General features: G+C 41.9%; 1 protein-coding gene across 1 annotated transcript; it reads right to left on the reverse strand.

Moving 5' to 3' along the window:
- Positions 1–2,362: 2,362 nt before the first annotated feature.
- LOC126440160 (probable WRKY transcription factor protein 1) lies at positions 2,363–103,784 on the reverse strand (the record flags this gene model as incomplete). Its single annotated transcript, XM_050090603.1, has 6 exons — positions 103,764–103,784; positions 93,899–94,348; positions 69,087–69,845; positions 3,018–3,153; positions 2,564–2,803; positions 2,363–2,491 (listed from the first exon to the last, which is right to left on the reverse strand). Coding segments are annotated over exons 1-6 (1,735 nt in total), but the record flags the coding sequence as incomplete, so codon positions are not given.
- Positions 103,785–144,179: the final 40,395 nt, after the last annotated feature.

Below are 144,179 nucleotides of genomic sequence, written 5' to 3' on the forward strand. Positions count from 1 at the left end.
TATGTTGGCTCTCCAATGCTCTAAGCAGCACTCACAAAGCACCTTATCACCTGTAAGCAGCTTCATGTTCGGGCCTGCCACCTAACAAAACAACAGAAATAAGTTTGCTGGAAATCGAATCATTAAACCATAAGACTATGTACCTCTCCTGTCAGGTTTGGGCTAAGATCAGAGATCTCTATGGATACCAGACACCTACAGATGTGCCTCGTATTACCTTGAATGGCACTGTCTGCACCGACCCAGGTGCCATTACTGAACATTCTGCTCTTCTTTATGCCCGGGCATCTGCATCTGAGCATTATTAACCTGCCATTTGTCTCCTGAAAGAGTGGATGGAGAAAAAGCAATTATCTTTCACTACACACCACTGGAGCCATGTAATGCTCCATTGAGCAAGTGGGAATTTGTCGGTGTCTTAGTCCACTGCCCTGATACAGCCGTAACACGAGACCACATCCGCATCCAAGTGATTAAACATCTATCAGGGTACTGTTGGTGTCATAGCTTTACCATCTTTAACAGCATCAGGAGTGAGGGCCAGTTCATATCACAATGGCAAGAAAGTATATTTGTCCCAGTACTTAAACCATGCAAGCACCTTCTAGAGATGGGCCATTATAGCCCAATTAGTATCACCAATGCTCTCTGTAATTTTCATGAATGCAGGGTGAGCCAGCAGTTGTGTTGGCTCTTTGGGTCTCGGGATTTTCTTGCTTCGTCCCAGAGTGGAAGCAAATTTTGTGTAGAGGTTTATGAATTCTTATGCCAGATAGGTACCACTGCAGCAAAGTGAGGGAGATCTAGCAATGAAGTGGATCAAAAATCCAAGCAAAGAACAGTAGAGTACCAACAGCCCATGTGCCACCAAAGGATATAAGACTGGACCATGTCTGTCACTTGGAAGTAAGGCAGAGATGCAAATTTCCTGAATATAATGAATCTATGTGGGTTTATTGTGAAAAGTATGTAGTCCCATTGTGCAGTAACAAAAATGAAGTGCTTTAACACTAGAACCGCTGATACTTGGACGTACCTTGAACCACAGCTGGGTCACTAATGACCCACGATTTTTTCCTTTATTTCCCCTATGTCAATGGGTTATTGTTACTGCTAATCAATCTATTGTTAGAAGCACTATGATATTTAGAATGGAATTAACAAAAATAAACCATGTTTACACAAATTATAACTTAATATTTTAAAACTTACATGTATATGCTGAGTGTTTTTACTGGCTACCGTTACATAATGAACACAAATAATAGTCTTTTGATGTACATTTGTTGCACACAGTTTTCTTGCAGATGTGACACTTTACAAATGATTTGTTTCCTTCACAGTTAGACTTTACAAGACAACATTCACTTTTTTTGTCTGTCAGGAATATCTTCAGGTCTGACAGGGACGCTAGTCTTTCTAGTCGCTGCATACTTCTCAGCAAGCTCCTCCACCAGCTGCAGGATGAAATCCCTGCGTTTCAATTTTTTATCATTTAGAGAATTGAACAATACCCACGCATTTATCCCAGCCAAATCCAGCAAGTTGTAAAATGTGTGAACAGGCCGACGTCTCGATGGTGCTTTGACAGACTATTTGCGAGCCATTTGGTTGACCATGTCCACTCCATATTTAGAGCAGTTATAAAACGTAACAGTATCTGGCTTCTTTTTATACCATCCTCAATCGTCACATAAGGATGCATAGTGCTCAGAATCAAGACATTCTTGTTGCTCTTACAATGATAAACAGTCAAGTGTGGTATCATCTTTTTTCAACAATACTGTGCTTTATAACTGTTCTCTTGCCTTCTTGATACAGACTGGCATTTCCGTGCGAGATCAATTTATTGTGCCCACAAGACTCGTAGAATTAGCTTTCAGTGTGTCAGAGAGTGCTAAGGAGGTGAAAAAATTGTCACATGTGACATTTATTCCTTTTTTGAGGTAAGGTTGCATAAATTTTTTTTACAACAAAGCCACCAAGACGCTCATCACTCCACCTAGTATCATCCTTTCCTATATAAGGGATAGCATTCACAATATATTTTAAGTCTTTATCTACCGCCATCCAGTACTTTTGCCCGTATTTGTCCGGATTTGAGGCCATAAACTGCGTGAATCTGCAACGGCACTTTGAAGGAAAAAGCTGTTCGTTGATTGTTATATATGGACCCGGTATGTAGCTAGACTGCGCATTCGCAATGACCTCACTCCAGATTTCTGATACCAAAGCAAACTTGTCTTCTCTTAGTCGTTGTGATCTTGTGGATCTATTGTCAAATCTGAGATAACGCATTGTATCTCTGAATCCGTCACGAGCCGTTGTTGATTTCACAAAATTATTTCCCCACTTCACTGACCACTTGTGTCCAGTTCTAAGCTCTTAGCTCCAATAGCACCATGGACGTACAATATAGCTATAAAGGCTTCCAGTTCTTTAATTTTTATAGTCCATTCATCTGATCTCAGTACACGAGGTGCTTCAGTTTCTGTACATTTTAGAATATGTTTCAAAACTTTGTCCATTATCATTAGATGCTGTGCACTCTAACAGGTCTCACTCACATTTTGTTTTGCATGTGGATATGGTCCTGTCCTATCTTTGAAAACTTTCTGTTGTGAATATCTTCCAGCTGAACAGTCACCTAATACTCCAACTTTCCAGGTTGTTCCATCAGGTGCTACAATATCTCTACCTGAAGGAAACTGAAGTAGTCCAGAACCCTGGGCAGTTTGTTGTCCACACTGACCTTCAGGACATCCACTTCCTTGAGTTGACTTAGTCTCTGTGGCAGCTGTTCCTGTAATAGTAGTTATACATATTAGAACATGATTTAATATTGAATATATTGTGTAATATTAGAACAAAAAAACACCTTCATAAATGTAACATATAACTTGTAAAATTTCAACAGGAAACAATGTATAAACATAAGTGTTGCAATTCAAATTACTGTCTATGCAACATATACATAAACAAAAATCATTATAAAACACACACACAAAAAAGCATACCTATCTCATCAGCATACAGTAGAACCTTCTCAGGAGTAAGATCATCTTCTGATGTAGAATCCAGAACTATTGGCGATGGAAATTCTTCCTCAGATGGAGACTCCAGTGGTTCACCCTCAGATTCATTATCTAAAATCTCATTTAGAGCATTTATAATGTCCGTTATGTGCATAGAAATGTGGCCATGACATATTCGTAAGGTCAGACTTGTTTGAACCTGTCTTTCTCATCCCCTGCTGAAAACTGGAATATCAGCCAGAAGTGAAGTAAAAATGAGTTTCGCGATTATTGGCCGAAAACACTCTAACAATAGGCATGAAACTACATGAAAAATGCGATTGTTATAGCGACTGCACTGGGCGGGTCAGAATTGACCCATCCGCAGTTCTAGGTGAATCTTCATATTTCTCTTTCATGTTATCACCATAAAATGTGAAATGAAGTATAATCACTAATTACATTATTTCATAAAAGTCACAGAAATGTAACACTCTAGGAAATAATACAAAAGAGTGACAAACAAAAAAATTAAGTGGGTCACGAGTGACCCAGCCGTGGTTCTAGTGTTACGGCATTTCATATGCAATAGGACGAAATGGTTAGTACTGAAATAAGCTGAAAAATTTAGGATTAATTCTGTCTTGTATTTAAATAATTTTTCTTCATATAATCTCCTGAGACTTAAGTACTTTCTTTTATTTTTCCTCTCTTCTAATATCAGTTAAGAAGTGTGTGTGTGCATAAATATTTTTGTTTGCTTAAATATTCCTCAAACTACTCTGAAGTGCGTTTCAGAGGGTATTTTGGAAGGCACCATGTGTTTGGATTTCTCCTCATTGCAATTGCATATTGACTGAGTGAATAACGGATGATTAACTGCCTTTATGTATACAGTAAATATCCTAATTTGGTCTTCAGGGTTTCTAAGGGAGCTAAATGCATGAGGCTGAAGAATATTTCTAGATTCTTCACTAATACTGGTTCTTGTATTCTCATAAGGTGACTTTCGTGGGATAATTTGTATCTGTTTTCTCAGGATTATTGCTCCCATCAGTCAAGCAAACCTGTAACCATCCATGACATCCTTCTTCGTATACATTCAGTCAGTTGAACAAATGGTCTGATCCCTCACACTTTTAGCAATTATCTAAATTTGGCCACACAGATGAATTGGAGTCATCCACCTGTTATGGACCTCGTAAAACTGTTCCATTTTGAATTCCTGAAAATTATTATTGTCTTAGTTTACTGTACAATTATTTTGAATCATTGATAATATAGTAAAAGTATGACTTTTTTTCATTTTGTGAAATCCAGAGTTTTACCTTTCTATGCATCAAATCAAGTTACCAATCTTTGCCCCACTTTGAATTTTTTTCATATCTGATTGTTTCTTCTGCAAATTTTTCCTGACAATAATTCATTATTGGTAAGTATCATTTGTGAAAAGTCTGAGGTTGCTATTAGTACTGTTGGTCAGCACATTAACATAAAATAAGAATGAGTAGAGTTCCAGCACTGTCCTCTGGTCCAAGTCAGAAGCTATTCTTACTTGGGTTGATGAGTCTCCATCCAAAATTTCATACTTCATTTATCTAGTGCATCACTTTATCAAATGATTGAATGTTCATACAGTTTTTTTCTTTTTTTAAACTCATGGTCCTGAGTTCAGCAGACATTATTGTGGAAGCGCCTCCCTTCCAACAGGCAGGTAATAAATTTCTTGGTTTCCCTTGTAGTGCTTGACCCAAGTTTGCTTGAACCAACAGTGCTGACCTATGGAATGCGGTGACACACACTTCCTATTTCCACATCTGTCAAAGGGTGTTAACTATCTCTCCCAACCAGTGTGAATGGTGTTGACAAAATGGAAATGGGGCGAGAAGATAGAGGCAAGTGAAAGAAGAGACTTTGTATACTGTCCAAACACTGTCTTTAGTTGCTCCAGCACTAGTAAAGGATGTAGTTTTTGCACATCTGCCTATTGTTTGACACTTTATTTCCATGGTAAAACGTCTTCTCCCATAACCCTACCAAATAGTATAGTGAGAGGAGCCCTCCTCTATTCTTATTACAGTGGTTTGCAGAGTATATATGTAGACATATTGCAGTCTTTGTGATACTGATTTACACTCAAATTTTGTTGATTTAAATTTATTTAAGTGCTGAACTTTATTTTCTTTCAGGAAAGAAAATCTGATGGTGATAGCGATTCATCAGTCTCTCGTAGAAAGCGAAGACGAAGTGATAATGCAGGTAAGCTGTTTACATGCTACTGCAATGTCTCTGTTATGAGAATTTTGTGAAATGTGATCTTCCATACTCAGCAAATGGGAGGTGATTCTCCATTACATAAGTGGCACTTGTCACCCACTTGATAATTCATATTCCTATCCCAGGAAAAAGCAAACAAAAATGTTGTTCATGGTTCATGTTGGGAATTTCTCTTAGAGCTGTCTGCATTCCTGAAATCAGAGGTCATTAGAAGTGAAAATAAATATCTGTATTTTCTAGAATGTAAAAATTCTCTTTCATGTTTGGCATTTATTCATTACTTCATTCACCTCAAGCCACCTGTGTTAGACTATATATTTGCTGGTGGTTACTTGACACCATGCTGTTTGTGGATCTGCCCATCTAATAACATTATCTACACTCCACTTCTACACTCTGCAAACAACTATACAGTTCATGACAGGGGGTACACCTCACTGCCCGTTATTAGGGTTTCTTCCCCTGTTCCATTCGTGTATGGGGTGCAAGAAGAATGATTGTTTTAATGGCTCCACGCAAGCTGTAATTAATCTAACCACCTCCTCAGAATTCCTGTGGAATTGGTATATACGGGGTTGTAATATGTTCTGAGTGGCATAATTTGAATCCAGTTCCTAATACTTAGTAAGCAGGCTTTCTTGGAATAATTCATGTCCACCTTAAAGAGTGTGCTAGCTCATTTTATTAGCAGTTCTGTGACACTCTCCCATGGATCAAACCAACCTGTGACCATTAGTGCCACCCTTCTCTGTACGTGTTTAGTATCACCTGTTGGGTCCTATTTGATATGGGTCCCATACACTTCAGCAGTATTTTAGGATGGGTGATTTACAAGCAATCTTCTTTGTAGACTGACTGGATTTCCCTAGTATACTACCAATAAATTGAAGTCTGCTGCGAGCTTTACCCATGACAGAACTTCAACATATTTTTATGATAATATTGTATTACTAAGTTTTTCATTTCGTGAAGTGCACAGTTTTTAATTTCTCAACATTTAAAACAAGGTGCCATTCTTTGCACCAGTTTTAAATCTCATCAGGCTGTAACTAAACATTGATGTCACTTGTGTCACACTGTACTTCTTTACTCTGAGGTGACGAAAGTTGTGGGGTAGCGATAAGCACATATAAAAATGGCATTAGTATTGCATATGCAAGGCATAAAAGGCCAGTACATTGGTGGAGCTGTCATTTGTGCGAAGGTCATTCATGTGAAATGGTATCAAGCATGATTCTGGCAACATGATGGGAATTAAGACTTTGAACACGGGAGGGTAGTTAGAATTAGATGTATGGAGCACCCATTTCTGAAATTGTTAAGGAATTAAATAGCCAGCAAACTCGCACCAGGGGAGAACAGCATTCTTTTATTTGTTTTTTGTGAAGATGTGAAACCTATTGAAATTCATCAATGAATGAAGGTCCAGTAAGGGGCTGCATGTTTGTCACAGCAGCAAGTCTTTGAATGTAGTAGGAAGTTCACAAATGGTGTGACTTCAGTGGAAGATGCTCCTCGTCTAGGTCAGGCAGGTACAACGATTTGTGACTCCGCCGAACATTGCAGCAGTTGAAGCCATAGTGAAGTGACACTAAATGACAATGCAGCATGTTTACAGATTAATGGGTCAGCACACCACATTATGCATGATGTTCTCCAGTTTCACAAAGTGTCTGCAAGATGGGTCCCACGGCAGCTGACTCCTGAAATGAGGGAATGACATGTTGATACTTGTGAAGATCTTCTTGAGCCCTTTGAACAAGAAGGTGATGGCTTCCTTGCAAGAATCATTACTGGGGACAAAACCTGGGTTCACTTCCACCAATGGGAAACGAAGAAAGCCAGCAAGGAATGGTGCCATTCCTCATCACCAAGTGATTTCCATATGTTCGGACCACTCAAAGGCGCAATGGGAGGAAAGAAGTTCTGTTCTGATGAAGTGGTGCACCACGCAGCGCATGAATGGGTTGCGTGGACTACCAAAGAATTTTTTTCTAAATGAATTTATACACTTTGTAAGTGCTGGAGGACTTGCGATGAACGTGGGTGAGATTATATTGAAAAGTGATACAGCTTTGTACCATTTCTGCACAGTAAAAAATATTAAAAAAATATATAAGGTTTTCATTTGACTCACCCTCATACTTATTTTACTCATCTTTTCAGTGGTAAGCAGACAGTGATTCTTTCCAGATGAAAGGCAAGGCCTTTCATAAAAATCAGTCATATTGTATACCAGCTGTGCTGTAATTTCCATGTCATGTTTAACCTGAACTTGATCACCAAACAGCTGTTCAGAGACCATCTCAAATTGCCGCAAAGAGCAAAATTGACTACGCAGTTGCAGAATATGCTGCCAAGAAAGTGATACTCAGCTATTACCTCACTTCATAATCCATGGCATCTGAGTTCCCAAGCATTCTCGCCTCATCACTGCCCTCAGCTACTATATCAGATTCCCTGACATAAGTAGAGGGTTTTGCCTTGTCATTGCTTTCAGTCTCAGAATCCTCCATGTGTCAGTCTTCACTAGCTCCTGTCCCAGTCACATGTTCACCTCTGCCCCTGTCCTGTGCCTTGTCTTTCTCTCTCTTCACTTTCAATTCCTTTCCAACACAATACTTTTCTGTCCCGCACTTACTCCCATCACACTAAATTGCACATTACATGCAACATCTTCTTCTCTGCCAATGGCTGGGCCATGTACAGGCTGTTACATTTGAATTCAGACTGCAGGAAGCATTGTTCTTTCTGTGGGAGTTCATTTTTATGTTGCCTAATGTGGACATGCATTAATATCTCCCACAAATGCACAACTGTGATAAGAAAGGACTTCCAGTCTCTTTAAGAGTCACAGTTGCTATAATTAAAAAATTGCCTGATTCTAAGACTCATCTTGGAATCCATTCAAAGTAAAATTCTCAAACACAGTTCAAAATGAAGGTAATGCCATATAGTTTTTTGTGGTAGTTTTGTGCTATTTTAAGGACTTACATATATCATAATTTTCATCATGATTAACATTTGTTCCAAAAACACAATTTTAAATGGAATAAAAAGTGTTTTATATAATTCAGCATTGATTTAATAACAATGTTAGTAAACTTTCTATGGTACCTTCAATGAAGGGTTATAGAGAAAATAAAAAGGAATTGAAATAGTGGCAAATGCTGTTGAGTGCACTATAGTGTATTACACAACCTCCATGAATCATGATGACACCATCATTGATAGACTGCTGTTCGTTTCACTGTGGGAGGATGCTGAGAAGTGGCACCTGAAGAAACGACCTTCTTTTTGTTCCCATGATCAATAACCAGATGGCATGAGAAGGAAAGAGGCTTTCCTTCTCATTCTGTCTGGTAAGCCTCCCATGACCTGGGGTTCAGGCTGACTTTTCTGAACTCTGCGTCTTTTCCTAAATCTCTCTCTAGTCCTTATCCTTCACAACACATCCTTCCCCTTGAACACTTCTGCCAGGAGGAGGAGCCACTGGATCCAAAAACTAGCAAAAATAATACCTTTATTGAAACTTCCTGGCAGATTAAAACTGTGCGCTGGATCAAGACTCGAACTCAGGACCTTTGCCTTTCACTGAAAAGTGTTCTACCATCTGAGCTATGCAAGCATGACTGACACCCCGTTCTCACAGCTTTACTTCTGCCAGTATCACGTCTCCAGTAAAGCTGTGAGGATGGGCTGGATTCCTGCCCTCCTCCCTCCCCTTTCCCCTACATGTTGCCTGGTTCTTTGTGCCATTTTGTTTCACCTTTCCATGTGTCTTCTTCCACTGGTGTTGTCACAGTCATACTGTGGTGTGGGGACTGGGATGGGTGGGCATCATCATGTCTAGCACCTTAGAGATTCCACCTGCTGTCACCTTCTACAACATCCCTCATGTTCTTCAATTTCCCTACCATCTCAGCATTTGTTTCATCTCTTTCTTTGCGTGTTTTCCTTTAGCATTTATTGCCCTGTGTCATTAGTGTTTTTTTTTTGTAACCCAAACAGACCTTCCCTGAGGTTGGATTCTAACAGCTTTTCCATTCTTCTGCTAAGAATTAGTGTTAGTATTTTGCAGCCATGAAATACTCTCACCTGTCAGTACCTGCTTTCTTTGAAAATGGAATCATTACACTCTTCTTGTAGTCTCAGGGTATTTCACCTGTCTTGTACACCTTGCTCATCAGATGGAATAGTTCTATTTTGTCAAGGCTGCTCTCCCAAGGCTATCAGTAATTCTGATTGGATGTTGTGTACTCCAGGGACCTTGGTTTGACCCGGGTCCTTCATTGCTCTGTCAAATTCCTCCTGCTGTACCATATCTCCCATCCCATCTTCTGTCTTCTGTTTTCATAAAGTTGCTTACAGCTTCACCTCCTATGTATAGACCCTCTATTATACTCCTTGCAGTATTACCTTCTTTATTTAGTAGTTTCTGTCTATCTCAGTTCTTGATATTCATACAGCTGCTAATGTTACCTCCAAAGACCTCTTAAATTTTCCTGTTGGCAGTGCTGATCTCTCACCTTGTGACATATGCTTCTAAGTCCTTAAATTTGAACTCTAGCCTTTCCTGCTTAGCAATTTTATACTGCCTGTCACTCCTTTGTAGATGTTTGTGTTCACTTTTATATGCTTCATTTGCTGCATTTTTATATTTCCTTTCTTTTATCAATTAAATTCTGTTCTCTTCTGTTGTCAAAAGATTTCTACTAAGCCTTGTCTTGTTACATAACTGATCTTCTGCTGCCTTCACCATTTCATAACCCATATTCATTTGGTCTGCTGCTGCAGGGATGGGCAATAACTTTGGCTTGGAGCCATTCTTATGTAGGCAGAGGTTAGCAGAGGGTCACACCTATTAAAATGATGGCATGCAGTAGTCCACTTTGCAGTTCAGGAAAGCTATAAATTGTTGCAAAAAATTCTGTCTTGGGAGGCCAGACAAAAACCACTGTTCTGTGTTCCTTTCCTCTGTCCTAGTGTGATTAAATTGCCTAATGCTCCGTCCATAACTTACAATGACCTCTGGCTCTTTCAGCTTATTCACATACCATCTCCATAATTTCCTACCTTTTTGCCATTTCTTCAGTTACAATCTGCGGTATATAATCAGTATATTCTGGTCAATCTGCATGTGCACCTTGATATATCTTAAAATCTGGACCCATAATTCAGTCTCTCTCTCAAAATTATATAATCAATCTGAAACCTGCTGGTGTCTGCAACTCTTCAGTGTCTGTAACCTTCTTTCATGATTCTTAAACCAAGTTTTAGTGATGATTAAATTGTGGTCTGTGCAGCAATGTACCAGGCAGCTTCCTCTTTCATTTCTTTCCCTAGTTCACATTTTCCTTCTATTTTTCCTCCTCTTTCTTTTCCTACTATTGTATTCCCATCCACCATCACAATTAAATTTCTGTATCACTTAACTGTCCAAATAAGTTCTTTTGTTTCACCACACATTTCTTCAATTGCTCCATCTGCAGAGCTAGTGGGATTGTAAGCTTCGGATACAGCAATGGGTTTTGGCTTCATGTATCTTGTCTACAATAATCTGTTAACAATGTTGTTCACAGTGGCTTGCTTGAATTGTTGTTTGTTGTTTTCTTATTCATTATTACATCTACTCCTACATTACTTTATTTGATTTATATTTCCAGCCCTGTATTCATCTGGCCAGAAGTCCTGTTCCTCTCGCCACTGAACTTCAATAATTCCCATTATATTCTAACTTTAAGCTATACATTTACTTTCTTAAATTTTCAGGCATCCCTCCCAGCTTAAGGACACAATTTACCATCCTCCAACATGTAGAGTATCAGTTGTGTTTCTCCTGACATTTTACAGAGCAGTCCCTACTTAGAAATCCACATGGGGGATCATTTACATGTGTGGGATGTTTTACTCAAGAAGATGCCATCGTTTAACTGTAGAGTAAAGTTGCATGGCCTAAGGACAAATTACGGCTGTAGTTTTCCCCTTGCATGAAGCTGTTCACTGTACCAGCACTGCAAGGCCATGTAAGTTGGTGTCACAAGGCCAGAGCAGTCACTTGCCCAGACTGTTGCACCTTCAAATATCAAAAAGGGTGCTGCACTCCCCTTCACCAACCACACTTTTGTCTAATCTCTGAGCAAATACTCCTTCGTGGTTGCATCTATGGTACGGCTGTCTGACACCACTGAGGCATGCAAAATCCCAAAGAAAATGTACTGGGCGACTCTTAGAATGGATCATGTTTGTCCCACACACACACACACACACACACACACACACACACACACACAAACACACAAACACACACTTATGTTCATTCAGGTGGACACAAGAAAGTCTTTTCATTTTGCCTGTCTGCAGCTCAACAAGTCATCTTTATGGTGGATAGCAATCCATCTTCTTCAGAATGTTGTTAATATTCCAACTTGGGTTTTCTGCTGTTCAATTGGTGCTATTTTATTCCATGATGAGACATACTTGGTTTGTCTTTTATTTGTCATATATTTGTGCCTAAATTTTGACAGTATCTCAAAACTGATCAGTTTTTTTCCCTGACGATCAGGAGCCCAACAACCAGCCAGAGAGGAGACTGGTGGTGAGAGAGGAGAGGAAGAAGAAAGAGAAGAATTAGGAGAAAAAGAAGCAGTAATGGTGAGTTTTGTCAGTAGCATATGGTTACCCCCACAATCCTTCCTGTTTTCCTTTCAGGGCACTCAGTTTTCATGTGCATGGAGCTCCAAGCGATGACAATAGACCTTCCTTTTGTGTGCTGATATCCATTTCTCTAACTATTTTTTTCATCTGAGACTAAATATCCCCCTGCAGAAGTGCATTATTTCTGGTAAGTCACAATTTGTGTCATCAATTAATTTCCTTTCTACATACACCACCCACCTTCTGAACTAATAGTGGTGTTCAATATGTGTTTTTGTACACTGGTAACTACAAACTACAGTCCCCGCCAAATGTATGCAGCACATTTACTGTGGAGCCAACGGAACCAATGACAATTAGAAGTTGCTGTCTTGGTGTGGCTCATTGTGCTACCTCCAAGTTATTAGCCAGCACTACCCCATTGTGACGTTTGCCTGCTTTATTTCTTCTTTGATAGTTCTTGGAGTCAAAGTATTGCGTTGTTATACTGGCTGAGAAATTGGGGATGGAAGTTCAACACTGAGTACTGTAAATGATGTAGCCTACAGTTGCACAGTTGCGTTTCACACTGCACTGTTCACAACCCCCTAATATTACACAGTTAATATGTCCAGTTTGCTATTGGTTAACTTTTGATAAGCTTCATTAATAGTTTGCAGGCAGACATCAGCATACTGCTGCAATAGTTCACCACTGAACATCTATGAGCAGTAAAAACCCAACCACACAGTTCATGCAGAATAATATGGTATGTGTGACACTACTGAACAGACACTGTCATTATTTTAACACATGCCTATTTGTGTTGCACTAATTTCATGGTTAAGATGAAGCATTGTTGTTGATCTAACCAATATAAGTGTATCGTTTAAAAATCGGCCATGGTCTGATTGTCTCGGGACTAAAAATCAGGTCTTTATATATCCACACAATAATAGATACTATAAGTATACTTAGTTTGATGTTTGTTACAGAAATGACAATTAAAACCTAACTCATTCAATTAACTGAATGTGTTCAAAAATTCCACCTTTTTTAACAATTTCTTCTACCAGAAAGGTCAGGCCAAATTATTTTTTAAATAATGAAATTAACAGAAATAATTATCGAAACAATACTTTTGGCAAACCTGGTAATTGCTTGGGAATCAATTAAGGGCTGGCTTTGCTAATATGTTATCGAATGATGACTGAGACACATCAGTATACCAGGAATGAGTTCACTGACCAACTTACTGAGGAATTGGGTAAGAGTGAATTAATAGATGTCAGAATAGTTGGTACTGACTTAAGAAACAAGGAAGCTTGTAATTCTGAAGGCTTGGGATAGGGATTGCTAAACTTCTACTGCCCTTAATAGTTTGAGAATGGATGCAAAAACCACTACTAACCTTTGTGGAAAATATGTTATCACTTTATGCAGATTGGAATGTCCACACTGGGTTCGCTCTTGATTTTATCTTACAGTGAGAGAACACTCCTCACACTGGCTCATACATTCACAAGTTATTCTATTGTGTCTGACCCAAGGAGAGACACCACAATAGGTCCTTGTGGGTTCTCTGTCTGGAACTTCCCTACACAGCAGACACTCACAAACAGTATCCCAGTTTCATAAAAAATTAACTTTTGTTTAAGGAAAAATAAATCAAGAGAGCATGTTAAATATCAGGATATTTGTACCTACATGATATTAGTCAATTAATGAATTACAGTAATTTTATTGTGCATGTTGTTACCTGAAGCAAATCTGAACAAGTCTCATGTAGGGATTTTGTACTGTTTGATGTTCAGTGGTAGATTTGACCACTGTTTTCTTCCAAGATCTCAATTCCAGCTGTCCTCAGGCAGAGTGTCAGTCAACCTGTTGCCCACTCTCTATGGATCATGATTTCTCAGTCAGCATGTGAGCCCCATAGCCTTTGATTTGGGCACCACCTGAAACAGTATCCTCAACAAGAGAGTTCTTCAAATAATCATTATTTCTTCTGTTGTAAGAAGGAAGTAACCCTGGCAAAGTTTTCCAGTTTTGTGGTAATTCTTCTTGTCTATTCTTCATTAATATAGAATGCCAAAGGAAAATGTTGCACCTCAGAAGAATGTTGTTATTGCCAAGTTACTACTGTTTGTAATATTCCACAGATGCTGCCAATGCTCAGTTGTTTTAAATTGCATTTTCACTGTATTTACTTGTACTTCCATCAATGAAATCTGTGTATACACACTCAGCAATACTTCCATGAATGGCACTATCTACTAAAAGAAGTCCTTTGGTCAATATTTATCACATTAGAAACTTTTATCTCAGATGGACATTATCTTTTACACTTGAAAATACTGGAAAATTACTTTTTAACAAATTAACCATGTACTGGTAACTAAGTTTTCACTCAACTACAGTTATCATTGTCCAGTCCCCAAAACTGTTTCAGCTTAACTTCAGTTATTCTTTCATATTAAATGTTTTTTGAACACGAAAATTCTGATACTAATACTGCTGATTTTGAGGTGACAGGTAATGTACAGTAAGAGAGAAAAAATGCAACAGTAATGGCAGGTTGCCCAGTTATGTTCAGAGATTTCTTTTAAATCACTGATTTTGTTTGTTGTGACCCATGAAGCAGTGTGTAAAACAGTCAAGAAGGCCAGTGGAGAAATGGCAGGTAAGCAGCTGTTAGTATATCACTTGGCAATGAATTGACATTGCTTATTTCCCTTATGATGGTTGTAGAGGTATTACAGGCAAAGTTTAAACAGATTGCTAGGTGTGCTCTGGAGAAATAGGTGCCTATAAAGTGAATTAAGGTTGGGAAAGACCTACTGGGCTTTAATACCGAAATCAGGAAAATACTGAAGCAAAGATTAGTCGAAAGATTCATGCGTCTATGAAAAGATGTGTGTGAAGCGTGCAACTACTACCACAGTCACATTGTAGCAAAAAAGATGTCAGGGGATCTGAGAATATACTGGTTCTATGTAAAATCAGTGTCTAGGGTTAAAGCTTCTTTGCAGTCATTCATTGACTAGTTCGGTGTGGCAGTTTAAGATAGCAAAATAAAAGCTGAAATCTTGAATTTTGTGTTGAAGAAAGCATTCATGCGGGAGAAATTGTACAAACACACCATTGCTTGATCATCACACAATGTCCCATATGGATAACATAGTGGTAAGCATCCCAAGTGTAGAGAAACAACTGAAAGGGTTGAAAACAGAGAAGTCATCAGGTCGAGGTTGAATCCCAATTTGGTTTTACAAAGAGTATATTATGGAATTGGCACTTTGCTTAGCTTAGCTTAGCTTTGATTTGTCATGAATTTTTCGCTTAGTTCAAAGTCCCAAGTGACTGGCAAACAGCACAGGTGACTCTTGTATATATACAGGGTGAAAGAATGGATCCACGAAATCACAGACCAATATCCTTATCAGTTTGATGCAGAATTCATGAACACATTCTCAATTCAAATATCATGAACTTTCTTGAGACTGAGAAGCTTATGTCCACAAATCAGCATGATATTTAGAAAGCATTGCTCCTTTTAAATGTCACAGTATATTGTGTGAGAAAAGGGAACATGAACTATGGATGATGAAGGCCAGCAAACAGTTGACAAATTAATATTGTTCTTCTTAAAAATTTATGCTTTTAATTTCAACTCTCATTATTTACAGATGTAGCTCATGGAAGATACTTAATATAACAATGAACACAATTCATTTGTAAGGTTTGACACAAAAATGCTTTGTGTGTTAACAGTGGAAACATTTTGACTCTGTAATTCAGTGTTGTAACATTATGACTGATCTTGATATCCACTCAAAATTCACATTGTGGCACTGCACTACTGACAGTGCCAGTATCATCAAACTCGTTTTATCTTCAAAGAATTGATATCATCTTCAATGATACTAAGCTCAAGTACCACTGATCCAGTCATAAGTGTTTCCTCCCTCACTGCACAAATTTATCTCTGATGATGCTAGAAAGTCAAAGTGTGTAACATCACAACTGTTGGATGATGTGGTTGTTTGTTGTTGTGGTCTTCAGTCATGAGACTGGTTTGATGCAGCTCTCCATGCTACTCTGTCCTGTGCAAGCTGCTTCATCTCCCAGTACATACTCCAGCAGTCTACATCCTTCTGAATCTGCTTAGTGTATTCATCTCTTGGTCTCCCTCTACGATTTTTACCCTCCATGCTGCCCTCCAATACTAAATTTGTGATGCCTTGATGCCTCAGAACATGTCCTACCAACCGATCCCTTCTTCTAGTAAAGTTGTGCCACAAGCTCCTCTTCTCCCCAATTCTATTCAATACCTCCTCATTAGTTATGTGATCTATCCATCTAATCTTCAGCATTCTTCTGTAGCACCACATTTCGAAAGCTTCTATTCTCTTCTTGTCCAAACTATTTACCGTCCATGTTTCACTTCCATACATGGCTACACTCCACATAAATACTTTCACAAACGACTTGCTGACACTTAAATCTATACTCGATGTTAACAAATTTCTCTTCTTCAGAAACGCTTTCCTTGCCATTGTCAGTCTACATTTTATATCCTCTCTAGTTCGACCATCATCAGTTATTTTGCTCCCCAAATAGCAAAACTCCTTTACTACTTTAAGTGTCTCATTTCCTAATCTAATTCCCTCAGCATCACCCGATTTAATTCGACTACATTCCATTATCCTCGATTTGCTTTTGTTGATGTTCATGTTATACCCTCCTTTCATGACACTGTCCATTCCGTTCAACTGCTCTTCCAAGTCTTTTGCTGTCTCTGACAGAATTACAATGTCATCATCGAACCTCATAGTTTTTATTTCTTCTCCACAGATTTTAATACCTACTTTTTCTTTTTTTTACTGCTTGATCAATACATAGATTTAATAACATTGGGGAGAGGCTACAACCCTGTCTCACTCCCTTCCCAACCACTGCTTCCAGTACGTGCATCTCAACTCTCATAACTGCCATGTGGTTTCTGTACAAATTGTAAATAGCCTTTTGCTCCCTGTACTTTACCCGTGCCACCTTTAGAATCTAATAACACATATCTAATAACAATATTGTTACCAATAGAGAGGGGCTAAGTAATATTTTTAATGATTACTTCATACACATTGCAGAATCTGACTTCTGTACTACAGATAATGTAAAAGTTGGAAATCACACTGAGGTGAGGCCCACAAGAAATAGACCATGGCACGTACATCCCGAAGGTAGGCCGAGCTCGCTCAACTTGGCACACAAACTGCATTTATATACCTATTAACTAGTAACTAGACGTGTATGTACAAACAAGAATTGCATCTTCTACTGGAAGTAACTACTATGAAGTCTTACTGTTACTAGTCCTACAATGATTGTAAGTCCACAAGGTTACTGATAATTTGTTATGGCTGTAATGTGATATAATAAAATTAAAATCATGCCTAAATTATTATCTGTTGCATAAGGCTCTACATCTTGCATGAAATGAGGACTGTTAATCAGATGAGACTAAATGCTATAAATGCTGTTTATGATGAGAATTGATCTTCAATTTCACTGTATGACGAGTAATAAGTGAGACCTCATAATAGCAGATTCCAGTAGAAGATGCAATTCTCGTTAGTACACATACACCCAGTTGAGAGCTAACAGGTCTAAAAATACAGTTTGTCTGCTGAGTTAAGTGAGTGAGGGCACTCAGGCCTACATTAGTGATTTCTGTGCCGCGGCCTGTCTTTCTCATGGGCCTCGACTGAGGTCAACTCAAACTTAGTTCTCTTTGCTGATGATACAAGTATAGTAATCACACTTGACAAAGAAGAATTGACTGATGAAATTGTCAATAATGTCTTTCAGAAAATTACTAAATGTTTCCTTGTAAACAGATTCTCACTGAATTTTGATAAGACACAGTACATACAGTTCCGTACAGTAAATGGTATGATGCCATTAATAAATATAGACCTTAATCAGAAGCATATAGCTAAGGTAGACTATTCAAAATTTTTAGGTGTGTCCATTTATGAGAGATTAAATTGGAAGAAACACATTGATGATCTGCTGAAACGTTTGAGTTCAGCTACTTGTGCAATAAGGGTCATTTCAAATTTTGGTGATAAACATCTTAGTAAATTAGCTTACTGCTGCTATTTTCACTTATTGCTTGCATATGGCATCATATTTTGGGGTCATTCATCACTGAGGAATAAGGTATTTATTGCACAAAAGCATGTAATCAGAATAATAGCTGGAGTCCACCCAAGATCATCCTGCAGACGTTATTTAAGGATCTAGGGATATTCACAGTTGCTTCTCAGTATATATACTCTTATGAAATTTGTTATTAACAACCAAACACAATTCAAAAGTAATAGCAGTGTGCATAACTACAATACTAGGAGAAAGGATGAACTTCACTATTCAAGATTAAATCTAACTTTGGCACAGAAAGGGGTGAATTATACTGCCACTAAAGTCTTTGGTCACTTATCAAATAGTATCAAAAGTATGACAGATGACCAACAAGTATTTAAGAAGAAATTAAAAGAATTTCTGAAACACAACTCCTTCTACTTCATAGAGGAATTTTTAGATATAAATTAAAAAAAAAGAAAAAAAAAACAAATAAAAAAATTAAAAAAATATATAAGTTGTTATATTAACTTAATTATTTCATGTATTGGAAAATCATTACGAAATATTGTATTCATGATTCATGGAACTAGTATTAATCTAATCTAAACCTGATCAACTCCCTGAACTTTAATTCAAGCACACTTTGCAGCTCATCAGAGAATGTAAAAACATAAAATCTGCTGGCTGGGATGAAATTTCTCCATTTTTACTTATGCAGTGCCAATATAATCTAGCATATCATTTGATGGCTCTAGTTGTGAGGAGTGGTCTGTGATAGACTAAAATCATCCACCATTAAACCTCCCTACAGAAAAGGTGATAAACAGTTAGTGGAAAATTAGACCACTCACTTCAACTTCTGTTTTTAGCAAGTCAATCAACAAAATCAGTCTGAAATGTGTTAGAGTAGTATAATATGCACAAACTCCTGAGAGATTTTCAGCAGGGCTTTGCAAATGGTTGCAGGACCATGACAGCAGCACTAAAATTTATGCTGAAATTTCTTGAGAAAATCATTGAAGGCATGCAAGGAGCTTGGGTTTCCTTAGATCTATCACAGACTTTTGATAGGGTTGATAAAGAGGTACTCTGGTCAAAACTGGCCAGAGATGGCATCAGTGGAAAAATTTTGCACCTAAATACGTCATATTAGAAAACAGAAGACAGTGTACCAAAATCCCACACTATAATGGAGAAACATTAAAAAGCTACACATCAAGGGCCAGGAATATTAAATTCTGTGATCATGAGGGATTGATAATTGATGCCCTCCTTTGTGTAAGATATGCCAGTGAGTTCCCAAATAAATTCAAAACTGGTATCTTCATTACAATGTATGCAGATGACGGTTCAGAATTTATTGGGGAAATTGTGTGTTTAATCTTGTCATGAAGGTAAAAAATTTTATAGATATGGCAAAGTCAGAGTTAGGAAATAAAATTATAAGTCAATTTACAAAAAAGAAGTATAATTTCCTTCAATGTTGGGTACTTGCAAAATTGTACCAATTGTCAAGATATAATGTGTTAGGGAAAATCTGCAGTGAGTGTAAGTTTGTAGGTATATGTGTAGACAGAAAACGGTTATGGACACAAGAAGTTGGCAATGTGTGTTTGTTAGACTAATATCCAGCTTACATGTTTCAAGAAGAATAACTCCATATGTCAACACCCAACAATGAGGGTAGGCCTAATGCATTTCAGTTTAATGCAGCCCTTTCTTCCAAATGCTTCAGTATTATTGGTTGGGGCTTCAATACCTCATTTGGGCAGAGTTTTTAAGCTGCAGAAATGAGCTTTGAGAATGTTAGGTAAGAAAGATGAAAGAACATTTTTCAGGGAATTAATAGATTTTAAAATACTGTCTGTCTGTTCTATGTATGTATTTGAAGCAATAGTACTGGCTGTAGAAGACAAGAAATATACATGTCATAAAACAGAAATTCATGAACAAAACTCTGTACGAGTAGAATATTACCATGTGGCAGACAAAGACTGAAAAAGAATTGCAAATGGTCCATACACTAAAGGAGCAAAATATTTCAATGCCCATCTGTTAACTACTCAAAAATTCTAAATGCATTGAAAATCATAGCTCACTGAGCAATGCTACTAGAGCCTACCATAGAGACTAAAATTTAATATATTATTATGTAAAATAATTTAGTGTATACTTCAGTACCTTTTATAACATAGATTGTATTCTGCTGTGTTTGTTGTACTACCAAATGCAATGCATGTGATCATATGTTTCACACAAATAAATTACAAATTTTCCAGCAATGGAACATCAGCTGTATTAAAATGTACTACATTTTTTCCCAAGCATATCAGTTTTATCTTCAACATCCACTGGTGCATCATCAAAGTTTTCAAAACCGCATCTCTTATCTTGCTACTGTGTCATCACTGAAATTATTTTCTACTGAGACATGATGATGAACTGATATACCTCATCTTACTTCATTTGAGAAAGTCAGAAGGATATTCGATGTCCCTTGCCCAACACTAACTCTGCCATCCATAAATGATACTTTTATCTTTAGTTTCACTTACTGTGACACACAACAGTTCCCACATTATATACATTATGAATCACTTTGTCCCAAGAGGATTTAAACTTCTCCAAAGTTACAGTTTTCATTGTGTTGACATTGTCTGTGGTATGTAATTCTTCACTGTGTCCACATAATATTTGACTTTGTATGCAGATTGAACTTCAGATGTTTCAGTATGGTGAATGATTTTGTGTTTGTTAGTAATTTCTCCAAATTGCACGCAGAAACTCAATACCCTCAGATTTTTCAGCAGCACTACCTGGAGCCCCAACTGCACATCTTTCCTACAATTTTGCAGAGCTTTGGTTTTATCCCACCTGATCTATGGATGTGTTGCTTGTGAGTCAATACCACATCAATACTGAGTTTGTTAGACCCTATCCACTTCAATGGTGTGCAGTTGGCAGCTGGTGCTTTCTGTGAAGAGTCCCACACACAAAATACTGCTGGAAGTTGGAATCCCACTATTAAGGGTCAAGTGCCAGCAACTCTTAGTGAAGAATTCAATCTAAATTTGCCACATGCCTAAACATCTATGTTAGTCAACTCTGTTTCACAACTACCTGTTCATACTCATTCTGAACCCTCCAAAAATGGTTAGACTAGTTTAGATACGATTGGTAACAGTATGTGCGGACCGGGCCCCACTTGTCTGTGTACATAATTCCTTCTCAGCATCTCCTGCGATATGCCTCCAGCCTTATGATTCAAGTGGATCTCTTCTGTGGCCATAAGAAAAATGCAGATCCACCACCCTCAGGTAACTAGTGTTCAGTTCCCCACAACTATCCTAATTTGACGAGCATGTACATGGACAGACTGAAAGTTAATGGCAGGTTTGGTTGTGCTTTTTCATATGCAGAATGTATTTTCTGCCTCACGCATACAGTGTACACACTGGAGAGTTGGTCATGGCCAGGCTCTGCAGTTTATTGAAAAAATCACCACAAAGGACAACTGGTTTGTAGGGACTACGTGAACTGCTTACATAGGACATATCACCCCATGTACATTTCAGAAGTGAACATCCAAGGCTTAGTAGATGACCTACACAGCTACAGAGTACTAACATTCATCTGGAGCCAGGGCAATGTGAGTTTTCTGTGAAATGAACTGACAAATCGGCTAAAGAGGCAACCGCAAGAGGCAAGCTTGAATATGTGTACTGGAGAGAGAGACCTAAGATCTCAGCTGCAACATAACATTTTGAAAGCCTAGGATACGAATGGCAGGCTACAACAACCCTCAGCAAGCTGAGAATAACTGAAGGGACCACTGTGGTAGGGGATATGTCACTCCTGGCCACTCAGAAAGGTGCAATTTTACTGTTGACTGCATAGTGACCTCTACACAGTTTCCCACAGGTTCCTTATTAATAGAGGACACCCCTTGGTGCAGCTGTGCTGATCATCTTATTCCAACTCATATTTCTGTAGAATCTGCCCTGCTAGTTGATGTGAGATGAGCCATCAACTTGTCTACCACACTACCCCAAATACGTGGGATGATGAGATAGTAGCTAAGCCAGCCATACATTTTCTGAAGAAAGGTGGATTTTACAGTACACACTTTACATATGATGTATATTGTAGACACATTTTAAATTTTCGTTATTTAATTATTTCCTTGTTGTGGGTGCCAGTGTACCCCCTAGTTCTCTGGTTGCCTCAGTCCAGTTATGCCCTGCTCACCATAGTGATTTGCCTGGACAAAATGTGAAGAAGCCTTAAAATTGTACAGAGAAACTGCTCTAGCAGCTTCCGTATTACATGCTTGAATGTACCAACAATAGAGAATTCATCCATTGATGGTAGCTCTGTTGAGCTTCACTCTTACACATTAACTTTAAGCCCTCAGTTTTGATGTCATGTTTCCCTTTCTATATTCTGCAAACCACTATGAGGTGCATGGCAGAGGGTACACCCCATTTTACCCATTATTAAGGTATCTTCCTGTTCCATCCATGTATGGAATGTGAGAAGAAAGATTGTGTGAGTGCCTCTGAGCATGTGATAATTATTGTCATCTTATCCTCACAATCCCTGTTTGAACAGTACATAGATGTTAGTAGTATATTCCTAGAGTAACCATTTAAAGCTGGTTCTCGCAACTTTGTTAATAGTCTATCTCAGGGTAGTTTGTCTGTCTTAAAAAGTTTGCCATTTCAGTTCCTTCAGTATCTCTGACACTCCCTCATGAATTAAACAAACCTGTGACCATTTATGCTGCCATTCTCTGTATACTTTCAATATCCCCTGTTAGTCCCATCTGGTATAAGTCACACACACTTGAACAGTATTCTTGAATTGATTGCACGAGTGATTTGTAAGCAGTATGTTTTGTAGAGTGATTGCACATCTCCAGTATTCTACCAATAAACTGAAGTCTACCACCTACTTCACCCTCTGATCATTCCATTTCATACCCCAACAAAGTGTTACATGCAGGTATTTGTATAAGTTGGCTGATTCTAGTTGTGACTCATTGATATTGTCATCCAAGATTACCATGTTTTCTCGTTTTGTAAAGTGCAAAATTGTACATTTGTGAACATTTAGAGCAAGTTGTCAATCTCTGCACCATGTTGAAAACTTGTCAGGATCTGACTGAATGTTTCTGCAGCTTCTCTCAGATAGTGCTTCATTATAGATAACTGCATCTTATGGAAAAAGCCGGGTTTTACTATTAATGTTGTCTGTGAGGTCATTAATTTACAGCAAGAACAGCCAGGGTCCCAACACACTACCCTGGGGCACACACCAAGTTACTTCTACATCTGATGATGAGTCTCCACCCAAGGTAACATGCCGTGCCATTCCTACCAAAAAGTCCTCAATACAGTCACAAATTTCACTTTGTACCCCATATGATCATACTTTTGACAATAAACATAGGTGAATCAAATGCTTCTTGAAAATCAAGAAACATGGCATCTAAATGATTGACTTGATCCAAAGCTTTCAGTACGGCATGTGAGCAAAGTGTGAGTTGGTTTACACATGATCAGTGTTTTTAAAAACCGAGCTGGTTGGCATCGAGGAGGTCTTTCTGTTCAAGGTACATTATCATGTTTGAGGTCAGAGTATGTTCTAAGAGTCTACATCAAATTAACATCAAGGATGTTGGATGGTAGTTCTGTGGGTCACGTCTACTACCCTTCTCATAGACAGGTGTGACCTGTGCCATTCTCCAATTAGTGGGCATGGTTTTTTGCTCGGGGCCGATATGGTAGTGTAGTGAGAATAGGGGCTAACTCAGCTGCAAATTCAGTATAGAATATGATGGGGATTCTGTGCTGTCACCATCAGACACCACACTTGCTAGGTGGTAGCCTTTAAATCGGCCGCGGTCCGTTAGTATACGTCGGACCCGTGTGTCGCCACTGTCAGTGATTGCAGACCAAGCGCCGCCACACGGCAGGTCTAGAGACTTCTGAGCACTCGACCCAGTTGTACAGACGACTTTGCTAGTGATGCTATACTGACAAACTATGCTCTCATTTGCCGAGACGATAGTTAGCATAGCCTTCAGCTACGTCATTTGCTACGACCTAGCAAGGCGCCTTTACCAGTTTATTTTGAGATTGTAATTAATGTATCAACAAGAGTGATGTTATCCAATTATGGATTGAAGTTAAGTATTCCCGCAACTACATTCTTTTCTTACTAGACTCAACTACTTTACCTTGTTCCAGACCTCACGCCAGTCTGCGTGAGCTTAAACGCGTGCATTTCGGCCTCCTCTAGCAACACGGTGTTGGCTCTTCTGCCAACACATCAGATTCCATCAGGCTTGAAGTACTGTTCATTTAATTCACCTTTTCAATGGTACAAGGACTAAATTGGGGCAATTCTCCTGGGTTTTGAAAATGGAGTTAAGCATTTCAGCTTTTGCTTTGCTACCATGAGTTTCAGATCCCGTCTCATTCTCTAGGGAATGGACCTGAACTTCAGTGCCACTTACAGCCTTTACATATGAGCAGAATTACTTTGGATTTTTTAAATGTCATTTGACAATATGATGCTATGGTGGTCATTGAAGGTAATATGCATTGCTCTCTTGACAGCCAAACATGTTCATTCAGCATATCTCTGTCTATACTCCAGTGTTTTGTTTTACACCTATTCTGCAGCAGTCTGTTTCTTTAGAAGTTTCTTTACAGTGGCTGCATACCATGGAGAGTCCTCCCACTATGAACTGTTCTACTATGTAAATATCTATACAGTGCATGGTCAACTATTATTTTGAACTTGTGCCATAGTTCCTCTAGATGCTCCTGACCTGTGCTGAAAGCTTAAAGTTCCTCCTGAGATATGACACTACTGATGTTTTTTATCTAATTTACTCAACATACCTTTCTGCTCGTTGTAGTTGTCCTTTGTACTTTGGAAATCATTGTTGATACAACCACATCAGTTCACTGACACAACTTTCTTTGTCAACATCCTCAAAGAGATCAGGTCTGTCTGTTGTCAGCAGATGCAATGTATTTCCATCATGAGTAGGGTTCTGAACTATCTGTTCTAGGTAGTTTTCAGAGAAGGCATTTAGTGAAGTTTTGCAGTATGTCTTATCATGCCCACCATTAACGAAATTGTAATTTTTCCAGATAATAATTGGACCATTAAAGTCTCCACCAATGATTACAGTGTGATTAGGGAACTTGCATACAAGTGGATTGAGGTATTCTGTGGAGTTTTCAGTTGCACCAGCAGATAAGTCTGGTGGGTGATAGAAAGATCCAATTATCATTTTATGCCCATCGCTGATACTGAGCGTTGCCCAAACAATCCCACATGCAACTTCAGTGTTTGTCTTGGTGGATTTGATTTTTTTTGTGTGTTGTGACATATACACCTCCTCCTCCTCCTCCTCCTGGGGCTCAACATTTGGTTGTTGGGAACAAACTTGACAGTCCTGAGTTCCTGAGCTGGGGACTGGTGAGTGCCATCAGTCCTCTGCTACTGTAAGTTCTAGGCATGCTTCAGTGACAACCCTGCGTTGCAGCTCTGGAATGTTGTGTGTTTTGGAGAATGGGGGCCTTGGCTTCACCACCTGGACTGCCAGCAAGGTACACACCTGTATAAAAAAAAACCCTTAACCTCATGGTGTGCTATGTGCTGGTGAGGTGAATGACTGTTGAGGAACACAGTATCAAATGGGCAACCTACGGGGCACCTGGTGCCCTGTAGTTGTATAAGGCTTTCTCAGGCATGCAGGGCTCTGCCTGGCTTGATGGTTGTTTCTCTAGCATCTGCTGGGATCCCTATGGAACAGGTGTACCATCAGATAGTACCTACGCCCACTCATCAAAGAGAGCTTGGTTGGCCAGTCCTCCCAAAAAGAAGTCTCAGAATCATAGTAACAGGGATTTAGTGTGCGCTAACACTTTCATTGTTATCAGGAGAACAGGAGGAACCTTGGAGAAGGCCTTCCCTTTCTATATTCTCAAGGCGTGGAAAGGTATTGCTTGGTCCCAAAAAAGAGTCAAATAACTATGTAATGGAACACTTCTAGTTGAAACTGCTAATTCAACCCAGGTATCTAAGCTTCCGGGATCTAAGGCCTTGGATGAATACACACTAGAGGCCTTAACTTCAGTGAGGGTGTTGTTACTAGCTCCAATATGCTATATCTGTCTCGAGGTTAGGGACTCACACCTAGTGATACGTGGCTGGACCACGGGGCCCCAAGCTGAGTCCTGGCATTGCTTCCACTTACTTATGCCAGGCTTCTCACTTTTATCTTTCCTATGTGGCCACCCTCGGCCATCTCTTGTTCTTTTCAGACCCTGATGCTATTAGGTTTCAAGGGCTAGGGGTCTTTCATTTTCCAACCTGTACTTCTCATGCAGCGTCTGACCCAGAGCGGGCAGCTGCAAAAGGCATCTGTATCCCACGTTAGGGGCAGCCTCCAGAACTGCGGAAGGCAACGGAATACCACCGCAGATTATCTTCCCTGCATAATGCAGTTTCCATTTTATGCACAAAAAATGGCTTCCTCTCATGTTAAATCAGTGTCTGGAGGTAAAATAGTCCCCCATTTGGATCTCCGGGAGGGACAACTTGAAAGGATGCAAAAAATCAAAACGAGAATTGGTACCTGGAATTTCAGAACTCTGCAACAAGCAGGAAAACTATAAAACCTTAAAAGAGAGATGAAAAAGAATCATATGGACCTCGTAGGAGTTGCTGAGGTAAGATGGAATGGACATGGAGAGTTGCAGTCAGATGAATATGTATTCTACTACTCAGGAGGAGAAGTAAAAGGAATTAATGGAGTAGGAATGATTATGACAAAGGAATTGGATAAATGTGTGGAATATGTAGACTATGCAAATGACCGGGTTATTGGTGTAAGGCTGAAAGGAGCACAAAAAGATTTACTGATTGTCCAGGTGAATATGCCAACTTCAGAACATGATTACCAAATTGTAGAGGAAACGTACAATGTAATAGAGAGAATAATGAACGAAAATAAAAAACGCTGCAAAATAGTATTGGGAGACTGGAACGCCATTGTGGGAGAAGGGAAAGAGGGAAACATAGTAGGCAGTCATGGTTTTGCAAAGAGAAATGACAGAGGTGAATGGTTAATTGACTTCTGCAGGGAAAGGCAGCCGATAGCGACAAACACATGGTTCAAGAACCATAAGAGGAGGCTCTACACTTGGAAATCACCAGGGGATAAATATAGAAGCCAAATCGATTTTATACTGGTAGAAGAAAGATACAGGAATGGAATCAACAAGGTGCACACATTACCAGGTGCAGATATTAATAGTGACCACAACTTACTTATGGCAGAAATAGAAATAAGAATGAAAAAACTGAAAAAGGTGACAATGGTGAAGAAGTGGGATTTAGAGAAGATAAGGTCAAACAAAGAACAAATTACAGAAATGCTGTCTCGGGACTTTCTAAACACATTATGAGACAAAGAAGCACCTGATAATGCCAATGAGTACTGGAATATGCTGAAAGAAGGAATCATTAAAGCAGGGCAGCAATATATAGGATATGTAAAAGGGAAAAGGTAAAAAAAAAACCATGGGTCACACAAGAAATGATTTCCAAGATGGAGGAGAGAAGAAAATTGAAAAACAAGAACACTGAAGATGCAGGAAAGATATACCGGAGGTTAAATAATGAACTGCGAAGAGAAACAGAGCAGGCTAGGAAAAAATGGCTAAAAGAGGAATGTGATGAAATTGAAGAACTAGACAGGAAGGGAAGATATGACTTACTATACAACAGAGTAAAGACTATGACATGGGAAAAAAACAGAGCAGGAAGTGCTACTATGGAAATTTTGAGTCAAGACGAAGAGGTAGTGTACAAAGATCATGACGATGTCCTCCAGAGATGGGAAGAATATATAAAAGAGCTATATGACACAAATAGCAAACCAGAAACTCTGGAACTGGAATCACACAACAGTGTAAGTGATGAAGAGAAAGGACTGACCATCATAATGGAAGAAGTAAAGTCTGCCATTGCTGCAATGAAAAATGGGAAAGCAGTAGGTACAGATACAATACTGGGAGAAATACTAAAATGTTTGAACCACAATGGAATAAGAGAAATATTGAGGTTATGTAATAAAATATGACAGTGGTGAATGGCCTGAGGACTTTTTGACAACAGTAATGATTCCATTACTGAAAAAACAAGGAACCAAGAAATGCAGTGAGCACAGGCCAATCAGCCTCATTTCACATGCAGTCAAAGTGATGTTAAGAATAATTAATAAAAGACATGAAAAAGTAATAGAGGAGAATCTCGGCGAGGAGCAGTTTGGCTTTAGATGGAATACGGGCACCAGAGATGCAATAGGGCTCCTACGAAATTTGGGAGAAAGGTTTATTGAAAAAGGAAGAGACCTATATATGTGTTTCATCGATTTAGAAAAGGCATTTGACAATGTGGTTTGGGACAAGCTGTCGACTATTATGAGGGAAAAGAGAGTGGACTGGAAAACCAGAAGACTTATAAATTCATTGTACCTTAATCAAAAAGTTTCAGTTAAAGTGAGAGGAGAAAGTACTAACTGGATCAGACTAGGGAAAGGAGTAAGACAAGTATGCTGTTTATCACCTACTCTTTTCAACCTGTACTCGGAAAATATGATTGACCAATGCTCATTAGATGACAAAGGAGTAGAAATTGGAGGAAGAAGAGTAGGGTGCTTGAGATTTGCTGATGACATGGTCCTTCTAGACACAGGGGAAAAAGAATTACAGGATTTGGTGGACACCATTGCAACTAACGGAAAAAAATATGGAATGAAAATTAACACAAATAAAACAAAAGTATTGGCAATAGGAGGAAATAAAGAAATAATAATTGTGCTGAATTGAGAAACACTAGAACAGGTGCAAAATTTTAAGTATCTTGGAAGCAGGATAGACACCGACTGGAAGTGCACCACAGAAATTAAAACAAGGATAGCAATGGCAAAACAGGCGTTTTATAAGAAAAGGAGAATCTTCTGCAGCGGTCTGGACAGAGAACTCAGAAAGAGACTCATAAAATGTCTCGTGTGGAGTGTTCTTCTATATGGCACTGAAACATGGACTATGAGGAAAAAAGACAGAGAAAGGCTGGAGGCTTTTGAGATCTGGACATGGCAGAAGATGGAAAGAATAAGTTGGATGGACAGAGTAGAAAATGAAGAGGTACTGAGAAGAGTGGGAGAGAAAAGACAGTTACTAGATGTAATAAAGAGAAGAAAAAGAAATTGGATTGGGCATATATTAAGAAAGAATGACGGACTGATAAAAACAGTTTTAGAAGGTTATGTAGAAGGGAAAAGGAAGCGAGGGAGGAAGAGATTCCAGATACTGGATGACATGATGGATGGTACAACATACAGCAGCCTTAAGAAGGAAGCATTGGATCGCAGAAAATGGAGAGGCAAAGGACCTGCTAATGTAGCAGATAACATGATGATGATGATGATGATGATGATGATGATGATGATGATGAACACTTTCATTGTAATCAGGAGAACAGGAGGAACCCTTGAGAAGGCCTTCCCCTTCAATATTCTCAAGGCATGGAAAGCTATTGCTTGGTCCCAAAAAAGAGTCAAATAACTATGGAATAGAACACTTCTAGTTGAAACTGGTAATTCAACCCAGGTATCTAAGCTTCCGGGATCTAAGGCCTTAGATGAATATCCAGTAGAGGCCTTAACTTTAGTGAGGGTGTTGTTACTAGCTCCAATATGCTATATCTGTCTCGAGGTTTGTCCATTTGTTCCTAACCCAGAGTGATGGTAAAAATGGGAAGAATTTGGCTGTACCTCTATGGGATGTAATGGGAGTGCTACATGTGGCCATTGCTGAGGCTCAGCTCACAAAACAGGCAATTATTGTATACTTCTTGCAAAATATGTGAACTGCTCCAAGGATCACCCAGTGTGGAGCAAGAAGTGCGAGGTTTTACAACAAGGAATGGAAAATTCAGGAGTTGAAAGTCAAGCTATGGTGAAGCTATAAAAGCTTTCGAAGCTACGCAATCTCATGTTCTTGCTACTTCTTTCACATGAGCCCTTAAGATGCCAATTGCTGAGCTTGATGCCTCTGCACAATCTCAGACCACAGATTAAAGTATGAGCTCATGCACTTGTTGGAGAACCTGTGGGGGAAATGCTCCAGTTGAAACTGAAGTCTTCGAAAGCCATCAGCAGTGGGCGTCACCACCTAAGGCACATACCACTACCCACCATCAGAAACAAACTAAGCCATACCTCTAACCCATCTGTAAAGAAAAACATCATTCAAAAAGTAATTCAAAGTCCAAGAAAGTGGTAGCTAAACCTTCAGATTGGTGAGCTTTCTCCCTCTCTGGTGGGAACTAAGCTTTGGATGATACGGCCTTCCAGTCACAGGATCTGGAGAGCTGAGAACTGGCTAACATTCCCCCTGATCTCACCGGCAAATCACCTCTCAAGGAGAAAGAAAAGACCAACCATCACTAAACAATGGTTGCCACATGGACTTCTGCATTGCAGTTGTATGTAAATTGATACCACTCACATTTGGAAGAATGACAGCTCCTGGTCCAGGAGAAACACTTCTGCATTTGCTGACAAGATACTCATTTTAAAGTCACACACATCAGCATTATGAGGTTACCACCCCTATAGGAAAGATGATGATACTGGAGGCAGGGCTAAAGGTGGAGTGACTGTTTTCATTGATGACAGTTACCCCTCCTCACCTATCCCTCTTACCACGACCATGGCAGTAATTGCTGAGAAAGTTCTCACACCCTTTAATATCACAGCATGTTCTTTGTGCCTTCCACCTAATGATGATTTGGTTGTAAACATACTGACAGAAATCTTCAGGCACTCCCACACCCATTCCTCATGGGGGACTTAAGTGCACACATTGTGTTGTAGGGCTCACCTACCACTTGCTGCAGGGGTCAGATGCTCTAGCAATTCATCCGTTCTGAGAGTATCTGCTTTCTGAACTTGGGTCAGATGACGCACTTTTCCACAGCTCCAATGTCTTTTTTTCAGCCACTGACCTTTGTTATTGTTCCCCAGCTGTTGCAGACTGAGTTCAGTGGGAAGTGGCTACAGATTCACATTCCAGTGACCTCTTCCCAGTGTGGATCATTCTGCCGACAGGGGCTGACAGGAGACCATGCAGATGGATGATAGAAAGGGCAAATGGGTTGCAGTATAGTTGATAGGCTATTTTTGAACAAAAGGATTGTGCACAGGACACAGTGGCCCACATCAGTTGTGAGATCCATTCAGCTGCTGCAGAGTCCATCCCCCAGTCTAATAGCCACCTCAGATGATGGCCTGAGCCTTGGTGGAATTAAGACTAGATTGGCAATCAGGGCCAAATGAACAGTTCTGCAGAACTTCAAACACCATCCAAGTACAGGAAACCTTCATGCCTACAGATCTGTGAGAGCACATGCAAGGTGAGTGATAAAAGAACAGGTCTTCCTGGAAGGAATTCTCGGCTTATATTAATTGGTCCACTTCTGCTGCGCAAGTTTGGGACTCAGTAAAGTGGATTTCAGGCAAGCGCAGTACACTTCCTCTTACAGGCTTGTCAAGGAATTTGGTGTTGATAGACATGACAAGCCATGGCTCAGGTTTTAGGTGAAAACATTTTTACTGTCACCAAGTCATCCAGACAAGCTCCTGCTTTTCAGGTGTTCCATAGGATTGCAGAGATGAGGAAATTCAATTTCTTGTCACGTAATGAGGAAGTCCACAACCTTCTGTTCTCCATTTGACAACTGGAATTAGCTTTGTCTGTAGCCAGAGACACAGCTCCAGGACGTGATAAGATCCACTATGTCAGGCTTTGTCATCTGTGCTCTGAACTGAAGGGATGGCTCCTTTGCTGTTTTAGTCAGATCTGGTTTCGTGGACACTACCCCATGAATTTGAAGGAGGCAATATTAATTCCATTCTGGAAACCAGGCAAAGACCTTAGTGCCCCTAACAGATACTGGGGTGTAGCCCTTACAAGTGGTATGGGTAAGACTTGTCAACGCATGGTCAACTGCCACCTCCTCTGGTTGCTTGTGTCGTGAGGTCACATGATCCCCTAGCGGTGTGATTTCAGCCCCTACTCTACAATTCCACTCTTGACAATCAAAATTTACTGGAGACAGCGATACAGGAATCCTTCTTATGCTGAAACCATTTGGTTTGGGACTTTTTAGACATCCAGAAAGTATGAAACGTTTTGCAGGTACAACATCCTTTGCCAACTTCATGAATGGGGACTACATAGACATCTGCCACTTCTTATCCAGTTCTTTCTTGTGGACCGGCATTTTTGATACCACATGGGAAATTCCTCAGGTGACTGATATGTTAAAGAGAATTGTCATGCTAGGCAGTGTACTCAGTGAAATTTCCTGGCAGATTAAAACTGTGTGCCGGACCGAGACTTGAACTCGAGACCTTCGCCTTTCGCATGCAAGTGCTCTACCATCTGAGGTACCCAACCATGACTTAAGCACACTCCGCTGCAGAGTGAAAATCTCATCCAGTGTACTCAGTGTCACACTGTTCACCATCACTGTCAGTGGCATTTCCTCCACAGTCAGGAGAACTGTCAAATTCTCTTTGTTTGTGGATGACTTTGCAATCTTCTACTCTTCCTCTGATCTTACAACAGTGACAATGTAGCTGAAAACCTGGACCAGGACTACTGCTTTTTGGTTATCACCAGAGAAGACTACACATGCCAATTTTAACTGTCCTTGTCAAAATTTTAACCAACCAGTATTCACAATGAGGGACAATATTTTACGTTTTCGAGAAACTGAGCACTTTTTGGGTTTATTATTTGACTCAAAATTAACTTGAAAGACATATGAACAAAGGGCTTCCAGTCATTGAATACTTTGAAATGCCTTAGCGTACAAATAAGGGATGCTTGACAGGTCCTCCCTCTTGCAGTTTTATACGGCATTTGTTCAATCACTTTTAGTTTACGGCAGTGTGGTCTATAGATCAGTCCTTATTTCCTATCTCAAGGTGTTGGGTGCTGTCCACCATGAGGACATTCTGATATTCACTGGAGCCTTTTGGACCAGTCCATTTCAGTCTGTTTCTGGATTTGGCTGGACAGGTGCTGAAAATCTCTGTGTCCCAACTTTGGTTTCGTCCATTTTAAGCACCTACCACAGTTTTATTGTCATTTATACAGATGGCTCACAGGAAAAAAATTTCTTCAGTTTTGCTGTTTTCCCTCAATGGGTTTTCAAAGTGTGTCTTCCAGAATAATTCACAAATTATGATGCAGAGTTAAATGACATTCTAATGGCACTGAAGGGGATACAGACATCACCGTACAAGGTTCCTTGTCCGTTTCGACTTGCTTAGTTTACTACAAGAACTTCACCAATTGTATCCGGAAATCTGGAAGACCAGTTGATTCAACACATCCATGACTCACTATAGTGATGCCAACACTGTGGCAAGGAAGTGATAATTTGCTGGGTACCTGGCCACGTCATGATACAAGGAAATTATATGGCCAACAAAGCCACTGAGGATTCATGTTAGAATGGTGCTGTTCATCAGTGTCCCATATTGTTGCATGCCATCATCTCATTTTCTGACAAATGCATCATGTCAGTAGGAGACTAAATGGTTGCATGTGACACAAAATGAACTTAATTTTTGTTGCCATCTGTCTTCTGACTGGTTTTATGTGGCCCATCGGAAATTCCTCCTTGGTGCCTACCCCTTCATCTCAAAGTAGTACTTGCAAGCCATGTCCTCAATTATTTGTTGGATGTATTCCAATCTCTGTCTTCCTCTTCAGGTTAGCCCTCTACAGCTTCCTCTAGTACCATGGAAGCCATTCCCTGATGTCTTAACATCTTATTATCCTGTCCCTTCTCCTTTTAGTGTTTCCCATGTATTCCTTTCCTCTCCGATTCTGCGTAGAACCTCCTCATTCCTTACCTTATCACTCCACATAATTTTCAACATTTGCCTGCAGCACCATATCTCAAATGCTTTGATTCCCTTCTGTTCCGGTTTTCCCACAGTCCGTGTTTCACTGACATACAACACTGCTCCAGACGTACATTCTGAAAAATTTCCTCCTCACATTAAGGCCTGTGTGTGACACTAGTAGACTTCTGTTAGCCAGAAATGCCCTTTCTGACAGGGCTAGTCTGCTTTTGATTTCCTCCTTGCTCCACTGGTCATTGGTTACTTTGCTGTCTAGGTAGCAGAATTCCTTAACTTCATCTACTTCGTGCCCATCAGTCTTGATGTTAAGTTTCTCACTCTTCTCATTTCTGCTACTTTTCATTACTTTCATCTTACTTTGATTTACACTCAGTCCATATTATGTACTCATTACATTGTTCATTCCATTCAGCTTATCATGTAATTTATCTTCACTTTCACTCAGGATAGTAATGGCATCAGTGAATCCTATCATTAATATCCCTTCGCCTTTTACTTTAATTCCAGTCCTGAAGCATTCTTTTATTTCTATCATTGCTTCTTTGATGCACAGATTGAACAGTAGGGAGGAAAGACTACATCCTGTCTTTCACACTTTTTAATCTGAGAAGTTCATTTTTGGTCGTCCTCTCTTATTATTCCTTCTTGGCTCTTGTATATATTGTATATTAGTGTCCGTCCCTATAACTTACCCCTATTTTTCTCAGAATTTTGAACATGTTGACCAGTTTACATTGGCGAATGCTTTTTCCAGGTCAACAAATCCTATGAATGTGTCTTGATTTTTCTTTGGTGTTCCTTCCATTATCAACTGCAATGTCAAGATTGCCTGTCTGCTCCTTTTGTAAAGCCAAACTGATCGTCATCTAGCACATCCCCAATTTTCTTTTCCACTCTTCTGTGTATAATTATTGTCAGAAACTTGGGTGCCTGAGCTGCTAAGCTGATTGTGTGATAATTCTTGCACTTGTCAACTCTTGCAGTCTTCGGAATTGAGTGGATGATATTTTCCTGAAAGTCAAATGATACGTCCCCAGACTCATACATTCTAGACACCAATGTGAACAGTCAAATGGTTCAAATGGCTCTGAGCACTATGGGACTCAACTGCTGAGGTCATTAGTCCCCTAGAACTTAGAACTAGTTAAACCTAACTAACCTAAGGACATCACAAACATCCATGCCCGAGGCAGGATTCGAACCTGCGACCGTAGCGGTCTTGCGGTTCCAGACTGCAGCGCCTTTAACCGCACGGCCACTTCGGCCGGCCTGTGAACAGTCAATTTGTTGCCACTTCTCCCAATGATTTTAGAAATTCTGATGGAATGTTATCTGTCCCTTATGCCTTACTTAATTTTAAGTCTTCCGAAGCCGTCTTAAATTGATTCTATTAATGGATCCCCTATCTCTTCTAAATTGACTTGTGGTTCACCTAAGGCCTTCAATGCACCCTTTACACCTATCTGCTCTCACCTCTGCATTTAACAGTGGAATTCCGATTGCATTCTTCATATTACTACCCTTGTTTCTTGTGTCACCAAAGGTTGTTTTGACTTTCCTGTATGCTGAACTTCTTTGATTTATTCAGAATTTCCATGCAGCCTTTTTGTCTTAGCTCCCTGTGGTTCCTATTTATTTCCTTCCTCAATGACTTGTATCTCTATGTTCCTGAGTTTCCCTGAAAATTTTTGTACTTCTTTCATTCATTGATCAACTAAAGTATTTCTTCCGTACTCGTGGTTTCTTCGCAGTTACCTTCTTAGTACCTTTGTTCTTCTTTCCAACTTCTGTGATTGCCCTTTTAAGAGATGTCCATTCCTCTTCAGCTGTATTGCCTACTGAGCTATTCTTCACTGTGCTGTCTATAGCCTTATAGAACTTAAAAGTGCATCTCATCATCCCTTAGTATATCTGTATCAAACTTCTTTGAGTATTGTTTCTTCCTGACTATTCTCTTGAACTTCAGACTAATCTTCATCACTATTTCAATAGAGTCTGTATCTGCTCCTGGGTATGCCTTACAGTCCAGTATCTGATTTCCAAATCTCTGTATTGCCATGATGTAATCTACCTGAGATCTTTCCTTATCTGCATGCCTTTTCCAAGTATACCACCACCTCTTGTGATTCTTGAACAGAGTATTTGCTATTACTAGCTGAAATTTACTTGCCCGCATCTCGTGGTCGTGCGGTAGCGTTCTCGCTTCCCACGCCCGGGTTCCCGGGTTCGATTCCCGGCGGGGTCAGGGATTTTCTCTGCCTCGTGATGGCTGGGTGTTGTGTGCTGTCCTTAGGTTAGTTTGGTTTAAGTAGTTCTAAGTTCTAGGGGACTTATGACCACAGCAGTTGAGTCCCATAGTGCTCAGAGCCATTTGAACCATTTTTTTTAAATTTATTACAGAACTCAATTAGTCTTTCTCCTCTAACTCTCCTTGTCCCAGGCCCATATTCTCCTGTATCCTTTTCTTCTACTCCATCCCCTAAAACTTCATTCCAGTCCCCCATGACTATTTTATTTTCATCTCCCTTAATGTACTGTATTGCCCTTTAAACATCCTCGTGTACTTTCTCTGTATTTTCATCTTCAGCTTGTGGCATCAGCACGTATACCAGAACTATTGTTGCTGGTGTCAATTTGCTGTCGATTCTGACAAGAACAAACCTATCACTGAACTGTTCACTATTCCACACTCTCTGCCATACCGTCCTATTCATAATGAATGCTACACCTGTTATACGATTTTCTACCACTGTTTATATTACCTTATACTCATCTGACCAGAAATCCTTGTCTTTCCATTTAACTTTGCTGACCACTAATATATCTAGATTGAGCCTTTGCATTTCCCTTTTCAGATTTTCTAGCTTCCCTACCACATTCAAGCTTCTTACATTCCATGCCGTGGGATGCAGGATGTTTTCCTTTAATTGATCATTCAATCTTTTTCTCATGGTCACCTCCCCCTTCACAGTCCCATCCTGGAGATCCGAATGGAGGACTAGTCCAGAATATTTTGTCATTGGAAAGATCATGACACTATCTCAGTTACAGGCCACATGTTCTGTGAATTCACACTACAGGTATTTAATACAGAGGTTTCCATTGTCTTCTGCATCCTCATGACATTGATCATTGCTGATTCTTTCACCTTTAGGAGCAGCTTCGTACTCAGGGACAAGAGAGTGCTCTGAAAATCTGTCGACTCCTCTGCCCACTTCGACAAGGCTGAGACAGCATCTATGACAACAGGTCATACAAGGAATGTCAAGAAAGGTAGGAAGATATATTTCCTCAGCAAGGCAGACAGGATACAAATTTCAAGATACTCAGCAGTCTGCAACAAATATTCAGTGATGAGGATGAAGAGGTGGAGAACAAATGGAAAAAAATTCAAAGGCATCATTCAATATGCCCTAGACAAGTATGTTCTGAGTAAGGTTTTAAGGGATGGGAAATATCCACCATTGTTTAATAGCCATGTTAGAAAAGTGCTATGTAAACAAACAGCACTTCATCTCAGATTCAAGAGAAGTAAAAACCTAGCTGACAAACAAAAGCTGAATGAAGCAAAAATGAGCGTAAGGAGAGCAATGAGAGAAGTGTTCAATGATTTCAAAAGTAAGATGTTGTCAACCAACCTGAGTAAAAACCATGAGAGATTTTGGTCGTATGTAAAATCAGTAAGTGGGTCAAAATCATCTACTATTCTCTCTGTGACCACACTGGCACCAAAACGCAAGATAACAAAGAGAAGGCCAAAATACTGAATTCAGTCTTCCAAAGTTGTTTCACCATGGAAGATCATAACACTGTCCCTCCTTTCAATCATTGTGCAAACATTGAAATGAAATGGGAGATATTGAGATAATCGATAGCGGTATTGAAAAGCGGCTACAATTGCTTAGTAGTGGAAAGGCTGCAGGACCAGATGAGATACCTGTGAGATTCTTACTACCTTCCTAGCAGTAATTCATCATAGATCGTTTGAACAATGAAAGGTACCTAGCAACTGGAAAAAAGTGCAGCTCATTCCCGTTTAATAAGAAAGGCTGTAAGACAGATCCACATAATTATAGACCTATATCATTGATGTCAATCTGTTGTAGAATTATGGAACATGTTTTACGCTAAAAAATTGACTTCTTGGAAGAAAATCACACAGATCATGCAAAACTCAGCTGGCTCTGTTTCTCCACGAGATCCACAGCACAGTGGACAATGGTGCTCATGCTAATGTTATGTTCCTTGACTTCAGTAAGGCATTTGATAGCTTTCCGCATTGCCGTTTAATGAAAAGTGGGGGGGGGGGGGGGGGGGGGGGGCGCGAGGGGAAATTCGAGGTTACGGAGTATCAGAACAGACTTGGCCCCTCTGTGGGTCTGGGGGCAGAATAGGCCCGAGATATTCCTGGCTGTCATACGAGGTGACTAAAAGGAGTTTCACACATTTCAGCCTCTATGTGATGGTCCCCTGTAGGGTTTGACCTCCATTCTTCAAACTTTTTTCGAAGAGCGAACCAATTGGGGAAGGGCACCTTGCAAGGTGTATCGTGTCCATCATGCATTGACATCTTTAGCACACTTTCTCGTTTTCGCATTGCAGTCCTGCCCATTCTCCATCTCGTGGGTGAGGACACCTTCCTGTGTGCGTTTTCCACAATTCACTATACAGCATCGATTTCTGCATCGACGATGAACATGGACTTCTTTGCACCTGATAGCCAGCATGGTAGCCACTCCGTAGTGGTGGGGCCACCATGTACCCTGTTGGTTGTAGTCCCCTGACCACACAGGGATTGCTCTGCTGATGATGCCTGCGCCATTAACTCCCCATGTATGCCAAAAGGTAGACGCCCAGCCCCCTGGGGCACCAGGACTCCCGATAATGGCCATCCTGCCAGGTGACCTTTGCTGCAGCTAGGCGGTGCCCATGGGGAGGGCCCCTGGTCGGAGTGGGTGGCATCAGGGCAGATCACACGTGATGAAGTGTAGTCCATCATCTCTTGCTGGTGGTGAAACATCAGCAGTCTCTAAGCGATGACAAACCTGATTAAATGCACAGAAGTATGACCCCAAATCATTCCCCTCCCTGGCCACACCATGGGAGGAACATCAGGCTAAGGATGGCAGCGGATCTTATTCGCCCCGGTACCTTGTATGTTCAAGAGCTGATGAGGAAACTTTCATGACGATGAAGCCTCAGTTTTTTGTTGAGCATTTAGAGGACAAGTTCAGGGAGGTGGAGGGCTTAAATGAGATCTGTGTCAGTCTTGATCAAAACAGAGTCCTCTGCCATGTCACGGGAGTTACTCACTTCTGACATGCAGGGGAATGTTTCTGTAGCCATCGCGCCCCATAAGAGCTTAAATATGGTCCAGGGTATCACAGATACCTTCTTTTGCAGTCCGACAATGAGCTGCATGCCAGTTTAGAGCAGCGAGGTGTATATTTCATCCGGTGTGTCCACTGGGGTTGGAAGGATAATCAGGTTGCCACCAGTTCCTTCAACTTGGCCTTTGAGGGTGATATGTTGCCCGAGAAGGTCAAGGTGATGGTGTACTGGTGTGATGTAAAGCCCTATATCCCTCACCCAATGCGGTGCTTTAAGTGCTGTAAGTTTGGTCATGTGTCTTCCTGCTGTACTTCCAGAATCACATGCCAAGATTGCAGACGCCCATCACATCCCAATATTCCATGTGCCCCGCCTCCCATCTGTGTCAGCTGCGGAGAGCACCATTCGCCTCGCTCCCCTGACTGCAGGATTCTCCAGAAAGAAAGGAAAATCATGGAGTACAAGACCCTGGACCAACTGACCTATACTGAGGCTAAGAGAAAATTTGAACATCTGCTGCCTGTGCGTATGACATCGTCTTATGCTGCCGCTACAACAGTTTTGGCACCATCAGCTCCGCCAACCCAGGTCACCTCTCAGAGCCAGAAGAGTACACCTGCCCCCTTGACAGTGGGGGTCATTTCTGTCCCTGTTGCTCCTGCACCACCTACTTCAGGAGCAACACCCCCTCAACCATCAGGGACATCCGTCCCCATTTCTAAGCTGGAGGACCGTAAGTCCTCTTCGGGTTCTCTCACTAGGAAGGGTCCCTTGGGACACTCCATTCCCAGGTTTCTTCTAGTGGGAAAGATGACACCCGCCAGTGTCTGAAGAGCCCAAAAGCAGCTGGTTGTAGGGCTTCATGTTCATACCCAGTCCCGGAGACTGAGCCAGTGAAGTCCTCCCAGCCAGGGAAACCCAAGGAGCAGCAAGAGAAATCCAAAATGAAAACTCCCAAGACCAAGGAAACTGCGGTGGCACCCAAACCACTGCTACCTACAAGCTCTGTGGCTGAGGATGGGGTGGAGGTTTTGGTGTCTGCTGAGGACCTAGATCTTGCCAGAACCTCAGACACAATGGATATAGACTGCTCAGGCAATAAATCAGAGGCAGTGTGTGACTCTGAGGCGTAAACTGCCTCATTGAATGTTCCATGCCTTCCCAGTCTCACAATGTCATCCTCCAGTGGTGGCAGAGCTACGGCAACTGTTGCACTTTACACCTGCTACCTGCATTGCTCTCCAGGAAACATGGTTCCCAGAAATGCGGGTTCCTGCCTTCCACAGCTATAAGGGATATTACATGAACCATAGCGAATACAATAGAGTGTCAGGTGGAATTGGCATTTATGTCCTAAACTCGGTCTGTAGCTGAAGCTCTGGCTGTCAGAATAAGGACGATGTGGGAAATAACTGTCTGCAATGTATACCTTCCTCCAGATGGTGCAGTACCCCTGAATGTATTAGTTGCACTGATTGATCAACTTTCTAAACTTCTCCTACTTCTGGGAGATTTTAATGCCCATAACCCCTTGTGGGTTGGTACTACGCTCACTGGCCGAGTCAAGGATGTCGAAACTTTACTGTGGCAATTCAACCTCCTCCTCTTAAATACTGGGGCCACCACACATTTCAGTGTGGCTCATGGTAGTTACTCGGCCATTGATTTATCAATTTGCAGCCCAGGACTTCTCCCAGCTATCCACTGGAGAGCACATGATGACCTGTGTGGTAGTAGTTGTTAGTTGGTCTATGGAGGAACGTGTCAGTGGAGTGCTGATAAGAAAAAATTGCTCCTAGCAATTAATTTCAGTTTGAAAAAGGTTTTTTTGTCCCTATCAGGTGGACTTCTTATGTGCAATTTTAAACCCTGGACATTAGTTTTATTTGTAAATTTAATTCCTACGGAGATTGTATAATTTTACAGGATGTAAAATTCAGTACTCTAACAGTCTATGTGTACTATTTAAATGAACCACACAAAATTATGTGCTTTTGTGTGATGAATAGTCAAATGCTGCAGGCTTTGTTTAGTGCAGTAAAATAAACTAGAAGCATTTAGACAACACTTATTTAATTGTGAAAATAAATGTTATATAGCATAAATTAAAAATTTCAAATCATTTTTGCCTTGATCCCAGTTTAAACATTGGGCTCCCAGAGACCCCTCCTTGTGGTATGAAATGGAAAAAAATTCCCACGCTTCATGACAGAGCATATGGGAACAATGCAGGAGTCCTGCACTGCCATATTAGGCAAGGTCCTAATGGAGGTGGTTTGCCATTGCCTTCCTCCAACTGTAATGGGGACGATGATGATGATGATGATGATGATGATGATGATGATGATGATGATGGGGACACAACAACACCCAGGCATCTCGGGGCAGGTGAAAAATCCCTGACCCCGCTGGGAATCAAACCTGGGACCCAATGCTCGGGAAGCGAGAACGCTACAGTGAGACCATGAGCTGTGGAGCTCGTGGCATACGTTACAGAAAAGTCACCTCTTGAGTTATGGATTAAATGACTTCCATCTGTTGATACACTACCAAAAACAGCAGCGGCCTCGTTTGTACTGTGCGTACAGTTACAATGTAGTGACGCCAGTACACTGATGCTAGCAGTCAAATATGTGTTGTTATGGGTGAATACTATCGATAGCCACTTGGAGGGGTATGTCACCATGTTTTAAGTATGTTTGTAATTGGTTGTAGGTGCATGAACTTGCAATAGTTCCCATGTCAGTAGTGAGATGTTGGCTGTCATCAGTATGCTCTGATGATAACTGTTTGTGCCTTCTGGGAAGCTCTTCATAAATGTATTACGCTGTAAAAAATCATTTATACACATATTTGTCAAATTACTTTGAAAAAATTACTTCACTACAGTCTTGACACTATCGTATAACATTTCATTGTAGTTTCTTTGGAAAGGATGTTGAATAATTAACTGTCTACTCAGCAGAATTTAATGTAATGCTGGTGGTGAGCATTGCTTGAAAACTGAGAAACCAAAATGAAGGAGAGTTAAGGCCTAGATAGCAACAAGCTCAGTGTGCCAACCAGAATTTGCTTAGTGAGCTACAGTGCAAGAACAGAAAGATTAGGGAATGGTTCAAGAATGGACAAACCAACATTTCAATTTGTCTTTGTGACAGTAATCTCACATTTTTGCTGGTAAGTAGTGTGGGATAGGGTAAGGATGACCTGCTAACATGGAAAACACCAAGGAATGCACAGCCACATAGATTGTCGATTGCAAACATAACTTGATATCTAGTGGGGCTATACAACATGATGTCCAGTCAGAGCTGGGTGCCTGGTGTGGCGGCTACAGTCTCGCAATCTACTAACCACTGCACAATGTGAATTTCCAACACACCATTCTACAGTTGACCATCTCATAACCTTGTCAACCCGTGTCATTTCTGCGGAAATAACACTGTACCTGAATTGTGAATGCTAAAATGACACTTTTACTATGTGGGAGCTAGATAATGCTCTTAATTCCTCCTGATAGCTGCCTCAAGACTGGACAATGTTAGTGTTCTGATGGTGCAGCACTCTTCTCTTGCGGGCAAGCACTTTCTCCGTCATGTATACAGACGCATCTGGACAGATGGCACGTTTCCCAGACATTGGTGTAAAGCCACTGTCATACCCACACCTAAGCCCTTGTAAGGACAAGCACCTTCCTTCTAGTTCTAGCCCCATTTCTCCCCATCCATGTTTGCAAGGTGTTGGGACATGTGATTCAGGTCTGGCTGGTGTGGCGGCTAGAGTCTCGGAATCTACTAACCACTGCACAATATGAATTTCCAACACACCATCCTACAGTTGACCATCTCATAACCTTGTCAACCCGTGTCATTTCTGCGGAAATAACACTGTACCTGCATTTTTTGACCCGGAGAAAATGTAAAATACATGCTGGAGGACTGGTATACTCCATACTCTCTACACATGGGGCTTCTGAGGCTGCCTGCACCATTCCCTTCAGGAATTTTTAAAAGACAACTTTCAAGGTACATAAGGGTTTTGCTTGTCAAACCCATTTATCCAGGAAAATGCTGTGCCTCAGGGATCCGTCCTGAGTGTTGTCCTCCTTGCTGTCACCTTTGATACTGTTATGGCCTGTATCTCGCAGGGCATATCCGGCTCCCTTTTCATTGATGATTTTTCGATCTATTGCACTCTCCCACAGACTGGTCTCATTGAGCAGCGTCTTCAGTGATTGTCTTTACTCATGGAGCATTGACAAAGGCTTTTGATTTTCCACTGACAAAACGGTTTGTAGGAATTTCTGGCAGTGCAATGGGTTTCTTCCACTGTATTTACATCTTGAGCCTGTTGCTCTTCTGTCTGCTGAAACTGTGAAATTCCTGGGGCTCATGCTTGATAGGAAATTTTCTTAGTCCTCCCACGTCTTACTTGGCTGCCTGCTATACCCTGTCCCTCAATGTCCCATCAACAGCACTCCCTGGGGAGTGGATTCGACCCTCCTCCAGTCCAACAGATCCCTTGTCCATTCAAAACTAGGCTATCGGTGTTCTTTTTATGCATCCATCTTGCACCATCATGGCATCTGTTTGGCTACTGAAGCATTTTACGCTAGCCCAATTGAGAGTATGAATGCAGAAGCTGCTGAATTACCACAGTCATACTGGTGTGATGTTCTCCTCAACAAGTGCACATGGTGTTTGTCTGCCATGCATGGCTACCCATCCTCTGCCCTCTTTTTTGATGATTCTTTTCACCACCAGTGTTAGGTGCATCCCTCTTCTGTTACTTCCCTTTTGGCTGCTGCTCCAGCTGCTTAAATACATGCTACCTGACACTTTACCAGCCTCGGCTTCTTGCGGCAGCCTGTGTTCACTCCAGACTTCATAAGAACACTAATCCAGATTTGATCTATTGCATAAGTTTCTCAACCTTCGCACAGAACGTAGCAATAGTACATTTGTGTACACTGATGGCAGTCAGACTGATTGTGGTATCACGTGTGCCTTTGTCATTTGCATTGACAAATTTTGGTACCAGCTTCCAGAACACAGCTAAGTATTTACAGCAGAGCTCTTTGTTCTGTATCAAGCCATGCATTACATTTGGCAACACAGGCTTTTCAATTGTTATCTGCTCCAGTTCTCTCATATCCCTTCAGATCCTCTGTGTGCTGCACAAGGTCCATCCCTTAGTGCAACTGGTTCAAGAAAGCTTCCACTTGCTCACTCTTTATGGAGCTACTGTGATGTTTATGTGGGTACCTGGTCATGTCAGTCTGATCAGAAATGCAGCTTCTCTTGTTGCTGCCAAGGCAACAGACTACCTCAGCCTGTTAGTTCTTCCATACCGTCTAATAATCTCTGTGTTGCCATCAGTCCGCAGGTGGTACCCTTGGGCATCACCATTGGTCCCCCCTTCATGGGAACAAGCTCCAGGAAAGTCCATCTGCTTGTCATCAGCCTTTGACAGTTTGGCATTTCCTGTCAGAATTCCCTTTTTTCAACCACTTATCTTCTCATTTATGTTTGCTGCCTGAGTTATTACCCATTTTAGCGAAAGCTCCAAAGGCGGTTGACCCTGTCTTACCTTTAATCTATTGTAGCAATACAGCAAATGACATTTAATATTTAGTTCAGGACCTCTGTTGTCTCTATGGAAAATTTCATGCAACTTTCTCCACAAGGAATTTTTCAGTTTTAACTGTCTCTCTTCTGTAGATTCGACTTAACGTGCACTTACTTTTAACTTCTTTTTTGTCTTAGTTTTCAGATGCTCTGACATGGGTACATATGACCTTAGTTGTTCTTGGGCCCTAGAATAAAACAAATAAAACAATCAAAGTGTTAAGAACATACTTGATTGGGTTTCTAAAAACAAATTCAAATTCAAATTGAATTTAATGAAGATTTCAGATGTGGAACCCTTTTGCAGCTTTGACTGGGCTCCCTTTATGAGTGCTGACAGGAAATGCACAATTGGGTTCTTTAGAAGTGAAGCAGTGTTTCTTCATGTATAAGGAACTATTGAACTCAGTGTCCATGACTTGGTGTGAAAGCTGAAGTGATTTGTGTAATCTGATATAACAGAACCCTGGACATGGGACAAAAATAGTTAATGTAGCTGATGTAAATCAAAGTAATTCCATTGGCAACTTTTGATCTGTATTTTCAGAACCTTCTTGCCCCTTTGTGGCCATAATTTATGGCTTAAAATCCTTTTACTATAACCATTTTTTAGGGGAAGAATAAAGGAAAAATATGTGAAAGATGTACTTGGCTAAATGACATACTTAGATAATTTAAAGGTAAAATAGTTCATAAACTGCAATAAGATATTTGTTCTATTACATTGTAGTGGTAAAATTGAGCAAATTGGAATATATTTTGCAATAAATATTTAATTATCAGTCCTTTGCCTTTTAACAATGACAGTATTGCTGAACAGCCTTGAATTCTCTGCATAACAGTTACTCTTGACACATGCACTGACGACTAAGTTTATTATAAATCAGCATTGTACTGTAAGTGACAGTTGCATGGCATTAGATTGTTCGCCATCGGCCTCCGGGCCACCCCTCTTACAGACTTTCAGGAAAACCAAGCAGATCTATGCTGATCTATCGTACTTCATCACAGTTGGACTTGTAGCAATATAACTGATTTTTAATTCTGAATATTGTCTTTTTAATGAATAATATAAGATGATTTGAATTACTAGCACATTAGTAAATCCACAAACCATTAATTCTTACTGCAAAAATGCTTTTAGATTGTATAAATTGTTAAGCTTGGATATATTCATTCAATGGTGTCATGTTTCTCTAACTAAGACTCAAGAAATTGAAATTCCTTTTCAAACTTAGTGAAGAGGCGGGACATTGAAAGACAGCAAGTACCATCATATAAAATCAGTGTCACTGACAGGGTTTGGATCTTGTTTTCCTGTCAGTTCTCTCACACTACCAGTTTGTTGTTTTACTCCTCCATTTGGCCTCCTGTCTCTCTTCTGCATTCTGATTCTCATCTGAGATCATGAAAACATCGTACTGTCTGTCCCAATTTGTCATTGACATTGACTGAATTTTTAAAGATGATTTCAATATTTCATTTATATTTACTGATTTAGCCTATATGACGACTGCAGGGTTGTCTTTCTGACCTCCAAAGAGGGAGACAGTGCCACTTTCTTCCACGGTTGTCTTCAGTGTGGCTATTGTGTGAGGATGAACACTGTGAGCAGTAACATACCTTCCAGCAGCAGGTCGAACATGTTCTTTTATGCAGTTCATATTGATGCTCAAACTAACTGACTATGTGCTAGATTGCTATGTGAAATGTATATTTAAGTGATGATCCTCATATGGTTGAATTTTGTTGCAAGAAGAATGAAAGTCACCTACTGCTCCAGTGTAAACTTAGGGGTGGACTGTGTTGTGTCTTCCAAAATGTGGAGTTTCTATGGAGTAATTAAAACACAGTAGGATAGAATAGCTCATGTCAAAGAATTGGATAAGTTGTTCACTGTGACTTTTCATATTAGAGCACAGCATTACACATACACCTAAAATTAAGTAGATTGTCCCCAAGTTGCCCTGGAAAGGAAAGTTGCTACGCACCATCTAACAGAGATGCTGAGTTGCAGGTAGGAACAACTAAACAACTGTCACAAATATAACTGGTTATAGTAGTTACAGGTACTCCTTTTAGGGTATGCAGTACTGTAGTCCAGTGTAACACAAATGAATATTGACAAATACTTAACACAGGTTTGTGTTTGCTTTTACTTCCAGTTGCAAGAACATCTACCAGCCAGGGAAAGTAGCTGTTTTTTATGCCGTGAACCGGTGGGAATTACAGGGACTCCCATGACTGCGCTAACCAGCACCAGCAGAATCAGCCTCAGCCAGAGGCTCGGTGAAATTATACAAATGTGCAATGTAGAAATTGACATAAAAGGAATGCTCTGTGAAACATGTTGCTCACAAATTAATGAGGTAGATGAGAAGGAAATGCGAGTAAAGCAGTTGAAGGAATTAATTATTCTCCGTGTGCTCCCCAGGGACCCTGGTTATGGTAAGCACTGCAGATGTTCCACAAATTAGTCACATTATCTGATTTTTAGTGTTTATGATAATTTTGTTGTGAAACAAATTATTGTGATTTCAGCACAAGGGAAAGGGTGGGTAGGGGAGTGGTGTGATCATTATAGTTGAGAGTGGTTTATGGCTGTTATGGAACACTGAGAACCCTGCTATTTTGGTGGATCACCTTGCTTATTTTGAAGGTTAATAAATGTGAAAGACTGAGAATCCTGTTTATTCAGCGATTACTTTAACTTTAAATTATAACGAACAACATAGAGATCAGAACAAAGCTAAAAGTCCTTTTGTGGTTTTCCAAAAAGTTTTATTGTTCTGGTACCCTGGTTGGAGACAGTAAGAAAATTATGAAACATGTCCAGTGAAATGTTCTAAACAGCATTACTCTCCTTTGATTTTCATAACATTTACTTGTATGCTCCTAAATCCAGAAATTATGGTGTAAAGAAAACCAAGTTTACAAGAGATGGCATGCAGTATGGCATCTGAACTACAGAATTCTTTATACTGTGCACCTAAATGTGTTAATCATTGGCCTAGTTATTTGCAACCTTCATCAGAAACAGCTTTATGAGGACTCGTGTCTTTGGCACACATTGCAACACACTTCAGTGTTATACTATTGTTTATTACTTCCAGTATCTCTGAAGGAGCTGTGTCAGTGTGGGTTTTATCACAAATGTGCTGCTTTAAACGAGTGGTTCCTGACTGGAAACACAATAATGCAAGCTGTATATGTGGAATATGTACCTACTAGACTTGATGATTCCATCCATAACCAATCAAAATGTACTCTATACTTCACTGATTAGATCCCCCCTATTTACTTCCTCAATGTGTATGCATTGATTCCAGATTTACTGCTCACTGCATTGCCTGTCTCATGTTGCAGGATTATTTACACATACATGAGAAGACATTGCTGGATGTTGCAAAGCATTATAGACATATTGAATGTCTTCGGAGTGAAACATTATCGAGGCCTGATGAAAGAAATTTGACTTCTACTGCAATAGCACATTGAAAGAACTGAATAGTGACAAATGAAAATTTCTTTTGCGCTCTGGGTATCAGTCTGTTTCCTTCCTAACCCAAATCTCCACAGTAGTGTACCCTGTATATTAGCCTTCTTTGCTTGCAGGTCTACTGTATTTCTGTGGGATATCTGACATTGCAGTGCATTTGGACTGAAAGGCCCATATTACATCAGGCATGAATATTTATAAAAGTGTGGTGTCTGTTCCTTTGGATGTCTATTTATTTATATATTTAGCATCCAATAGATCACACATGTGATATAGGATTTGTCATTTGATTACACGTAACTCATAACACCACATACACAAAATAAATGGACGAACATATACAAACGGCAAAACAAATTACATACACATAGTACATAAGTAGTGTACAAGAACTTATTACACAAAAACAAAAGTACGTGCTCATGATAAACAATTACAGATCATGAACTACGCCTTGTACACAAAACGTATTACAGATATTTAACAGATTTTTCATAAGTACCATAATTATGAAGTTGAAAACACAATTAAATTAGTTTAAATTTTTTAAAAAATAAGTACAGGTTTCAATCCACAGCCTGAGATGGGTATTTGCTTACTCTAGTAGCATTTTTCCATCAAGTATTTTTTTTACTTAATGCTTGAAATTATTTTTGCCTTTCAATTCTTTAATTGCCTAACATGTTTCTGACTCCTAGTTTTTGCTACATAGGGAATGTGGAAGTCTTTACAATGCCTTGTATTGCGATTGTGGTAGCTTGAGTTGATTTGGAGATGGCAGTTATTTTTACTGATCATTTCCAGGCATTTAAAGATATATATCAATGGTATTGTCAGTATCTTTAGTTGTCTGAATAAGGGTCTACAGTGAGTTTGTGGTGGGCTGTGTGTCATGATACGAATAGCTCTTTTTCACATAATAAAAATGTCATTTAGTCTTGACCTGGTTTTCTCCCCAAAAGCTTATGCCACAGCTAGCAACTGATAGGAAATAACTAAAGTACACCGCTATAATACATTCCTTGCTACATACCTTGGATATTATTCTTAAGGCAAAACATGCTAACTTCCTGAGTAAGATATACACTGTATTCATTCCGGTTAAAATCTTGGTCAATTCGCATTCCCAAAAACTTCGTGGTGCACATTTTTTCTATTTCTTTGCTATCCAGCATAAGGCACATATTTTCGCCTTGTCACTTGCTCCCTTACTGTACAAAGTTAGTTCTCTTTCTATTTCATGTCAGCTTATTTTAATAAAACCATGACTGTATGTATGAGCATTTTTTCTGCTGTAGTACACAGTGATTCTTTTTTATCACTAATTATGATACTCGTGTCATCTGCAAATAGTAGAATTTTGGCTGAACTGTCTGGAGCCTGTATGTCATTGATATAAACTAGAAATAACAATGGGCCCAGAATGCTGCCCTGAGAAACAACTATTTAAATTTGTTTTGGTTCAGATATGGGTTTAAAATTGTGAAGATTCTTGGATGACCTCAGCTCAACAACTTGTGACCTGTTTTGCAGATAGGATTCAAACCAATTTTTAACGGTACCCCTGATGCATATTGCTTCAAGTTTCCCTGGTAATATTACATTGTTCACAGTATTGAAGGCTTTGGCTAAATCTAGATTAATTCCAACAACCTGCTTATTTGACTCAAAATTTCTTACTATTTCTGTGCAATATGGCTGTTTCTGTACTGTGCCATGTTGACTGTTATTTATTAGTTTATGTTTTTCTATATATTTTGTAACCCTGATTTTCCTTAATTCCTCAAGTATTTTGGAGAAGGATGGGAGGAGAGATATAGGTTGATAATTTTCTATTTTATGTCTCACCATTTTTGTATAGAGGTATCACTTTAGAGATTTTTAGTTTATCCGGAAATATCTCTTCACTGAGGGACAAGTTTGCTATGTGTACTATAGGTTTGACAACACATGGAGCAATTTTCTTAATTATTGATACAGGTACATCATCCAAACCAGAGGACAATTTGGATTTCAAGCATTTAATGACTTTTAGAACTTAATGCTCGTCTGATGGGATTGCCATCATGCTGGTATTTACCATTGGAGACATCACTGTTAATTGTTGCTTAAATTTACTGCTTAAAGTAAGGGTAATATTAACAAAATAATTGTTTACATTGTTTGCCATGGCATTTTTTCTATGGGGATATTCTCATTATTTTTAAGATGGATTTCCTGTTCTTTAGTTTGACCTTCTTTTTTTTTTTTTTTTTACATCATTCTGGACTTGTTACTAGCCTGCCTTATTAATCTATCATTACTTAATAATTTTGCTTTTGATACTACTTTGCAGTAAGTCTGTTTGTATGTTCTCACATACTCAACAAGCTGCTGATCATGACATGTTTTTAACTTTAAACTTAGTAATTTCATGGTTTCACTTGACGTTTTAATTCCGGGTGTACTCCAGGTCCCTTTGGATCCAGATGATCTGTAACCCAAAAGCTTTTTTGGGAAGCACATTTCAAAGTATGCCATAAAAGTGGAAGCAAATGTATTGTAAGCATCATTTGTGTTTGTTTGTGCCAAGACCTCTGGCCAAACTGCATTTTTAACATTATTTTAGAACTGATTACAATTTTCAGTAGAGAAACATCGTTTGTGCTCCTTTTATGTTCCCCTCCTTGGGAGTTGCAGTGAGATTAAAGGTTAGTGCATTATGATCTGATAATCCTATATTCACATTTGTAACTGCAACTTCATGTGTGACCACATTTGAGAAGATGTTATTTATTAGGCTTTCACTGGAATCTGTTGTTCTAGTGGCAGCTGATACGTGGGGAAACAAGTTGAAGCTTTTAGTATGTCTAAAAACTTGTATTTTACTGACCTCTGGACCAATAGATTAATATTAAAGTCACCACAAAGAATTATGGTAGAGTTCTCATTTGAGAAAAATGTCGAGCATTTCTTCCAAATTCTTAAGAGAGACTTCAGTATCTCCAGATGGTGATCTGTAAATTGCTGCAACAATTACTTTCTTTTCTATGATTAATGGTTTAGCCTCATATCTTAACTTAAATTTAAGCTTGGGATTTAGATAAAACCATACACCACCACCTTTGACATTTTGCCTATAGTACTGACTGGCAAGTTTATAATATGTGTGACCAAAAAGACTTAAACTATATGAGTTAATTGTATAAGGCTCAGTCACAACTTCTGTGCACGGCTATGACAGGTGGTGTGGGCAGCCTATCAAGTTAGGCTGTGGTCTCCTGATCTCACATTTTGTGCTCGCTTACTCAGTTGTGCAGGACTCTGACACTTGTCTCACTCCTCTGTCAACACAGCTTCCCTTTCATGTCATTTGTCCCCTAACACTGCAGTCAGGTGTCATGTGGTGTAACTATTTAATACAATGATGTATTATACTCTGTACCTTATCTTCTATACTTCTTCTCAAACTCTGTTATAATTACTTTAAAATTCAAAATTGATGCCTTTGACGCATCACATTTTTATAAATAAATTACTATGTCCCTTTTGACTTAACAAATTATTTATTCCCTTCATCATCACACTCGTGAACTACACTAAAAGATCACCTTCATTCAGTATAAAAGAGACACTCACAATAATTTTGAAGGTTCCTCTTCTGTGTCTCACAACATACATCAGTTGTTGAAATAACTCCTTTGGCAGCCTATTGCTTTACAGGACAGTGTGGTGACCCCACAGAATACTTATTTTCACACACGTAGTTTGGCACCCAAAGCTGCTGCGATAGCTGTACAGTGCTGAAGGTGCATATTGTCCCCTGATGTAAGTCGCCACACACAAAATAGAAATAACACTAATGAACAATATCTGTACATTTATGTTTGACATGTTGTTTTCTATTGCTCTTTTCATAATGTGTACACAACACTTCTTTCAAAATGGCATTCATTGATAAGAAGTCATTGATATGTGCATCTCTCCTCTGGAGTGGTACGTACAAGCACAGTCTGTGAACATGGTGCCCAGTGAACACAGTCAAAAGTTTTTTAAATTTTTTTCCCTATATGCCATGAATGTGGATTTCTTTTCGTAACTATGGCTTCTGAGATTGGTTATAGCCTCAGTACATCATTGTCCATGATAAAATACGCAAATTTACCCTCAATTGCAGCCACAATTTAAGACCATGTCACTAAAGTGAACATAAAGTACTTGAAAGATGTTTTCCTCTCTGTGTGTACAATAGTATCCAGTGCAGAACCACAGCGGCTGCGGACACCCAAGGCTGGAACCAGTACTGGGGCTGAGGACATACGTGCAGTGAAGTCACCTGGTGAGTAAGAGTAACTTTACACGTAATTGCAGCCTTAACTAAAGCAGTACATAAAGTACTTAAAAGACGTTTTACTCTCTGTGTGTACAATAGTAGGCAGTGCAGAACAACAGCGGCTACGGTCACCAGAGGCTGGACCCAGTACTGCAGCTGCAGCAAAGTCACCTGGTGAGTAAGAGTAAGAGCCCACTGTGGCAGGCTTACATTCCTGCTCTGTACACTAGAGAATCAAATGTATCTGGACACCTATTAGTGGACATTAAGATTTTGTGTTCTCCTTTATGGGGACTTGAACTCTTCTGGGGACACCTTGACATTTCGAAATCTCTGTGGGTGGATGCCAGCCCATTCTTCCTTAATAGCTGATACCAGACAAGGTAGAAATATTGGACACAGGGTATGGAGTGAAAATGCCATTTATAACTAATCCCTAAGACGATCCATTGCTTTCAGGTTTGAACATCGGCAGGCAAACCTTCTTCAGGAATGCCACTGGTTATAAGCCTTTGCCTAACAATGCTGATCCATGAGAGGTACAAGTGTTGAGCTGATCAAATCGGTCGTTATCTGTGAAATGTTCCCCTGCTGTGTATAGTACACAATAATGTCAAATATGTACTTACCCTTCTGCATTTATCATATCCTGAAGTACAATAAGGGGAGAACAAGTTAAAGAGGAGAAATTGCATATTGTTACACTGCCTGCTCTGCACTGCATTGTTGGCAGAGGTAATGGCAGATAATGTTCGCTTAGTAGTCACCACATCCAAATTCTTCCATCAGATACCCACGGAGTATAGCACTGTTTGTCACTCCAAATCTCGTTTCCACTCATCCATTCACCAACCATCATAGGTTTTTATGCTACGGTCAGTGAGACTTTATGTTGAACAGAAATGTTGTTTCCAGAAGCTGTTCAGCCATTGTAACCAGTTTTTCTAACTCCCTGTACACAGCCATTTCCTTAGCGGGCTCCTAGCTGCACTTCAAAACTGAAGAGTGACTGCAGCTGCTAACTGCAAGCTGGTTTTTACTATTTCCTACCACAATGATAGAAGCACTTGTCCATCAGCATACTGTGTATGCCTGGACTTCATGTAGCATTGGTTGTTCCTTCACATTTTCACTTAAATGTCAAATCACTGACAGCTGACTTGGGCAAGTTTGGAAGGGCTGAAATGCATCCCTGTGTTAATTATTCAGGTGTAATGCAAAGAAAAGTCCATGTTCAGTGTACTCAGATCCCTAACTGATGAATTCTGCTTACAAAACAGTATTACCTGCCACTTCCTATAATATATATGATGGCAGTATCTGTTCCCAAAAAAACAATTACCATGGATAACCATGCAGCTTTGCTAGAAATGAAATAATTAAATGGACACCTTAGCTGCAAACAGGTGGTGATGTACTTCATTGGGGACATGTTGAAAATGTGTGGCCCAACCGGGACTCGTTCCCGGGATCATCTGTTTACATGGCAGACGCTCTATCCATCTGAGCCACCGCGGGCACAGAGGATAGTGTGTCTGCAGGGACTTATCCCTTGCACACTCCCCGTGAGATCCACATTCCCAACATGTCCACCCCACTACATTCGTAGTGTGCCTAACAGATGTTTGCCGATCGTAGTCATTACTCGTGGCAGATTAATCTACCAAGTCCCTTACGAGTTTGGGCATAGCGTGTGCATTCGCACAAGAAGGTCAATGGCCGGGAAGCCGTATTTTAACTATATATGACGGTAGTATCTGTTCTCGAAAGAACAATTACTGTGGATCACCCTGCAGCTTTGCTAGAAATGAAATGATAATTAAATGGATGGAGCGTCTGCCATGTAAGCAGGAGATCCCGGGTTCGAGTCCCGGTCGGGGCACACATTTTCACCATTTCCCCAATGAAGTACATCACCGCCTGTTTGCAGCTAGGGTGTCCATTTAATTATCATTTCACTTCCTATAATAGTAGCTCCACCTCTCATTGAATTAAAGTGATCAGTTGCCCGTTATATAAGGGTGCCCAGGTATTTTGATTGGATAGTGGGTTTATAGTTCTTATCTATGTGATTTCTGCAACCCCTTAGTCAGTCCACCATACACAATTGAATTAGAATCCAGAAATCACAATATATTTTATTATATTTATGTTTTTGAATATTGAGGACTTTGATTTGGGGCGAGTATTTACTGACTTACAGAAATACAAAGTTTGCCTCTATAGCTGTGGAAATGTGTGTGCTGAGAATTACTGGGAGGGAAAAGGAAACAGAAAAATGGACAGGGAACAGGCAGGATTAGGAGACGTAGTGTGGAGGTAGTGGAGATGAGTGATACATGTAGTGATGGAGGTGAGTGGGGGGAACATTGAGGTGACAGTCTGGTGAGAGGCATTGAGTGGATATCAGGCTACATGGACTTCAAGCTACAATGCCTGTAGCTTGAGACCAGAATACCAGGAGAAGCCAGGGAAGAGGCTTAATCAAGCAGTGGGACTCCAATGAATGAATGATGTGAGTAGAAGAAACTGAGGATGATTTGTATTTCAAAACTGAACATTTTTGTACAACCTATTAGGGTAGTAACTTAAATGGAAATATTGGGGTGTGAATGTAGTTTATAAATGGTCATAGCTGATGCGTTCAGCACTACCATAAGTTATTTGATACTAGTATAATGGAAGGAAACATTCCACGTGGGAAAAATTATATATAAAAACAAAGATGAGGTGACTTACCGAACAAAAGCGCTGGCAGGTCGATAGACACACAAACAAACACAAACATACACACAAAATTCAAGCTTTCGCAACAAACTGTTGCCTCATCAGGAAAGAGGGAAGGAGAGGGGAAGACGAAAGGAAGTGGGTTTTAAGGGAGAGGGTAAGGAGTCATTCCAATCCCGGGAGCGGAAAGACTTACCTTAGGGGGAAAAAAGGACAGGTATACACTCGCACACACGCACATATTTATCCACACATACAGACACAAGCAGACATATTTAAAGACAAAGAGTTTGGGCAGAGATGTCAGTCGAGGCAGAAGTGTAGAGGCAAAGAAGTTGTTGAAAGACAGGTGAGGTATGAGTGGCGGCAACTAGAAATTAGCGGAGATTGAGGCCTGGCAGATGACAAGAAGAGAGGATATACTGAAGGGCAAGTTCCCATCTCCGAAGTTCAGATAGGTTGGTGTTGGTGGGAAGTATCCAGATAACCCGGACGGTGTAACACTGTGCCAAGATGTGCTGGCCGTGCACCAAGGCATGTTTAGCCACAGGGTGATCCTCATTACCAACAAACACTGTCTGCCTGTGTCCATTCATGCGAATGGACAGTTTGTTGCTGGTCATTCCCACATAGAATGCATCACAGTGTAGGCAGGTCAGTTGGTAAATCACGTGGGTGCTTTCACACGTGGCTCTGCCTCTGATCGTGTACACCTTCCGGGTTACAGGACTGGAGTAGGTGGTGGTGGGAGGGTGCATGGGACAGGTTTTGCATCGGGGGCGGTTACAAGGATAGGAGCCAGAGGGTAGGGAAGGTGGTTTGGGGATTTTATAGGGATGAACTAACAGGTTACGAAGGTTAGGTGGACGGCGGAAAGACACTCTTGGCGGAGTGGGGAGGATTTCATGAAGGGTGGATCTCATTTCAGGGCAGGATTTGAGGAAGTCGTATCTCTGCTGGAGAGCCACATTCAGAGTCTGGTCCAGTCCCGGAAAGTATCCTGTCACAAGTGGGGCACTTTTGTGGTTCTTCTGTGGGGGATTCTGGGTATGAGGGGACGAGGAAGTGGCTCTGGTTATTTGCTTCTGTACCAGGTCGGGAGGGTAGTTGCGGGATGCGAAAGCTGTTTTCAGGTTGTTGGTGTAATGATTCAGGGATTCCGGACTGGAGCAGATTCGTTTGCCACGAAGACCTAGGCTGTAGGGAAGGAACAGTTTGATGTGGAATGGGTGGCAGCTGTCATAATGGAGGTACTGTTGCTTGTTGGTGGGTTTGATGTGGACGGACGTGTGAAGTTGGCCATTGGACAGGTGGAGGTCAACGTCAAGGAAAGTGGCATGGGATTTGGAGTAGGACCAGGTGAAACTGATGGAACCAAAGGAGTTGAGGTTGGAGAGGAAATTCTGGAGTTCTTCTTCACTGTGAGTCCAGATCATGAAGATGTCATCAATAAATCTGTACCAAACTTTGGGTTGGCAGACTTGGGTAACCAAGAAGGCTTCCTCTAAGCGACCCATGAATAGGTTGGCGTACGAGGGGGCCATCCTGGTGCCCATGGCTGTTCCCTTTAATTGTTGGTATGTCTGGCCCTCAAAAGTGAAGAAGTTGTGGGTCAGGATGAAGCTGGCTAAGGTGATGAGGAAAGAGGTTTTAGGTAGGGTGGCAAGTGATCGGCGTGAAAGGAAATGCTCCATCGCAGCGAGGCCCTGGACGTGCGGAATATTTGTGTATAAGGAAGTGGCATCAATGGTTACAAGGATGGTTTCCGGGGGTAACAGATTGGGTAAGGATTCCAGGCGTTCAAGGAAGTGGTTGGTGTCCTTGATGAAGGATGGGAGACTGCATGTAATGGGTTGAAGGTGTTGATCTACGTAGGCAGAGATACGTTCTGTGGGGGCTTGGTAACCAGCTACAATGGGGCGGCCGGGATGATTGGGTTTGTGGATTTTAGGAAGAAGGTAGAAGGTAGGGGTGCGGGGTGTCGGTGGGGTCAGGAGGTTGATGGAGTCAGGTGAAAGGTTTTGCAGGGGGCCTAAGGTTCTGAGGATTCCTTGAAGCTCCGCCTGGACATCGGGAATGGGGTTACCTTGGCAAACTTTGTATGTGGTGTTGTCTGAAAGCTGACGCAGTCCCTCAGCCACATACTCCCGACGATCAAGTACCACGGTCGTGGAACCCTTGTCCGCCGGAAGAATGACGATGGATCGGTCAGCCTTCAGATCACGGATAGCCTGGGCTTCAGCAGTGGTGATGTTGGGTGTAGGATTAAGGTTTTGTAAGAAGGATTGAGATGCAAGGCTGGAAGTCAGAAATTCCTGGAAGGTTTGGAGAGGGTGATTTTGAGGAAGAGGAGGTGGGTCCCGCTGTGACGGAGGACGGAACTGTTCCAGGCAGGGTTCAATTTGGATGGTGTCTTGAGGAGTCGGATCATTAGGAGTAGGATTAGGATCATTTTTCTTCGTGGCAAAGTGATACTTCCAGCAGAGAGTACGAGTGTAGGACAGTAAATCTTTGACGAGGGCTGTTTGGTTGAATCTGGGAGTGGGGCTGAAGGTGAAGCCTTTGGATAGGACAGAGGTTTCGGATTGGGAGAGAGGTTTGGAGGAAAGGTTAACTACTGAATTAGGGTGTTGTGGTTCCAGATTGTGTTGATCGGAATTTTGAGGTTTTGGAGGGAGTGGAGCTGGAAGTGGGAGATTGAGTAGATGGGAGAGACTGGGTTTGTGTGCAATGAGAGGAGGTTGAGGTTTGCTGGAAAGGTTGTGAAGGGTGAGTGAGTTGCCTTTCCGGAGGTGGGAAACCAGGAGATTGGATAGTTTTTTGAGGTGGAGGGTGGCATGCTGTTCTAATTTACGGTTGGCCTGTAGGAGGATGCTCTGAACAGCCGGTGTGGATGTGGGAGAGGAAAGATTAAGGACTTTTATTAAGGATAGGAGTTGACGGGTGTGTTCATTGGCTGAGTTGATGTGTAGGTGAAGGATTAGGTGGGTGAGGGCAATGGATTGTTCAGTTTGGAACTGGTATAGGGACTGATGGAAGGAAGGGTTGCAGCCAGAGATGGGAACTTTGAGTGTGAGGCCTTTGGGGGTAATGCCAAATGTCAGACAAGCCTGAGAAAATAAAATATGCGAGCGTAATCTGGCTAGGGCGAAGGCATGTTTGCGGAGGGAATGTAAATAAAACTTAATGGGGTCATTGTGGGGGTGTTGTGAGGGTGACATGGTATTAGAAGGTGGAAAGTGTAACATGAGGTGAAATGAAAATGAAAATAAAAATATATGGGGAGAGATAAAGGTGAACCGGAAAGAAACTGGAGATCTGGAATGAGAAAAGGCGAAAAGGAGTTGGTTACAGCTGGGCTATGTTGGACTTGGGTTGGTAGACAACGATGTGCATAAAGGTTAGGTGGTTGTGTTGCCGCCAAAACACGTTAAAGGACGGAGAAATTCGGGAAAATTTCGAAAAAATTGCGTGTAGTATATTAAAAGGAGTGGTATTTTGGTGGCAGATTATGAAAATGAGGCTAACAATTGTCTGACGAAGAAATAATGGCGTTAAAACCCGTGGGAAGCGGCTAAAAATGATCAGTGATGTGGGAAAATCGGATATGGAAATAAAGCGAAAGTTATTAGAACTGGCCGAAATGGTGGTTTAAAAGGTGAAAGGAGCTGTTTGTGAACTAGAAACGGTGGATATTATAGCGGCGGTAGTGCTGAAAGCGGCAAAAAAATTTTTTTGGTTATGGTTTGGAAGTGGGTTACGTATTATTGAGTATATATATAGGCGGGATAAAATAGTATAGCAGATTACGGTAAAAAGGAGAACAGATACTGTTCTTTTGATGTACTGTTTTTCTTCTTTCTCATGAGATAGTGTACTGGAGACATTTGTTTTCTTTTCCTTATTTTGTCTTGAATGTCTCAGTAGTTTCTTGGAATTAATTGTTTACAATTATTTATGGAGCTGTCTTTTGAATAATGGGTAGGGTGGTTATGAAGAATACAGTCAGCAGAAATAAGGTTTCTATGGTCTACTTTATAACATATGAAAGCTGATCACCTCTAAAATGAAGGTGCTGGGAGTGTATAGTAGAGTGGAAACAACTGAAGCATGTGGGATGAATGTGTCAATGCTTTTGGAGAGAATGGCTGATAATACAGTATCACTTCCTGTTCACTAGATTTGTCTCTGGTGCCAGTACCTTTGTTCATAAAATATTTCCCATCAAGACTTTCACTACAGTTTGATACCAGACCAATCTGTTCGTCTTTCTGCCTCACCTCTCTACAGGGAGTCCAGCAGGGAGCTGCCTTGCCCCCATCTGCCACCCACACTCATGGTCATATGTCCCACCTAATGTGGATGATCCATGCACAAGGAGAGAGATGTGCTCAGGTAGCCATGAACAATAGAACTTCATTGCAGCACAGAAGGCACATGATAATGTTGGGCAAGTGAAACAGCTTCCTAGTGCAAGCAACATAAAAATACTCCTGATATGCTGTAAGGTTGTCACTAATGTGAGCTAAGCTGAGCACTGCAAGCTGCACTGATGATGTCCTAGATTCCAATGTTGCTGTGCTCAGAGGAAAAGTTTTGACTGTAACAGCAGCCAAAAGTATGAACTGTCATCCCCATGGAGGAGATGGCAGTGCCATCCATGAGGCACACACCTGGAAGGAAAATACAGAAATTGGGCCAAGACATCAGTAAGGAGGGATGATGATGTGGAATGGAGCAGGCAGAAAGATACCAGGATGAAAGAAAGAAGTGGCACAAGGCATTTGAACACGGAGCAAAACCATTCAAACACTATGCAGAAGCACTTGAACACAGAGATGAAGGCTACCTAATGGATCACAAGACACTGGTAAAAAGCTTCCAGAGAGAAAAAGGAATTATAAAAGCACAAGAAGAGAGATGTTCCTGAGTGGACAAGAGGAAGAGTGTTTCATTGCGGCACAGATGGTGCATGCCAACATGAAGCAAATGAAACAACTTTGTGTTGAAGGCAAGGTAGTGAATGCCCTGATGCATGAAAAGATTGCCACTAATATGAAAACTATTCTTGAAGCTTCCAGTTGAGCACCCTGTAACAACTGACAAACACTGCTGTAGGTTGCACTGGCAATGCCAATATTGTGGGCTGCATTCTTATTAATATAGTCATGCATTCCAAAGTAGATAGTTGATGTCGAGTCTGGAATTTGGGTTGGCTGGTGAGCCTCTGTACATTCTCCTACAAAGGCTATGTAGTGGAGAAATACTGTTAAGTTGTCCAGTGTCGCATGGCTCCAGGGTGGAAACCGTGCAGTGGCTGTCATTGGCAAGATCCACTGCACTGAGGGTGAGTTTCAGTTTCAAGCCTGTTAAGATGCCAGCAACTGACATACCTCTGTTGTGTGGCATAAGGCAGGATTGTAAAGCACCAGCCAGATGCTACACCACCCACTTCCACCTCATTCCAATTATGTCTCCTAATCCATCCTGTTCCCATACGCATCAGATTCTCTTTCTGTCTCACCTCCACAAAAAATCCACCTGAGAAATAATCTGCCTCACCTGCCACTCATTCTCCTCACTACTTGTACCCATCTGTAAGTAAAGAAAGGAGTGTTACATTGAATGTGTTTGATGTGGCATTATTACTGCACAAACAGCAAAAATGTGGTAAGTGATAAACATTTTTGCTATTACTTTCTGTGGGGTATCTGTGAGAGAAATTCATGATAATTTAAAATTGTTGGGGAAGTTTTCTGCAAAACACTAAGTGCTCTCATTGCCAAATACTGGATGAATATAATGTCAGTACATGAATGCAATTAGTGAAGGTGCATAAACAAGCTTACACACAGTTCCTAAATGTTAAACATGAAACAGTGTGTTAACTGTGTAACATAAGATTGTATGTTTTATAAAGCAGATAAGTACAGGATTTTAAATTTTAAAATTTGAGCAATTTTTATGTGAAATGATGACAGTAAATATTTATTTGTCCCTGCCAGTCTTCAGATAGCAAGCGTGCAACTGGAATAAAGTTCTGGCTTTCTGTAACTCGGTAATATTGATGGTTGTTTATAATTGAGTAGATTAGATGCTCAATTATACACTGATCCGTAGGTTTTCTAAAAGATAGAAACAATTGATTCTGTTCTTTATCAGGTCATGTTGAAACACACTTAGTTTATCACTAGTTTGCTTTACTTGTGCAGATAAGGTATTTTTTATGTTAACACGCAAATTCTTTTTTTGTCAATCAGGCCCTGCTGAGGAGGAAGGCACACGTCCCATCGCTCAGGTGAGTGAAAGTAGTGGATGCACGTATGAGACTGGCAGAGCAAGTGTGATTTTCACCAGTAGCATATAAAGTTTGGTTCTGTGGCATGTAATGAACCCCACACTGCTTCCTGTCCTCCTCCCAGGGTGAGGACACATTTCATCAGCTCAGGGCTTGGAACCGTTAAAATACTTCCTCCTATTCTGAGCTAATCTGCACACTACCCACTTGCTTAATCAAATAAACTCCTTTATTAATATCCTATTCATCTCCATTACAGTCTCTTTGCGTCTCCCATGGCAGTCTGTTTCCTGACATCACGAACTTTGCAACTTCTTTAGCACTGTTAACTGAAATGCTATCTCAAGTTAAATTACCTGCTAAATGACCCAAAAAATATCTCAAAGACCACTCATATACTGGCTCTTAATTTAAAACGAGTAACTCTCTTTAATTATTAATGTCAAGTCATGTGTCATTGGTCAGTGTACAGAATCTTACTGACAGCTCAACTTCATCTTCGTTCTCCTGATGTCATGGCAGTTGTCATGATGCTGACAGTTCTAGGGGGAAGGCACATTGCTGAACAAGAATGAGACAGCAAGGAATAAACCCATGGACTGGTTGTTTGTGTTGCCATCATCATTTGTGAAAGTGGCATGGTTGGACCATGTAAAATTTGGGAATTCGTGTGGATGCTGATAACCACGCCGTAGAGTGCCCCCTAACCAGATATCATCATCATCATGATAGAATAAAACACTGAATTCATCATGAACTGTGAAGAACGATAAACTAATTATCATTATCCAACCCTGCAGATATGCTGCATCAGTCTCCACTAGATTTTGTGTGTTTTGGTTGGCAGGTGATACTAGAGGAGGCCAAAATGCATGCGTTTTAACTCACACAGGCTGGCGTGAGGTCTGTAACAGGACAAGGAAATTAGAATTTAGAAAAACGGACTTAGCTGGTGGAATACTTAACTTTAATCCATTAATGATGAACGTCTGTCTTGATGGTACATGATTCACAATATCAATAGTAACTGATATGGGCACCTTGCTAGGTCGTAGCAAATGAAGTAGCTGAAGGCTATGCTAAACTATCGTCTCGGCAAATGAGAGCGTATTTTGTCAGTGAACCATCACTACAAAGACCGTTGTACAGCTGGGGCGAGTGCTAGGAAGTCTCTCTAGACCTGCCGTGTGGTGGCGCTCGGTCTGCAATCACTGATAGTGGCGACACGCGGGTTCGACGTATACTACCGGACCGCGGCCGATTTAAAGGCTACCACCTAGCAAGTGTGGTGTCTGGCGGTGACACCACATTAGTGACAACAGAAAAGGGTATAAAAGTTTAAAGCCACCATTTGAAATAAAATAAAAAAAAAAACACTTTGTGGTGGTGACCATTGTTCATCGGTACTATAGACATTGTGAGATGTACACCTTCACCAAAGCGATGTGTTACACCATAGTTGATATTCATTAAACATGACAATAAATATTCCTTAAAATCGACACTTACCACTTACTGTTGTCTAAAATGCTTGCTGATCGCAGTTGGGAACTGAGATTTCCCCATTTTTGAGCAAATATCACAAACACAAATGACAGGTACTCGCAATCGCAAACACGTTTCAAAGTACCTTTCTAGAATGATATCAGACTCATTCTCCTCCATACATTCATGGCCTGTCAAACTTCCTAAACTCTTCTGAAAATACTTTCCTGCTTGTGAAATAACTACCAAGTGAACTACTTTGAGAGGTATACTTGTCATAGTGTTTGTTATGTTTGACAAATGTTGATTAGTAATTCAATAAAACTACCTTAGTGTACTTAAGCACGTGCATCACAAATTGTGCAGTGTGATTTCAAAGTAACTGTTTAGTTACTTTTGTTGTTAGGGATTTACTTTCAGTAATATTAATATAGGTCTCTGGTACATTAAACAGAATCGAATGATCATTCTTGTGATCTTTCAGATCTTGCATTGACTTACTTGCCAGCTCCCATGACCATGGCAAACAGTCCTTTATCCAGTAAGTGGTTTCTTTTTCATACATCTTGTTGTTTAGGACCAATATGTGGCACAAATCTTAAAGGTCATGCAATGTGTCAGATAAAATAAAATGTTTAAGAAACCAAAAAAGAGGAGCCATAAGTTTATGTAAATGCAATCAAGAACGTAACACAGGAATGGCCGCTGAGGTGCCACCTCTCCATTTCTTCCCTCCTCCTCTTTGCTAATCATGACATTATTCCAATGGAATACTGGTGGCCTTCAATCCAAAAAGATGACTTGCGGCTGCTCTTGGAATCGCAGCCTCTGCTAGATCTGTGCCTGCAGGAAACAAAATTGCATCCTCAAGACTGATTTGAGCTTTTGTATTTCTTCCCAGTCTGCTTTGACTCCCTCTCTCCAAAGATGGCATTCCATATCGTAGGAGGAGAGTGGGGGGTCATGTGGCTCATATGGAAGGACGTTCAAAGTCAACCCTGCTACCTGACTACCCAGCTTGAAGCTATACCTGTCCGCATTTTACTTCCTCTCCTGAACTTTTCCATATGTACTGTTTGCATCCCTCAGTCATTCGGTGTCATGGACACTCTACATCCAGCTTACTGGCCAACTGCCTCACCCCTTTCTGCTGCTCGTTGACTGTAATGCACACCATTCCCTTTGGAAATCTCCCAGAACCTGACAGAGAGGTGCCCTCTAGGCTGAACTTCTCAGTCACCTTAACCTCATTTGCCTTGTCGTGGGAGTACCCATCTTCCTTTTATACTACATGCACTCCTACCCATATCTGGAAATCTCCTGCACTGCTCAATTTGCCCATCATCTCATCACTGTCTCTAGTACGTACTCGAGCAACCATTTACCATTTGCTATCCATTTTCTGACTCCTACCCCACATATATGCACACCGAAATGGCAACTTTCTAGGGATGACTGGAGATTTACTGTCCCCTGGCACCCTTTGAGTGACATAATTTCTCCAGTTGTGATGGCCAGGTAGAATATCGTACAAATGCCATCATTACCACCACACAATATTCCATTCTCGCACTTCATCTTTACTGTGCCATGTCCCAGTGCCTTGATTGACTGAGCTGTGTTGTGACTCAACTCACATGCAGAGATGTGTTCTCCATGTTTTTAACCATCATTCTATGATGGCAAACTGCATTCATTATGAACAGTTGCATGCACAGTGTCGTTGCACCCTTCAGGATAGCAAAAATCTAGCTAGATTTCCTTAACTAGTTCTTCTAACAGTTCCACTACCTCAATTGTTGTATGGGCCCTGCAGGACCAAGATCCATTGGGCTGCTATTCTGCGGAGATTTCAAGCTCCACCCACTATCATTCTGCCTTCTTCCACCAAAAACAAGTGGAGGAGGCTTGGGTAGTACCCTTATTTTGGCAGATTAGCGAGTGCTACAAGTTGCCTTTAGTATGATTGGGCGAGAACTTGCTCTCACATCATATCGATCCTCCAACACAGTGATGGATGATGTTTGCATTCAGATGTTGCTAAACCTTTCTTTTGTGGGCAAGCACTTGCTCTTTCTTATGTACAACTGCATCTGGGCAGAGGGCACCGTTCGCCAGATGCCAGCATAGAGACACTGTCATTCCCATACCCATACCCAAGCCCAGTAAGGAAAAATACCTTCCTTCTAGTTACTGCCCCGTTTCTCCCACAAGCTGTGTTTGCAAACTGATGAAACATGTAATTCATGCCTGTCTGGTATAGTGACTAGAGTGTGGCAATTCACTGACCACTGTACCGTGCGGATTTTGAGCAGGCCGTCCTGCAGCTGACCATCTCATCACTTTGTCAACGTGTGTCGCGAATGGTTTTCTGTGGATATATCAGACACTGGCAGTGTTTTTAAATTTGCAGAAAGCCTAAAACACCTTCTGAAGGATGGGTATTCTTGATCTCTCTACATGTGGCACATCTGAGGCCGCATGCCCCATGTCCTTCAGGTACTTTTAAAGTATTGATTTTTCAAGGAATGTTGGTACTGCCTTGTCAGACACCTTCACCAGGAAGTTGGTGTGCCTCAGGGTACTGTTTTGAGTGTGACCCTCTTTGCTATTGCCTTTAACTTTATTATGTCCTGTCTCCTGCAGGTCATCTCCAGCAGTCTACTGTTGCCCACCCCTACCCTGTTACCCTCCCACACCCTGTCCCAGCCTCCTCCTTACCCCCACATGATTGCCTGTTTCGTCATGTGCAACTGCTCGCAGCCTGGTTTCAGCTGCCAGAGAGTGTGATCACGTGTGTGAGAGTTGCATTTGCGTGAGTATGTGAGTGTATGTTATCTATATATAACAGAGGCCTTGTTCACTGAGAGCTCACTTTCTTACAGTTTTTTTTTTTTTTTTTGTCATGCCTGTGTGCCTTCCATGGTATTGTTAAATTCATTTCTGAAGAATTGTGATGGCTCGAGGCATTGAGGTGCTGGGGTAGGGGTCAGTGTACACTCATCAGCAAACAAACAATTGTGCCTTATTATACAAAAGCCAGGAAAGATCAGACCATTTGGCAATAGTGCCGTAAAAACCAGACCAGGGATTGATCTCGGGGAGATGAGTGTCATTGGTGTGGTAAATGTGAGGTGTCTGATACTGACTCAGTATTCGTGTATGCCCCATATGCTAGTGATCGCTTACTTAACTGCATAGGTTATTGACCTGACTCTCAGAAGGTTCAAATCACTGACATAAGCACACTCTTAGCCTTAGTATATTTATTGGCATTCAGGTTCTAAGTGCTCACTGTCTACCATTCAAGCAACTAAGAATGGAAGACCAGTTTTACCAACAAGTTTTTTGTATTCCACTGCCACTCATATTCTTCATTTTGCAGCTTGAAAATATATCTCTGCATGTTTTAGAATGAAGGTTAAGGCCTCAAAATTACCTGCTCTTCCCAAATCCATTCTCCATGGTGAAATGATAGAAGCATTGCACGGTAACCTGAAGGTGCAGAGTTCAAAGCTACACATTTCCATTTTTTAATTGTTTTTGCAAATTCACTAGAAAGAGAGGGACAGATTTTTGGACATTTATGCAAATAATGGAATTGAGTGTCTGAGTAATTAAATAGCTGCTCTTGTTGCGGATGGGCTTCACTCTGTTTCAGATACATTTATTACAGTACCTGTAGCTAAAGTCATGAAAGTTATAATGTTTTATGATAGAGAAAATAACCAACAACAAAAGCAACATTTGAAGAGCTCTTCTTAAAAGACAGAATGAAACATGAAACCTTTAACAGTTCATGATAAGAAATGTTACACACTACTACAACCACACTTAATACTTACCATCCTTAATTGTTTAAAGCAGTGGTTAAAATTTCCCAGAGTACTTTGACAAAGTGTGAACAAATAATGATGTTCTTGTGCACCTACATACAGCCATTAAAGCTCTAATGAATGGGCAGGCAGCATTATTAAATTAGTTATTAACATTACTGGGTCAGCTACTTGTCAGAGAATATTAACTATAATCTATTAGATCTATTATGAACTACCAGAAAAAAGAATGCCAACAATTAAAAGCTTCCAGATGCATTTGAACTCGGATGTTGGCATCTTAAGTACTCACTTATGTGCCTTTACTGGTGTAGATGTAGAATGAGAGCCAAATTTGATATAGCTATTTGAACACAAACCAGACCTCATGGCAAAGAATAGAAACAGTGAAACTAATGATTCACAGTATCATCCAGTTGCAGGCGTAGGTAAGTAGAGTGTTGCAACAAAACATTTGATCATATTCCATCAGATCTCATCTGTCACATGTGCCAAAGTATAACTTCACTTTCCATTACAATGCTTGTGTATATTCCAGCAAAATATCAACATTGTGAAGTGCACTTCCACAAACATTTCTACAGCAAAAAGAGATAAAATTTCTTCCCTGGGTCTACAATACTATTCAGGTTTTCATCACACGATGTTTGTCTTGTATGGGAGTCCTAGTGTACTGCATATCGTGCTCGAAAAAGGGAACAGGAAGAAGGGGAAGATAAAGAAGATGATGGCGAGGTGAGTTGCAGTCTTGTGTTAAACCTTCATAGCAGCAATAGTTGCGGGCACAGATCAGCGTCATTTCCCTAAATTGCTCCAGGCAAATGCCGAGATGGTTCCTTTGAAAGGGCACGGCCGACTTCTTTTCCCATCCTTCCCTAAACTGATGAGACCGATGACCTCGCAGTTTGGTCTCTTCCCTCAAAACAGCCCAGCCAGCACAGATCAGTGGAAGATGTCATGGAAGGTCTTAGAACATCACTGAGACCCTAATTACAAGTAACAGACATAAGAAATAAATGAATACACCTTTTGTTGTTGTTACCCATGCCCTGGCTCCAACTCAAACCATTAATGTTTGCTTGACTGTGATATTCCTGTGGTGCTGCTTGTGAGTGGATGACTGTAACTGAGGTATTGTCAGAGGTGTTAGTCATCAGAAATGGCATATTATTCCAATGCTGATTTCTCTCTTGTCATGCTGATAAATGGCAAAAATGTTTAAGGAAATTTTGTTCAAATATGTGGCCTGTCCCCAGTGTAAGCTGTGCAGGGTTCAGCAAACGTCTGCAGTATGCAGATGATTTGGCTTTCCATCCATTCTTGTCACATATCTGGCAGAGTCGTGAATTTCTATGTATCCTATGTTGACATGACAAATATTAAGGGGTAGTAACGTGCATTTTTAAAGCTATACAAATTCACCCCAAGGGTGACTATGGGAATGGAAATTGCCTGAGTATTGGGAACTTTGGATGAAATATCAACCTGTGTGATTGATGAATCTTTGGAATGGCAGAAGTCTACCCCTACTGTAAACAGAATTTTAAAGAATTTTGTTGAAGGAGGCACTATCAGCAGAATGCCTGGCTCAAGATAATGAGCACACAGCAGGAAAACACATAGCTTGCCTGTAAGAGCCAACTAATCCCTCCCCTAGATACGAAGCAGTTGTAGTGAGTGACCAACTTCCCAGTTCCAATGATGCAGTTCACTGAGGGCCAAGGAAAGCTGTACTGCACGCACAATGATCCACTATAAAACAGGAACTCAGTGAGGAAATGTGTTACACTGGCTGGCAGCCACAGAGCTCCATCTGAATGCAATGTGGAAAAATGTACTTTTCACAGATAAGTTGTCTTACCAAGACCAAACAGTAGTTTAGCAGCCCGTTGGGGGCGTTGGTTTCCCCGTTGGGGGCGTTGGTTTCCCCGTTGGGGGCGTTGGTTTCCCCGTTGGGGGCGTTGGTTTCCCCGTTGGGGGCGTTGGTTTCCCCGTTGGGGGCGTTGGTTTCCCCGTTGGGGGCGTTGGTTTCCCCGTTGGGGGCGTTGGTTTCCCCGTTGGGGGCGTTGGTTTCCCCGTTGGGGGCGTTGGTTTCCCCGTTGGGGGCGTTGGTTTCCCCGTTGGGGGCGTTGGTTTCCCCGTTGGGGGCGTTGGTTTCCCCGTTGGGGGCGTTGGTTTCCCCGTTGGGGGCGTTGGTTTCCCCGTTGGGGGCGTTGGTTTCCCCGTTGGGGGCGTTGGTTTCCCCGTTGGGGGCGTTGGTTTCCCCGTTGGGGGCGTTGGTTTCCCCGTTGGGGGCGTTGGTTTCCCCGTTGGGGGCGTTGGTTTCCCCGTTGGGGGCGTTGGTTTCCCCGTTGGGGGCGTTGGTTTCCCCGTTGGGGGCGTTGGTTTCCCCGTTGGGGGCGTTGGTTTCCCCGTTGGGGGCGTTGGTTTCCCCGTTGGGGGCGTTGGTTTCCCCGTTGGGGGCGTTGGTTTCCCCGTTGGGGGCGTTGGTTTCCCCGTTGGGGGCGTTGGTTTCCCCGTTGGGGGCGTTGGTTTCCCCGTTGGGGGCGTTGGTTTCCCCGTTGGGGGCGTTGGTTTCCCCGTTGGGGGCGTTGGTTTCCCCGTTGGGGGCGTCGGATTTCTATGAGAGGAGCAGGAATGCTTCCTCAGTAGCAGGCCGTATGCCCACATTTTGAAGAAAGTGGTGCTGCATTTAGTGTGAATGCTATATTGTTTACGGGATCTCATGCTACAGGAAGAATATTCACTTGTGTATAGGTCTGCTCATTCAACTGCAGCTGTCCAACATAGACATTAATGTAATGGACTTGCTGTGAGAGACTGCTCACATGAACACAATGGAAATTATGTGTGTGTAAGTAGCACGAACACACAGAGAACTGGCTGTGAAACACACCATTTATAGCTGATGCTCTTTTGGACTGCTTTTTTTGAAGCCTCGGTGGGGTTGCCTCTTCTGACAAATGGGTCCAATGCCTCACAGATTCAGTGCCAGGGTGCATGACTGAAGTCAGAAATAATGGGGCATTCTGGATAAAATGTTATGGACTGAGAACATTTTACTTTCTTTCCTTGTTCTGCTGTGCAGTGTTCTGTCAGTGAGAGCCAGCACAAAATCTCTTGGTGACGGAAAAATATCAAAGATGAGAGAAGGAAATTTGAGCTAGTTCTAGTTGGCATTATCCTTGTACCTGAAATAAATTTATTTTAATTTAATATTTTGAGTATTACATTCTCTTTACTTGCTCTCTGCCTACACACATGAAATGAATAAATCAAGAGTGCCCCTTTTTAGGGCTATTTTTTGTTATGTCAAATTCATCTCCCTCCCACTCTATTGCCACCCATCGGACTCGGCCAAAAATGTGCAAAATATATCTTCTCTCTCTCTCTCTCTCTCTCTCTCTCTCTCTCTCTCTCTCTCTCTCTCTCTCTCTCTCTCTCTCTCTCTCTCTCTCACACGCACACGTGCACGCACACGCACACGCACAGGCAAATTAGAAATTGGAAAGTCTCTCATGACCAAATAAGAAAACAGGGCGGTAGGATAATTTGTAGTTTCTAAATGGTGTATATATATAGAAATCGGTCTGTATGTTGCATTTATTTGATGGAGTACATGTGTTTCCTCATGCTGTATGTAGAATAAGAAACAATATGCCATTTAATTTCTGTTGGACAAAACGTGTTTATTTCTTGTCTGAATCCTGAGCTACAGCAATGAACTTTGTCCAGAGATTGTTCTTCCTTCATGTAATTGAGGAAAAATGCAACTGTGGACACTGCATCATGTAATTTCCCCATGCATCCTCCACAGCCTGACTAAACACAGCTTTGTTAGAGGCCATCTGATCTCGACTGTCGGTCATTTGTCCTAATCAGTGCTACCTAACAATAGCAAGACCGTGCACTCAATTTGCTTACTAAATCACAATTTGTCTTACATCACTGCACCCTTCAGTAAGAGTGATACATTTGGTGAGTGGGAAGTAACTATACTGCCACTCATCTCAGACACTTCATACTTGCAGAACTGCAGTGCAAAAGGAGGGAGGTAGGGTGGGTGTTAGGGAGGTAGGAGGGAAGTCAGTATGGGACTGATGTAGCAGAAAATCAGTTTGTAAAGTAAGCACCACTTGGTATTAGGCTCATACTCATGCAGTTTATGGACTGCAGTTGTTCTTGTTGTTGTTGTTGTTGTTGTTGTTGTTATTGTTATTGTCAGTCCGAATGGGGTTTGATGCAGTTCTCCACTCTGGTATACCTTGTGCAAGCATCCTTGGCTCTCGGTAACCATCATTAAATTCATTATCATGTGTTTAAATCTGGTAGGAGGCATACAGTAATGATTGTAACACAGTACCACATGGAATGACTTCAGTGCAGTCACTGCCACCAACTTCTGTACAAATAACTGGTCAGAGAATTCTGTACTGCCTTCACAAAGTGAATAAAAGTACTTGTTTCTCATGAGGTACTGCAGTGCTGGAAGTTAAGCCGCATCCTGTTAGCAACTGACACAAGCTGAGTGGACCAAAATCCATTTAGTTCACTTTCAGAGGACTAATTCCAGACCACTACTGTAGCTCCTCAATGAGCTATGGACATTTGTGGACGTGTTTAGTCAGATGTTTTTACCTATTTTTCCACTTTTTGTCTCCATTTTAATTTCTTGTATTTCCTTTGTTTTGACTGCCATAGGGACCCTAGTTGTTGGGCTGCCCCAGTCCAATTATGCTCCTGCTCAAGTCACTACTGGACAAAAAATTCTTATTTGCAGTTTCCTCTCTATTGGATGTGTTCACATTAGTCACATTATGTTGCTGCTGTCATAATATCAGCTTCCATCCCTGTTAGCCATGACCACAGAGATATGCATGGCCAAAATACAAAGTTGCCTTCAAAATTGTCCACAGCAACTGCTCTAACAGCTTCCCAATTAAATGATCGAATATACCAAAATGGGATAATGATGCATTGCCTGTAGTTCTGTCAAACTGTGCTCTTACAGATTACTTTAAAGACTTCAGTTTTGAAATTTCCTTTCCCCTCCAAGTGATGTAGGACTTGCCTTATGCGTGTCAAGGAATCCAAATTTACATTGCAGTTGGATTTTGTGTAAATGTTACATTAGTTTCTTGTAAAAGTTGTAACAGCAGTCCCTGACAGGAATGCCTCATGTTAAGTCACCAGTACTGAGTACCACACTTGTTGATGATAGTTTTGTTGTTTAAGCTGTGTATCCAAATTGGCATATAGTTCCTTTAGTTGCTGGATATAAAATTTTCCAATTGTTTAAACTCCCACACCTTTATGCTGGTTCTTCATGCAGTCATTGTTGCTCTCTGCAGTGTTACTATGAATATGTGCTAGGCTGTTACAGTATTTGTGATTTATGATGCCGTATATCATTGCTACCAATGTCACATAGTACACATTCACTATGAAACACACAAGTCTCACTTGTTCTGTGTGTGCAGGTACAAATCAGTGAGGCTGATACACTGATGCCAGTTGCCACTGATGCATTTATATGGGAGAATGCCATCAATAGCGATTTGGATGCCTACAGTGCTATACTTCAATCACATTGCAGTCTGCTGTAGCAGTGTGAACAACAAGAGCTATTCAGTGTAGTTTGGGGGCTAACTGAGCATGTGCTAATCAACACAAAATACATAATTCACATAGAAAATAACTATCCAAACCCTAACCAACAATGTGCCTTGAACAAACTGCTTGCATCTGTAAGAAGGTCCCTAACAGGGTAGTGTGACTCAATTGAAATGAAAACTTATGTGCTGGCCACGCATGTTAAGTATCTGTGGGCATACCCTCAACACATTAAACTTCCTTACCTCTGGGGCAGCTATTAGCATGTTGGAATCCAAAATATGAACTTTGATGAAGAATTACTCTAACACAACAACACTCTGGAACAGGTTAGTACACCCCTAAATAGACAAAGCTCATAAAATCATAATGTATTGTTGAGGCCAGTGTCCTCCATTTTTTTAGGTATGCAGTCATTACAATACTTGCAGATAGTTCAAAGTGTTTCGATCAGGATTCTGGGTATTCATGTGGCCTTTATGGCTTCCAATCAACATCACACTACTAATACAAAAGAAAGTGAGTCACATAGTTGTAAGCTGCCACAACTCTGCTACACTACATGGCATGTCATTTGCAACGTGTGCCACGTGAACTGCTGTGGCTCAACACTTTGGGATCTGCTGGTTCTCAGTAACTTGAAATCCAATGTAGACACTATCAGAATTGTACATGACATAATTTCTCTATCTCCTAACTGTGACAGTCTGTAATTTTATAATGGTCTGTTATTCCTTTCCCCTTTCATGAGGGGTGTTCATTCCAGCAAACTAAGCTGTACCATTATTTCGGTGACTGGCAGTGTCCTTACACCAGCCTCCAAACACCAATGTTGCCTTGCTTTTTGCGGGCACCTTTGTCCTTCTCTGTGACAGTGGCTGTATATGGCAGCTGTAATGAATTCAGACAATTAAAATTAAAATATTTTGTGGTTCTTCACTTGGATCATTATGCAGTTTTCATCAATCTCACTTTTATAAAATTTCTCATGTATTTACTTGCCACAGCACCTGATTCCTAATCTCCATCACTATTTTAGTGTAGCAACTTCTTGACATTAAAATGAGCATTTGCAGTGAGAAGACAACCACTGCCACATATCAAGATGTTTGATTTACACTCAAATTCTGTTGATGTAAAGTTATTCAGCTTCTTAATATTTTTGCAGATGCCGCAGAAGTTGAGGATGGAGGAACTGTTAGCAGGTGAGATATTTGCTTCCTTCAGTAGCTTAATTACACATTAAAGTTATGACTTTAATATTTTATTATGTGGTACTTTATTTTTCATCTTTTTCTTTGACATTAATATTCCATTGGTGGTGTGCTAAATAATTTTTGTGAAACAGTTTTTCAAAATTCTATACTATAACTTAACACTGGATGTTAATTATGTCATACATAATTCATACTGAAAATTGGCGGTGTTATTGTAACTACGAAAGATTGGTTATAAATGTGCAGTAGCAATGAAAATGTGTCATTGTAATGTTAAGCAAACATTACAAATAGGCACACTACGATAAGTAGTAATGAATTTTGCCACCTGACTGATGTGTGAAATAGCCTGACCCATCTGGGTGCCACAGTTACTCTCAATCCCTCACCTGCCAAGAGTGTTATTGACTACCCGGTGACAACATGCTACTGAGTACAAGGTGGCTGACTTGTTGGTGGCTTCACAACTTGTGTACTGCATTCTTGAGACCCATCTCATACTCCTCTCACCCCCTCTACTCCCATACCAGCTTCCCTAATTTGAAAATTTTGGAGTTCCCCTTAACTTAAGTTTCACAATCCTTCCCTCAGTACTAGCACCCCTACACTGCCCTTTCCCATGCCTAGCTCTGTACCTGTACCTGTACCTCCTATGTTACACCCTCTGCCACCCCATCCCCTCTATGACATTTGCATTAAATCTGTCCACCACAACTCCTCACACAGTTGGCCTGCAGGTTTATGACAATTTATCTGATTGGCAGAGGGACAGAACACAACAAATGTTATTCCAGGCTTAGCCTTTTACTGCTTATTTCCAGATTAACCCTTTCATGGCCAATCGAACATCTTAGGCTGATGCATAACACTGTAGTGTTTCCTACAAGTTAAAAAACTCAGACTATACATACTGGAGACTTAAATCATCATAAATAATACAATTTGTTTCGCTGTTCACTTCAGTCTGTTGGGATAACTTTCTGAATCCACAACTGTAGAAATCATGTGATTTTGTAGCAAAGAGCCATGTTCAAAGTGTATTTTCACCCCAAAGGAAGTATGTCAAGATCATTGAACAGAGAGCAGAGAAGATGAAATCTGAGGGTGCAAGATCAAATGAAAAAGGTGGGTGCAAAATGACTTCTCAACCCAGTTGTTCTATAGTGTTTGTTGCCAGTCTAGCAGAATGCTGGTGACTGTTACTGTGGAATAGCACCACTTCACACAGTCTTCCTGGATGTTTTTCTGGGACTATATCTGCAAGATGTCTGTTGTTGACAATAAATACCAACAGGGAAGTTACACCTCATGAAAGCAACTCGTAGTACACCACATGGTCACGTACATCTACATCTACATGATTACTCTGCAATTCACATTTAAGTGCTTGGCAGAGGGTTAATCCAACCACAATCATACTATCTCTCTACCATTCCACTCCCGAACAGCGCATGGGAAAAACGAACACCTAAACCTTTCTGTTGGAGCTCTGATTTCTCTTATTTTATTTTGATGATCATTCCTACCTATGTAGATTGGTCTCAACAAAATATTTTCGCATTCAGAAGGGAAAGTTGGTGATTGAAATTTCGTAAATAGATCTCGCCGCAATGAAAAACGTCTTTGTTTTAATGACTTCCATCCCAACTCGCATATCATATCTGCTACACTCTCTCCCCTATTACGTGATAATACAAAACGAGCTGCCCTTTTTTGCACCCTTTCGATGTCCTCCGTCAATCCCACCTGGTAAGGCTCCCACACCCCGCAGCAATATTCTAACACCGGACCTCTCCACAATATCCATAACATTATCTTGTGTGGATGCTCAAAAGTCTATGTGGCACTGCTGCTTTGTTTGGATTAAAGCATTCGTTTCCGTTCTTTCTCTTACATTAGCATAAAAACAAAATTTCTAGTCATCAGTAACAATACAGGTTAGAAATGGTCAGTGGTATTCACCCACTAATCAAGAACAAGCAAGAGGGTAATGTACATACAGCCAACCACTGATTTATATGGTTTGGCATGTGGTACCCATATGCTTTATTGTTGAACCTTCTCCTTTGTATTCAAATGCTGCACAGTGACGGAATGGTCATACTTCATCACATTTTCTGGTTCTTGAGTGCAATGATGTGCATCATCGTGGATTAATGCATTCAGATGATCTTCATCAAATGCTGAAGGTCTTTCTGAAAATGGAGGGTCAATAATGTCAAAACAATCATCCTTTAAATTAGAAAATCTTTCCTTGCCATGCTCTGTCCCATGGCATTATACCCATACATGGTGAAAACGTTACCATTGAAACCACATATTCATAAACACCACTGTTCTCATTTTGCCCACTTAGCCATTTTAAATTAAAATGTAGCAGTGCTTTGTGTCAACATAATATTCATAGAATGACAATTTACCTAAAAGAATGTGTCCACATTAAGTGAGAACAAGGTAATGTACTTCGTAAAAATGGTGGAAAAGACAACTGTATCCTTTGATCCCTAGGCATATGAACTTGTCTTAGATCACATGTAATGCCCCCAACAACACAAAACACAATGATGGGAAAGGCTGACTTAAAGCATACATTGTGTGCTCACTCTTACATTATTGGTATCGGCTGCATAAGTAACAATAACACAGTGCACAGTGTTCACTTAAGACGTCTCTCTGTTTTTGCTCCCAACATTTAATGTTCTAATGATGTACCAACATCATAATGCATTGATGATGGGTGGTTTAAATAAAAAATATGTACAAATGAAAAGAGCTTCGTGACAAGGCTGAAGATATATCGGTACATAGGACACTGCATAGAACTATATGGAACATTGTAGATGTAACTGTAGATGTGCTCCAAGGAAGTGTGTGGGGCCCTTGATATTGATGTTTTATATTAATGACATCACAGACATTCTTCTTCTTTTTGTTTTTCTGTTTGGGGTATCTAATGACCACATACTAATTTCAATGCTTCCTCCTTTGTTCTTCTTCCAGGTTTCCTTCGTCTTCACTATCTATCCTTTTTTCTTCCTCAGACCATTCTGACCCTGTCTTCCTCTTCTTCTTCCTGCCTTGGAATGCTTCCATTTGCAACACTTTCTTCTTGAAATCCTATCATTCTGCTGGGTCTTTTTCTTGTATTTCTTTCCAAATCTTTCCTAACTACTTGAATCTGTCCTGTTGTTGACATCTTGTCCCAAAGATGCTTAACAATATGTTTGGTTAACCTGTTGCTGTTCACTCTGTATAAATGTCCAAAAAATAATAGTCAGCTCTTCTGCAGCATTTCAGTTGTTTTTCCTATGCTGCAATATACTTTATTACTTCTTAATATTCATACTTATGGATTTCCTAGCAGTCTGAGTATTTTTCAAATGATTCTTAATTCTAGGACTTGAAGTTTGTATAATTCATAATTCAACATTAAACATTCACTTGCATAGAGACATTCTGGTTTTACTACTGTGCTGTAGTGCTGTATTTTCAAATTTTTAGACACACACATCTTGTTGTAAATGTTCATGTTTATATCATATGCTTTCTCCATTTTACATACTCTTTTGTCTACAGCAAATATTTTTGAAGCCATTGCCTTGAATCTTTCCTCACAAATATTTAAATTTATAAACCCTCTTTATCAGTTCATTACCTGTTACTAGGATTTCTGGGTCATTTTTTTATGTTTGTCCTAAAAAAAATTTTCTACAGAAACTTTTAAAGCTGCTTTGTTAGGTATTCCTTCTAAGAGGTTGATTTGTATTTCTGAATTTGTTATATTTTTATAAAGAATGGCATAATCATTTGCAAATACTAGACACTGAATTTCAGTATCTCTTTTTCCTGAAGTCTCCAGTCTCATTGTGACAGCTTATGTTCTTTGCCTTTTGTTTCAATTATCTTACTATTTCCTCTAAGATGCAGTTGAGGTGGTGTGGAAACATGTTGTCACCCTGCATAGGAGCCACTTTCCAGTCTTCTGGAATCTTTTCAGTTTCCCATATTTCTTCAGACATAATCTGAAGGTTAGTTGTCATTTCTGCTTGACACCAGTTATGGTTGAGATGATTTTATTTCTTCTCCACTGGCTTTGTTGTTTTTCAGGGTTTTTGTTTGTTTGCTGTAGGTGGTAGATCTGCTTCCATGTTTTCAACAAATATCTGGAAATTCTAGCTAACAATTCAGTTATCTACAGTTCAAGAGTTGATCAAAGTACTTTCTTAGTAATTTACATGTGTGGTTATTGCTCAGACCTACTTTACCATTTTCGTCTCTGCTGGAAATACATTGGAGCATGTTAGCCCTTTTTGAATAAAACCATGACTGTATGTATGAGAGCATTTTTTCTGCTGTAGTACACAGTGATTCTTTTTTATCACTAATTATGATACTCGTGTCATCTGCAAATAGTAGAATTTTGGCTGAGCTGTCTGGAGCCTGTATGTCATTGATATAAACAAGAAATAACAATGGGCCCAGAATGCTGCCCTGAGAAACAACTATTTAAATTTGTTTTGGTTCAGATATGGGTTTAAAATTGTGAAGACTCTTGGAGGACCTCAGCTCAACAACTTGTGACCTGTTTTGCAGATAGGATTCAAACCAATTTTTAACGGTACCCCTGATGCATATTGCTTCAAGTTTCCCTGGTAATATTACATTGTTCACAGTATTGAAGGCTTTGGCTAAATCTAGATTAATTCCAACAACCTGTTTATTTGACTCAAAATTTCTTACTATTTCTGTGCAATATGGCTGTTTCTGTACTGTGCCATGTTGACTGTTATTTATTAGTTTATGTTTTTCTAGATATTTTGTAACCCTGATTTTCATTAATTCCTCAAGTATTTTGGAGAAGTATGGGAGGAGAGATATAGGTTGGTAATTTTCTATTTTATGTCTCGCTATTTTTGTATAGAGGTATCACTTTAGAGATTTTTAGTTTATCCGGAAATATCTCTTCACTAAGGGACAAGTTTGCTATGTGTACTATAGGTTTGACAACACATGGAGCAATTTTCTTAATTATTGATACAGGTACATCATCCATACCAGAGGACAATTTGGATTTCAAGCATTTAATGACTTTTAGAACTTAATGCTCGTCTGATGGGATTGCCATCATGCTGGTATTTACCATTGGAGACATCACTGTTAATTGTTGCTTAAATTTACTGCTTAAAGTAAGGGTAATATTAACAAAATAATTGTTTACATTGTTTGCCATGGCATTTTTTCTATGGGGATATTTTCATTATTTTTAAGATGGATTTCCTGTTCTTTAGTTTGACCTTCTTTTTTTTTTTTTTTTTTTTTTTTTTTTTTTACCACATCATTCTGGACTTGTTACTAGCCTGCCTTATTAATCTATCATTACTTAATAATTTTGCTTTTGATACTACTTTGCTGTAAGTCTGTCTGTATGTTCTCACATACTCAACAAACTGCTGATCATGACATGTTTTTAACTTTAAACTTAGTAATTTTATGGTTTCACTTGACGTTTTAATTCCGGGTGTACTCCAGGTCCCTTTGGATCCAGATGATCTGTAACCCAAAAGCTTTTTTGGGAAGCACATTTCAAAGTATGCCATAAAAGTGGAAGCAAATGTATTGTAAGCATCATTTGTGTTTGTTTGTGCCAAGACCTCTGGCCAAACTGCATTTTTAACATTATTTTAGAACTGATTACAATTTTCAGTAGAGAAACATCGTTTGTGCTCCTTTTATGTTCCCCTCCTTGGGAGTTGCAGTGAGATTAAAGGTTAGTGCATTATGATCTGATAATCCTATATTCACATTTGTAGCTGCAACTTCATGTGTGACCACATTTGAGAAGATGTTATTTATTAGGCTTTCACTGGAATCTGTTGTTCTAGTGCCGGCCGCAGTGGCCGTGCGGATCTAGGTGCTCCAGTCCGTAGCCGCGCTGCTGCTACGGTCGCAGGTTCGAATCCTGCCTTGGGCATGGGTGTGTGTGATGTCCTTAGGTTAGTTAGGTTTAAGTAGTTATCAGTTCTAGGGGACTAATGACCACAGCAGTTGAGTCCCATAGTGCTCAGAGCCATTTGATCCATTTTGTTGTTCTAGTGGCAGCTGATACGTGGGGAAACAAGTTGAAGCTTTTAGTATGTCTAAAAACTTGTATTTTACTGGCCTCTGGACCAATAGATTAATATTAAAGTCACCACAAAGAATTATGGTAGAGTTCTCATTTGAGAAAAATGTCGAGCATTTCTTCCAAATTCTTAAGAGAGACTTCAGTATCTCCAGATGGTGATCTGTAAATTGCTGCAACAATTACTTTCTCTTCTATGATTAATGGTTTAGCCTCATATCTTAACTTAAATTTAAGCTTGGGATTTAGATAAAACCATACACCACCACCTTTGACATTTTGCCTATAGTACTGACTGGCAAGTTTATAATATGTGTGACCAAAAAGACTTAAACTATATGAGTTAATTGTATAAGGCTCAGTCACAACTTCTGTGCATGGCTATGACAGGTGGTGTGGGCAGCCTATCAAGTTAGGCTGTGGTCTCCTGATCTCACATTTTGTGCTCGCTTACTCAGTTGTGCAGGACTCTGACACTTGTCTCACTCCTCTGTCAACACAGCTTCCCTTTCATGTCGTTTGTCCCCTAACACTGCAGTCAGGTGTCATGTGGTGTAACTATTTAATACAATGATGTATTATATTCTGTACCTTATCTTCTATACTTCTTCTCAAACTCTGTTATAATTACTTTAAAATTCAAAATTGATGCCTTTGACGCATCACATTTTTATAAATAACTTACTATGTCACTTTTGACTTAACAAATTATTTATTCCCTTCATCATCACACTCGTGAACTACACTAAAAGATCACCTTCATTCAGTATAAAAGAGACACTCACAATAATTTTGAAGGTTCCTCGTCTGTGTCTCACAACATACATCAGTTGTTGAAATAACTCCTTTGGCAGCCTATTGCTTTACAGGACAGTGTGGTGACCCCACAGAATACTTATTTTCACACATGTAGTTTGGCACCCAAAGCTGCTGCGATAGCTGTACAGTGCTGAAGGTGCATATTGTCCCCTGATGTAAGTCACCACACACAAAATAGAAATAACACTAATGAACAATATCTGTACATTTATGTTTGACATGTTGTTTTCTATTGCTCTTTTCATAATGTGTACACAACACTTCTTTCAAAATGGCATTCATTGGTAAGAAGTCATTGATATGTGCATCTCTCCTCTGGAGTGGTACGTACAAGCACAGTCTGTGAACATGGTGCCCAGTGAACACAGTCAAAAGTTTTTTAAATTTTTTTCCCTATATGCCATGAATGTGGATTTCTTTTCGTAACTATGGCTTCTGAGATTGGTTATAGCCGCAGTACATCACTGTCCGTGATAAAATACGCAAATTTACCCTCAATTGCAGCCACAATTTAAGACCATGTCACTAAAGTGAACATAAAGTACTTGAAAGATGTTTTCCTCTCTGTGTGTACAATAGTATCCAGTGCAGAACCACAGCGGCTGCAGACACCCGAGGCTGGAACCAGTACTGGAGCTGAGGACATACGTGCAGTGAAGTCACCTGGTGAGTAAGAGTAACTTTACACGTAGTTGCAGCCTTAACTAAAGCAGTACATAAAGTACTTAAAAGACGTTTTACTCTCTGTGTGTACAATAGTAGGCAGTGCAGAACAACAGCGGCTACGGTCACCAGAGGCTGGACCCAGTACTGCAGCTGCAGCAAAGTCACCTGGTGAGTAAGAGTAAGAGCCCACTGTGCGAGGCTTACATTCCTGCTCTGTACACTAGAGAATCAAATGTATCTGGACACCTATTAGTGGACATTAAGATTTTGTGTTCTCCTTTATGGAGACTTGAACTCTTCTGGGGACACTTTGACATTTCGAAATCTCTGTGGATGGATGCCAGCCCATTCTTCCTTAATAGCTGATACCAGACAAGGTAGAAATATTGGACACAGGGTATGGAGTGAAAATGCCATTTATAACTAATCCCTAAGACGATCCATTGCTTTCAGGTTGGAACATCGGCAGGCAAGCCTTCTTCAGGAATGCCACTGGTTATAAGCCTTTGCCTAACAATGCTGATCCATGAGAGGTACAAGTGTTGAGCTGATCAAATCGGTCGTTATCTGTGAACTGTTCCCCTGCTGTGTATAGTACACAATAATGTCAAATATGTACTTACCCTTCTGCATTTATCATATCCTGAAGTACAATAAGGGGAGAACAAGTTAAAGAGGAGAAATTGCATATTGTTACACTGCCTGCTCTGCACTGCATTGTTGGCAGTAGAGGTAATGGCGGATAATGTTCACTTAGTAGTCACCACATCCAAATTCTTCCGTCAGATACCCACGGAGTATAGCACTGTTTGTCACTCCAAATCTCGTTTCCACTCATCCACTCACCAGCAGTCATAGGTTTTTATGCTACAGTCAGTGTGACTTTATGTTGAACAGAAATGTTGTTTCCAGAAGCTGCTCAGCCATTGTAACCAGTTTTTCTAACTCCCTGTACACAGCCATTTCCTTAGCGGGCTCCTAGCTGCACTTCAAAACTGAAGAGTGACTGCAGCATCTAACTGCAAGCTGGTTTTTACTATTTCCTACCACAATGACAGAAGCACTTGTCCATCAGCATACTGTGTGTGCCTGGACTTCATGTAGCATTGGTTGTTCCTTCACATTTTCACTTAACTGTCAAATCACTGACAGCTGACTTGGGCAAGTTTGGAAGGGCTGAAATGCATCCCTGTGTTAATTATTCAGGTGTAATGCAAAGAAAAGTCCATGTTCAGTGTACTCAGATCCCTGACTGATGAATTCTGCTTACAAAACAGTATTACCTGCCACTTCCTATAATATATATGACGGCAGTATCTGTTCCCAAAAGAACAATTACCATGGATGACCATGCAGCTTTGCTAGAAATGAAATAATTAAATGGACACCCTAGCTGCAAACAGGTGGTGATGTACTTCATTGGGGATTTGTTGAAAATGTGTGGCCCAACCGGGACTCGTTCCCGGGATCGTCTGTTTACATGGCAGACGCTCTATCCATCTGAGCCACCGCGGGCACAGAGGATAGTGCGTCTGCAGGGACTTATCCCTTGCACACTCCCCGTGAGATCCACATTCCCAACATGTCCACCCCACTACATTCGTAGTGTGCCTAACAGATGTTTGCCGATCGTACTCATTACTCGTGGCAGATTAATCTACCAAGTCCCGTACGAGTTTGGGCATAGCGTGTGCGTTCGCACAAGAAGGTCAATGGCCGGGAAGCCGTATTTTAACTATATATGATGGTAGTATCTGTTCCCGAAAGAACAATTACTGTGGATCACCCTGCAGCTTTGCTAGAAATGAAATGATAATTAAATGGATGGAGCGTCTGCCATGTAAGCAGGAGATCCCGGGTTCGAGTCCCGGTTGGGGCACACATTTTCACCATTTCCCCAATGAAGTACATCACCGCCTGTTTGCAGCTAGGGTGTCCATTTAATTATCATTTCACTTCCTATAATAGTAGCTCCACCTCTCATTGAATTAAAGTGCTCAGTTGCCCGTTACATAAGGGTGCCCAGGTATTTTGATTGGATAGTGGGTTTATAGTTCTTATCTATGTGATTTCTGCAACCCCTTAGTCAGTCCACCATACACAATTGAATTAGAATCCAGAAATCACAATATATTTTATTATATTTATGTTTTTGAATATTGAGGACTTTGATTTGGGGCGAGTATTTACTGACTTACAGAAATACAAAGTTTGCCTCTATAGCTGTGGAAATATGTGTGCTGAGAATTACTGGGAGGGAAAAGGAAACAGAAAAATGGACAGGGAACAGGCAGGATTAGGAGACGTAGTGTGGAGGTAGTGGAGATGAGTGATACATGTAGTGATGGAGTGAGTGACAGATAGGATAAGACAATTACATGCTCGTATCCTAGGGAGGTGAGTGGGGGGAACATTGAGGTGACAGTCTGGTGAGAGGCATTGAGTGGATATCAGGCTACATGGACTTCAAGCTGCAATGCCTGTAGCTTGAGACCAGAATACCAGGAGAAGCCAGGGAAGAGGCTTAATCAAACAGTGGGACTCCAATGAATGAATGATGTGAGTAGAAGAAACTGAGGATGATTTGTATTTCAAAACTGAACATTTTTGTACAACCTATTAGGGTAGTAACTTAAATGGAAATATTGGGGTGTGAATCTAGTTTATAAATGGTCATAGCTGATGCGTTCAGCACTACCATAAGTTATTTGATACTAACATTTTCAGGGGCTCCCTTAACCTTTCTGTGGTCAATCAGACATAAAGGTCCTGCCAAAATGTTTGTTTCAGAATCTGCACAACCATAGAAATGTCACATTTCATTGTGTACTGTGATCTTTTGTTCAGTTTATGTACAATTAGAACCCAGAAGCTGACAGGTGATGCTAGAATGTGTTTTTTCTTTGTTGGTACAGAAGTGAGTACAGTATGTTTTGTAGAAGGAGCTTCCTATCTTTGGCTTAATTGTGGATGGCAAAGACAGTGTAGATATTATTTATCTTTGTTACATTATTTGCTAGGTGTATACTATTTGACATCTATTTTCACTGATAACTCATTCTTGAAGAATGTGTCTTGTAACTAAAATTAATGCATGTCTTTATTAATGAAAATCATATCAAAATCATGACTGTAGTTGGAAATCTACCACCCCAAATGTACAGATACTGTTCTTTTGATGTACTGTTTTTCTTCTTTCTCATGAGATAGTGTACTGGAGACATTTGTTTTCTTTTCCTTATTTTGTCTTGAATGTCTCAGTAGTTTCTTGGAATTAATTGTTTACAATTATTTATGGAGCTGTCTTTTGAATAATGGGTGGGGTGGTTATGAAGAATACAGTCAGCAGAAATAAGGTTTCTATGGTCTACTTTATAACATATGAAAGCTGATCACCTCTAAAATGAAGGTGCTGGGAGTGTATAGTAAAGTGGAAACAACTGAAGCATGTGGGATGAATGTGTCAATGCTTTTGGAGAGAATGGCTGATAATACAGTATCACTTCCTGTTCACCAGATTTGTCCCTGGTGCCAGTACCTTTGTTCATAAAATATTTCCCATCAAGACTTTCACTACAGTTTGATACCAGACCAATCTGTTCGTCTTTCTGCCTCACCTCTCTACAGGGAGTCCAGCAGGGAGCTGCCTTGCCCCATCTGCCACCCACACTCATGGTCATATGTCCCACCTAATGTGGATGATCCATGCACAAGGAGAGAGATGTGCTCAGGTAGCCATGAACAATAGAACTTCATTGCAACACAGAAGGCACATGATAATATTGGGCAAGTGAAACAGCTTCCTAGTGCAAGCAACATAAAAATACTCCTGATATGCTGTAAGGTTGTCACTAATATGACCTAAGCTGAGCACTGCAAGCTGCACTGATGATGTCCTAGATTCCAATGTTGCTGTGCTCAGAGGAAACGTTTTGACTGTAACAACAGCCAAAAGTATGAACTGTCATCCCCATGGAGGAGATGGCAATGCCATCCATGAGGCACACACCTGGAAGAAAAATACAGAAATTGGGCCAAGACATCAGTAAGGAGGGATGATGATGTGGAATGGTGCAGGCAGAAAGATACCAGGATGAAAGAAAGAAGTGGCACAAGGCATTTGAACACGGAGCAAAACCATTCAAACACTATGCAGAAGCACTTGAACACAGAGATGAAGGCTACCTAATGGATCACAAGACACTGGTAAAAAGCTTCCAGAGACAAAAAAGGAATTATAAAAGCACAAGAAGAGGGATGTTCCTGAGTGGACAAGAGGAAGAGTGTTTCATTGCGGGACAGATGGTACATGCCAACATGAAGCAAATGAAACAACTTTGTGATGAAGGCAAGGTAGAGAATGCCCTGATGCATGAAAAGATTGCCACTAATATGAAAACTATTCTTGAAGCTTCCAGTTGAGCACCCTGTAAGAACTGACAAACACTGCTGTAGGCTGCACTGGCAATGCCAATATTGGGGGCTGCATTCTTATTAATATAGTCATGCACTCCAAAGTAGATAGTTGATGTCGAGTCTGGAACTTGGGTTGGCTGGTGAGCCTCTGTACATTCCCCTACAAAGGCTATGTAGTGGAGAAATAATGTTAAGTTGTCCAGTGTCGCATGGCTCCAGGGTGGAAACCATGCAGTGGCTGTCATTGGCAAGATCCGCTGCACTGAGGGTGAGTTTCAGTTTCAAGCCTGTTAAGATGCCAGCAACTGACATACCTCTGTTGTGTGGCATAAGGCAGGATTGTAAAGCACCAGCCAGATGCTACACCACCCACTTCCACCTCATTCCAATTATGTCTCCTAATCCATCCTGTTCCCATACGCATCAGATTTTCTTTCTGTCTCACCTCCACAAAAAATCCACCTGAGAAATAATCTGCCTCACCTGCCACTCATTCTCCTCACTACTTGTACCCATCTGTAAGTAAAGAAAGGAGTGTTACATTGAATGTGTTTGATGTGGCATTATTACTGCACAAACAGCAAAAATGTGGTAAGTGATAAACATTTTTGCTATTACTTTCTGTGGGGTATCTGTGAGAGAAATTCATGATAATTTAAAATTATTGGTGAAGTTTTCTGCAAAACACTAAGTGCTCTCATTGCCGAATACTGGATGAATATAATGTCAGTACATGAATGCAATTAGTGAAGGTGCATAAACAAGCTTACACACAGTTCCTAAATGTTAAACATGAAACAGTGTGTTAACTGTGTAACATAAGATTGTATGTTTTATAAAGCAGATAAGTACAGGATCTTAAATTTTAAAATTTGAGCAATTTTTATGTGAAATGATGACAATAAACATTTATTGGTCCCTGCCAGTCTTCAGATAGCAAGCATGCAACTGGAATAAAGTTCTGGCTTTCTGGAACTCGGTAATATTGATGGTTGTTTATAATTGAGTAGATTAGATGCTCAATTATACACTGATCCGTAGGTTTTCTAAAAGATAGAAACAATTGATTCTGTTCTTTATCAGGTCATGTTGAAACACACTTAGTTTATCACTAGTTTGCTTTACTTGTGCAGATAAGGAATTTTTTATGTTAACACGCAAATTCTTTTTTTGTCAATCAGGCCCTGCTGAGGAGAAAGGCACGCATCCCATCGCTCAGGTGAGTGAAAGTAGTGGATGCACATATGAGACTGGCAGAGCAAGTGTGATTTTCACCAGTAGCATATAAAGTTTGGTTCTGTGGCATGTAATGAGCCCCACACTGCTTCCTGTCCTCCTCCCAGGGTGAGGACATATTTCATCAGCTCAGGGCTTTGAACCGTTAAAATACTTCCTCCTATTCTGAGCTACTTTGCACACTACCCACTTGCTTAATCAAATAAACACCTTTATTAATATCCTATCCATCTCCATTACAGTCTCATTGCGTCTCCCATGGCAGTCTGTTTCCTGACATCACGAACTTTGCAACTTCTTTAGCACTGTTAACTGAAATGCTATCTCAAGTCTAAATTACCTGCTAAATGACCCAAAAAATATCTCAAAGACCACTCATATACTGGCTCTTAATTTAAAACAAGTAACTCTCTTTAATTATTAATGTCAAGTCATGTGTCATTGGTCAGTGTACAGAATCTTACTGACAGCTCAACTTCATCTTCGTTCTCCTGATGTAATGGCAGTTGTCATGATGATGACAGTTCTAGGGGGAAGGCACATTGCTGAACAAGAATGAGACAGCAAGATCTAAACCCATGGACTGGTTGTTTGTGTTGCCATCATCATTTGTGAAAGTGGCATGGCTGGACCATGTAAAAGTTGGGAATTCCTGTGGATGCTGATAACCATGCCATTGAGTGCCCCGTAACCAGGTATCATCATCATCATGATAGAATAAAACACTGAAATCATAATGAACTGTGAAGAACGATTAACTAATTATCGTTATCCCACCCTGCAGATATGCTGCATCAGTCTCCACTAGACTTTGTGTGTTTTGGTTGGAGGGTGTTACTAGAGGAGGACAAAATGCATGCGTTTTAACTCACACAGGCTGGCGTGAGGTCTGGAACAGGACAAGGAAATTAGAATTTAGAAAAACGGACTTAGCTGGTGGAATACTTAACTTTAATCCATTAATGATGAACGTCTGTCTTGATGGTACATAATTCACAATGGCTGATTTAAAGGCTACTACCTAGCAAGTGTGGTGTCTGACGGTGACACCACATTATGCACAACAGAGAAGGGTATAAAAGTTTAAAGCCACCATTTGAATTAAAATAAAAAAAAAAAAACACTTTGTGGTGGTGACCATTGTTCATCGGTACTATAGACATTGTGAGATGTACGCCTTTACCAAAGCGATGTGTTACACCATAGTTGATACTCTTTAAACATGACAATAAATATTCCTCAAAATCGACACTTACCACTTACTGTTGTCTAAAATGCTTGCTGATTGCAGTTGGGAACTGAGATTTCCCCATTTTTGAGCAAATATCACAAACACAAATGACAGGTACTCGCAATCGCAAACACGTTTCAAAGAACCTTTCTAGAATGATATCAGACTCATTCTCCTCCATACATTCATGGTCTGTCAAACTTCCTAAACTCTTCTGAAAATACTTTCCTGCTTGTGAAATAACTACCAAGTGAACTACTTTGAGAGGTATACTTGTCATAGTGTTTGTTATGTTTGACAAATGTTGATTAGTAATTCAATAAAACTACCTTAGTGTACTTAAGCACGTGCATCACAAATTGTGCAGTGTGATTTCAAAGTAACTGTTTAGTTACTTTTGTTGTTAGGGATTTGCTTTCAGTAATATTAATATAGGTCTCTGGTACATTAAACAGAATCGAATGATCATTCTTGTGATCTTTCAGATCTTGCATTGACTTACTTGCCAGCTCCCATGACCATGGCAAACAGTCCTTTATCCAGTAAGTGGTTTCTTTTTCATACATCTTGTTGTTTAGGACCAATATGTGGCACAAATCTTAAAGGTCATGCAATGTGTCAGATAAAATAAAATGTTTAAGAAACCAAAAAAGAGGAGCCATAAGTTTATGTAAATGCAATCAAGAATGTAACACAGGAATGGCCGCTGAGGTGCCACCTCTCCATTTCTTCCCTCCTCCTCTTTCCTAATCATGACATTATTCCAATGGAATACTGGTGGCCTTCAATCCAAAAAGATGACTTGCGGCTGCTCTTGGAATCGCAACCTCTGCTAGTTCTGTGCCTGCAGGAAACAAAATTGCATCCTCAAGACTGATTTGAGCTTTTGTATTTCTTCCCAGTCGGCTTTGACTCCCTCTCTCCAAAGATGGCATTCCATATCGTAGGAGGAGAGAGGGGAGTCATGCTGCTCATATGAAAGGACGTTCAAAGTCAACCCTTCTACCTGACTACCCAGCTTGAAGCTATTCCTGTCTGCATTTTACTTCCTCTCCTGAACTTTTGCATATGTACTGTTTACATCCCTCAGTCATTCGGTGTCATGGACACTCTACATCCAGCTTACTGGCCAACTCCCTCACCCCTTTCTGCTGCTCGTTGACTGTAATGCACACCATTCCCTTTGGAAATCTCCCAGAACCTGACAGAGAGGTGCCCTCTAGGCTGAACTTCTCAGTCACCTTAACCTCATTTGCCTTATCGTGGGAGTACCCATCTTCCTTTTATACTACATGCACTCCTACCCATATCTGGAAATCTCCTGCACTGCCCAATTTGCCCATCATCTCATCACTGTCTCTAGTACGTACTCGAGCAACCATTTACCATTTGCTATCCATTTTCTGACTCCTACCCCACATATATGCACACCAAAATGGCAACTTTCTAGGGATGACTGGAGATTTACTGTTCCCTGGCACCCTTTGAGTGACATAATTTCTCCAGTTGTGATGGCCAGGTAGAATATCTTACAAATGCCATCATTACCACCACACAATATGCCATTCTCGCACTTCATCTTTACTGTGCCATGTCCCAGTGCCTTGATTGACTGAGCTGTGTTGTGACTCAACTCACATGCAGAGATGTTTTCCCCATGTTTTTAACCATCATTCTATGATGGCAAACTGCATTCATTATGAACAGTTGCATGCACAGTGCCGTTGCACCCTTCAGGATAGCAAAAATCTAGCTAGATTTCCTTAACTAGTTCTTCTAACAGTTCCACTACCTCAATTGTTGTATGGGCCCTGCAGGACCAAGATCCATTGGGCTGCTATTCTGCAGAGATTTCAAGCTCCACCCACTATCATTCTGCTTTCCTCCACCAGAAACAAGTGGAGGAGGCTTGGGTAGTACCCTTATTTTGGCAGATTAGCGAGTGCTACAAGCTGCCTTTATTATGATTGGGTGAGAACTTGCTCTCACTTCATATCGATCCTCCAACACAGTGCTGGACGATATTTGCATTCAGATGTTGCTAAACTTTTCTTTTGTGGGCAAGCACTTGCTCTTTCTTATGTACAACTGCATCTGGGCAGAGGGCACCGTTTGCCAGATGCCAGCATAGAGACACTGTCATTCCCATACCCATACCCAAGCCCAGTAAGGAAAAATACCTTCCTTCTAGTTACTGCCCCGTTTCTCCCACAAGCTGTGTTTGCAAACTGATGAAACATGTAATTCATGCCTGGCTGGTATAGTGACTAGAGTGTGGCAATTCACTGACCACTGTACAGTGCGGATTTTGAGCAGGCCGTCCTGCAGCTGACCATCTCATCACTTTGTCAACGTGTGTCGCGAATGGTTTTCTGTGGATATATCGGACACTGGCAGTGTTTTTAAATTTGCAGAAAGCCTAAAACACCTTCTGAAGGATGGGTATTCTTGATCTCTCTACATGCGGCACATCTGAGGCCGCATGCCCCATGTCCTTCAGGTATTTTTAAAGTATTGATTTTTCATGGAATGTTGGTACTGCCTTGTCAGACACCGTCACCAGGAAGTTGGTGTGCCTCAGGGTACTGTTTTGAGTGTGACCCTCTTTGCTATTGCCTTTAACTTTATTATGTCCTGTCTCCTGCAGGTCATCTCCAGCAGTCTACTGTTGCCCACCCCTACCCTGTTACCCTCCCACACCCTGTCCCAGCCTCCTCCTTACCCCCACATGATTGCCTGTTTCGTCATGTGCAACTGCTCGCAGCCTGGCTTCAGCTGCCAGAGAGTGTGATCACGTGTGTGAGAGTTGCATTTGCGTGAGTATGTGAGTGTATGTTATCTATATATAACAGAGGCCTTGTTCACTGAGAGCTCACTTTCTTACAGTTTTTTTTTTTTCGTGCCTGTGTGCCTTCCATGGTATTGTTAAATTCATTTCTGAAGAATTGTAATGTCTCGAGGCATTGAGGTGCTGGGGTAGGGGTCAGTGTACACTTATCAGCAAACAAACAATTGTGCCTTATTAGACAAAAGCCAGGAAAGATCAGACCATTTGGCAATAGTGCCGTAAAAACCAGACCAGGGATTGATCTCGGGGAGATGAGTGTCATTGGTGTGGTAAATGTGAGGTGTCTGATACTGACTCAGTATTCGTGTATGCCCCATATGCTAGTGATCACTTACTTAACTGGATAGGTTATGGACCTGACTCTCAGAAGGTTCAAATCACTGACATATGCATTCCACTGACATATGTATTCCACTGCCACTCATATTCTTCATTTTGCAGCTTGAAAATATATCTCTGCATGTTTTGGAATGAAGGTTAAGGCCTCAAAATTACCTGCTCTTCCCAAATCCATTCTCCTTGGTGAAATGATAGAAGCATTGCACGGTAACCTGAAGGTGCAGAGTTCAAAGCTACACATTTCCATTTTTTAATTGTTTTTGCAAATTCACTAGAAAGAGAGAGACAGATTTTTTGGACATTTATGCAAATAATGGAATTGTGTGTCTGAGTAATTAAATAGCTGCTCTTGTTGCGTATGGGCTTCACTCTGTTTCAGATACATTTATTAAAGTACCTGTAGCTAAAGTCATGAAAGTTATAATGTTTTATGATAGAGAAAATAACCAACAACAAAAGCAACATTTGAAGAGCTCTTCTTAAGACAGAATGAAACATGAAACCTTCAACAGTTCATGATAAGAAATGTTACACACTACTACAACCACACTTAATACTTATCATCCAGACCTCATGGCAAAGAATAGAAACAGTGAAACTAATGATTCACAGTATCATCCAGTTGCAGGCCTAGGTAAGCCAAGTGTTGCAACAAAACATTTGATCATATTCCATCAAATCTCATCTGTCACATGTGCCAAAGAATAAATTCACTTTCCATTACAGTGCTTGTGTATAGTCCAGCACAATATCAACATTGTGAAGTGCACTTCCACAAACATTTCTACAGCAAAAAGAGAGAAAATTTCTTCACGGGGTTTACAATACTATTCAGGTTTTCATCACACGATGTTTGTCTTGTATGGGAGTTCTAGTGTACTGCATATCGTGCTCGACAAAGGGAACAGGGAGAAGGGGACGATAAGGAAGATGATGGCGAGGTGAGTTGCAGTCTTGTGTTAGACCATCATAGCAGCAATAGTTGCAGGCACAGATCAGCGTGATTTCCCTAAATTGCTCCAGGCAAATGCCGAGATGGTTCCTTTGAAAGGGCACGGCCGACTTCCTTTCCCATCCTTCCCTAAACCGATGAGACCGATGACCTCGCAGTTTGGTCTCTTCCCTCAAAACAGCCCAGCCAGCACAGATCAGTGGAAGATGTCATGGAAGGTCTTAGAACATCACTGAGACCCTAATTACAAGTAACAGACATAAGAAATAAATGAATACACCTTTGGTTGTTGTTACCCATGCCCTGGCTCCAACTCAAACCATTAATGTTTGCTTGACTGTGATATTCCTGTGGTGCTGCTTGTGAGTGGATGACTGTAACTGAGGTATTGTCAGAGGTGTTAGTCATCAGAAATGGCATATTAGTCCAATGCTGATTTCTCTCTTGTCATGCTGATAAATGGCAAAAATGTTTAAGGAAATTTTGTTCAAATATGTGGCCTGTCCCCAGTGTAAGCTGTGCAGGGTTCAGCAAACGTCTGCAGTATGCAGATGATTTGGCTTTCCATCCATGCTTGTCACATATCTGGCAGAGTCGTGAATTTCTATGTATCCTGTGTTGACATGACAAATATTAAGGGGTAGTAACGTGCATTTTTAAAGCTATGCAAATTCACCCCAAGGGTGACTATGGGAATGGAAGTTGCCTGAGTATTGGGAACTTTGGATGAAATATCAACCTGTGTGATTGATGAATCTTTGGAATGGCAGAAGTCTACCCCTACTGTAAACAGAATTTTAAAGAATTTTGTTGAAGGAGGCACTATCAGCAGAATGCCTGGCTCAAGATAATGAGCACACAGCAGGATAACACATAGCTTGCCTGTAAGAGCCAACTAATCCCTCCCCTAGATACGAAGCAGTTGTAGTGAGTGACCAACTTCCCAGTTCCAATGATGCAGTTCACTGAGGGCCAAGGAAAGCTGTACTGCACGCACAATGATCCACTATAAAACAGGAACTCAGTGAGGAAATGTGTTACACTGGCTGGCAGCCACAGAGCTCCATCTGAATGCAATGTGGAACAATGTACTTTTCACAGAAAAGTTGTCTTACCAAGACCAAACAGTAGTTTAGCAGCCGCGAGGGTCCAGACATAATAGGGAATAAGTGGTGACAACAGGTAGTACTAGCCGATTGTCAGTTTCCTGGGGGCGTTGGTTTCCCCGTTGGGGGCGTTGGTTTCCCCGTTGGGGGCGTTGGTTTCCCCGTTGGGGGCGTTGGTTTCCCCGTTGGGGGCGTTGGTTTCCCCGTTGGGGGCGTTGGTTTCCCCGTTGGGGGCGTTGGTTTCCCCGTTGGGGGCGTTGGTTTCCCCGTTGGGGGCGTTGGTTTCCCCGTTGGGGGCGTTGGTTTCCCCGTTGGGGGCGTTGGTTTCCCCGTTGGGGGCGTTGGTTTCCCCGTTGGGGGCGTTGGTTTCCCCGTTGGGGGCGTTGGTTTCCCCGTTGGGGGCGTTGGTTTCCCCGTTGGGGGCGTTGGTTTCCCCGTTGGGGGCGTTGGTTTCCCCGTTGGGGGCGTTGGTTTCCCCGTTGGGGGCGTTGGTTTCCCCGTTGGGGGCGTTGGTTTCCCCGTTGGGGGCGTTGGTTTCCCCGTTGGGGGCGTCGGATTTCTGTGAGAGGAGCAGGAATGCTTCCTCAGTAGCAGGCCGTATGCCCACATTTTGAAGAAAGTGGTGCTGCATTTAGTGTGAATGCTATATTGTGGAGGGGATCTCATGCTACAGGAAGAATATTCACTTGTGTATAGGTCTGCTCATTCAACTGCAGCTGTCCAACATAGACATTAATGTAATGGACTTGCTGTGAGAGACTGCTCACATGAACACAATGGAAATTATGTGTGTGTAAGTAGCACGAACACACAGAGAACTGGCTGTGAAACACACCATTTATAGCTGATGCTCTTTTGGACTGCTTTTTTGAAGCCTCGGTGGGGTTGCCTCTTCTGACAAATGGGTCCAATGCCTCACAGATTCAGTGCCAGGGTGCATGACTGAAGTCAGAAATAATGGGGCATTCTGGATAAAATGTTATGGACTGAGAACATTTTACTTTCTTTCCTTGTTCTGCTGTGCAGTGTTCTGTCAGTGAGAGCCAGCACAAAGTCTCTTGGTGACGGAAAAATATCAAAGATGAGAGAAGGAAATTTGAGCTAGTTCTAGTTGGCATTATCCTTGTACCTGAAATAAATTTATTTTAATTTAATATTTTGAGTATTACATTCTCTTTACTTGCTCTCTGCCTACATACATGAAATGAATAAATCAAGAGTGCCCCTTTTTAGGGCTATTTTTTGTTATGTCAAATTCGTCTCTCTCCCACTCTATTGCCACCCATCGGACTCGGCCAAAAATGTGCAAAATATATCTTCTCTTCTCTCTCTCTCTCTCTCTCTCTCTCTCTCTCTCTCTCTCTCTCTCTCTCTCTCTCTCTCTCTTTCTCACACACACACACACACACACACACACACACACACACACACACACACACACACACACACACACACGCGCAAATTAGAAATTGGAAAGTCTCTCATGACCAAATAAGAAAACAGGGCAGTAGGATAATTTGTAGTTTCTAAATGGTGTTTATATATATAGAAATTGGTCTGTATGCTGCATTTATTTGATGGAGTACATGTGTTTCCTCATGCTGTATGTAGAATAAGAAACAATATGCCATTTAATTTCTGTTGGACAAAACGTGTTTATTTCTTGTCTGAATCCTGAGCTACAGCAATGAACTTTGTCCAGAGATTGTTCTTCCTTCATGTAATTGAGGAAAAATGCAACTGTGGACACTGCATCTTGTAATTTCCCCATGCATCCTCCACAGCCTGACTAAACACAGCTTTGTTAGAGGCCATCTGATCTCAACTGTCGGTCATTTGTCCCAATCAGTGCTACCTAACAATAGCAAGACCGTGCACTCAATTTGCTTACTAAATCACAATCTCCCCCTGCGGGTTCGGGGGTAAGAATAGGCCCGCGGTATTCCTGCCTGTCGTAAGAGGCGACTAAAAGGAGTCTCAAACGTTTCGGCCTTCTGTGGTGGTCCCCTCTTGGGTTTGACCTCTTTGTTTTTTTTTTTTTTTTTTTTTTTTTTTTTTTTTTTTTTTTTTTTTTTTTTTTTTTTTCTTCTCCAAATTTCTGCTGTTAGTGCGTGCCATTTGGGGAAGGACACCTTATGTGGTGTTTTTCTATTGGTCCATCATGCTCCACCATCTTGCATGTTTCCTATTGTCGTGTGGGGGGGGGGGGGGGGGGGACTACACCCAACGTCTTCTGGGTTGTCTCCTTCTTGGCTTGAGCGCACTCTTCTTCTTCATGCCCACAACAACTGTGGACCCTTTCAACACCTAAAATCCAGCACGGGCACGGCAATCAGCATCTCTAAGCAAGGTAGAGTAGACTTTGATGCTGTGCAATATGACCCTCAGTTGTTCCCCTCGTTGGCTGCGCCATGGGAGGGACGCCGATCTAGTGCCAAGCGGGAGCCTTACGTACCGCAATACCTTGTCTGCAGCAGGACTGATGGTGACTCCTTTCTTATGACGAAGCCTCTGTTTTTTGTGGAACACCTGGAGGATAAGTTTGGGGAAGTGGCGGGGTTGTCTAAAATGAGGAATGGGTCCATCCTCCTCAAGACGTCCTCCCCAGCCCAGTCACGAGCTTTGCTCTTGTGTGATAAGCTGGGGGACGTCCCTGTTACCGTCACTCCCCACAGTAGCTTAAATATGGTCCAGGGGATTATTTACCATCGTGACCTCTTGTTACAATCCGATGACGAGCTGAGAGCCAACTTGGAACGACGTGGTGTACATTTTGTCCGTCGTGTACATAGCGGACCCAAGACTAACAGGGTGGCCACCGGTGCCTTTATCTTGGCCTTCGAGGGTGATGTCTTGCCCGAGAAGGTCAAGGTGATGGTTTACCATTGCGACGTCAAGCCATACGTCCCTCCCCCGATGCGGTGCTTCCAGTGCTGGAAGTTTGGGCATATGTCCTCCCGTTGCCCATCCAGCGCTACATGTCGAGATTGCGGACGGCCCTCTCATCCCGATTCTCCATGTGCGCCTCCGCCTGTATGTGTCAACTGTGGGGAACACCACTCTCCATGCTCGCCGGATTGCCCCGTTCTTCATAAGGAGCGAAAGATCATGGAATTTGAGACTCTGGACCGGCTTACTTATCGAGAGGCAAAACTGAAATATGAAAGGTTGTATCCTGCTTCCATTTGAACATCTTATGCTGCAGCCACGTTATCGTCGCCCACGCGAGCGACGGTTGTCGCCTCATCTGTGCCGCCTTCAGTGGGCCCTCTGGGCCGTGTATCTCTGTCTGCCCCCTCATGTTTGGGGGCAAGCCTTCCTCTGTTGCCCCTTTAGCAGTTGGGGGCAAACCCTCTTCTGTCGCTCCCCCTACGCTTACTTTGGGAGTGACATCTGCTCCACAACCGGGAGGCTCGATCCCTCCCCCTCCTTCTCCGCCGGCGTTGCCTCCGCCAGTTCCTCTCTCGCGGAAGGGGTCCCTCGGGGCTCTCCCTTCCTCCGTTTCTTCTCCTACCCAGCCGGATGTCAGCCAGTGGCTGAAGGTTCCGCCACCTGCTGGTTGTAGGGCTTCTGGGTCATCGTCAGCCTCCGACGCTCCTTCAGAGAAGCTCTCCCAGCCCTCTCACCCTAAGGGCCGACGTGAGAAGAAGGAACGGCATGTGTCCAAGAAGAAGGACGTTCCGGTAGTTTCAGCACCGCCTGCTGTACATGGTCCTGGCTCCGGGGATGAGGTGGAGATCCTCACCTCTGCCGCGGATCTCACCCTCACGGAACCCTTGGGGGCCTCTCCTATGGACTCAGCTGACTCTCCCCCAGTGGCAGCAGTTGGCTCTGAGGCGCTGTCTGCCTCTTAGTCGCATTCACGCCCTCCCAGTCCCTTCCTGCTTCCATTCTCCAATGGAACTGCGGCGGTTATTTCCGCCACCTGCCTGAGCTCCGGATGCTTCTGAGTGTTTCCCCTGTTCTCTGCATTGCTCTGCAGGAAACTTGGTTTCCTGCAATGTGGACCCCCGCCCTTCGTGGTTATCGGGGATACTATAAGAACCGTGCTGCCTGTCAACGAGCGTCAGGTGGGGTTTGCCTCTTTGTTCACCACTCTGTCTGTAGCTCGTCAGTACCCCTTCAGACGCCTTTAGAGGCAGTTGCTGCCAGGGTTGAGCTCTCGCTGGCTATTACTGTTTGCTCTGTTTACATTCCTCCGGATGGGGAGCTCCCCCGACATGTCTTGGCTGCCCTGCTGGCTCAACTCCCGCCACCATTGCTGCTTCTGGGCGATTTCAATGCCCACAACCCTCTATGGGGTGGGACTGTCTCTGATGACCGCGGTCGAGCCGTGGAGCATTTGTTGGCTCAGCTCGACCTTAGCCTCTTGAACACCGGTGCTCCCACGCATTCCAGTGTGGCCCATGGCTCGTTCTCGGCCATCGATCTCTCTCTTTACAGCCCCGGACTTGTCCCATCCCTCCACTGGAGGGTGCACCCTGACCTGTCGGGTAGTGACCATTTTCCCATCTATTTGTCACTGCCCCAGTGTCATTCTTCTGGGCGCCTGCCCCGCTGGGCTCTCCATAGGGCTGACTGGGCGGCTTTTACTTCCGCTGCAATCATTGAGTCTCCCCCACAGGGTGACATTGATGAGGTGGTCCGCGTCTTAACCACGTCAATGATTTCGGCCGCCAAGGCTGCCATCACCCGCTCTTCTGGCCTCCCTCGGAGGAAGGCTGTACCCTGGTGGTTTCGGCCGCCAAGGCTGCCATCACCCGCTCTTCTGGCCTCCCTCGGAGGAAGGCTGTACCCTGGTGGTTGCTGGAGATTTCTGAGGCTATTCGCGACCGTCGGCGGGCTCTCCAGCGTCATAGGTGGCACCCGTCTCTCGAGACCCTCATCGCCTTTAAGAGGCTCCGTGCCTTTGCCCGTCGTCTTATTACACGGCGTAAGCAGGAGTGCTGGGAGCGGTATGTCTCCTCCTTGGGCTCCCGTGTCTCCCCCTCGCTCGTGTGGTCCCGGATACGGCGGATTTATTGACACCAGACCCCTACGGGTGTCCCTGGGATCTCTTTGAATGGCGCTGTCTGCGCGGACGCTGCCGCCATTGCTGAACACCTTGCTGCGCACTTCGCTATGAGCTCTGCGACTCCAACTTATCCCCCCGCCTTTCGCTCTCTCAAGGAGCGTGCCGAGCAGACGCCGTTATCGTTCCACACGTGTCGTTCTGAAAAATACAATGCTCCTTTCAGCGAGAGGGAATTCCTCGCTGCCCTCGCCGATTGCCCTGATACAGCACCAGGACCGGACTGCATCCACGCACAGATGCTGAAGCATCTCTCCAGGGACTGCCAGAGACACATCCTCACCATCTTTAACCGCATCTGGAACGAGGGCGTGTTCCCGTCGCAATGGCAAGAGGGTCTTATTGTCCCCATCTTGAAGCCCGGTGCGGACCCACTGGCGGTTGACAGCTATCGTCCCATTACCCTCACCAACGTTTTGTGCAAATTGCTCGAATGTATGGTGGGGCGGCGTTTGTGTTGGGTCCTTGAGTCGCGCGGTCTCCTCGCTCCATCCCAGGGTGGCTTCCGTCGGGGCCGGTCTGCCACGGACAATTTGGTGCGGCTGGAATCTGCTATTTGTACGGCCTTTGCCCGACGTCAGCATCTCGTTGCTGTATTTTTCGATCTGTGGAAGGCGTATGACACCACATGGAGGCATCACATTCTCGCCACGTTGCATGAGTGGGGTCTTCGTGGTCGGCTCCCGGCTTTTCTTCAAAGCTTTTTATTGCGCCGCTCTCTCCGGGTGCAAGTCGGTGCCACCTCTGGTTCATCTTATATACAGGAAAATGGAGTCCCGCAGGGCTCGGTGTTGAGCGTCTCCTTATTTTTAGTGGCCATTAATGGTTTGGCTGCAGCAGTGGGGTCGTCGGTGTCTCCTTCTTTGTATGCCGACGACTTCTGCATCTCATTTAGCTCCACGACTACGGGAGTCGCCGAACGCAGGCTGCAAGTCGCCGTTCGCAAGGCAGCATCATGGGCTCTGACTCATGGTTTTCAGTTCTCTGCTGCCAAGACTCGGGTTATGCACTTCTGCAGGCGTCGGACGGTCCACCCTCATCCTGAACTTTACCTCAACGGCCACCTGCTTGAAGTGGTGGATGCTTGCCGCTTCTTGGGACTCGTGTTTGATGCCCGGCTCACATGGGTTCCTCATGTTACTCAGCTGAAGCAAAAATGCTGCCGACACCTCAACGCTCTCCGCTGCCTTAGCCACACGTCTTGGGGTGCAGATCGCTGCACGCTGCTGCGGTTGTACAGAGCCCTTGTGCAGTCCCGGCTTGATTATTGGTGCCCCGGCCTATGGGTCTGCATAACCCTCAGTGTTGACGTTGTTAGACCCCATACACCACTGTGGGGTTTGGCTTGCAACTGGCGCTTTCCGTACGAGCCCCGTGGATAGTCTACTGGTGGAGGCCAGGGTTCCTCCACTGCGGATTCGCCGCCATCGACTGCTCGCCGACTATGCTGTCCACGTGCATTGCTCGCCTGGCCATCCCAATCGTCGCCTGCTTTTCCCTGCCATGGTCCTCCATCTGCCCGAACGGCGACCTAGGTCTGGGCTTTCCGTAGCTGTCCGTGTCCAGTCCCTGCTGTCGGAACTGGGGTCATTCCCTCTTCTGCCTCCCTTCCGGGTCCGTGCACCTACACTTCCCTGGTGTTTGTCCCGGCCGTCTGTCCGTCTGGACTTGGCACAGGGACCCAAGGACTCGGTTCTGCCTGTGGCCCTCCGTCGCCGTTTTCTTGCGCTCCTCGCCTCATTTTCGGACTGTGAGCCCATCTACACTGATGGTTCCCTGGTTGATGGTCGCACTGCCTACGCTTTTGCTCACGCTGCCCATGTTGAGCAGCGCTCCTTGCCGGCTGGCTGCAGTATTTTTACTGCAGAGCTGGTGGCCATATTGCGCGCTCTTGAGCATATGTGTTTCTGCTCAGGTAGGTCCGTCGTGATCTGCAGTGACTCCCTGAGCAGCCTTCAGGCCATCGACTGCTGCTATCCCTCTTCTCCTCTGGTGTCCTCTATTCAGGAGTCTGTTTCCGCCATTGCCCGTTCTGGTCGTTCGGTGGTTTTGGTTTGGACGCCAGGTCATGTTGGCATCCCGGGGAACGAATGTGTTGACAGGCTGGCCAAAGGGGCGATTGACGCCCCAGCTTTGGAGATCGGCCTCACGGCTTGCGATCAGCAGCTGGTGTTGCGCCGTAAGGTGCTTGGGATGTGGTCTGCTGAGTGGCGAAGCATGACAGCGCCTAATAAACTGCGGGCTGTCAAGGAGACGACCAATGTGTGGCGCTCCTCCCTGTGGTCTTCTCGCAGGGACTCTGTTATCCTGTGTCGGCTCCGCATCGGCCATACATACCTGACGCACGGCCATCTTTTGCGTCAGGAGGATCCCCCCCTGTGTCGGTGTGGGTCCCGGCTGATGGTCGCCCACATTTTATTGAAGTGTCCCCGACTGCGCACCCTCCGGCAGTCTTTTAATCTCTCGGGCACTTTACCTTTGATTTTATGTGACGATGCCTCTATGGCTGACAATGTTTTACATTTTATCCGTGGTAGTCCTTTTTGTGGTTCCATTTAGGGAAGTCCTGCTCCTTTCCCTTCCCTTTGTGTGTCTCTTGTCCTCGAGTCTCTTATGTTTGGTTGCAGATTTTAGTGTGTAGTCGGTTGGTTGACTCTTTCCCTTTTTTGTTGTCATGGTAGGTCAACCAGTCTCCAGTCATCTTCTTTTGTTCTGTTTCTTTTTGTCTGGTGTCTTCGTGTCTGTAGTGTTTGTTACCGCATTTGTGTTCTTTTAGGGCCTGGGGGGAGTCTCCTTCCCCTTGGGGTTTTACCTGCTTCGTGCATTTCAGTCTCGCCTGTTTTTTGGAATGGGGGACTGATGACCTTAGCTGTTTAGTCCCCCTCAAACATACCAACACCCCCCCCCCCCCCCCCAAAAAATCACAATCTGTCTTACATCACTGCACCCTTCAGTGAGAGTGATAGATTTGGTGAGTGGGAAGTAACTATACTGCCACTCATCTCAGACACTTCATACTTGCAGAACTGCAGTGCGAAAGGAGGGAGGTAGGGTGGGCGGGAGGGAGGTAGGAGGGAAGTCAGTATGGGACTGATGTAGCAGAAAATCAGTTTGTAAAGTAAGCACCACTTGGTATTAGGCTCATACTCATGCAGTTTATGGACTGCAGTTGTTCTTGTTGTTGTTATTGTCATTGTCAGTCCGAATGGGGTTTGATGCAGTTCTCCACTCTGGTCTACCTTGTGCAAGCATCCTTGGCTCTTGGTAACCATTGTTAAATTCATTATCATGTGTTTAAATCTGGTAGGAGGCATACAGTAATGATTGTAACACAGTACCACATGGAATGACTTCTGTGCAAATAACTGTTCAGAGAATTCTGTACTGCCTTCACAGAGTGAATAAAAGTACTTGTTTCTCATGAGGTACTGCAGTGCTGGAAGTTAAGCCGCCTCCTGTTAGCAACTTACACAAGCTGAGTGGACCAAAATCCATTTAGTTCACTTTGATGACTAATTCCAGACCATTGCTGTAACTCCTCAATGAGCTATGGACATTTGTGGACGTGTTTAGTCAGATGTTTTTACCTATTTTTCCACTTTTTGTTTCCATTTTAATTTCTTGTATTTCCTTTGTTTTGACTGCCATTGGGGCCCTAGTTGTTGGGCTGCCCCAGTCCAATTATGCTCCTGCTCAAGTCACTACTGGACAAAAAATTCTTATTTGCAGTTTCCTCTCTATTGGATGTGTTCACATTAGTCACATTATGTTGCTGCTGTCATAATATCAGCTTCCATCCCTGTTAGCCATGATCACAGAGATATGCATGGTCAAAATACAAAGTTGCCTTCAAAATTGTCCACAGCAACTGCTCTAACAGCTTCCCAATTAAATGCTCGAATATACCAAAATGGGATAATGATGCATTGCCTGTAGTTCTGTCAAACTGTGCTCTTACAGATTACTTTAAAGACTTCAGTTTTGAAATTTCCTTTCCCCTCCAAGTGATGTAGGACTTGCCATATGCATGTCAAGGAATCCAAATTTACATTGCAGTTGGATTTTGTGTAAATGTTACATTAGTTTCTTGTAAAAGTTGTAACAGCAGTCCCTGACAGGAATGCCTCATGTTAAGTCACCAGTACTGAGTACCACACTTGTTGATGATAGTTTTGTTGTTTAAGCTGTGTATCCAAATTGGCATATAGTTCCTTTAGTTGCTGGATATAAAATTTTCCAATTGTTTAAACTCCCACACCTTTATGCTGGTTCTTCATGCAGTCATTGTTGCTCTCTGCAGTGTTACTATGAATATGTGCTAGGCTGTTACAGTATTTGTGATTTATGATGCCGTATATCATTGCTACCAATGTCACATAGTACACTTCAAGACACCTACACTATCATCTTTGTAAATTAGATATACTTTTCTGCATATCACCTTAACACTGTCCACAGTATGAAGTGGCTTCCACCTAGTCATTCACTATGAAACACACAAGTCTCACTTGTTCTGTGTGTGCAGGTACAAATCAGTGAGGATGATACACTGATGCCAGTTGCCACTGATGCATTTATATGGGAGAATGCCATCAATAGCGATTTGGATGCCTACAGTGCTATACTTCAATCACATTGCAGTCTGCTGTAGCAGTGTGAACAACAAGAGCTATTCAGTGTAGTTTGGGGGCTAACTGAGCATGTGCTAATCAACACAAAATACATAATTCACATAGAAAATAACTATCCAAACCCTAACCAACAATGTGCCTTGAACAAACTGCTTGCATCTGTAAGAAGCTCCCTAACAGGGTAGTGTGACTCAATTGAAATGAAAACTTATGTGCTGGCCACGCATGTTAAGTATCTGTGGGTATACCCTCAACACATTAAACTTCCTTACCTCTGGGGCAGCTATTAGCATGTTGGAATCCAAAATATGAACTTTGATGAAGAATTACTCTAACACAACAACACTCTGGAACAGGTTAGTACACCCCTAAATAGACAAAGCTCATAAAATCATAATGTATTGTTGAGGCCAGTGTCCTCCATTTTCGTAGGTATGCAGTCATTACAGTACTTGCAGATAGTTTAAAGTGTTTCGATCAGGATTCTGGGTATTCATGTGGCCTTTATGGCTTCCAATCAACATCACACTACTAATACAAAAGAAAGTGAGTCACATAGTTGTAAGCTGCCACAACTCTGCTACACTACATGGCATGTCATTTGCAACGTGTGCCACGTGAACTGCTGTGGCTCAACACTTTGGGATCTGCTGGTTCTCAGTAACTTGAAATCCAATGGAGACACTATCGGAATTGTACATGACATAATTTCTCTATCTCCTAACTGTGACAGTCTGTAATTTTATAATGGTCTGTTATTCCTTTCCCCTTTCTTGAGGGGTGTTCATTCCAGCAAACTAAGCTGTACCATTATTTTGGTGACTGGCAGTGTCCTTACACCAGCCTCCAAACACCAATGTTGCCTTGCTTTTTGCGGGCACCTTTGTCCTTCTCTGTGACAGTGGCTGTATATGGCAGCTGTAATGAATTCAGACAATTAAAATTAAAATATTTTGTGGTTCTTCACTTGGATCATTATGCAGTTTTCATCAATCTCACTTTTATAAAATTTCTCATGTATGTACTTGCCACAGCACCTGATTCCTAATCTCCATCACTATTTTAGTGTAGCAACTTCTTGACATTAAAATGAGCATGTGCAGTGAGAAGACAACCACTGCCACATATCAAGATGTTTGATTTACACTCAAATTCTGTTGATGTAAAGTTATTCAGTTTCTTAATATTTTTGCAGATGCCGCAGAAGTTGAGGATGGAGGAACTGTTAGCAGGTGAGATATTTGCTTCCTTCAGTAGCTTAATTACACATTAAAGTTATGACTTCAATATTTTATTATGTGGTACTTTATTTTTCATCTTTTTCTTTGACATTAATATTCCATTGGTGGTGTGCTAAATAATTTTTGTGAAACAGTTTTTCAAAATTCTATACTATAACTTAACACTGGATGTTAATTATGTCATACATAATTCATACTGAAAATTGGCGGTGTTATTGTAACTACGAAAGATTGGTTATAAATGTGCAGTAGCAATGAAAATGTGTACTGTAGTAGATCGTGAGGGAAATGTGGTCAAAGAGAAAAAAGACAAATTTTTAAGTACTAAATTGACATTTAGAAATTTGTCATTGTAATGTTAAGCAAACATTACAAATAGGCACACTACGATAAGTAGTAATGAATTTTGCCACCTGACTGATGTGTGAAATAGCCTGACCCATCTGGGTGCCACAGTTACTCTCAATCCCTCACCTGCCAATAGTGTTATTGACTACCCGGTGACAACATGCTGAGTACAAGGTGGCTGACTTGTTGGTGGCTTCACAACTTGTGTACTGCATTCTTGAGACCCATCTCATACTCCTCTCACCCCCTCTACTCCCATACCAGCTTCCCTAATTTGAAAATTTTGGAGTTCCCCTTAACTTAAGTTTCACAATCCTTCCCTCAGTACTAGCCACCCCTACACTGCCCTTTCCCATGCCTAGCTCTGTACCTGTACCTGTACCTCCTATGTTACACCCTCTGCCACCCCATCCCCTCTATGACATTTGCATTAAATCTGTCCACCACAACTCCTCACGCAGTTGGCCTGCAGGTTTATGACAATTTATCTGATTGGCAGAGGGACAGAACACAACAAATGTTATTCCAGGCTTGGCCTTTTACTGCTTATTTCCAGATTAACCCTTTCATGGCCAATCGAACATCTTAGGCTGATGCATAACACTGTAGTGTTTCCTACAAGTTAAAAAACTCAGACTATACATACTGGAGACTTAAATCATCATAAATAATATAATTTGTTTCGCTGTTCACTTCAGTCTGTTGGGATAACTTTCTGAATCCACAACTGTAGAAATCATGTGATTTTGTAGCAAAGAGCCATGTTCAAAGTGTATTTTCACCCTAAAGGAAGTATGTCAAGATCATTGAACAGAGAGCAGAGAAGATGAAATCTGAGGGTGCAAGAGCAAATGAAAAAGGTGGGTGCAAAATGACTTCTCAACCCAGTTGTTCTATAGTGTTTGTTGCCAGTCTAGCAGAATGCTGGTGACTGTTACTGTGGAATAGCACCACTTCACACAGTCTTCCTGGATGTTTTTCTGGGACTATATCTGCAAGATGTCTGTTGTTGACAATAAATACCAACAGGGAAGTTACACCTCATGCAAGCAACTCGTAGTACACCACATGGTCACCTACATCTACATCTACATGATTACTCTGCAATTCACATTTAAGTGCTTGGCAGAGGGTTAATCCAACCACAATCATACTATCTCTCTACCATTCCACTCCCGAACAGCGCATGGGAAAAACGAACACCTAAACCTTTCTGTTGGAGCTCTGATTTCTCTTATTTTATTTTGATGATCATTCCTACCTATGTAGATTGGTCTCAACAAAATATTTTCGCATTCAGAAGGGAAAGTTGGTGATTGAAATTTCGCAAATAGATCTCGCCGCAATGAAAAACGTCTTTGTTTTAATGACTTCCATCCCAACTCGCATATCATATCTGCTACACTCTCTCCCCTATTATGTGATAATACAAAACGAGCTGCCCTTTTTTGCACCCTTTCGATGTCCTCCGTCAATCCCACCTGGTAAGGCTCCCACACCCCGCAGCAATATTCTAACACCGGACCTCTCCACAATATCCATAACATTATCTTGTGTGGATGCTCAAAAGTCTATGTGGCACTGCTGCTTTGTTTGGATTAAAGCATTCCTTTCCGTTCTTTCTCTTACATTAGCATAAAAACAAAATTTCTAGTCATCAGTAACAATACAGGTTAGAAATGGTCAGTGGTATTCACCCACTAATCAAGAACAAGCAAGAGGGTAATGTACATACAGCCAACCACTGATTTATATGGTTTGGCATGTGGTACCCATATGCTTTATTGTTGAACCTTCTCCTTTGTATTCAAATGCTGCACAGTGACGGAATGGTCATACTTCATCACATTTTCTGGTTCTTGAGTGCAATGATGTGCATCATCGTGGATTAATGCATTCAGATGATCTTCATCAAATGCTGAAGGTCTTTCTGAAAATGGAGGTTCAATAATGTCAAAACAATCATCCTTTAAATTAGAAAATCTTTCCTTGCCATGCTCTGTCCCATGCATTATACCCATACATGGTGAAAACGTTACCATTGAAACCACATATTCATAAACACCACTGTTCTCATTTTGCCCACTTAGCCATTTTAAATTAAAATGTAGCAGTGCTTTGTGTCAACATAATATTCATAGAATGACAATTTACCTAAAAGAATGTGTCCACATTAAGTGAGAACAAGGTAATGTACTTCGTAAAAATGGTGGAAAAGACAACTGTATCCTTTGATCCCTAGGCATATGAACTTGTCTTAGATCACATGTAATGCCCCCAACAACACAAAACACAATGATGGGAAAGGCTGACTTAATGCATACATTGTGTGCTCACTCTTACATTATTGGTATCGGCTGCATAAGTAACAATAACACAGTGCACAGTGTTCACTTAAGACGTCTCTCTGTTTTTGCTCCCAACATTTAATGTTCTAATGATGTACCAACATCATAATGCATTGATGATGGGTGGTTTAAATAAAAAATATGTACAAATGAAAAGAGCTTCGTGACAAGGCTGAAGATATATCGGTACATAGGACACTGCATAGAACTATATGGAACATTGTAGATGTAACTGTAGATGTGCTCCAAGGAAGTGTGTGGGGCCCTTGATATTGATGTTTTATATTAATGACATCACAGACATTCTTCTTCTTTTTGTTTTTCTGTTTGGGGTATCTAATGACCACATACTAATTTCAATGCTTCCTCCTTTGTTCTTCTTCCAGGTTTCCTTCGTCTTCACTATCTATCCTTTTTTCTTCCTCAGACCATTCTGACCCTGTCTTCCTCTTCTTCTTCCTGCCTTGGAATGCTTCCATTTGCAACACTTTCTTCTTGAAATCCTATCATTCTGCTGGGTCTTTTTCTTGTATTTCTTTCCAAATCTTTCCTAACTACTTGAATCTGTCCTGTTGTTGACATCTTGTCCCAAAGATGCTTAACAATATGTTTGGTTAACCTGTTGCTGTTCACTCTGTATAAATGTCCAAAAAATAATAGTCAGCTCTTCTGCAGCATTTCAGTTGTTTTTCCTATGCTGCAATATACTTTATTACTTCTTAATATTCATACTTATGGATTTCCTAGCAGTCTGAGTATTTTTCAAATGATTCTTAATTCTAGGACCTGAAGTTTGTATAATTCATAATTCAACATTAAACATTCACTTGCATAGAGACATTCTGGTTTTACTACTGTGCTGTAGTGCTATATTTTCAAATTTTTAGACACACACATCTTGTTGTAAATGTTCATTTTTATATCATATGCTTTCTCCATTTTACATACTCTTTTGTCTACAGCAAATATTTTTGAAGCCATTGCCTTGAATCTTTCCTCACAAATATTTAAATTTATAAACCCTCTTTATCAGTTCATTATCTGTTACTAGGATTTCTGGGTCATTTTTTTATGTTTGTCCTAAAAATATTTTTCTACAGAAACTTTTAAAGCTGCTTTGTTAGGTATACCTTCCAAGAGGTTGATTTGTATTTCTGAATTTGTTATATTTTTATAAAGAATGGCATAATCATTTGCAAATACTAGACACTGAATTTCAGTATCTCTTTTTCCTGAAGTCTCCAGTCTCATTGTGACAGCTTATGTTCTTTGCCTTTTGTTTCAATTATCTTACTATTTCCTCTAAGACGCAGTTGAGGTGGTGTGGATACATGTTGTCACCCTGCATTTCACCTGTTATTTTGAGTGCCTTTGGTGTTTCACACCAAAACTTTATTTATTCTTCAGTGTGTGGGTGTTTCACGAATAAGGTTTGCTAGTTTAGTGTAATGCCAAGTTCTCGAGTCACTTTACCCACTGTTTACCTGTCAATCAAATGCTTTTCTAAAACCTGTAAATGTTAAAACTATGTCTTACAATTCGTATGGACTAAAAGTTGAAATTCTGTTCTGAGCCAGATTTGATCTCTCTAAATTCACTCTGATATTGTCCCAAATGGCTGTCAAGTGTTACTTCTACCTTGTTTAGTAATATTGTTAAAAATATAAAACAGCCCACTGGCAACAGATATATACCTGTGCAATTATTTAGATAATGCCTACGGCTTTTTTGTGCACAGGATGGATAGGAGCCACTTTCCAGTCTCTGGAATCTTTTCAGTTTCCCATATTTCTTCAGACATAATCTGAAGGTTAGTTGTCATTTCTGCTTGACACCAGTTATGGTTGAGATGATTTTATTTCTTCTCCACTGGCTTTGTTGTTTTTCAGGGTTTTTTTGTTTGTTTGTTTGCTGTAGGTGGTAGATCAGCTGCCATGTTTTCATCAAATATCTGGAAATTCTAGCTAACAATTCAGTTATCTACAGTTCAAGAGTTGATCAAAGTACTTTCTTAGTAATTTACATGTATGGTTATTGCTTAGGCCTATTTTACCATTTTCGCCTGTGATACATTGGAGCATGGTAGCCCTTTTTCAATAAAACCATGACTGTATGTATGAGAGCTTTTTTTCTGGTCTAGTACACAGTGATTGTTTTTTGTCACTAATTATGATACTCGTGTCATCTGCAAATAGTAGAATTTTGGCTGAACTGTCTGGAGCCTGTGTATCATTGATATAAATTAGAAACAACAACTGGCCCAGAATGCTGCCCTGAGGAACACCTATTTAAATTTGTTTTGGTTCAGATATGGGTTTAAAATTGTGAAGATTGTTGGATGACCTCAGCTCAACAATTCTTCTTGCGATATTTCAGAGAAATGGCTATTTGTAACAGCAGATTAAGAAAGCCCTGCAAATAAAAACTGCAGAAAAATCACAGGAAAAGGATGAGGAAGTGGAAAGTGAAGTGAAATCTACAGCCTTTCTCCCATACGTGGATGATATTTCTTCTAAAATTGCTGGAATCTTGAAGAAACATAAAGTGGATGTGATATTCCGCCCACCCGCTAAGACTGCAGCCTTGTTGGGATCTGTTATGGATGATCTGCTCTTGCAGAAGGCGGGAGTTTATGAAATCCCTTGTGAGTGTGGAAAATGTTACGTAGGGCTACCATGTGCACTGTACAGGAACGATGCGTCGAACACCAGCGGTACACACGTCTTCTTCAGTCCAACAAATCAGCAGTTGCTGAACGTTGCATTTCTACTGGCCATGCCATGGATTATGTAGATGTTAAGATTTTAACTACTGCTTCATCTTTCTGGGACTCAGTTGTTAAGGAAGCTGTAGAAATACAACTAGCCGACAACCTGCTAAACCATGACGAAGGATTTCATCTTGACAATGCTTGGAAACCACTTATTTCACACCTTCGTTCAGAAAGAATTTCTGCATCTTCACTTCTGACAGATGTTACCTCTTTTAAAGATTAATTATTTATTTACAAGCACGGTGGATTCGCAGCAGCACTATTTTGTTTGCACTCTGCGCTTATATGTTTATCTTTGCTATATAAATCTTAACTATGACTAGTGCAGTAGTGGCGACTTTGATATCTTTGACGCATGCGCTTTTAATCCTCAGCAGATTTGTATCACATGACTCTCCATATAAATAGGCATGCGCAAATGCTATGAACTCAGTCTCCGACTTGCCTTGAAGTCTGCTGGGAGGTTTCTAGCTGAAATATTACAAGAAGAATTGTCGCTGTCCCAAGTGCACGCGCGAAAGATGATGGAACAATTTAGTTGTTTGCAGTTCAAGAGTTGATCAAAGTACTTATTAGTAATTTACAGGTGTGGTTTTTGCTTGGACCTATTTTACCGTTTTCATCTGTGATGTAAATACATTGGAGCATGGCAGCCCTTTATATGATTTTTAAATGTCTGACACAGAGTTTGGAAGGATAACAAAGATTCTCCAACTCATCCTTCCTGCAGACATTATTGGTATTGTAGTAGTAGTAGTAGTAGTAGTAGTAGTTGTAGTTGTTGTTGTTGTTGTTGTTGTTGTTGTTGTTTTTTAACAGTCATAGAAAACACACACACACCTAAAAGACCACTTTCATTCATTCAGTATAAAAGAGAGAATTGTTATAATTCCAACATTCCTCTTCTGTGTCTCGCTGCATGTATAATTTATTGAAATAACTGCCCTTTGGAAGCCTATGCATCAGCAGGACAGTGTGGTGACCCACGGAGTACCTATTACCACAGCCAAGCACATAGTTTCTCACTGAAAGCTGCTGTTAAAACTCTCCAGTGCTGAAGGTGCATATTGTTCCATGTCGAAAATTCACCATATAAAAAATGAAAATAAATCTAATGAACAATATGACAGGTTGTTTTATGTTATTATTTTCATACTGTATTAATGACATTTTTAAAAATGTCATTCATTAAGAAGGCATCACTCCTTTGAAGTGGTATGTACAAGCATATTCCATGAAAGTAGTGTGCTAATTGACACTGTCTAAAAGTTTCCTTTTTACACAGACCATGAATGTGGCTTTCTGTTTCTTCGTAATGTCTTCTTAGATTGATTAGAGGCTCAGTATGGCAACAGTGTGTGTTAAAATTAACATATGTTCCAGTCATTGCAGCCATAATGTGGGAATAGTAGAAGGAGCACATCACTAAAGCAGTAAATAAAGTTATTAAGAGATGCTTTCCTCTCTGTGTGTACAGTTGCAGCTGCTGGAAGACGGCGGCAACTTGAGGAAGATGCCGTACCCAGTAAAAAAGCAAGAGCTGGAGGTGCCAGGCACTCAGTGGGTGAGTAGTAGTGAGACCCCACAGTGGGAGGCTTGTGAATCAAATGTATCAGGACAAATATTAGTGGACATTAAGAGGGAGTGTGTCCACCCTTCTCCTTTATGGTGGCTTGAACTCTTCTGTTTGTACTTTCATCGAGACGTCTGAACCTCTGTGAAGAAATGGCAGCCCATTCTTCCTCGAGAGCTAAACCCAAAGAAGGTAGAGATGTTGGACATCAGGTTTGGAATGATGTCACCATTATGACTCGTCCCGAATATGATCCACTGCTTTCAGGTTGGAACATTGGCACGCAAGTTCACTTCAGGAATGTCATTGTCCATAAACCTTTGCCTCACAATGCTGCTCAGTGACAGGGGGCATTGTTGAGCTGATTGTCAGTCTTTGTGTCTGAACACTTCCTCTGCTGTAGACAGTACACTACCTCAAATACATAATTATCCTTCTGAATTTAGCATTATCTAAAGTGCAATAAGAGGACAACAAGTTAACGATGAGGAATTGCATACTGTAACACTGCCTCCTCTTCACATGATTGTTGGTACTAAAGATGATGGCAGGTAAAGTTCAGCCAGCATTCAGCTAACCCAAATCCTTCAGTCACATTGCCATGGAATATAGAATGATTTGTCACTTCACTCCTAGTCCCCTGCTTCCAGTTGTCCACTGTCCAGTGGACATTGCTCATTACGTGACCTTCAGTATTGTTTAGTGTTGACAACAGGAGTGTGCGGTTTTGAGAAACTGCTCAGCCATTGCAACCAGGACTGTGGAGAGTGAGGGGTGGCCATGGGGCAAGACACATGAGCCCCACCTAAAAATATAGCAAACCAATTTTATTAGCAATGTAATGTAAGTGGAGTGGCTCCAAATGTTTGTATAAGTTAAACGTGTGTGTGTGTGTGTGTGTGTGTGTGTGTGTGTGTGTGTGTGTGTGTGTTTTTCTCATGCCACCACTTGGTAGCTTGGTAACACTGCCCCCCCCCCCCCCTCCGGGGGCACACCATTCCTTGGTGGGTTCATTCTTGGCTACCATGGGGCCCCAGGCTTTGCAGCACCTTTTCCCTTTTGTGTTGTATGTCAATCATCTTGCTGTTCTTTTTCCCCTTGGGGAACATGTCTGGGGTATTCTTGGGAATGTCCAGCATTCTGTCACTGATGTACAAACAATCTCACCTTTGTCTTCCGCTCCATTTTTCTTTCTCTGTTCCCCTTCTCTTGTTCCTCCGCTTCTGCGTTCGAGGGTCCTCTTTTTCTCTTCTTGCTCCCTGTGTGCTCCTAAAGGCTGGCCCATGCATCTGTGCATAACAGGCAACTGGGTGACTCATAATTCCCAGCCCCGTGTTGACAGGTCGGATTCTCTCGTTCCTCCTGCTGTAGGCCAGTCTCAGGGTGGGGTGTGTGCGTGAGCAGTAAACTTTCCAAATTGCCATACATTCCAAACCCAATGTGCTGCTACCAATGTCATCATTTTAACCACTCTATAACATCTTGTCAACACGCAGCCACATGTCACCTGTGGTAGGGATGCGCACGAGGGCGATCGTCCACCTCTATCTCCCTGCTGTATCAACTGCAAATGCGGCCATGCGAATTCATCTTAGGAGTGACCAGTGTATCTTGGTGTGCACGTTGTTCAAGAGATCCAGTTGAGGGAAAAGGTGCCTTATCCAGTTACTGAGTAGTCACAAACCCTGTGTTCTCCTGTCTGGCATCTATTTCTGTTTTTGTTACCCCTTACTCCATGAAAGACGTGGCCAGGCAGACATACAACCTCCAATTCAACTCTGAGGACATGAAATTGCCCAGTGTCAAGGTAGCATCGCCATCCCTCTGTCCTGCTTTGCAAGAAACCGTCGAACTCTTGCCTCAAGGACCCAAGCAACCAGCTACACAACCGGTAGGCCGGAAAGGCCAGAAGGAGTACTCCCATGAAGACTTACTCTGTCCCTCCAGCCAAACAACACTTGAGTCATCAACTGGGAGGGCTCGAAGAAGTCCTCCAAAGGCAAACAGTCCTCCTTTTGCCACCCTGAAGATCCTCTTTGATGGTGTCGGCACGTAATACCTTACCCCGGCCAGCCTCCATTATGCCGATGTTAACTAAAAACTGTTTTTCGGCACTGGACTCCACAGACAGCCCGCACAAGCGATCTGATGTTTCTGTCTGACTCCATCGAGCAGGATCCTCCTGTGTCTGCACTCTGTAGTAGCACCTCTTCCTAGGCTGTCACTCAGCATCTGCCGAGGTGACACCCCAACGTCTGTTCATCATGACTGTTCTCCAATGAAACATTCACCACCTTCGGTCCCACAATGAGGATTTGCGACTGCTTTTAGTGTTGAAGCACCCCCTTGTACTCTGCTTTCAGGAAACAAAATTGTGCCCTCATGACCGCTTTGAGCTTTCAAATTTCTTACCGATTTGCTTTGATCTTCCCTGTTGTAACCATGACCGGAATGGCTGCAGGTATGCTGTCAATGAAAGTGCAGTGGTACCGAATGGGAGCAGTCCGCAAACAAACAAGACAGATGAACACGGAAGGAAAAACAGACGCAACGACAGATGACTGAGCAAGATACTGAGACACAAAGACCAACAACAAGCAATAAGCAACGGGGTCACAAGTGAAAACCTCATAAATCGACAAAGGCCACTCGTACATGGAAAGGACGTCTGAGGTGTTCATGATGGCCAACCCAGAGGCCATGGCAGCTGAGGGAGCTGCCGATCCATCTGGGGGCGGGGAGGGCTGGTGTCAGGCTGGCAGGGAGGCAACAATTGGGGCAGTGGTGGTGACTCAAGGACCACATGTGTACCTGAAGGAGGTAGTGGTTGAGGAGTTGGTGCAGGAGTCCCGCAGGGGAACGTGGGTGGAGCTGGTTATGATGGCGGCACTCCAACCCTTTCAGCATGTGCACTGATGTCACATGCCACCCATGGGTTGCGATGACTGGCAGGTGTCCAACCGGCCTTGCTCCTGTAAACGTGGGCCCACACTACTGTGCTGGGGCCGTAATGCTGAGAGGGTCAAGAGCGGGGGCAGGAAGAGGATGGCATCAGCAAATGCAGCAGGGTCTGTGGCTGTCACCCATGGAGGATTTCCTCTGAACTACGTCTGTCAATTGGCGTGGTGTGATAGGTGCTCAAGAACAGGGTGGGGGCCGATGTGGTTGGAGATGTTCAGACTGCCATTGTCAGCTGTATAAACGTGTGGCCAAGCCTCTCTGCTGCGCCATTGGAGGATATGTTTGATACCATTGGCCAGACAGAAGTCATGGAAGGAGGACACCATGAATTGGTGGGCCATTATGGTAGACCAATGTGTGAGGCAGGCCCTCAGAGGTGAGAACCTGGGCCAGGGCCACGAGTGTGGCCTCCTTGGCGGTGGCCGAAACACGGTCAACATATGGGTATTTGGAGTAGGTGTCAATGATAAGTAACCACACAGACCCCAAAAACAGGCACTCAGAATCAAGATGGGTGCGATGCCATGGCTGGTAAGGTACAAGCCAGGGTGCAAATGACTGAGGAGGGGCTTGCCTGGTGACGTGCACACAAAGTGCACCCACGGATGAGCCGGTCAACATCATCATTGATGTCTGGCCAATGCATGTGCGAATGAGCCAAAAATTTCATGTGGGACATACCCCAGTGCCCACAGTGTAACAAACTGAGCACTTGATGCCACAAATCTGGAGGGATGTCCACCTGATGGGATCAGACTCCATGGCTAACAGGAGGACATCATCGACCATGGAGAGACTGTGGTACAGTGGGTGCCAGGGGCTGAAGTTGGTCCACATCCAATGAGTAATATAGAAGGGCTACCAGTGGACCACATAGCGGAGGAGCTGCCACAAGACAGGGTCTCGGCATGTAGCCGTGGCAATGTGGCAGCCATAAGAAGCAGAGCATTCAGCGTGTCCTGGTGGGTGGAATCAATGTGGAAACAGAGGACCATCTGTTCATCAAACACAATTTCAGGACCTGCTGGGAGATGTGACAAAGCGTCTGCATTAGCATCATAGGCAGTTGGCTTATACTGGATGGTGTAAGTGTAATTCCATAAAAATAATGCCCAGTGCTGGATACGATGAGCCGTCCACTCTGGAATGTGGGAGTGGAGCCCAAAAAGCATAACTAAGGGTTTATGGTCTGTCAGGAAAGTGAACTTTGCTCCAAGGAGATAGTTGTGAAACTTTTGGACGCCGAACACTATTGCCAGGGCCTCCTTCCAATCTGGGAGTAGTTCTGTTGTGCTGGGGTAAACATCTTAGAATCATAAGTGATGGGCTGTTCAGAGCCATTGACATTCTCATGCATGAGGGGGGGCCCCAATGCCGTATGCTGATGCATCAGCTGCCACAACCAAGGGGTGGTCCGTAAAGAAGGAAGTAAGGCAAGGGGCAGAGTTAAGCATCACCTTTAAACAGAGAAAAGCCTGGTCACAATCAAACTGTACCCCTTTGTGACACAAGTGAATTAGGGGTTGAGCTACAGAGGCAGTCTGGGGTAAGAGCTTCAAGTGATAAGTAACCTTGCCCAAAAACACCTGGAGTTCAGATAAGTCCTTGGGATGAGGTGGGCCTTAAATGGCCACAACATTATGACCTGAAGGGCAAATGCCATCTTTGCTAAGCCAGTGGCCTAAGTATTCCACTTCTGGTTGAAAGAAAAACATCACATGTCTAGCTGACAGCGTAAACCTGCAGACTGCTGAGTGTGAAGTAAGGCACTGAGGTTTTGCAAGTGTTCCTGGCGGGAATGACCTGTACCCAAGACGTCATTCAGACAATTCCTGCAGGGCTGCCTAAGCTGCGCCAGGAATTGCTGGAAAATGGCTGGCACCGAATAGTCAATAAATGGTAGGTGCTTGTACTTGTACAATCAGAAAGGCATGTTGATAATCATGATGTTCCAGGAATTGGCATCTGAGGGTAACTGGTGGTATGCCTCAGCCAGGTCGATCTTTGAAATGTTCTCTCCCTCGGCTAGCTTGGTGAGAAGGTCTTCCTGTCAGGGAATGGGGTAAGTGTCTATGAGGGGCTGAGCATTGACAGTAGCGCAATGTCCCCACTCAGCCAAAGAGACCCATTGGGTTTCTGTATGACCACCAAAGGTTTCGCCCAGGCACTACAAGTCACAGGCTCCAGAATGCCAGTAACCTGGAGCCGATACAGTTCCTGCTTGACCGGAAGGGGTGGGGCCCAGAAAAAGTGAGGCTGCACTTCCAGCCGAAGTGTGATGTGTGCCTGAAAATCTGAATCACATCCGAGATCTGTGACAAACAATGACACAGAAGCTGAGCACAGATTGCCCAGGTCCTGAAAAAGAACAGCTGTGGAAACGACCTCAACTTCATCAGAAATTGAGAAGTTAAACAGTTGAAATGCATCCAGGTCAACAATATTCGAAGCCAATGGATAGTAGACGACAAATAGGGTAAGGAGCTGGGGAACGTGTTTGTAAATTGCCTGGACAATGAACTGCCCATGAAGGGGAATTGAACCATCTCTGGAGGTGACCAACTGCTGAGAGGTAGGTGACAACTCAAGAGAACCCAGTCGCATGTATGTTGCCATATTAATCATGGAGACAGTGGCCCCAGTGTTGACCTGAAAACTGTCATCCTCCGTGAAAAGGCTGAATGTGAGGAAAAGCTAAAAGCTACCGCACTGATGGGTCATCCAGTGGGACAATCAATTGCAGAGCATGTATGGTACCTTGAGGCCCAGGAGGGGCAGGACTGAAGTGAGTCGAGCAACTGCGACAAGCCGATTGAATGTGGCCCTCGTTGTCACACAGCATACACCCCCCCCAGGGGGTCCACAACTCTTTTGTGGACACGTGCGTAGCGAGCACGGGACCCTGAGCTAATGTGGCCCTCCTTCTTTTCCGGGCTGCATACCTTCATTTCCCTTTCCGCATCCCTCCCCGTCCCCCATCATCGCCCCCCCCCCCCTCACCCCTGTCTCTTTCCTTCCCTTTCTCCCCCTCTGGGAGTATGGTTTGTGCCTACGTCTGGAGACGGACGCTCGAAACTGTTCCAAATTCCTTGCTTTTACACTGGCAAGTCCTCGTCCTTCCTCTGTCATTCTCTTTTCCTTCCGTCTTCTCCTTGCCCTTTTTTCCACTGCGGCGTTTGAGACCCCCTTTTCTTTCCTTTCCCTTTCTCTTTTTTCCTCCCTGTGCGTGTCTGAAGGCCGACCCACGCACTTCCATGCGTAGCCGGTGACGGGGTAACGCGTAATTCCCCGCCCCGGGTAGACAGGTAGGACACGTACGTACCCCCTGGTAATGGCCAGGCCCAGGGAGGGGTGATTACCCGAGCTGATACCTTCCGAAAATGCCGATTGGTCCCTCCGTCCGTTTGTCGGGAGGTGTGACCTGAGGTGTGAACAATCACCTAAGGCGGGTGTGCCCTCGGTGAGGGCCCCCACAAGGGAGGAGCGCGCCCTCGGAGACGCCGGTAATCATGGGGGATTCTTCCGCAATGGTTTCCTCACCTTCCACTATGTCTGCTCACAAACGTAAGTTCACTGAGTCTCAGCCACAGACGGTTCTTCCATCGTTTCCACAGTTCCTTGTTGTTTCTCGGTCTGACGAAGGTCACGACTTTTCCACGGTCAACCCTTTCATTATTCAGAAAGGTGTCGACGCAATTGCGGGTCCTGTAAAGTCTTGTTCCAGATTACGGAATGGTACCCTGTTGTTAGAAACACACAGTGCCCTCCAGGCTCAAAAATTGCTGCGTACTTCTCTGCTCCACACCTTCCCTATCTGGGTGGAACCGCACCGTACCTTAAATTCCTCACATGGAGTCGTTTATACACGCTCCCTCGATGGATTGTCTGACGAAGAAATTCAGCACTACCTGTCTGACCAGGGCGTCACCGCTGTTCATTGGGTTATGAAAAGGGTTGACTCGAACATCATTCCAACCCGCACTGTCTTCTTGACATTTGACAAATTTCAACTCCCATCAAAAATCAAAGCAGGCTATGAGATAATTTCCGTTCGCCCTTATGTCCCAAACCCTACGCGTTGCTATCGATGTCAGCGGTTCAATCACACCAGCCAGTCCTGTTCCAATACGGCCAAATGTGTTACGTGTGGCAAGGATGCCCATGAGGGTGCTTGTCCACCTCCATCCCCTCACTGCATCAACTGTATGGGTGACCACGCTGCTTCCTCTCGAGATTGCCCCGTTTTTAAGGATGAAAAGCTCATCCAGGAAATCAGAGTGAAGGAAAAGGTGTCGACCCTTGCTGCTCGAAAGTTACTCGCCAGTCGACAGCCCACCGTGCCTCAGAGAGGAAAGTACAGCACTGTCCTTGCTTCTCCTCGGCCAACAAAGGAGGCGGCCACGCAGACTTGCGACCTCACATTTAGTACCACGGTGGTCAGATCGGCCAGCGCAAAGATCGCCCGTTCAACCTCACCACTTTCGCCTGCCCACTCTATGGCTCACCCTTCGTCGGGTTCTGCTAAATCTCGAGCCCAAAAGTCAGACGCCAAGTCTTCGAAAAAAGAGCATTCTCGTGAAGAGTTTTTACGTACTGCAACTTCACAAGCATCGGTTCCTCCTTCATCTAAACATCATACCTCCAAGAAGGCTACGAAGAAACATAGTTCCTCTCCTTCTCCGCCAAGGCGTGTCCCATCTACAGCACCACCTGGCGGAAATCGCCCTCGGCCATCTTCTGTGTCGCCGAGGCGCACTGCTGGTGGCCGGTCAACTGGGCGATCGTTGGTGGCAGGAGCTGCTCCCGACCAACCTATGGATCAGGATCTTCTGCCTTCGACTGAATGCCATTCCATGCTGTCGGTCGCAAGCTCTGAGCAGTCGTTGCGTTGACAGCACCCTTGGTCACGTTTCTCCACTTTCTGTTCACCCTATGTCCATTATCCACTGGAATATCCGCGACATTCGCGCCAATCGGGATGAATTGTCGATTCTCTTACGATCCTACTCGCCGGTCATCTTCTGTCTTCAGGAAACAAAGCTGCGTCCCCATGACCGCTTTGTTCTCCCTCATTTTCAGTCCGTCCGATATGACCTCCCCTCTGTTGAAGGCACTCCAGCCCATGGAGGACTCATGATTCTGCTCCATGATACTCTCCATTATCACCCAATCCCCTTAAACACTTCCTTCAAAGCTGTCGCCGTCCGTCTTTCCCTTTCTGGATACACGTTCTCTCTTTGTACGGTATACATTCCATCGTCTACACCACTGGCACGAGCTGATCTCCTTCATCTTCTTGATCAGCTTCCACCCCCCTATTTGCTGGTTGGGGACTTCAATGCCCACCACCCGCTTTGGGGATCTCCACATCCTTGTCCACGTGGCTCACTATTACTAGACGTCTTCCACCAAGCGGATCTAGTCTGCCTCAACACTGGGGTCCCCACATTTTTGTCTGCCTCCACGGCAAATTTATCTCATTTGGACCTTGTGGTCGGTACTGTTCCGCTAGCTCGGCGCTTCGAATGGTTCGCCCTTGATGATACACACTCGAGTGACCACTTTCCATGTGTTCTTCGACTGCAGCCTCAACTGCCATATATGCGCTCGCGACGCTGTAAGTTTGCCCAAGCCGATTGGACACTTTTTTCGTCTCAAGCGACATTCGATGACCGTCGCTTTCCCAGCGTCGACGATGAGGTCACACATTTTACCGACGTTATCCTCACAGCTGCGGAACGTTCAATACCACGCACCTCCGAATTGCCCCGGCGCCCCCCAGTTCCTTGGTGGAACGAGGCATGCCGTGACGCAATACGTGAGTGGCGACGTGCTCTTCGCATTTTCCGTCACCATCCAACTTTGGCCAACTGTATCCGATATAAGCAGCTCCATGCGTGATGCCGTCGCGTCATCCGCAATAGCAAGAAGGCAAGCTGGAAATTCTTTATTAGCTCATTTAACACCTTCACTCCCTCCTCGGAAGTTTGGAGTCGGCTTCGACGGTTCTCAGGCGCACCTAGTTTCTCCCCGGTCTCTGGGCTCACAGTCGCGCGTGATACCTTAGTGGACCCCATCGCAATTTATAACTCATTGGGTCAGCACTTTTCTGAGATTTCGAGCTCTTCAAATTACCCGCCAGCGTTTCTCCCGAAGAAACGTGCAGCGGAAGTGCGACATCTTGCTTTCTCCTCTCAAAATCGCGAAAGCTACAATACTGTTTTCTCCATGCGCGAACTCCAACATGCACTCTCTTCTTCTCGCTCCTCCGCCCCAGGACCGGATGGTATCCATGTCCAAATGTTGCTGCATTTATCAACCCATAGCCTGCGTTACCTCCTTCGCCTTTATAATCGAATTTGGACCGACAGTACCTTTCCCAGGCGATGGCGGGAAGCTATTGTCGTTCCCGTTCCGAAACCTGGAAAGGACAAACATCTCCCCTCTAGCTATCGCCCCATTTCTCTCACGAGTAGTGCCTGTAAGGTTTTGGAGCGTATGGTGAATTACCGTTTAGCTTGGTGACTGGAATCCCGCAGTCTTTTAACACCAGCCCAATGCGGATTCCGACAGCATCGTTCTGCCGTTGACCATCTTGTTGCTCTCTCCACTTATATCATGAAAAATTTCCTCCGGACACGCCAAACGGTAGCAATATTTTTTGATCTGGAGAGAGCATACGATACCTGTTGGAGGACAGGCATCCTCCGCACACTGTTCTCTTGGGGCTTTCGAGGCCGGCTGCCCCTTTTTCTTCGCGAATTTATGGCAGAGCGCCCATTTAGGGTGCGGGTGAACCCTACTCTCTCCCGTACTTTCTCCCAAGAAAACGGGGTACCCCAGGGCTCCGTGCTGAGTGTTATACTGTTTGCCATCACCATTAATCCAATTATGGATTGTCTCCTTCCTGATGTCTCGGGCTCCCTCTTTGTGGACGATTTTGCGATCTACTACAGCTCTCAACGGACAAGCCTTCTTGAAAGACGTCTTCAAGGATGTCTCGATCGCCTCCACTCGTGGAGCATCGAAACCGGCTTCCGTTTTTCTCCCAGTAAGACCGTTTGTGTTAAGTTTTGGCGACGTAAGGAGTTTCTTCCGCCCTCCTTACATCTAGGTCCTGTCAACCTTCCGTTTTCCGACGTCGCTAAATTCTTGGGTCTTATGTTTGACAGAAAACTGTGCTGGGCCTCCCACGTTTCCTATCTTTCGGCTCGCTGTCTGCGTTCCCTTAACACCCTCCGTGTCCTGAATGGTACCTCCTGGGGAGCGGACCGAGTGGTCCTTCTCCGCCTCTATCGCGCCTTAGTGGGCTTGAAATTGGATTATGGAAGCATAGTCTACTCCTCTGCTCGGCCGTCTATTCTTCGGCGTCTCGACTCTATCCACCACCGTGGATTACGTTTGGTGTCTGCAGCTTTTTACACCAGCCCTGTGGAAAGCCTTTATGCTGAGACTGCTGAACCTCCGCTGTCCAATCGGCGGGCAGTCCTTCTGAGTCGTTATGCTAGCCATCTGTCTTCCATGCCTGCTAATCCAGCCCATGACTTTTTTTTCGACGCCTCCTTTGATGTCGGGTATGCAGGCCGCTCCTCCTCCCTACTACCCCCGGGAGTCCGCTTCCGTCAACTGCTCCATTCTCTTTCCTTCCGCTTTCCTAAAACCTTCTTGACAACTTGGGGTACAGCACCGCCTTGGCTCCGTCCCCGGATCGACTTGCTCAGAGACCTATGTCAATTTCCCAAGGATGGTACCCCTACACTTGTTTATCGTCGGGCATTTGCTGCTCTATGTGCACAAATGACAGAAGCCACATTTATTTACACCGATGGCTCGAAAACATCGTTAGGTGCAGGGAGTGCCTATATTGTTGGCGTCACCCCAAATCACTTTCGGCTTCCCGACCAGTGTTCGGTTTATACTGCGGAGCTTTACACTATTCTCCAGGCTGTAAACTACATCCGCCGCCATCAGCGGATACAGTACGTAATCTGCTCAGATTCTCTCAGCTCTCTCCTAAGTCTCCAAGCTCTTTACCCTGTGCACCCTCTGGTCCACCGGATTCAGGACTGTCTGCGCTTGCTCCACCTGGGGGGCGTCTCAGTGGCGTTCCTCTGGCTCCCGGGACACGCTGGTATCTGTGGAAATGAGGCGGCCGATATAGCGGCCAAGGCTGCAGTCTCTCTTCCTCGGGCAGCTATTCAGTCTCTTCCGTTTACCGATCTACGGAGCGGTTTATGTCGCCAAGTTGCTCATTTATGGCATGCGAATTGGTCAACACTTCCCCATAATAAATTGCGGTAAGTGAAAGCCCTTCCTTGCGCTTGGACCTCTTCCTCCCGAACGCGTCGTCGGGAGGAGGTAATTTTAGCTAGACTCCGGATAGGGCACTGTCTTTTTAGTCATCGACATGTTTTAAGCGGTGATCCTCCCCCACTCTGTCCCCACTGCTCTCGGCTGTGGACGGTCAGACACCTTTTAATTGAATGCCCCTATTTTAATCCGTTACGCTCCCGTCTACAGCTATCGCCTGATCTATCATCGATTTTAGCAGATGACACGCGCTCAGCTGACCGCGTTCTACAGTTTATTAGTGACAGTGAAATGACGTCAGTCATTTGAAGCTTTTTTTGGGGGACAACCAACCCCTTTCTATAGTGGATTGTTAAGCATTCCTTCTGCCTTTAGTTTCTCAAATTTTATGACCTTGTTCCCATTGCTGCTGATTTTAAATTTCGTTTTTTTCCTGTTTTCTACGTCACGGGCTGGGCGCTAATGACCATAGAAGTTTTGCGCCCTAAAACAACAACAAAAAAAAAAAAAAAAAGAAACACAGTATACACGTTTCTGAGCAGTGGGAACATTCAGCTTGAGAATGTGTGGTAAAGGACTGTGCGCAAGATGGAAGTGTACCGCCCGACCGGCGTCTGGAGACGCAGATGCCATAGACCTATCAGGCAAAGAGGAGTCCCAACAGAACTGGCCTCTGTTGGCTGGGTCACAACAACTCACGAGGGTGGTTGTGGCATTGGCCGAGAAGGAAAGTGCGGTGGAACTGAAAGGGAGCAGCCCGTGAACAAACAAAATGGAGGAATGGGACAGGAAGGACAAGCATGACGACAGATGACAGAGAAAGACACCAAGAACAACAAGCAGTAAGCAACGGGGTCACAAGTGAAAACCTCACAAAATCAACAATGTTCACTGGTTCATGGAAGTAAGCCAAGTAAACGTGATGTCTGTAAGCCAGATATCGAGAGACTTAGGCGAATATCGGACTGCTTCATTGAGTGAGAGGCAGGCACTTAAATACATGATAGGGTATGTCACTATTGGCTGCTACCTTCCCCATTTTTGCTGCTTGGTGACCTTAATGCAAATCATCCCTTTTGGGGTTCCCCCAGGACCTGTCAGAGAGGTGCCATCTTGGCTGACCTGCTTAACGAACTTAACCTCTCCTGTGCCTTAATACTGGAGCACCCACTTCACTGTCCAACTCCTCGCACACCTATTCCCATTTGGACCTATCCTTCTACACTGCCCAGCTTGCCCATCACAGCTTTCTAGGGCTAACTGCCAGCTTTACTCCTCCCTTCCTCCCTGGCGACCTTCAAGGAATGAGATTTCCCAGTTGTGATGACTAGGTCGAATATCCCACATTTGTGGGATATGTTATCCTTACTGGGATATGTTATCCTTACTGCTGAAGAACGTTCCATCCCCCACACTTCCTCTCTACCATGTTGTGTCCCAGTCCCTTAATGGACTGAGGCATGCTGCGATGCAATTTGCACATGTAGATGTGCTCTCCACATTTTTAACCCCCACCCTAGTCTGGAAAACTTCATTCATTATAAAAACATGCGTGCAAAGAGTCATCTTGTTCTTCAGGATAGCAAAAGAGCTAGCTGGATTTCATTCACTAGTTCTTTTATCAGTACCACACATTGCTGTGTCATGTGGGCCAACATCAGACGGCTCTCTGGAACAAAAATCCATTCCCAGTTTTGTAGTTTGACAGTAGCTGATGATCTCATTGTGGACGCTATTGCTATCTTCAACACCTTGGGATGCCATTTTGCAGAAGTTTCCAGCTCTTCCTGCCACCACCCTACCTTCCTCCATCAGAAACAAGTGGAGGGGGCTCGGGTGAGACCCTTCCCTTCTCTGAATCATGAGTGCTACAAACCTGTCTTCACTATGACAGAGCTAGATCATACTCTCAGCTCATCCTGATCCTCCGCCTCAGGGCCAGACACCATCCACATTCAGATGTTGCAGCACCTTTCTCTTGTGGGCAAGTGCTTTCCACTAAAAACCTCCCTTCTGGCTACCCCCCCCCCCCCCACCCACCAACACCCCCATATATCTTACCAGATGCATTTGCAAGGTGATGGAATTTGTATGATTCATGACTGGCTGGTGTGGTGGCTTGAATCTCACAATTTACTGATGGATGCTCAGTGTGGATTTAGAGTGTGGCGTTCTGCAGTTGACCATCTCATTACGTTGTCCACCCATTTTATGAATGGTTTTCTGTGAAAATCCTAGACTGGGCTGTGTTTTTTGATTTGGAGAAGGCCTAAAACACCTGCTAGAGAACTGGTATCCTCTGTACTCATAAAATGTTGGGATTCTGTAGGCACCAACCCTGATTTCTTCAGGTATTTTTGCAAGACTGAGTTTTCAAGTTGCATGTGGGTTCTGCCTTGTTGGACATCTTTATCCAGGAAAATGGTGTGCCTCAGGATTCCACCCTCAGTGTCATCCTCTTTCTTATCGCCATTAACCCTGCAATGGCCCGTATCCCGCCAAGCATCTCCGGTTCTCTTTTTGTAGATGACTTTGCCATCTATTGCAGTTCTCCATAGACCTGTCTCACTGAGCAGTGTCTTCAGCACTGTCTTGATAGTCTTTACTACTGGAGCATTGACAATGGCTTACGCTTTTCCCCTGATAAAATCATCTGTATGAATTTCTGGCGGCAAAAATGATTTCTCCCACCATCTCTACACCTTCGTCCTGTTGCTCTTCCATTCATTGAAACTATGAAATTTTTGGGGCTCCTGATCAATAGGAAACTCTATTGATCCTCCCAAGTGTCTTACCTGGCAGCCCGCAGCTGTACGAGGTTCCCCAATCTCCTACATGTCCTCAATGATACTTCGTGGGGTGCCGATCAAACCACTCTCCTCAGTTTGTTTCGGACCCTTGTCCATTCGAAACTCGACTATGGGTGCTTTGTTTAGGAGTTTGCACACCCATCCCTCTTATGCTGTCTCAACACTATCCACCATCGTGGCGTTTGTTTGGCCAAGGACACCTTTTACACCAGCCCAGTTTAGGGTCTGTATGCTGACACTGTTGAACTACAACTGTCCTACTGTCATTACTTTCTCCTCAGCAATTATGCATGCCATTTGTCTGCCAAGCATGGCCACTCTGCCTATGCATCCTTCTTCAATGATACCTTTGATCATCAGTATGGGACTCGTCCCTCTTCTGTTACCTCCTGGAGTCCACTTTCGCCACATGCTATGGCGATTTAACTTCACACTACCGGCAACTTTCCTAGTGGGTATGAACTGTTCATCACCTTTCCTTTGCAAAGTGGCCCATGTTAATCTTGGCCTTCCTTCATTTCCAAAGAACACTACTCCAGCCTTGATCTGTTGCCTTCAGTTTCATGATCTTTGAATGGAATGTCACTATAGTACTTTTGTATACACTGATGGGTCTCAGACTAATCATGGGGTCAGGTATGCCTTCGTCATTGGCACCCATGTCTTTTGATATCGGCTGCCGGCACACTCCTCAGTATTTACAGCCAAACTTTTCGCCTTGTATCAGGCCACGGAGTACATAGGGGACACAGCCTTCACAATTGTGTCCTTCACTCAGACTCACTCACTGCCTTCCAAAGTCTATGTGCACTGTACACTGCTCATCTCTTAGTGCAGCAGTTCCAGGTAAACTGTCACTTGCTCACTATTGGTGGAACCAGTGTCATGTTCCTGTGGGTCCCTGGTCATGTCAGTCTGCCAGGAAACAAGGCTGCTGATGCTGCTGCCAAGGTTGCAGTCCTTGTACCTCAGCCTGCAATTACCTATATTCTTTCCAATGATCTCTGTATTGCCACCTGTCAGAAGGTGCTGTCCCTTTGGCATCGTCAGTGTTCCTCCCTTCACAAGAATAAGCTTTGGCTTATTAAGCCTCTGCCAGTGCCTTGAATGAGTGCCTCCCACCAGGTGGAGATTATTTTAATTGGGCTGCATATTGGGCACAGCCTTTTTAGCCATTGTCATTTGCTAAGTGGAGCTACCCCACCACTTTGTACTCATCACCCCCAAATTTTAACTATCCACCACTTCCTGCTGGAATGCCCTTTTTAACAATTTACATTCCAGCCTGGGTTTGCCATCTGATTTATCAGCCATTTTAGAGAATGATGCGAGAGCTGTCAACTGCGTTTTACTTTTCATCCGCCGAAGCACTATGACGAAGGCCAATTAATTTTTAGTTTCCCACCTCCATTTCTGTATGGTTTTTTTTGGCTTGTTTCCATGTGCCTGGTTTTAGCTGTCTCCTATTCTGTCAATTGGGACAGATGTGAAGTTGTTTAACTCCTCTCTGTGTTCGTGGTCTATAGTCTTGACTTGGGTGCGTATGACCCCAGTTGTTTTTTGTGTCCTAAAGCCAAATGAAACAAACAGAACAAAACTGCCTGGTGAGTAGATTTTTTCCTATCCAATTACATTATGTTGTAAAAATGGATTATTTTTTGTTGTTATACTAATTCAATTTAATTTTTATCTTACAGAAAGTTTGACATGAAACATAGCATAGTCAGGAATTATTGGTGATACAGAAAAAATACTCATTGAGATAGGATGTAGAGTAAATGTAATTTCTTACTAAACACTAAACTTATCTTAACATCTTGTTCTCTTGATTTATCTCTGGTGCCAGTGCCTTGCTCATAAAATATTTCCCATCAGGACTTTCACTACAGTCTGTTCCCAGACCAATCTGTTTGTGTTCCTGCCTCACCTCTTTACAGGGAGCCCAGCAGGGAACTCCCTTGCCCCGTCTACCACCCACACTCGTGGTCATACATCTCACCTATTGTGGATGATCTATGCACAAGGAGAGAAATGTGCTGAGTTTGTCACAAACATAAGAACCTCATTGCTACAAAGAAGACGCATGATGATGTTGGGCAAGTGCAACAGATTTCCAGTGAAAGCAACCTAAAAACAGTCCTGATACACTTTCAGGTTCTCACTAATATGAGACCTACTCGGTAAGGTGTAAGTTGAGCACTGCAAGCTATGCTGGTGATGTCCTAGATTCCAATGATGTTGCACTCAGAGGAAAAATTGATACTGTAACAACAGCAAAAATATGACAACTCTCATCCCCATGGAGGAGATAGCAATGCCATCCAGGAGGCACAGACCTGGAAGAAAAATACAGGAAATGGCTAGGACATCATTAGGGAGGGACGGTGTGGTGGAACGGTGCAGGCAGAAAAACATGAGAATGAAGGAATGAAGTGACACAAGATAGACAAGTTAGAACAAGTAGTTATAAGGCAAATAATCACAGAACATGGGAGAACAATTGTGCAGAGTCATCTGCAACCCAAAGGAAATATGAAGAATGTTTTTTGAACATAGAGCAAAACCATTCAACCACTGTCAAGAAGCACTTGAACACAGAGATGAACTCTACCTAATGAAACACAAGACACTGGTAAGAAGTTTCCAGAGACAAAAAAGTAATAAAAAAAAAGCCAGAAAGAGAGATGTTCCTGAATAGCCAAAATGAATAGTCTTTCATTGCGACACAGATTGCACATGCCAACATGCAGCAAATGAAACAGCTCTCTGGTGAAGGCAAGGTAGAGAATGCCCTGATCCACTAAAAGATGTCGCTAATATGAAAACTATTCTTTAAGCTTTCACTTGAGCCCTCTGTCTGTAATAAGTCACAAACACTCCTGTAGGCACCTACAGTGTAGGTTGGACTGGCAATGCCAATATTGTGGGCTGCATTCTTATTAATATAGTCATGGCACTCAGAAGCAGATAGTTGATATCGAGTCTGGAACTTTGAATGGCAAGTGAGCCACTGTGAATTGACCTACAAAGTCTGTGCAATGGAGAAATGCTGTAAAGCCCAGTGTCACATGGCTCAAATGTGGAAACTATGCAGTGGCTGTCGTGGGAAAGATGAGCTGCACTGAGTGTGAGTTTCAGTTTCAGCCCTGTTAGCATGCCAGCAACTGAAAGCCCTCCATTGTGGGGCATAAGGCGGGATTGTGAAGCACCAGCCAGATGCTACACCACACATTTCAACCTCATTCCTGTTATGTCTCCTTCTCCATTCTGTTGCCATACTCATCATCTTTCCTTTCTGACTCACCTCTACAAAGAATCCTCCTGAGAAGTACCCCACCTCATCTGCCACTCATTCTCCTGGCTACTTGTACCCATCTGTAAGTAAAGAAAGGCGTGTTACATTGTATGCATGTGATGTGGCAATTTTAATGTAGAACAATGAAAATATAGTAATTGGTAAGCATTTTTGCTATTGATTTCTGTGGGCTCTCTCTGAGAAAAATTCATGATAATTTGAAATTATGGGTGAAGTTTTTTGGAAGTCACTAAGTGCTCTCATTGTCAAATACCAGATGAATATAAAGTTGGTATATGCCTGCAATGAGTGAAGCTGCATACACAGGCATAGACACAGTTCCTAACTATTAAACTTGCCACAGTGTGTTAACCATGTAACATAAGATTATATGTTTTAAGTAGCAGATTATTACAGCATTTTAAATTTTGATCAGCAATTATGTGAAGTGTTGACAATGAAAGTTTATTTTCGCCTGATTGTCTTCAGATAGCAGGCTGCAACTTCACTAACTGAGTTCCAGAAAGACAGGGTTTTATTAATGTTCACTGTTGTACATAATTGAGTAGATTAGATGCTCAGTTATTCACTGATTAGTAGGCACTCTACAAGACTGAAATAATTGATTCTGTTCTTTATCATGCCATGTTGAAACACTATTAGTTAATCAATTATTTGTTTTACTTTTGCAGATAGAGTTTTTTATATTAACTCAAAATGTTTTCTGTCAATCAGGTACAATTCGAAGCGTTCTATCTCCTATTGCTGAGGAGAGTGAAAGTGGAAAGAGCACCGGTACAACTGATGGAGCCATGGTATGTTTCACCAGTAGCAGAAAGTTCAATTTTGTGGCCTGTAATTAACACCACACTACTTCCTGGCCTCCTTTCAGGTGCTCACAAAGTTCATTACATTTGGGCTTTTAGCCATTACAATACTTCCTCCTCTACTGTACTGCCATGCACTCTACACACTTACTTAAATAAAATAAAAACTACTTCCTTCATATCCTATTCATTTCCATTTCATTCTCATTACATCTCCCATGCCAGTTTGTTTCCTGACACCACAAACATAACAACTTCTTTTACAATGGAAATTGAAATGCTATCTCAAGTCTAAATTATTTGCTGTATGATCCAAAACATTTCTCAAAGACCAATCATATACTGGCTCTTAATTTAAAACAAGTAACTCTCTTTAATAATTAATGTCAAGTCGTGTGTCATTGGTTAGTATGCAGAATCTTAACGACAGCTCAACTTCATCTTTGTTCTCCTGTGTAATGGTAGTTGTCACGGTGCTCACAGATTTAGGGGGAATCCACAATGCTGAACCAGAATGAAACAGCAAGGAATCAACCCAAGGAGAGATATCATCAGTATGGAGTAAACCACTCAAATCATCATGTACTTTGAAGAACGACAAAGCAACTATTGTCATCTCACCCTCCAGAAATCCTACATCAATCTGCACCAGTTCTCATGTGCAGCACAGAAAGCTCCTAAAGTGTATAAAAGTTTAAAGCCACCATTTGAACTAAAAAAAGACTTTATGGTGGTGACCACTATTCATCAGTACTATAGACATGGTGAGGTAAACAATTTACCAAATCAATAGGTCATATCGTAATTGTTACTCATTAAATATGACAATTAATATTCTTTCAGAATGACAACTACCACATACTGTTGTCTAAAATACTTACTTATTGCTGTTTGGAAGTGAGTTCTCCTCATTTTTGAGCAAATATCATAAACACAAATGATAAGTGACTCATTCTCCTCCATATAATCATGGCATGACAAACTTCCTGAAGTCTTCTGAAAATACTTTCCTGGTTGCTAAATAACTACCAAGAGACTACTTCGAGAGATCTACTTGTCTTAGTGGTTGTTGTGTTTGACACGTGTTGGTTAGTAATTCAATGGAATTACCTTAATGTACTTAAACACATGTGTCACAAATTGTGCAGTGTGGTGTAAAAGTAACTGTTTAGCTACTTTTGTCCTTCGGGATTGGTACCTGAAACAAAATCAAATGATAACTCTTGTGATGGCGTTTCAGATCTTGCATTGACCATGGCAAACAGTCTTTCGTCCAGTAAGTGCTTTAATTTTCATACACCTTGTTTTCTAGGACCAATATTTGGTACAAATCTTAAAGGTCATGGAATATGCCAGATAAAATAAAATGTTTAAGAAACCAAAAAAGAGGAGCTATAAGTTTATGTAAATGCAATCAAGAATGTAACACAGGAATCAGCTTAATTTTTCAAGGAAATCCTCAACACGATAGGAAACTCTTCAATTTTGATTTGAAACTACATGGATTACTGCTAAGAGGTTTGAATTCCTGTGGTAACTTACTGCAAATGGATGCCGCAGTGTACTGCACGCCTTTCTGCTCAAGAGTCAAGAAAGTGTGCCCCATAGGCAGATTGGATTTCTTCCTAGTGTTAACTGAGTGAAAGCTGCTAATTCTTGGGAGTAAACTGACACTGTTAACAGGAAATGACAGCAAAGAATGTGTGTTTATTGAGAGGCCTATGTCAGATTACCCAGACTAATTAACAGGGTTCAGCAGGAGTTACACGAGCTTATAGAACTTAATGCCTGAACCACCCATTTCTGAGCCGAAACATCCTTTGGGAAATGGAAGAATTACCCCAAAATATACCACCATACCTCATAAGCGAATGATAATAAACAAAGTAGACTAATTTTTGTGTCACACTGTCATTTACTTCATATACCATTCAAATAGTAAAAATGCCAGCATTAAGTCTTTGAACAAGATCCTGAACACGAGTTTTCCACAACAGTTCACTATCCATCTGAACATATAGAAATCTGAACTGTTATGTTTCACTAATTGTACAGCCATTCTGTGAAATTAAAATGGCTGGTTTTGTTGAATTTTTTGTTAGAAATTGTAAAAACTTATTCTTGCTGTGATTTAGCATTAGTTTATTTTCTACAAGCCATGAACCTATATCTCAAACTGCACTACTTGAAACAATACCAACATTCCACAAAACATTCTTTCCTACCACGCTAGTGTCATCAGCAAGCAGAGGGCATACCATTTATATAAATTAGGAACAATAGATATATTACAGAAAACACACACCACTCTTACCAGGTATGTTGGCCTCAATGGATGTGTTTTGTGACAGCTGAATTCGCTCCCAAGGATAACATGTAAATATATAAACACGGAGCCATAAACTTTGTTCATTAAACATTATACTAGTACAGACGACAGTTTTGCATTGGTGATTGAGCAGCAGGAGGATGATCCATGAAAATTCGAGAAGCGTTTTGAGTCTCCCTCCAGTGAGTGGATGCCCAATGGTGCACTAAATTTTCTCACAATACGTTGAGAACATCCAAAATATCCCAGCAATTACAGTAAAATATGAATTTTTAAAGTTTTTAATGATGTATGTTGAGAAGATGTTCTCTCCCAGGAGTTGAATATGTTTAGGCTTGAAACCTATTCAGTACCCTCATCCTCAGGACATTGGAATGTGCAAACTATTCAAAGGAAATGGGAGGGTGAACTGATACTTCTTAAATTCTATGGATATTTATACCAGTACCAGTGTGACTTTAGGCTGTACATGGATGCAGACAAAGCAAGCTCCTGGGAACTATTGAAATCCCTCAAGGTTGGCAGCAGAAAAAGCATCATTACTCATTTAAGAGACAGTTTTTCCAAGTTCCTATTTTTATTGCAGGTGAAAATTAGGTAAATTCTAAGAACCTTGAAAAAGTTTCTTCCCTTTGTTCCACTAGATGGTGATAGAGAGAGCTGTGTAGGTCAAACAGAGGTAAGGCCAAAAATGTCTTAAATTCTGTAGTCATTGTGATGTGTTAAATAACTTTATCAAATCAGCAGTTTCCCTGGACTTTTTATCTGATGAGCCTAAATATAAAGTCCCTCCAGCACATAGACATAAACTTCACAGAGCCCTATTAAGTATGGTGTATCCATTTGTTCCCTTCTTGTGCTAAGTTCATCTTTGCTACTTTTCACATATGCTGCAGATGCTCTCCCATTACGGTGCCCAGAATGATACTTCTGCTTAATTCCAAAATTGCACCTCCCCTGGCTTAAAGAATGTTTCTTCCTGCTTGGTGTGCAGATTTTGACTGAATATGCATGCTGTTTCATTCCAGTATGGCACAGAACTTTTCTTGAACAAATTTGGCACAGTGCAAATTTCTTATCGCCTATAATCTTCTTACTTTTATAACTTTTTGGCTTTCTGGAATACACACAGGACATCTTGTGACAGAAATATGTTATTTGAAATGAAAAGAAAACAGTGACTGACAAACAGAAAAAGCCTGTTTGTATAAAGTTCATGGATAACCTTTTTATTTATTTATTTTTTCTCCTGTGAATAGTTCATCTGAGGAACACATTCCAATTTTAGATCCTCACGGTTTGTTGTTTCCTTTTCTTCCATTATGATTTCATTTGTTCACTATATTCTGTCTCTTTGCAGACCATTTTGAACCAGTCTTTTTAGCTACCCTGCCTCGGAGTAATTTGATTTTCAAAACTTCTTCCTGAAAGATTTCTCTGTTAGCATCTTCTGTCCTTATATAGTTTCTTTCTAAAACTTCTTTTTTTTTTTACTTCACTGACCCAGCTATTTCTGTACTGCTTATCCCACAGCTATTTTAAAATCTTATTTGTAAATCTACTGTCTTGTGTTTGTGATGAAGCAAGCTGGGATAGTTTTACTCCCACTCTTGTTTTGCCATCTGCCTCCTTAAAATTCATTTTGTCACTTTTGAATTAAGTACTATTAACATATGTCAATATAATCTGCATTTTCATAAGAGAGAAACGTTGGTCCTCATTTTTAAGGAACTTAACATCAGATCAAATTTTGTGCTTAATTTTATGTATGTAATTGAATTCCCAGTTTATTTTGACTATTCCTTGTCGGTATCTTCCATTATTAGGTGAAATCAGTAATTGTTTCATAACTTAATTTCTGTTGTTGATGTATAAACAAATCTAAATTCTGTACTAATTATAAACATTTGGGAGACAAAATACTAGTAATCTTAAAGTATCTATTTGCCTCTATTCAGAAACATGTTAGCAAAATTATCTGTTATTTAATCCCAAACTAATTAATAGCTTTGTCCAAAGTATTGTTTGCATACATAAATTTGTCAATTTGATTATTTAAACAAATAATTCTGTCTAACTCTTGTAGTAGAAGAAACTGTTAAAAAGATGGAATTTTTTGATGTAATCAGTCAATTTAACGAGTTACAATTTAATTGTAATTTCTGTAAATTAAACTTCAAACAATGTGTAGTTTCAGCACCTATCATTGTGATAATGTATAAGGGCCTGATTTCTGGTCCTGAGACAGTCAGTCCAGGGCCAAGTTTGAGACGTGGAACCTGTGTTGGTTAGAGCGACAACAATGTATCAAATTAACAGTGAACCTATCTATTTGGACCACATCGGTTTTAAAGGATTTCCTAGCATTCTTAACATACCCCCCCTCCTCCCCCCTCATGCTGTAGAAATCCTTAAGCACTTCTTCTGGCTATTTCCACCAGGAAATTTGTTTGTGTTACAGCAGATGCCACATTTTCGGCAGGTAATACAAAATCACCTCCAAATTGATTTCGACCTTTTTCCTTCCTCCTCCTAATCTTATTGGAAAAATGCTGAGTTCAATACATTCTTTGTAAGAAATTCTTACAATTTTCCCTAATACAGTATTAAAAAAGATGGGTACAGGCCATCACCTTGTGGTACATGTGTTTTTATTTTGAAGGCTGTGAAATTTCTCCCATAAGGTTTACTTAACAGAGTGGTATCTGTAAGTGTTTCATGGATTAGGTTTGTCAGTTTAGACCTTATACCAAATCCTCAAATTATTTTATCTGTAGTTTTTCTGTCAACATAATCAAAAACCTTCTTGTTATCCACAAACATAATACAATATCCTTTGAATTTAGTAATTGGTGATGAATTAGTGACATGAGATTAAATATTTGATCTGATCATGACCTTCCCTTCATCTAAAGCAAGCTGTCTAGTGTTGTTTTTTATTCTGCTTGATAAAATTTTGGAAAATACTTAGCTGCTACTGACAGTAGAGAGGTTACTATGTAGTTGTTTCCAACTGTTTATTATCTTTCTTATGCAGTGGATGTATCAAGGTAACTTTCCACTCCTCTGGGATTTTTTTTGTCTGTTTTTCAGATTTCATCAAAGAGTAAATTTAGCTAATTTGCCTTATTTGGCAGGGACCACATCAAAAGTTCAGCTAAAATACAATCTTCTCCAGAATCTTTCTTATTTCTGAGGGTGTTAATTCCTTTTTCAGTTTGTTGCATAGCTTGTGGTAAATCTTCTTCACAATTTTCATTACTAACTGAGATTTGAAATTCATGAAAAATCTTGAAAGCATTATTTAACCCAATTTGGCCATTTTTATTTTAGAAACATATTTGCGGTTTGAAACCTCTTCAATTTGTTCTTCACAGTTTGATAAAAAACAGGGGATTTATTTTTGTCTATTTGCAAAAGTTTCTCTTTCTCAAAGGTTTATTTGGTATTTCTGATTATTCTGGTAGTTTTCTTTATTTGTTGTTTAGATTGATCATGATCTAGAATTTTCTTTCAGCATTTTTTCCTTATTCATCTTTTATCCCTCTCTGGTATGGTTTCTTTGCATATTTCATTCCACCACATTTTACCTTTATTTTTTATTATTGAATTATTTTTGGTGCTGTGAATATCTTTTTGCAAGCTGCCATTCTTAGTCACTTTAATTTCATGTTGATAGCCTTTACCTGATTCCTTGGTTAGTGAGTCTATCTGCATTATGTTTTAGTAACCTTTGTGAGTTTCTTTGTTCTTTGTTAGACAGAAGTTTTACTTCAAACTCACCTTTCCTTACTACTTTCAAATTCATAACTTCCATTGTACTTCTTTGTGAAATAGGTACATGACCTAACTGATTTTTTTCTGACATTTTGTTGCGAGATATCCATGTTTTAGCTTCCCTTGGGAGCTTTCTAAGGTGGGTTGACATCAATTTCAAGAGAGCTTTGACACAAAATGATTGACCTCAAATGTGTTGGTTCTACTTGATTTATGAATTTCTTTACTTTCTGTTTATTTCATTGCTATCATGATTTTGGCTTCAAGCCCTTAATGAGCACAGAAAAATATATGGCAGACAGGTGAAAAACATTTTCTTTGAGCCACAGAATTGACAAAACATTCGTTACATGTGCTGTTTCTCTGAATATGTTAAGAAATCACTGGGCAGTTTGAGGCCAGTTTGGTTTCAACATTGTAGTAGTTACAATAAAAATATCTCCCTCCATCATTTGGAAAATTGTCATTTGTCTGAGGAGGTCCATTAGCAGTTCGTCTCCTTCTTAAATTACGTTCAGTTACATTTGTGGAAATTCTAAAAGGCCTTGAATTTCTGTGGTGGTTCTTCATTTACAGACCTGCATATCAATGTAGTCTGGCAGCCTTGGCAGAATTGCCAAAGCCTGACCCCCCCCTCTTGTCCAGGCCAAGTAGGAGTGTCGTAAATATTGCATGAAAATTTTGATATTTAGATAAACATCTCTGAGCCCGTACTTCAAAATGTCTAATGGAGAAGCCTTGTCAGTGTTTAGTTCTGTGATTCCAGGAGTCCTGCTGAGTTTTCAACATTTTATGCACAATATTTCGATGACATATTGTGCAGGCTCTTTCAGGTACTGCAAGTCTGGAGTTATACGAAATTCGTGCTAGGTATTCAATCTCTCAAGGAACAATTTATTGTATGTCATGCACCAGTGTATATAACAGAGTTTGATTTCTGGTACCCACTGTGCAATTTCATGCTTTTTGTTGGTCGGGGCACTCACTGATATTCTGTAACACACAAATACTGTGTGTTTTTCAGCAGCTCCTATCTCATACCCTTCTAATAGATCTAGATGCAGACACATCCCACACGTCCTCCCCCCACCAACTCCACCTACTGAAGTCCAGCTAGAAACATTACGTATCCCTTCAGTGGTGGGCAACCTGTGAAACACGTCATGTGATCTAAATGCTAGGCCGCAGCCAACCACTGTACTGCATTCTAGGAGGGCAGGAAAACCAAGCAGTAACTGTCTGCATAAATGGCACACCACCAAACCCAATGCACTGCTACCAGTGTCATCATTATGACCACAGTCAAATGTCATGGCGACGCCCAGCCAACTGTGTCACCTGGCTACCTTGGCCTCTCTGCTGCACAAGTTGCAATGGTGATCATGCCACCTCCTTCCAAGATTGTCTCGTGTATCTCAATGACTGGGTGTCCAGGAGATCTGGGTCAAGGAAAAAGATGCCTTACCAGATCACTCGCAAATTGTTGGCTAGTCAGTGACCCTGTGTTCTACCATCAGGCAGTTACAGTACCATTGGTGCTACATCTCACTCCATGAAGGATGTGGACACCCAGATGTGTGATGTGAAATACAGCACTGTGGTTGTTAAATCACCCAGTGTCATAGCAGCTGTGTCATCGTCGTCGTCGTCCTCCTCCTCCTCCTCCTCCTCCTCCTCCTCCTCCTCCTCCTCCTCCTCCTCCTCCTCTCCAGCTGTGCAAGAAGCCTCAAACTTTTGTCTCATGGGACAAAGTCACCTGCTACACAACTGAAAGCCCAGGAGGGATGGAATGAATACTCCCACAAAGGCTTTCTATGTCCCTTCAGCCAACAAACATTTCAGTCTTCCTATGCCAACCAGAAAGGATCCAAGAAATCAAACAAAGGCAAACAATGTGATTCTGTATTGGCTCACAGTTCCTCCTTGATGGTGTGGCCACATGATACCCTTTGCTGACTGAACACCTTGTAGCTGGTATGCATCTCCGGGCATCTTTCTGCTCTGGACCTCAAGGACAGACAGAATGAGAATGCCAACACCTCTGTAGATCTTACAGAGGCTGATTCTCCAGCCCTTCTGCCCTGTAGCAGTGAGCCTTCAAAAGCTGCCACTCAATAGTCATTGAGGTGACACCCCTGCATTTTTCCCTTCTCGCCTCTCCTAATCATGACAATCCACCAATGGAATGTTTGCTGCCTTTGATCCAATAAAGAGGATTTATGGCTGCTCTTGTAATCACAGCCTCTGCTTGTTCTCTGCCTCCAGGAAACAAAATTGAATCCTCATGACCTGCTTTGAGCTCTCGCGTGTATTTCCAGTCCACTGTGACATCCCCCCAACCTCACAGCATCATCCAAGGACCGATTCAATGTAATTGGGTGGAGTGATGCTGCTCATCAAGGATGATGTTCATAGTCTTCTTGGAAACCCAGATTCAAGCTATTCCAGTCCGCATTTTACTTCCTATCGTAAACTTTTCCATATGTACTGATTGCATACCTCAGTCATTCTGTGTCACTGAACAGTCTTCTTCATGCTTACTGGCCAACTCCTTCACCCCTTTTGGCTGCTCGTTGACTGTAATGCACACCATTCCCTTTGGGACTCTCCCAGAACCTGTTGGAGAGGTGCCTCTTGGCTGACTTTCTCAGTCACCATAACCTCATTTGCTTTATTGTTGGAGTACCCACCTGCCTTTCACACTCCATGCACTCCTACCCCCATCTGGACCTCTCGTGCACTGCCCAATTTACCCATCATCTCATCATTGTCTTTGTTATGCACTCAAGCGACCATTTCCCATTAGCTATCCATTTTCTGACTCCTACCCCACCTACGTGCCCACCCAAATGGCAGCTTTCTAAGGATTTCTAGAGATTTGCTGTTCCCTGGCACCCTTCAGGAAACATTGTTTCCCCAGTTCTGATGCCCAAGTAGAAAATCTTAAAAATTCTATCATTACCACCACACAATGTTCCATTCTCGCACTTCATCTTTACCGTGCTGTGTCCCAGACCCTTGTTTGACTGAGCCATGTTGTGACTCAACTCATATGCAGAGATGTGCTCTACATGTTTTTAACATTCTATGAAAGAAAACTGCAGACATTGCAAACTGTTGCTTGAACAGTGTCGTCACACCCTTCAGGATAGCAAGAAATTGATTGGATTAAATTAACTAGTTCTTTTAACTGTTCCACTCCCTCTTCTGTAGTGTGGGCCAACCTCAGGTGGCTCTTTGGGACCAAGAATCATTTTCAAATTTCTGCCCTGGTAGCAGCAGATACAATCATAATGGACCCTATCACTATCTCTATAATCTGTAATTTTATAATGGTCTGTTATTCATTTCCCCTTCCATGATGGGATGGTTCCTCTCAAAGGGCACGGCCGACTTACTTCCCCATCCTTCCCTAATCCGATGAGACTGATGAGCTTGCTGTCTGGTCTCCTTCCCCAAACAACCCAACCCTTCCATGCTGCTTTACACTACTCCACCAGGTCATAGTTGAGGGGTGTTCATTCCAGCAAACCATGCTGTGCTTCTATTTCAGTCACTGGCATTATCCTTACACCAGCCTTCATGAATCTAGCAACTGTAGTCTACATTCCCACCATGTTGACTTGTGGTTTGTGGGCACCTTCTTTGTCCTGCACTGTGACAGTTGCTGTATGTGGCAGCTGGCAGCTCTAGTGAATTCAGACAGTTATGCTCAATTGAAATAGAAATATTTTGTGATTCTTCATTTGTATTATTATGCAGTTTTCGTCAATTGCACTTTAATAAAATTTCACATGTATCTACTTGTCACTGCACCTGATTCATAATCTGTCATTATATAATTTACCAACTTACTAACACTGAGATGAGCATGTGCAGTGAGATAACATACCACTGACACATTTGAAGGTGTTTGATTTATGCTTAAATTCAGTTCATGTAAAGTTATTCAGCTTTTTAATTTTTTTTGCAGGAGCAGGAAGAGGTACACCCAGAGGAGGTACTGGCAGGTGAGATTTTTGCTTTATTCAGTAGCTTAATTACATGTTAAAGTTATCACTTTAATATTTTCTTATGTGGTATTTTTTTCCATATTTTTCTTGCTAAAGTATTTCAGTGAAACAGTTGTTCAAAATTTTATACTTGAATTTGACACTGGATGTTAATTACATGTACATAATTCATACTGAAAATTGGCTGTGCCTTTGTAACTACAAAAGGTTGGTCACAAATGTGCAGTTGTGTTTAAAATGTATGCGGTGGTAGATTGTGAGGGAAATGTGATGAAAGAGAAAGAAGACAAATTTCTAAGTACCAAATTGACATTTTAAAATAAGTCATTGTAAAGGTGAGCTAACATTACAAATTGGCACACTATGATAAGTAGTAATGTTAAGATCACAGTCCCCTTATTCCGTAGTCGTGGCTCATATTAAAATAATCACTTTGAGATAAATATATTTATGTATAAGACAATCACTCAGCATAGTTGAGCTTCTTAAAGAGAAAAATTGCCAATCTTATTGGGGACTGGATCAAGTTAACCACATTCATGTCCAGTGATTTGAAACCTCATCATCATGTCTCAAAATGAAGAATATTGTCCCTGTAATCCTTCTTCTCTCCTGAAGCAGTATTTTGCAACCTCACTGACGTGACGTGTGAAATAGCCTGGGTGCCTCGGTTATCCCTCGCCTGCCAAGAGGGTTATTGACTACGCATTGACAATATGCTACTGAGTACAAAATGCCTGACTTGGTTGTAGCTTCACAACCTGTGTACTGCATTCTCGATACCCATCTCCAATTCTGTCACCCCGTCCACTCCCATATCAGCTTCCCTAATTTAAACATATGGGAGTTCCCCTTAACTCATCCTTAAGTTCCACAATACTCCTTCCCTCATTACTCATTACCCGTGTGCTGCCCTTCCTCAAGCATAGCTCCATCCATATCCCCGTATCTGTCCCTGTGTCTCCTATATTACATCCTGTGCCACCCCATCCCTTCACTGACATTCTCACTCAATCTGTCCACCACAACTCCTCACACAGTTGTCCTGCAGGTTTAAGAAAATCTATCTGATTGAGAAAGGGACAGTGTGTGGCAAATGTTATTCAAGGCTTAACCTTTCACTGCTTATTTCCATAGTAACTCTTTCATGACAAACAGAACATCTTAGGCTGGTGCATAAGACTGTAATGTTTTCTGTAAGTTCAAAAAACACACACTATACACAATGGAGACTTAAGTCGTCATAAATAATATAATCTGCTCCACTAATCACTGCAGTCTGCCAATGTTGGGGTAACTTTCTGAATCCACAACAGTAGAAATCACGTGGTTTTTGTAGCATTGCTGCCTTGTTTAGACAAAAGCATTCCATTCTATGCCTTCCCTTAAATTACCACAAAGACACATTTTCTAATCATCAGTAATGGTGCAAGATAGGAATGATCAGTGGTGTTCACACACTAATCGATGACAAGCAAGTGGATGATGCACATAATGCCAACCAGTAATTTTTCTGATTTGGCTTGTGGTTCTCATACTCTTCATTGTTGAACCTTCTCCATTGCATTCAAATGCTCCACAATGAGGGAATGAGCATGAGGGACACAATTGCGGGGGTGGGGGATGTTTTAAAACCAATTTCCATCAATTGACTTAAGAGTGTGCTTTTATTTTGCACAATAATGCCATTGGCTTCTTAGCCATTCTTGAATGCCTGTTGAAATGTTAATATGTATGTCATGCTGTGTTGTTCTGTTATTGAAAAAAAAACATGTTTCTAACTTTATAGACCCATTTGTAGTTTTCAACTGTGCACAATATCAGCCACATCACATATCTTTCACACATACTCATATCCTGCAATTGAACACACCTTACAAGACCAAAAATATATTTTTTCGGTAACTCACAGACTGGTCAAACAATCTTAATATTTCAACATGATCTTCAGAATGGGTATAAAGCTGAAATCATGACTGTGTAAACAAATGAACAAGTAATATTCAAATCATGGAAATTTCTTTAAAAAGAAAGGTAAATGAGATAGTGATAGTCAGTGAGACAGTGTTAGTAAAAGAGGAGGCGAGATTTGTGAAGATAGACTCAGTGGGAGGAAAAGAGATAGGAGCCTGTGTAGACAAAAAGGAAGACTTAGGGACACCATAAATCAGCTTCTTGGTATACATGAACACATAAGTGTGGGAGAGAGAAAATTTTGGTCTGAGGTCTTACACTCTAGTGTATAAGGAAAAACAACTAACTTGGATGCCCCAGAATTATTTTTGAGCTGTTAAGGAGTTGTGGAGTCAGTGAGCTTATCAAAGAAAGACAAAAACAGGCAGTGTAATTGAGAGAGGTGACATTGGCAGTGGGATATTCTGTAAATCAGTGGGAGAAAAATGAGACAGTGGGGGAGAGCCATATACATAGACAGTGACAGTGACAGTGAGGGGGAGGTGCTGAGTATGAAGGCTTCACTAGAGGGAGAGACCAGATGAATGAATTTAGGTAATTGCGTGTTAAAACAGTGGGAATATGTTCACATTGCAAAAACGTTTGGTGAGGAAGGCAAAATGTAGACTGGGGCAGCTGGTTCCTCACTCTGCTGTCAGTATTTTAAAGAGGAACATATTCATCTTTCATGTGCTCCAATAGGTGCATTTTACCAGTTGTTTGCCCTATGGTACTATGTGTTGCATGAGATACTGCTGGTGGAACTAGAGTTTGTTTTTTTGTTGTTGGTGATGTAGTAGGTTGAATCAGACAATGTGGTAGTTTAAAAAAGCGTATTGTCGAGCCACTATTGAGTGCACTACCTTCGGTTGCATGTTACATGGAAAGTTAACCTGTATTGTGGAACATGTGGACACCGAAGTGCATAATCTTCTCATTGAGTAGAGGACAGGGATGTAATAAACATTACTTATCAATAATACAGTGTCTGCTAATGCTTCATTTCCTGTACAAAAGGTAATGTTCATCACTCTGATTTTAGATGCTTTTGCTTCATCTGTATTTCTTCCCACAGGAACAAAGCATCAGGTAAATTAGTATCTTGTGTAAAATTTTCTTATTTCATTTCAGGCATAAAAATACATAAGTGTATTTCTATGAGAGTGTGGAAAGACAAAAATCCAGGATGGAATGTAACAGTATTATGGGAAGGGAGGTTGCTACTCACCATATAGCAGAGATGCTGAGTTGCAGATAGGCACAACAAAAAGACTGCCATTAAGACCTTCATCAACAATAGTCTCTCTGTTGCGTCTATCTGCAACTCAGCATCTCCGCTGCATGGTGAGTAGCAACTTTCCTTTTCATAGTATGGAATGACAGGCTTCCTAATTACAGAACTGACACTGAAAACTAAATTTGCTGCCTCCAATAGGTATTTTTTTCTTTTTTTCAAAGCACATTTTCTGAATCCATGCTACTGGTACCAACACACATTTTCAGTCAGAATTAGATTTTGCTATTATCTACAGATTTGAATAACATTTAAAAATGTATTTGCAATTTCCACTGTAATTAATTATGATGATTTCACAGAAAGAAAACAGTAGCATGCCCATGTGATGAGCCCTTGCTAAGTTCACACTTTTGTCTAACAGTGTAATTTAATTGGATAGATAAAAACATCTAATAACCCATCACATTCTTTCGTGTGTGTGTGTGTGTGTGTGTGTGTGTGTGTGTGTGTGTGTGTGTGTGTGTGTGTGTGTGTGTTTTTCTGCTGCTGCTTGGCAAGTAGATCTTTAATCTATCAAATAATTAAATTGTAAAGAAGAAATAGCTCATTTAAAATTAAACATGAAATAGAATTAGACGCAACTGAGGAGAATGACTCATAAAACTGAAGAACTGAATTGAAACAAAGAATATTATGAAACAGAGTCGCTACTCACTATATAGTAGAGTTGAAATGAAGGATGTCGTGTTGGGCAGCATGCTTAGCAGCAAGGGTATCAACTTGTTTCTTGCCACAGTTTGTATGTGGCCATTTATGTGGAGAGACTGTTTGTTTGTTGTCATGCCCACATATAATGCAGCACAATGGCTGCATCTTAGCTTATATAGCACATG

The sequence above is a fragment of the Schistocerca serialis genome, unplaced genomic scaffold (genome assembly GCF_023864345.2).
Source record: "Schistocerca serialis cubense isolate TAMUIC-IGC-003099 unplaced genomic scaffold, iqSchSeri2.2 HiC_scaffold_1352, whole genome shotgun sequence".
NCBI classification, from domain to species: Eukaryota; Metazoa; Arthropoda; class Insecta; order Orthoptera; family Acrididae; genus Schistocerca; species Schistocerca serialis.